Source organism: Leiobunum rupestre, chromosome 5 (assembly GCF_980474605.1).
Source record: "Leiobunum rupestre chromosome 5, qqLeiRupe1.1.hap1, whole genome shotgun sequence".
In the NCBI taxonomy this organism is placed as follows: Eukaryota; Metazoa; Arthropoda; class Arachnida; order Opiliones; family Sclerosomatidae; genus Leiobunum; species Leiobunum rupestre.
Window position 1 is genome coordinate 38,812,651 of NC_143388.1, and position 121,896 is coordinate 38,934,546.

At 35.4% G+C, this 121,896-nt stretch overlaps 5 protein-coding genes and 1 long non-coding RNA gene across 10 annotated transcripts in view; 2 read left to right on the plus strand and 4 right to left on the minus strand.

Moving 5' to 3' along the window:
• LOC149944418 (uncharacterized) overlaps positions 1-2,157 on the minus strand; it is a 7,524-nt gene extending 5,367 nt beyond the window's left edge. The window contains exons 1-3 of one of the 2 annotated variants that reach the window (XM_090175781.1): positions 2,026-2,157; positions 562-638; positions 265-417 (exon numbers count right to left, since the gene is read on the minus strand). In XM_090175781.1, coding sequence (XP_090031907.1) covers positions 265-403 — 139 coding nt within the window. In that variant the 5' untranslated portion in view covers positions 404-417; positions 562-638; positions 2,026-2,157. The remainder of the gene's footprint in view (positions 1-264; positions 418-561; positions 639-2,025) is intronic. The other variant, XM_090175782.1, reaches the window with a different exon arrangement.
• Positions 2,158-12,426: 10,269 nt separating this feature from the next.
• Positions 12,427-30,898, minus strand: LOC149944419 (glycine receptor subunit alpha-2-like). Its single transcript, XM_090176350.1, has 4 exons — positions 30,841-30,898; positions 30,610-30,780; positions 22,392-22,723; positions 12,427-12,696 (listed from the first exon to the last, which is right to left on the minus strand). Exons 1-4 carry the CDS (start codon positions 30,896-30,898, stop codon positions 12,427-12,429), a joined length of 831 nt encoding a protein of 276 aa, XP_090032476.1.
• A 39,232-nt stretch (positions 30,899-70,130) lies between these two features.
• On the plus strand, positions 70,131-87,599 carry LOC149944420 (nardilysin-like). The gene is made up of 23 exons (XM_090176351.1): positions 70,131-70,240; positions 70,418-70,612; positions 70,697-70,778; positions 70,843-70,943; positions 71,501-71,627; positions 71,771-71,989; positions 72,044-72,101; positions 72,462-72,535; positions 72,751-72,820; positions 74,143-74,220; positions 74,561-74,795; positions 74,870-75,104; positions 75,615-75,647; positions 75,710-75,760; positions 75,824-75,870; positions 75,928-76,055; positions 76,229-76,379; positions 77,154-77,441; positions 77,505-77,579; positions 77,643-77,786; positions 79,461-79,597; positions 86,824-87,124; positions 87,181-87,599. Exons 2-23 carry the CDS (start codon positions 70,418-70,420, stop codon positions 87,364-87,366), a joined length of 3,015 nt encoding a protein of 1,004 aa, XP_090032477.1. The 5' UTR covers positions 70,131-70,240; the 3' UTR covers positions 87,367-87,599.
• Positions 87,600-92,407: 4,808 nt separating this feature from the next.
• LOC149944421 (uncharacterized) lies at positions 92,408-92,756 on the minus strand. Its single transcript, XR_016480803.1, has 2 exons — positions 92,668-92,756; positions 92,408-92,598 (listed from the first exon to the last, which is right to left on the minus strand). It is a non-coding gene; the product is annotated as an uncharacterized LOC149944421 (long non-coding RNA).
• Positions 92,757-106,071: 13,315 nt separating this feature from the next.
• On the plus strand, positions 106,072-113,854 carry LOC149944422 (uncharacterized). Of its 3 annotated transcripts, XM_090175761.1 has the most exons (7): positions 106,364-106,495; positions 107,883-107,959; positions 108,104-108,256; positions 111,402-111,472; positions 111,805-111,912; positions 113,508-113,594; positions 113,664-113,854. In XM_090175761.1, exons 3-7 carry the CDS (start codon positions 108,118-108,120, stop codon positions 113,802-113,804), a joined length of 546 nt encoding a protein of 181 aa, XP_090031887.1. In that variant the 5' UTR covers positions 106,364-106,495; positions 107,883-107,959; positions 108,104-108,117; the 3' UTR covers positions 113,805-113,854. The 3 variants fall into 3 exon arrangements, with proteins under 3 accessions (XP_090031886.1, XP_090031887.1, XP_090031888.1); XM_090175760.1 differs by lacking the exons at positions 106,364-106,495; positions 107,883-107,959 and adding an exon at positions 106,072-106,141; XM_090175762.1 differs by lacking the exon at positions 107,883-107,959.
• A 1,488-nt stretch (positions 113,855-115,342) lies between these two features.
• On the minus strand, positions 115,343-116,018 carry LOC149944423 (death-associated inhibitor of apoptosis 2-like). Of its 2 annotated transcripts, none has more exons than XM_090175813.1 (2): positions 115,938-116,018; positions 115,343-115,733 (listed from the first exon to the last, which is right to left on the minus strand). In XM_090175813.1, the coding sequence occupies exon 2, from the start codon at positions 115,724-115,726 to the stop codon at positions 115,361-115,363; it is 366 nt and encodes a 121-aa protein (XP_090031939.1). In that variant the 5' UTR covers positions 115,727-115,733; positions 115,938-116,018; the 3' UTR covers positions 115,343-115,360. The 2 variants fall into 2 exon arrangements, with proteins under 2 accessions (XP_090031939.1, XP_090031938.1); XM_090175812.1 differs by having other exon boundaries at positions 115,934-116,018.
• Positions 116,019-121,896: the final 5,878 nt, after the last annotated feature.

Below are 121,896 nucleotides of genomic sequence, written 5' to 3' on the forward strand. Positions count from 1 at the left end.
AGGGGACATATGGGTAAGCTCCCGCCCGAAATTAATGGTTGTATAAATACTTTATTTTTAATAATAATCTACTTATATACGTTTAGTTTACAATATCTGTTAACTTTATATATAATGATTATTTATTTAGAATATGAATTAATATGTATTGTAGATAAAATATATAAAATATATATTTATTTTAGTTTTTAGATACTATAAATCTGCGTCATACAAATACCAAACCCAGCCGCGATGGGAATTATAAAATAAAAAAGTACGTACGGCATGCTTTCTCTAAGAATTTGTTTGTTGAAGTGGTGGTTTTTTCATCGCAAACGAAATCTCCTAATGTTGACCGAAAATGAATCAATAATATCGGAAACAATATCGACGCTCGCCAAACGATTCTGATCATTGTCATCTTCAATTTTAAATCTACGGAACAAAATTTTGTTATGCTGCAAGTTGTACTAAAGTTTCGTCAATGATGCGAGTAATAATGTTTTGTAGGCTTCGGCGTTCTTCGTTAATTCATCTGCGCTCGTTAACTTAACGCGTACTTTAAACCATTATGTTTACCTCCATATCGAAGCACACGCTTAATTCAAGAGTCGATCTACACTTTAATGAAATAGTCATCCGTTCTCATAAACAACCTAAAGAAAAAATTCATGACAGGGTTAGTTTTGGACAAAGACGTACTGATGAGTTAAATCTTATGTTAAAAGCATTGATGGTTTAATAACGCTCATCAGAAACATCGCTTCGTAATCAATGTCATCTTTTTCGCCTGTACGACATTTTGTGTATCCGGTTTGAATGTCATAATGCCCAGCTGACGATCATTAGATTCACGCGACGCTTTCACCGCCATGCTTTTAGACACTAGTGACTGAAAAAAGTAAATAGGCAAACTGTGACGACCAGATCTCATGTACTAATTATAAAGCGAACACGGATTCCCAATTTATTTTCGTTATTGGGTAAACCCTAAATTAACTATCTTTTTTTATGTTAAAAGGCCGTAATTTTAGGCCCACGAGCCGAAGAAAAGAAAAGTGTTTTTTTGGAGAAACAAACGTTAATAATAATAATAATAATCAGCTAGGCTATTAACCAAGGCACCACCTTGGCCTAAGTCATCGAGCTACTTTTAAAGGCATTTAATTTCGGTGGCCGGGTTACAATGCGTAGGAGGGTGGTGGCAAGCCCTGCAAGCCACGTGAGCCAACAGCTCGCAACACTAACTATAACCGTTAATGTCAACAAGTTGTTATGGAAGGGGGAATCGAAGAGCTCGGGGAAAACCCCTTAAACCAGTGGGGAGAGAACTTGCAAACTCAACGCAGAAGGAGCTGTTCCGAGTTTTCACCCAGTGCCACAAGGTGGGATCAACCCGGCTCCTCTTCCTGCGAGGTCAAAGTGCTAACCACTTCACCACCCCACTGTTATGCTAAATCGTTAAATTGTCGAAAAGCTTTAACGTAAAATATTTTAAGATTAAACTAAATTTAAAAAATGCCAATTCTGCAGCCCTTTGACGAAAAATACTGCTCCACCAGGATTCCGACGCGGTCAGTTTAGAAAACTACGTGAATTTCTATTAGATTTATACGATAAGTAACATAATCGTATAAGAGTGACTCTGAAAAAATTCCGCTAATGACAGTTTGTCGAAAAGCGATTGCGTAATCGGACGTTTCGGATGGTCATAAGTCTTGCTCCCTTCTTGTGCAAAATTACTTACCAAGGGAATTGATGATCATAAGTACGAGCTAAAACACATTTTGGTTCCAAATTCGAAAATAACTACGTGCAGCAGAACGAACTGAGGATTAATGATAGTCAATAATTCATAGTAATTCTTCCAAAGTAAACGTATTTTTTCTCTTTTTTTCTATTTTTATTGAGCTTTCGTTGATTTGTGAACAATTCTGGTGGGGTGATTACTCGAACACCGTTACTGCTCAGTTTCAAAGACTACTAACAACTTGAGTAGCGTTGGCAATCCTCAACCACGAAAATAGGAAGTTTCATACTTACGGTTGTTAAGTAGCTTATAATAATACAGATTTTTGTTGAACAACTTAGAATATCAACCAACCATTAATCACTACCCGGTTAGTTTGCGATTTTCGTGTAGGTTGACGTCGGCGCTTCAATAATAACATCATCTACGCGTTGTTTTTGTATAGTGCCATATGTCACGAGTGGCTTACCCTGTGTATAATTGCGTAACATGCTAATCGTTTCGAGATAAAGCAAATCTCATCGCTGTTAACTCTCGCTTTTCGTATTGGCTTTTATAACTAAGGTAGATTAAGTTAGTTTTGGGTTATCAATTATCAATGGTTTTGGGGTCTAAATTTGCTTCTGTATGCACAATGAAATATTTATCACTTTCTCTCAAAATGGAAATTTCACTCATTTGGTCTATTCTTGGTCGAGTTGCCCTTTGCAGATCACAGTTGTAAAAGATATGAGTTGATATAAATAATTAGTTGGCGTCAGCGTTACCAGAATATTATTTGATGAAAAAGATCTGGTTTAAAAAACAAGACAAAACTATTGGGAGGTTCCTGTATAAAACCTTTCTACCAGCTTGTCTGCGACTTCCAAATATTAGTATGTCCATTCAAAAAATTAAAGCAACAAGTATCAGAAGAAAGATAGCCACCAAAGGTCGAAATAATTGGGAGCTTACCCATATGTCCCTTTTATATGACTCTGTTTTAAAGTTAATTTTATGTTTCAAACAATCTTATCACTGATTTATCGATTTCTAGAAAAATATCGTTAAAGGTTTAAGTATGGAAGAAAGATGGGGAGTGTGAGCGAGCTAAGGCAATTATCGAATTTATGTTAATGTAAAAAAATATAGCCAGCTATAATCGTAGGTCAATTTAAAGTATAGCTAGTCTTGTAAATTTTTTTGACTATAAATTTTAGATTATATAATAAAATCAAATATTTGTAGTAGCAAAATTAATTTCGTAAGAAATATGCAAATAAAAAATTTTACTGGTAACAGCTACAATCACCCATATCTTAAGTTATTCAACTAGCCGGTAGTTTGGTCATTTTTACTTCTCAGATCGAAAGTAATAGCTCAGATTCGCTGGATCGCTGGACTTTTCGTGTTATTTTTTAAATCTTAACAATTAAATTCTTAATATGTTCGGGGAATTTGAGGTCACTACGATCTACGCTCTGATTTGAGGCCAAATGGCGATGGATCTCGACCACAGTACCACTGCCTCTGCTCTTTTGCTATTTAAATAGAAAGTTCTATCCCTACAGCAATAATATGTTATATATAAAATTAAAGACAGACCGATTATAGATATTCAACTGTTGATAATCAATTTGTCATCTTTATTTAGCAGTATTAATGAGAATTACATTAAATTACTTTTGTGTAATTTAATGTGAAACGAATGTACAATTTTGTGCCACCAGAAACAAAGTCGTGATTACGCTCATGGTAAGATTTACTGTTGACGTTTTTTAATTTTGATAATAGCAAAGTTTATCGGTTAATTCGCCAAGTTAAAAGTGTAGTTTTTGTTTAGCAAACACATGAAAAATATAAAGCACAACAGCGCGATTTTATTTAATGATAAACAATACTAAATACATTAATATAATATATAATATTACACAACATTACACAACATTACCTCGACATTACACAACATTACACAACATTTTACAACATTACATAAGTTGTAACTTCGCCCTGAATTAAGGCCTATCGGCCGAAGTACCGCGTATGGGAATTAGCGTATTAAATAATTATATTTTAGTTTCCCCAAACGTTGTTGGTCTTTTTTACCTCTTCAACCGTGTTCATTGTTACCTTTAGACAAACGGTGGTTCTCGTTTTCTCATATCAAGAGACCTTGCAGGCCAAGAACTGGACCATTTCTTTCAATCCATCTGTCAGGAAACTTGTGGTTCAGTAATTCAGTGATAATGTGGTGGGGCGCCATCTTGCTGAAACCAAATTCAGCGTCTTTCAGCAAGCTCGTTCTGTAGAAAACGGAAATAGTTCTGGCCGTTCAGATTTTGACGCTAAAATACTGGACCACTCAAACGATATCCTAAAAGTCCAAATCAAACATTTAAGAGCTGGAAATTAACTTAGTGATGATGTTCGAATCCCCAGTGACCTTTCGTCCTGCCTTAAGTTATAATTTTTATATTTGAAAGGTCCATCTCTACAAAATGAACATTCTTCGGTGTAGATAACATGCCACATAAATTGCGGATCGTCATTCACCGCATTGAGCAGCCAGTTACGGAAGTCGTTACGTCTTTAAAAATCCCCTACAATCAGTCCTTGGTGCAAACACAGATTTTACTGCAACCTTTATCGGCACTCACAGCTGCGCAACTTTGTCGATAGTATACGGCAAACAATACAAGAACAGTGTTATCTAGTGCTCGGAATTTTTTATTCATTATCCACAAATTTTCCGATTTATTTAAAAAACATTGGTAAAAAGAATATCATTTTAACTTATTTAATTATGTTTTTTACGCAACCAAGCATTTATTTGAATAAAAGTGGCATATATTTAAATAATAGGCTTATTCACTTTCGATTATTTAATCATTTTACAATTTTTATTCAACTATTGGTTATTTAAATAAATATTATTTAAATATCACCGAGCTTAGTTTATTCTTGGATAAAAATTAATCGAAATCCGAGCACTAGTGTTATTAAAGTCAAAATAAGGCTGACCCAATCCACGAAACCTGGGTTCTACATTACCAAATTGTTGAAATTCGCTGACAGCTCACTTAACTGTATTTAGTGGATGTTGTACTTGAAAAAACTTACACACTCTTCTTCAAATTGGTCCACCTTCTACAAAATACCGTGCAATAATATCGGTATCCTCTGCTCTTGATAAACGAACCATAAATTGAAAGATTCACAATCTCGATGATGTTAAACAAAAGTGACTTCCATTTAAATACCAATAATGTACGTGATTTTTAAGCCAATTATGTCTAATTAGATATTTCAAAATCCATTTCCAAGTTTTTTGAAGTCTACTAAACGTTTGCCACAAAAATAATGATTGAAATTGTAGAGAATCAAGCGGTGGTTTCCAGGATCCAACTAGGGATTGCAATTGCTGGATCCCTCATCCAGCAATCCAGCTGGATCCATCGCATTTTTCGGTTTGATGGATCCAGCACGTGGTGCTGGATCCAGCGATGCGGATTCGCAAGTAATTAACTTTTAAATAATTGGCACTTGAATCGCGATTCGCGCGGCCCGAATGGCACAAAAGTGAACGTTCCCGCTTTGATAGATACCCCCAAGCGACGTGCGTTATAAATTATACAACCGTGATTGATTTAATCCTTTAAAATACTTCAAGACTAATATTTTATAACCCCTACTTCTAACAAGACTTTACCATAAGAGAGTTCCCTAGGAGTGGTTTTACAATTTTTTTTGGTGTGTCTGTAGACAAAATGTATTCAGCGCGTTAGCATTTTCATGAACTTTGGAAAAGGTTCATCGGAGCAAAACCGATGTAACGGCTAAACTCCTAGTAACATCTGATATATTTTTTAACGTTAACGCCCACCGTAACGACGGTTTTGATTTACTTGTTAGTTTAAACGATCTTTTGAACGTTTGTATTGGAATTCGTGTTTTTGTATTGTTTTGTGTACTGTGCATACATGGGCAAAACTCCGGAGGGACCCTCCGGAGTCCCGGAGGGAATTGAAAACCCTCCGATATATGTCGGAGGTTAGAGGGTAGAAGCCATCCCTCTTGTAATAAGAATAGAGGGCGGAGGTCAGAAAATGGAGGTGCTGCATTTTATTGAGGAGGGTTGAGGGTATAAAACGGAAGGGTTAAATCATGTTCGGGAGGGTGGAGGTTAGAAAATGGAGGGCTCACTGTTACAATGGAGGGTGGAGGGTCGAAAACGGAGGGGTTAAATCGTATTCGGGAGGGTGGAGGAGAGAATATGGAGGGCTCAATTAAGGTTTCAATGGAGGGTGGAGGGTAGAAAACGCCGGGTTTAAATCGTATTCGGGAGGGTGGAGGGTAGAATATGGAGGGCTATATTTTAATATGGAGGACGGAGGGTAAAGGCGGAGGGATTATTGCGTAATGGGGAGGATGGACGGGAGAACACGGATGGGCTGGGGTGTGCTTTGTGCTTGTTATGTTCTGATTATGATCTCTAGATGGCGCCATCGCCGCTATTTCTAAACGCCCGTGTATTTACAACTGTGACCCCTAATGCGCGCGAATATCTCATTATTACCTCGCTGTATGAATAAGCTGTAACAATGCTCGAGGTATATGTTAATCTCTTTCGTTAATAGCCTTATTAAATAATTAGTTTCTTAAATACTGTTTGACTCTCATTTAATTCATTTAGTGACTGTTAAACTCAGGCTCAAGAGTAATTAGATTAACGCAAATATAACAGTGCTCACCTAGATAGTCCATTTTCACAGAGGTTAACAGGGCTTTTTAATAAGGGTGTACAGTTTGGCTGAAGGATAGACGTTATGAAGTTGCATTTTTGATAATTCATGTGATATTGACCAGCAAAAATTGATCTGAATGGCTCAAAGAATGCCTATAACATGTCGCTTTTACATGCTTTTATAACACACTTTTACTTTAGCGTTATGCTTGTTTATACTTCTACATTGGCCCTAACCGAACAAAATTCACCGGTTAAGTCGTTCAATTAAGTTTTATACGTTTAAATCTGTTTTCCCTATAGTCAATTGCAGGCTAAGAAAGATATATAGTACAATCGGCGCAAGGATGCCTCATATCGTTTCCGGTCATTCCACCGCGTGAAATTTAAAATTAGCCATTTTACGGTCAAATTCGAATTTTGCTCTTTTCGTCGTCTTTTAGCGTCATCTAGAAACCAAAATTGGAATCTTTATTTTTAAATTTCATAATTGTGGGGGCGAGCAAATTTAAAAGATAAGGCATTCCTATCATTCTTAAATTTAAAATAGTATGTAGAAATATTTAATTTTGTAAATTTATTTCTCCGTCTTACCAGTTAAATTGGCAGTTTCTTTTAAAATAGTTACCACGCTTTCTTGGGGCTAATGTTGTCTTAATGAGCTATAAACGTTTAAAATTATGTATTTCTCTTTACTTCTTAACAATAAACCTTAATCATGCTTTTTATAATAACCTCTTGGGCTATTTAAAATATTTGGAGCTTCCATTATCGAACTTTCTTTAACAAAATAATTCGGCTGTATTCAGTAATTAATCTCATGACAACATGAAATTAAAAAAATAGATTCCAATTTCGGTTCCTAGATGGCGCGAAAAGACGATGAAAATCACGAAATTTGAAATCAGACAAAATATTTTTTTTCCAAATGGTTCCAAAGCGACGCATTTAGCTAAATTTCATTAAATTTCCATCATTTTAGTAAATTTAGGTAACATCGTGTGATTTGCGGAATTTCAAAAAAGCAGTGAAATTTCAATCGCAATTTCATAATTTTACTGAGATTTAGCATTATTTACTTGATTTTAGTTAATTACAAAGTTTTGGAACAATTTGGAGCAAAAACAATTTTGTCTGAATTTTTTAATAATTTCAAAGAGGCGGGGGGGAGGGAACCTTTACATTCTGTTGATTTCCCATGTAAAATTCCCTATGAAATTTTTGTTGGTGAAAATGTTTTTGGTTGCCTTGGTGAAAAACCCGCACTCCGGCCCGTAAGACAAACATTTCTTGGTTACCCTTCGTAATGGTAATTCAAAGACTACCGTGTACTGTATCAGTCACTTATTTTGTCATGGGCTCTTGGACTATTCGTGTTACGCCTTGTAATGTCTAAAGTTTACGAACGGAGATGTTCTCTCAACGTGTTCGTTAAAAAAAGTGCCTTAAATACAGCTTAAAGGCCTAGAATAGTAACAAAGTTTTCTCGTGCGCGAATTTCAACCTCTCCGATCCTACTCATGCCAACCTTTTGACGACAGACAGTTTGACTACCTTGAGTGGTAGTATGGTCTCTTACCGAAAAAAATTGGCATGTGTAGGACGCGCACGAGAAAATGTAGTCTGTTCTCGGCCCTTTAGCCATTATTTATAAAACGCTTACTCCTTAATGTAGTAAACGTCAAACCAACCAATTGAACTGTGTGTTTGGAAGAACTACAATATATACTTTAGGTTTTAGTAGAAATCAATTTAAGATTCACTCGTAATAACGTAGTGCAGATCTACTCTCTCGAGGGTGGAGGGTGGAGGGCAAATCTTAGCTTTGGAGGGCATAGGATGGATCTTCGCTCCGGAGGGCGGAGGGGAATTTGATGGAGTGTATTTCTAGACTCTGGAGGAAAGAGGTATGATTGACGGTGTGCGTGTCTTCGCTCCGGGGGGCGGAGGGGTAAAGGATGGAGGGCAGATCATATAGCTACGGAGGGTGGAGGGATGAATGACGGAGTGCGTATCTTCGCTCCGGAGGGCGGAGGGGTGGAGGATGGAGGGCAGATTTAGCTACGGAGGGCGGAGGGGTATATGACGGAGTGTAGCTCTACTCACTGGAGTACTGAGGGTATTAGACGGAGTGTAGATCTACCCTCTGGAGGGCGGAGGGGTAGAGGATGGAGGGCAGATATTAGTTATGGAGGTCGGATGGATGAATGAAGGAGTACGTACGTTCGCTCCGGAGGGCAGAGGGATGGAGGGTGGAGGTCAGCTATTTTGCCCATGTGTGGTCCAGTGTCCCGACGTCAATTATATAGCGGGCCCCTCGGATGACGCTACCGGTCTCCAACCTAATTGGCTGGAGAAGAAAGCCCGCCAAGAAATCTTGCGCACTCACTGTGTTGCAATAGTTAGCGTCCCCGGTAACTTTATCCCGCTCTTAACCCTTCGGGTCAGAGGTCGCCACTTTCGGAGAATTCCAAAGGTGGACGACGCGAGCGAGGATGAGTCATCCCTACCTTCCCCAGCAGCGTTGGCCCAAAACAACGAGATAACTCTCTGAAGTAAAGGGAAAGACTGTTAGGGACAAAGCCTACATTTTCGGATGCAAATGCGGGCTTTACAAAGTTACGTAATACATCATTTGGCTGTTGGGAGCTGGTTCATTTTCTTCTGGTTGTTAAGAAAAGGGAAACAATTAATTCGAATAGAGATCCTGTAAACACATAAAAACAATATTCTTTAGTAGTAATAATAATAATCAGCTATGCTTATACCCAAGGAACTTCACGGGCTTAAGTCAACTAGCGACGTGTAAGATCAATTACCGGTGGCCGGGGTAGAATGCTTAAGAGGGTGGTAGCAAGCCCATAATGCCACGCGAGACCACAGTTCCCTAAACTCACTATTACCGTTAACATCCACAATTTTGGTAATATTTCTTCAAGCTCAACTATCAAATCATCTATGGCCACATGCAGGCATTTTTTTTAAATGGTGGACAAACTACATACCTTTTTTAATGGATTTAAAGCTAAAAGGTGGGGTATTTCCATGTATACCCCCTCACTACAGACTTCGATGCAACCAAGTGTCATCAGCGCAATCGATTTCATTTTATTTCAAGTTTATCTTAAAAATTTGCTAATATAGTCATGGTAAGTCATTAATCATTTGGCAATTACCTAAAGAACCATACAAATGAAACGTCTACACTTTTTGTGAACACGTAGAGTTCTACACCTACGAATCGAATTCCAGGGCTGTGTATTGCGAATGTACTCAATTGCAACTTCATAGAAGTAAATATTCGACTAAATTTGAGGAAAAATAACTATATTATTTTGTGTAATTTAGATTTTTTCTGGAATACCTATTGTTGACTTACTATTATTTAAGAATATTTTCCCTATTAGAATTTCCTCCACTCTAAATTGGCAATTGAGTATAGCGTGTCACGTGGTACTTGTACATCAAACACTTAAAAAAATATATGGTGGATCATAACGGTACAGCCCTTTTTGAGTTGACTTTTAGAAAATAACAAGTGTACCAAGACCGGCCCACCAATGAAATAAAGCAATATAAATCAATGTTTTAGAAAGTCTATGAATTTAGACTTCCTGAAATAAAGAAATGTTATATAAGCATGTTCAGTGGCGTAAATAGCGCCCCCGCATACCCCGCGGCGTGGGGGGTGGGGGCCCGAGAACTAAGGGCCCCCAATCGTTTATATATATAGCATCATTAAGGGCCGAAATATTTATTATTAACATATTACATAGATAAATATTTAAAAGTTATTAAAATCTATAAATAAAATCAAGTGTTTTACATTCCATAAAAAAATAAAGGTAAAATCTTGAACACATTATCTTTCGTAAGAGTTTATCAGAAAATAGATAATTTGTAGTGCTTCGGAGATACATTCTTCAAGTTTCATATTAAGAGCTAACGTCCTTTTAAGATCTTAATAAAATGGATAACTTTATTAAGACCTACATCTTCCTCATATTAATATCAGGTAAGCTTCTCGACGATTTAACCATTTAATTACAATTTGTTCATTTTAATCTCGATTTAATGACTTTTTCATGATTTATTCACCTTTTGGGGGCTGATAATGCCTTGCCTTTATATCAGCTATAGCCGGAATATTCCGAAAGCTTATATTTATAAATTAACAATAAAATAAGTACCAAACTATTACTGATCCTTTACGATCTGGTCAAAATGGTCCAATGGGTGACAAAATGTGTCACTGCTTATGTCCTAAAGTAGATGGATTTATGCATTGCAAAGGTTTCGTTTGAGATAATATAAGAAGTTAGGTAATGGTATAGCGGGACTGAAGAATAAACAACAATGTACTCAGTAACCAAATACGTTCATGGTAATATCAAAAGAAATGAAAGTGCTTATGATGAACATTTCTCTATACACTCGTTATATTCTATCAATGAAGTTCCATGTGCTTGTTTATTCAAATGGGTGATTAAAACTGCACCATCAAATTTGCCCATCTAATAAAAAAATGGCATTTATAATCCAGGGCGACTGAGGGCGTAGCCAGTACGACTGAGGGCGTAGCCAGTACGGTACAGGACCGAAGTGCCCCCTGTCCCCCTCCCACAACCCAAAAACCAACCTTTTTCTATTTGACTAGACAAAACCCTAACTTTTCGTCCTACCCCTCTAAGACGAAGCACTTAATTACATACGTTCCTGAATTCCATAAGTGAAAATTCACAACGTAACTTAAAGGGAATATAACCTCAGGTATTTGGTGTGGAACACCAACGTTTGCAGCTCTGGCCGCTCTTGCCTCTGGCTTTAGAAATGTTTGGCGCCACTGTACAGGGTAATTTGATAAATTGAAGGGGTCTTCCATAAAGATTGCTTTGCCGGTTATATTCCCTTTAAACCAAAAAATAAATAAAAATGCCATAGCACCCACTTAAAGGAAGTAATAACTGGACCATGATTATCCAAATTATAGTTAGATTATTCATATTTGTTTAATGCTGGGAAAATGTTGTCAATTCAAATCATAACGATGTTTATATAAAAAACTACGCTGGGGCCAAACAAAATCAACAAGGGTGGGGCAACCCCCTCTATGCTGAGTGGCCTGACACGGAGTCACAGAGTGGACAAGAGATTGGTTATGCAAGGTTACAAGGTAGTCGTTTTGGTACGGTTCTACCTCTATAGATCACCGTAAAACGAAATAGAGGCTACGCGGCAGTGACGGACTGGGTCTAAAAATGTGGACTGCCAGGGGTCAAAGGGGGCCCACCCATAACCAGAGGCGTAGACAGGGGGAGACACCCTCCGAAAAAGGAACATTCCCCCCTGAAATATTGTTTTATGTTAATAAATTTTTCGCTTTAATTATTTTTACTCAATTGTGTGCGAACTACGCTACTGCCGAAAACTAGAAGGATAAATGCTATAATATTTTTAATTAAATAAAGGAATACCACTGGGCATGCCTCAGGCTGGAATCAAACCAGCGACCTGTGGGTTGCGGTCCCAACGCCTCTTCCTTTTGGACTACTAAGCCCACAATATAGGTGTTCCCTTGTCTCGCGTAAAATATATCCCGATTTTTTATTAAGCCATAGCATTTTATATATCACCTAGTTGTAACAGTTCCTTTCAATTGGAATACTCTTTGAAACGGCAACTCATAGGTCGCTGGTTCGTCGCCATTTATAAAAGAAATGTTTTAGCTATATAATGTTTTTAATAATTACAGATAACATATTAAAGGCAATATACAGTCGATACTAAATGTAAACAGATTGTTATTTTTAGTTTATATTTTAGACAAATGCCGAAATTTTACTTATTAACCGGTTGTTTAAAAGCATGTTTCATGTTCCACTATATTTTGAGTAATCCTTGGAATACACTAGATGACTGTGCGAATCTGTCAATAATTGCTTCTACATCCAATTCATCTAACAATTCCTTTTCAATTAAGCAATAATTTTAATATGTCGAAGTTCGAAGCAAAAGAAGGCAATTCCAACATAACTTCATCTTTATTGATTCGTGGAGAAAGCTTAACACCATCCAAGGCGTCATCTTCTAGGCCCTTCTCTGTAATATTTTTAAAATTTGCTGTGTCCAAGCAAGATAAATCTTTATACAACTTTTTGTGTTGTAAATAACGTGAATCTAGTGACTGGACAATGCGGTCCATTATTAGGTTAAACACATTTACTCTTAAATCAGCGGGACCCTGCCAAATATAAGACGTAACTTAGTACTGTTCAACTACGTAGTTTCTTTCGTCGGGTACTTGGGCTTAGCCAAACTTTTAAAAATGTGTTAAAAATGGTTAAAATTGTTTTGAAAATGAATCCACGCTGAACCGCCAGCGCCTCAGCACCCCAACGATGTCATTGGAACTTTTTTTCATAAATAAAATATTAATTTATTCAGTAAAAATATAATTTAATATTGAAAGTTTTGGAACTTCTATTATATTTTGAAGCTACTATAATGTTGACATATTGTTGAAGGTTTAAGGTGTCCCACTGACCAAATTTATCATGGGGCCCACCTGCCATCGGTTAGGCCCAGTCTATGGCCAGTCCGCCACTGCTACGCGGTACCTTATCTCGACTTACTCGAATTAATTTTTTAGTGTTTTTCGGAATAGTATTTCATATTTCATTTATATTATAAATATTAAAAAAAGAATCAATATAGTTTCAAAGTTATTGATTGTTTTCATTTTGAAAAAACATGCCGTAAAACTGTTATTAAATTTAAATACGCTTAATTTTTTTTTCAAATAACTTATTCTTTGAACTAGCGTATTGACGTGGGATCTTTCGGGCCATCTGACCCTCGGGGGCCCCTAGGCATGTGCCTAATGTGCCTAATTCTTAAGCCGGCACTGGGCTGCGGGAGGGCGAAAACGAAGAGGGACAACCGGAACGGGTTCCAGAGAGAGCGAGGGGGGAGAAAACTGGGGGGCGGTCGTCTACCGCGAATTTCCTTCTCTCATCTCCGTCTCGTTCTGAGTCCCTTTCTCTTCTCCCCCAATCCCCCAAGTGCGACACACACACAGCCAACTTTCCCAGGAGGAAGTTGATTGGGTGATTTTTGCAATTTGCAAACGGCACAGGAGCGATAATAATTGACTTCATCATACCCTCCCAAGTACACTCTTAAAAATAAAGGCATTAAAAAGGTGTTTAAGGGTGTTATAATGGTTTTAAAAGGGGTGTGGAAATGGTGTATAGCCTCTTATGGAAAAATGTGTGCAAAGGGTGTTATGAAGGAGTGAGAGAGGTTTAAACACCGTCATTACACCTATAGGCAAAAGTAAGGGGTTAAAAGAGAATATCGTAAAGATGTTTTATCTTATATTTTTAAAAAAAGGTGTTTAGGGACACCTTTATAAGCGCCCTTGTAAAGGATAACCACTACACCCTATACTACGAATATTGAAACATAAATGGTATTAAAAGCACCTTTAAGGAAGGTTTAGTTACTCTTTTTATACTGTTAAAAACACACTTTGGAAGATAGAAGTGACACCCCTCAATGATTAAATTACACCGTTTATGTTACTATTTAACACCTCAAGATCTGAATTAACACCTCTCGGGATCTGAATTAACACCGATTTGCCAACTCAATCCCACAATTTTCGCAGATTTATGAGCAGCTCGAGCGGTGAGGGAGGGATGGATGCTCTGTAAAGCTTTTGAACTTTCTTATGTAAAGGAGGTGGTAAACCGTGGTATTTATTTTCCAACTTTTAACTTTTATGCGGGGGCTCTTCCCATCTTCCCTATGAAACGCTCTTGCTTTTCGTAATTCTTACTTTGGGATTTTACACAATTGATTTAAACCGATGAGCTAACCACTTCTGAAAATTCTGTACACCGAGTACATAGTACAGCTTTTGGTAGTAAACGGTAGGCGTTATCTTTTTAGTACTAATAAAGGTACAAGTTTGTACACCGATTACGCGTAGTGATCAGACTCTTGATTAAAACCTCTTGGTTCAAAAAATAATGAGAAATGTTCTTATGCAAAAAAATTAAAAAGTTTTGATTTTATTCCTTAAAAAAACTAAATGTTACACTAAAGGGGGTATTGAAACTCTAATGAGGTGTTATAAAGGTTTTTGGAAACGCCTTATTGTTACCCTAAAGGAAGTATTAAAACTCTAAAAGATACACTGTTAAAAATAAAGGTTTATAAAACGACCAAAATTGGACTTTTAATTTATTTCAAACCATTTGGTTACTGAAAACGGTTTAATCAATTATTTTAAACCCATTTTATTCTTTAATGTTTAATACAATACCCTTTGGGGTATTGAAAGGGAACGAGCCCAAAAAATAAACCTTTTCCCGTCCTGGTGGTAAAGGTATAAAAATGTTATGTTCTCACATTTAGTCCTTTTGAATACCCATTTAATTCCCTTAAACGAAGAAAAAAATGATATGGACCAATTTCGAGACTAAAATTTGAATATGACGTTATTTCTTTTTTAATATTTTCTTTAAAATAACTTAATGCGAAGAAATTCCAATCACCAGGAAAATTTAACTAAGGTTAAGTCTTTAAAAATTTGATAACAGATTTAAATATAGGGGAAATTGATTATGGCGTCAAACTAAAATAACCCAAATATCGGCACCACAGAATTCTTGCTACGAGTATATCAAAAACTGAAAGTATTAACTGATACTTTACGTGATCAACTCCCTTCGTTCAACGGCTATTTCCCTCTAGCGAAAACCAATTTAATCTGGCCATGTTAATGGTTAATCTATTGAGTCGTATTGAATTATAATAAAAAAAGTATTAAATAAGGGCCTATAAAGGACTGAAAATAAAGTTAAAAAGGATTAACTTCTTACTGTTTATGAAGTAAAATGGATAAAAGAGTGTAAAATAAGTACTTAAACACTCCACAAAAGGACTGAATTTGGGGAGCAGAAGGTTTAAATATGTTTTATGATAAAGCCCGGAATGGTCTTAAATACTGGAAAACGTTTTAACCACTTTAGAGGTCTAAATTAAGACCTTTATTTTTAACAGTGTACTTTCTAAGAAATGAAGGTGTTAAGAAAGTGTTACACCTCGCTCATACCGTTTTAACAATTCCAAATGGGAGTTACTTTTTAAAGGTGTAAAAATAGTGTTACTTGACACTATACAAATTTATAATAAGATAAGCATAAGCGAAGTAAAATAAAGTTAAACCACTGTTTGTACAAACATAAGTAAAATAAATTATAAGATAAACATTCCAAAAAATTGGCGTTCGTTTCATACCGTTCTAAAACCATTCAAACACAATTCGATGAGTTGAACCCCGATTCAACACCTTAACCAAACAATTAAACCACTTTTAAGCACTCTCCACAGTTTGTGAAACAAAATATATCCAATAACAGGTAATATTAAACCTTCAACAGTGTGTAAACGCACTTTTATTCAGTTATGACACATCTTTCGAGTGTTAAATCACACATTTAAAAGAATTATTACGCCCTTTTTAAGATTTAAATAACACATTTAAATATGTTATTACTCCCTGTTTTAAACTTAAATTCCAGTTTTAAGAGTTAAATAGCACCGCTAAAGGTGTTAAAAGGCCCTTTTGTTAGATTTAAATAACACCTTTCAAAGTTTTATTACGCCCTATTGTTAGAGTAAAATAACACCTTTAAAAGTGTTAATACAACCATTTGTAGAGTTAAATCACACATTTAATACTACACGTTTAAGCACATCGTTAACTAGGGAGTTTTCATATTTCTTTATTAACTAAAACATTGTGTAATTGTTTACCATTTTACATGGTTAGGTGTAGTTAATCATACGAAGGGTGTTCCTAGAAAGATAACGTTTCTGTCAAAAATGAATTAAATGACAATCAAAAATCGAATAACTGCACATATAACTATTTAGTTTTATATTGTGCATATTCATTAATGTTTAATTGCTTGTTTAAAATATGTATTTTATTTAAATATATATATATTGTACCTATTTGTGAATATTTATCTTTTTTAAATGTTATTGTAATTTCTATTTATCTTTTTAAATGTTATTGGAATTTCAATTTATCTTATTGTTTAATTTGCTAATTGGTTTAAACAAGAAGTGGTTAAATTTCTATCAAATGTCAATTAAAGAAGAAATAATAATCAATAAAAACCATATTTTGGATTGATAGAGACACCTATTATCACGTTAAGTCGAAAGTTTCACAACCCAATATTTCACCATTGCGCAAAGCGAATCAACATCCGTGAGTGCTATATAACAGAGGTGGTCCGAGACGCTCAGCCGGTTTGTTGTTGTGTTACAGCATTTTTTCAAATTGTCTCGATCACTTGACCGTTGCCCCCGATTTGCTGTAAACTTTAACACTTTCTTCATTGAAAAAACACGTCTTCGAAAGAGTTTAATTGAAGCCAACGAAAAGAATATATTAATTAAAAAACATAATTTATTTGCATTCAACTAGAAGAGTTTTTGTATTTTCACTGTTTCTATTAGTAAAATAGTATTTATTAGAAACACAATTCCTTTAAGGGTGTTTTTTAACAAATACAAGGTGTTATTGAACACTTTAATATGGTATAATAAAACCATTACAATTGTTAGTGAGCTAGTATGTGCAATTTACCTTTTAAAAGGCGATTTAAACAGCTTTATAGGTTACTTGGTTTTCTTAAAGGTATGATTTTACTCTTCAAATGGGCATATTTATACATCTAAAGGTGTGATAAAAGTCTTACCAGGTGCAATGAAACTGTTTTAAAGTGTGCATTTACACCCTTGAAAGTGTGATTTTACTCTTTAAAAGAACCTAATTACACCTCTAGAGGTGTGATTCAATTCTTATCAGGTGCATTTTTTATCTTTCAAAATGCTCATCAAACCTTTTAAAGTGTGATTGTAAACTTTAATATGGCGTATTTAAACCTCTAAAGGTGCGATGTAACTCTTACCAGGTGCAATTTACAACTTTCAAAGTGTAAATTCATTATTTAAAAGTGAAATATATACCTCTTTAAAAGGGTTTCGAATTCCTAAACGGGTTTGATTTTACTCTGTGATAGGCGTATTACCACCTTTAAAAGTGTGATTTAAAGCTTAAAAGTGCAAAACGACTCTTTAAAGGTGTATTTTCTGCCGCCAAAAGGTATAATTGTATAATATTAAAGGTGTATAGTTTAAAGGGTGTTATTGCATACGTTTAAAGGTGTAGTTACTGTGGCAATCAGGTGTATTTTCTTTTCAGAAGGTGTACTTTGTATCCCGAAAGGGTGTACATTATGTATCTGGAAGGTGTCATATTTGTGGCGAAGAAAAAGGCACCCGTTTTTTAAGAGTGTATATTGACTTTGAATTCGTTTCATAGTTTTCTTTACAACAAGGTGACCTGCTGAAGGAATATAATGTTAGGCTTAGTTTCTCTTTTATATATAACAGTCGCAAGCCAGATTTCCGCACGGTACTGATGAGTTCCAAATAGAACGAAACCGGTCTACCGTTGGAATTTCTGGCTATTTTATTTAGTTTTTATGTAGTTTATTACTCGAAGATCTATTTGATCCGAGATTCGCGTTTTTTAGTTTGCTCGAAGACCTATTGGTACGAGTTATTAGTAAGTTTTTTAATTTATTCAAATTGGTTTAGGATTTAGCGCATTGATAATAGAATGTGCAATGACTGTAAACTTGAAAAATGATTCTTTCTTTGGTTTCTTGGTATCATAAACCAGTCGGTTTTGCAACTTTCCTTTTTTTAAATGAAATTCTATCGATAAAAATAATTGCCATTTATATGGCAAGATAGCCAAAATGAAAAGGGGATTTGGCAAAAGATAGTTATAAATCATGTTATATCAAATTGGAACGTGCAGACTTTATTCGAAGTCACATTATTAAGATTAAGACTTGTCCACTTTGAACGAAAACGTTGAGGCTCCTACCGAGTTTTTTCAGGTAACCTAACACCTTTTCCAGGAATGGACAGCAAAAAAGGCCAGAAAGATTTCTTCCATGTTGAAATTTTGACGACCTTGTCCACGAAATCTGGGATTGCCGTTTCCGTAGTTGTCGTAGTCTCGAACAGCTCCGAGAACGGTGTTGTGGCTTGGTCTTCTGTCAGAATAAGTCAAATGTTTAGTATTCGCTATCCTATCAGCGTTACGATTCGTAACATAACTCGACATTAAAAGAGCGCTGCTTAAGAGTATGAAGTGGCCTAGTCTCAGAGATGTTGATTAGACTCAATAAATGTTAGAAAGTGGTTTAAAACTGAAAGATTTCGCTTTTAATAGTACTTGACAATCGACTTCTGCGCAAAAGCAACTGAAAATGTTTTATTAGCAGGACTCATTTGTATAAATCACCTGCAAAAACCTATTTTAAGAAAATTTTAAATTTGTGTACAAAACTGGCTATTGCCCTTATTGAAAACTTGTTTGTTCATCACCTCGTATCTTCGTGAAAAATAGGTCTTTTTCAGTTGAATTATTTTCTTTGGACATTATCGACAGTTATATACAACTTTTTCTTTGAAATTTTTTGTCGGTTCCAATTTTTCTGAAAAGTTTAATTTTAAGCGTTCCCATACTAGACATATTACACAGAAATTTCTTAACTGTTACTATTGTAGGTTTTGAGAAAAATTCCCAGTCAGAAAAGAAATACACACAGTATAGCCATTGAAAATAACATTCAATCATGGTTTTGAAAACGCAAGCACAAATACATCTGATCATAAGCAACCTCCATATTTTTGTTTTACTTAAGTAAGGAAAGGTAGGAATTTGCGTATAAAACTATGGAATCAACCAGCTAATCGACGAACTATAAAAGCCAACGAAGGAAAGTTCTTGAACAGGGGACTCTACCCCTCGAAGCGCATTAGCAATAACAACCCAAATCTCCCCTTGCTCTTTTTATTATCTTTACGAAATACTTATGTTGATGGGATAAGTCACCCCTTGAACTTCCTAAAAAATATTTGAAATAATAGGTCGTAAAATATTTTATCCTAAACTTTCGCGGGGGACACGAGAGTTCGTCATTTTTGGTGTATTTCAAACAAAATAATCGGAAGCTGGCTACGCCACTATTTTTTAGCTAGGAAACATATGACTAAGCGCTGTTTCTCTAAAACCGAAAAATGCATGTGGTGAGATATTACACTTTGGTTAAAGAAGCTTATTATTTCTTTAAGAAAATTGTTAAATATAAAGTTTTTTATTGTGTACGAAATACAATACTGTGGAGGTGCTAATATACACATCAATGTTTTATTTAAAATTTTCGAAAATGACAATACAAAATGACAATAAATACTTTCGAGCAAAGACAGATAAATAAAACTTTAGCTAAGGTAAAACATACAGTTAATAAATTTGGCTCAAATACCAAATGTCAAGTGACTGTTTTTTTAAATTAAGCATTCTTGAGATGAGTGCGTACAGATACGGTAAGCAGTGCCACTACATTTATCAAGATTTAAAGTGTATAGCGGTTAAAACTAATCGCAATTTATTTGACGCCAGAACAATTTAGCTATTTCTAGACACGAAGTAGAAATAGAGGCAGTATATGTTTGTAAAGAGCAACATAGAAATGGGAAAAATAAATTTCGAAACTCTGTCGACTGGATTTGAGGTGCAAACTTCAATTTTCATCCCAAGCTTTGGAAAATTCCTTTTTGCCAATATTTTTAAATAGGTCTTCCGAAAAATCCGAGACAAAGTCTTGGATAATAATTTCAATTTTCGCTTTTCTTCGCTCTGAGTTTGTCTAGGCACGCCCGTCCAGGATATTTTTCCTTTGCCATTTGAAAGTAGAGTATCTCGAACCTTATCAGAAATAAAAAAATTAACACTTAAATACTCGCGAAAAATGCATTTTAAAATTTATCCCAAAATTTAAAACAATGAAAGCTTTTCAACTAATGTTATAAAGAGTCCGCAATTTTTGGGCTATCAGGGCCATAAGGTTAACTAAGCTGGAACCTATTTGCCCACCGAGAACAGGCACCCATGTACCGCAAGGGGGAGGGAATATTCTCGGGGCAAATAAGAAGCTTGAATCTTAGGCGCCCTTCCATAGCTTATTACGGGGTAGTAACATTAAACTCACTGTCAAGAATAATAATCGAACTGTACTGCATTCATATTAAGACACCCGCGTTGATTTAACAAGGAGACTACCCTAGGTGTAACACACCGATTTTGTTCAAACTCGGGGCTTAAGTAGGCCTTAATGAACCATGAAAATTCCCAAAAGGAAAAGTTTCAACGGCCATAGTTTCGCCATGACAACCGAAAACATTTTTGACAACACAAAATGGAAAATTCCTTACCAAAAAAACCATGGGATTTATCACATTTAAGATTTTATTTATCAATGAAATCCATTTTTTTAATTTTCTATCAAATCATTTGCATTTTGACCTATTTTCACCAAATTGAAAAAATTGATAAAAATTTGATCAATTTTATTTTTTTTTCATTTTTTTCCAAGTTTTTGCATTAAGGAATTATCCATTTTAAGTTGTCAAAATTTTTTTGGTTGCCATGGCAAAACTAATGCCCATTGAAATTTTTCCTTTCAGGAATTTTCATTATTCATTAAGGCCTACTTATGCCCCGAGTTTGAACAAAATCGGTGTGTTACACCTCGAGTAGTCTCATTGAAAGTAGAAATACAGCCACGTGGTTTCGTTACTACTATCGAACTGAATGGGAATACTAGAATTACTTAACGAGAGTTGTTCGGCAGTAACTTAGAAGGTACAAATCAGAATTCCATATGCCGAAATTGTAACATTTGTCAAAATGCAAGTTTTAAGTGGCACCGCCCTGTTACATAAGTCAAAAATAAAAATTTGTTTGAGTAACCCAAACACGGCTTGAAACTCATTTGAAATTTTAACACCGGAAATACACGTTTTTTTAAAGAACCATTCAGAGAAAATAGGTTCTTTGATAGCCAGAAGCATGCGAGGTGTGTTTAACCCGTTCTAATTAGGTAATTATTTTTAGAACTGATTTTTTACGAAAACTACTTAGGTAGAAATTTCGAATTTTTATGGTTAAGTAAATACACCAGAGGACGAATTTTTAACGTTTTCTGAAAACATTTTCATACTTTTAGAGAAATAATTTTTCACCACTAAGCTCTAGATCAATTTGGTCAATTGAGAATTTGTAGAGCATCGACTAAAACCTACGAATACCTTTTGTTCATTGAAAAACGTGACTTGAAAAATGCAAGCCAAAATGAACTTGTTTGATCCAGGAAAGTGATAGTCGCGCATTTTATTACGAAAGCATAGCTTACTCATCTAAAATTTCAATCATTAGTTTTAATGCGAACGTTATTTAGCCTTTAAAATCTTGGAAAAGGATTTTGAAATATGTAATGAGAAATATAAAAATACTTGGAAACAAGACAGAGGATAAATGTCTACTTTATCATTTTAAATTAATATCACTAGTTTTTCTCCATATTAATTTTCTGGTTTTCCTTTTCAAATGTATAGTCAATTACATTTTCCCCTGTCATATCGCGCAATAAATGTATTCAGATTGAGTGAGCATCTCAACCGTTAACTTGGTTGCTCTCTACTATTCCAGCTGCTATGTCTTTAAATGTAGGAATCCTTAACAATTCACTATTTTCCCGAGCGAGTATGTGAAAATAGTTTGAGAAACGATAAAATATAATCCCTCGGACTAGCTACCACGAGTTTTCTCTTAATAGGTTAGTGTAAAGAGATTCGAACTAATTCGCATATGTGCCATAAAGTTTAATTTTATTCATTGCGTAACCACCGTATTAGATAGAAATAACGATTACCAACTTTGAAGTGTGGTTTGAATGTATTACTTGGTAAAATACCCATTGTGACACTTACCTTAGAGTCAGGATATTTTCGTGAATAGATATTTGCCATTACAAACTCTAATAAAGAGAGAAACACCAGGATTTGACAGCCAAGCAGCCAGATGTCGAGTCCAGTCATGTAGTTGACCCTGGGCAGGTTGCTTCTCGAAGGGTCCATTTGAGTAGCGAGAGTCAGAAGAGCCGTGACGCCTAGTGTCACGCGACCGGGAACTGCGCTGACCTCCAACCAGAAAGACACGAACGAGAGACACACCACCAGGAAACTCGGAATGTAGGTATTTATCATCGATGACGTCAAGAATCGAGAAAATCGAAATTCCACCGACAATATCCTCGTCGGCCCTATCAGTATAGTATTTCTTAAACTAAATTTAAAACCATATTAATTACAAATAACATATATCAATAATTTATAACTTAAGAAGAATGACTTGGTTGAGACGATCCACGGGACCCATGGTCTGATTTCCCCCCGGAAAGAGGGGGAAGAAAAACGTCATCGGCGCGGCGGGTGCAACCAATGAAATAGCGATCTAATTTGATTTGATTTTAGTGGGGGCGGAGCTTATTCTTCGAACAGCCGGGCAATTTGTATATCGTCAATTCTACGGCATGTTCTTTGGGTCCTAATTAGTTACAAATGTCTAATGAGCAGTTGAAAATGGATCCTTAAGTGCTTTGTTTCAGAGATATGGTATCCCAAGAAGCTACCCGAAAAACCCGTTACACAGCCTAAACATTCTTCCTTGAACCAAATTGTTCATATAAAAACGTAATTTGTTTTTATGGGTGAAGCGAAAACCTTAATATCAAGTCACAAAAGTTCAATAAGGGGTTTTTAGAAGTAAGATAGGTTTGATATTGAATACAAGCTTTTGTCAGATATTCGTCAAAAATGTTTTAATTATTTCAATTAAAGATACAAGTTAATTTCTTTGTTTACACTTTTACAAGAATTGATCAAAATGATTCCTAGGAACCTTAAAGGAAACGTTGTATCCAGATCAGCTCTAACTTCACGACTAAAATGATCTGGAGCTCCATCGTGCAAAAACCACATGCGCAGTCTTGTTTCTCACGGCACGTATTCGAGTAACTCAGGTAAATTAACTTGCAGAAAACCAAGGTATGCCTCATCATTTAGCCTGGATGATTGAAAAGAAAGTCCATCTAATTGATTGCCGTGAATGCCAAACCAGACGTTAAGGCTAAACTGATGTTGGTGAGAGCTAATATTTGTTGCGTGAGGATTGCTTTGGCTCAACTGTTGATGTTTATGCTACTTGAGTAGTTCTTCACAGAAAAATTGGAATCATCAGATGTTAGGATATGACTGAGCAACTGTAGGTGAACGTCTTCTCTGTTCACAAATCACTGACAAAAGATAATTTGCCGACGTAAGTGAGCTTCGTTTAAAACTCGAACTTTTTGAAGGTGGTTTGGGTGGAATAGGTGCCCGAGAATAATTCGCGGGACCATTAAGTGATTTACACCCAATTGCCGCCCAACTTGCCTGATACCAGTGTTGCCAATGTTTTAAAGTCAAAATTCCAATTACGAATTCCCACACCCCTATTTTAGCCCCACCCCCAACGAAAACTCACTGGAAAACATTCCATAATTTTTGAAAAATTAACTTTTTAAAATAAAATTTTATTAAATTTACAAATTTAATCAATTTGGTTGTTTGGCCTATACAGTGTTTGACTTATAAATTGTTTGATTGTGTAATTCAAAGTGCCTATTTTCGGCTCAAAATTAAAACATCTCACATCATTTGCTTCAAAGTGTGATCTAATTACACAATATGAATTTAACATTCACTATCCTATTTTTCTCTTTTTGGTTTTTATGTCGGTTACTTTCGAGAATATTCTTTCAGCCTCAGCATTTGAAATCGGCATGGATATGACAAGTTTAGCTAGTTCACTAATGTTTTTAAATTTAATCTTTTAATTTTGAAATGTTATCCCAAAAGATTTCAATGTTATTGTTTAGAATTTCAAATTTTTCAATGGCACTTAAAGCAAACGGTAATTTTCGCCATTCTATTGCAATTTGGTTAACATCAAACTTACCAATATGAGTAGCAAGGTTTATTAGACCGGAATGCTGATTTCAGATCTACTATTTGTCACTAAGGGGGAGCCTGCTCTGCTTTTCATTAAATGCTTTCATATAAAATTCAAAAATTTTCATTTTTATTACATCTTGTTGTTTTTTTAGTTTCCAGTGGAAGTGAAGACAAAAATGCTTCGCATTCTGGCCCAAGATATGCTTTATCCAAACTTAATTGATTGTAAGGGTTTTTGCATTTAATTTTTAACAATTCGCCACGTGTTGTTTCAAAAAGGTTTGACCTATCTCTCTTACCAATTGTTCTGAGTTTCCTACTAGGCAATGAATTAAGATTTTCCTCGATTTCAATAAAGCATTGAAGGAATTAAAATAATTCAAAACATATTATAAAAAATAAAAGTATGCTTTGGTATATTTAATCCTCAATTCTGTGAGAATAGTTTCGGCCTTTTTTTAGCTTGTCCTCATAAACTGCAAGCTGAAAATAATTTTCCAAGGCAGTCCAGTTGAAAAAAATTCTTACTACACATGGGTGTAGAGGCTTGCGCCGTCGCTAAACGACGCCGCCGCCGATAATTTTGAACACGCCGTTCGCGCCGCCGCCGATTGTTCGAAAATCGGCGCACGCCGCCGCCGCCGCCGACACAAAGAACGGCGCGCCGCCGTTCCCTTTTTTCCTTATACACTTTTTTTTTGGTATATTAAGCTAGGTTTTCATTTACGCGAAAATAACTACATTTGAACACGGCGTCGAACGTCAAATTTTGGTTTTCGGTCGACGCAGAGTAAAAGCATTTTCACTTGGCGTCAATAGATTCCAGCATTGCTATCTTTACTATAGAGAGAGTCACTAGTATAACCAAGGCTTATCCTCATTTTAATTATCTTTAAATTTAAATGTTGCTTGGTTTATCGATATGTTTTCTAAAATTTCATTATAATTATCAGTGGCGGACTGGGTCTAATATTTTTTGGTTGCTAGGAGACTAAGGGTCCCTGCTTTAACAACTATAACGCTACCATGTTTACGGAGGCCCACTTCATGAACAGTCCATGGAACCCACGCCATCGGGCAGGTTACCTCTATATATGGCCAATCCGAGACTGATAATATTTTTTTACTTTAAATTCAATAAATGAAGCATTTGATATACTGCATTTTAGACGTCCAATACGTTTATAAAATCACATCATAATGCCTTAAATTATATTTAAATGGAAAATAACATATCAAAATAGCAATATGTATGTTCACCGTGCGATGATAACCTTCGGCAGCAAAAATGATATTATTCGTAACTCGGATTTATTTCTGATTGGAAGGCTCAGAGCGTCACTGGCGTAGCCAGAAATTCGTCAAAGGGGGTCCAAGAATGTTAATATTAAGAGGGGTGTCGAGAAGGGGATGTCAATTTAGTATAGTCAAGGTAGGCCCAGGTGGTTGACATTGAACCCTCCTTGTCTAAGCCACTGCAGAGCGTTATCGTGGAGCACGACCAAAAAAATAAAAAGCCAATATCGAGCATCCAACCGAATTTCGACCCGGCATAACTGCGAATAATTTTGGTTGTCGTTTGACGTCAGGCGAGTGGCCTACCTCGGAAGGACCATGGACTAATTAATGTACTTCGCACATTATCACATTAAAACAAACGTTTTACAAATTGTTTTTTCCAGCTGCTGAGCTACATTTGTATTTTCCCTCCCCTCACCCCTTTTCCTTCTTCCCCGGTTATCATTAGTTAGTTAGTTCCTAACTCCGCCGCCAGAGCACACATTTAACAATCGCCCGAAGCAAATATTACTATAATTAGTCCATGGAAGGACTAGTACCAGTTGGTATTTGCCCTTGCCCTTCTGGTCGCGTGTTTTTTAAACTGTCGCTACAAGAAATAGCTCTAAAATTTATACAAACGCCGGCGTACGCCGCCGCCGCTGGTCATTTTGACCACGCCGAAGACGCCGCCACCGTAGGCCTAAACGCCGGCGTAAGCCGCCGCCGCCGATATTTTTGAGTCAAACGCCGCCGCCGACCCATATCAGATCGGCGCAGGCCTCTACATGGGTGCCTCACAAGCCATCTCGATGAGGCCAGTTTAAGAATATTTTGGCTCTCTTGGCTAAAGTAATCTTGTAACTCTTTTAGAATTGCGCATCTCTTCCCACTTCCAGATACATGAAACGAAACACCTCTTATTAATTCTGCACATAATCTGGGCAGTTCTGCGCTTGCTTTGCTTGCCACGAGAGCAGAAGAATGGCAGATTCATTTAATTAGAACAATACCCAGCACATTTTCTTTCAGACGGATGAAAAACGAATTGTGCTTTCCTACCATTGTGGAGCAGCCATCGCACGCCGCTGCTTTAACATTTGTCATTTGAATTTCATATTTAATTAGACGACGTTCAAATGCTTCAAAAACTTTTCAGCTGAACAATCTTTAGCATCTCATTTAATAAGTTCTAAAAGTTCTGTTGTCACAACACCTGTACTGTTATCCACGTATCTCTCTAGGAAGCAAAAGTTTTTTACATCGGCAATATCAGTGCTTTCGTCAGCAAGCATGGAAAACTTTGTCATTTGTAAATGTTTTACTGTTTTTTCATTAATTTCTTATGCAAGAACATTTTTCTTTATTGCTGTACATTTGGTCCTTCCTACAGTGGCGGATTACCGCACAGGTGCATAAGGCGCGTGTCTGGGGCCACGCTTTTGATAAAGTTCATCTTCGTTCGTTCGAATTTTTAGCTTAGCCTTAGTCAGTCAAAAAACCTAAGATGGGGCGGCGAAGAGAAAGATAGAGGGGAACCAAGAGTCTCGGGGAAAGACTGCCTTTCGTTACTATAGCAGCTGCACAGAGAAGAGGATAAATATTTATATTTTAGACGGGGGCAATTGGCTCTTAAGCGCATCCCCATTGCGGAGAGGTAAGAGCAGCGTGGGAAATAAGGCGTGGCCTATGAGCAGTTTTAAAATTTCCTGGACCAGTTGTTTAATTAAATCGGAGAGGGGTTAGGGGTCCACTGGACCAATTAATTAAGTTAAGGTGTTTTAATTTTTATATAGTGATTCTGTTTGAATATTTTGCAGTTGTTGGTCCAAATGTTATTATTTATTAGTCTATAGTTCAATAGAATCCTTTAGTTTCTGGAATGACCGATGATGGCGCCTTAATCGGCACGACGGCACACCAGGGCTAAATAGCAAAATACTGTCAGATATACTGAAGAATCGTTTGCCTTTTAAAAATATGATGCAGGGCTTTACTGTGATTTTTTTAACTAAGAATGTGATATTTTTTTAATAAAAAACGATTTTCTGCATTATTCATTTTAGTGAACCATCCCATTCTTATTAGGATCAATAGGGGGCCAGACCCCGGGGCCTCCAGATCAGGGTGCGCCTGGGGCCCCACAAAATCAAGATCCGCCACTGCATTCCTAGGCTAATATTTTCAACAGTTTTGGAGTCTTTAAAGCATGTTAAAGACCAGGAATTAGATGGTCTACAGTATTTAATAAGAAATTGTGTTCGGTAAAGAACGCGGTTAGTTTTAATTGAGCACTTTCACAGCATAATCTTCTTCTGACGTCTTTATATTCTTCAAAATGCTACGATTACTTGCCAAAGTTTTAACATTAAGCAGATGTTTTGAACACTTTGCATATTTTTCTCTTTCACTTTTCCCGCATTTAATCTTAACATCACATGCGATACATATGATCTTGGTTGGCTCTAACTTCACGGCACGTAACCAACCCTTGAATTCTTCAATTTCCATCCAAGCATCTTGGAATAGCTTCTTTAGATTTAGAAGAAGCTTCGCCTAAGACACCTAAATGTTTTCTCAGTGGTGTACAATAATCGTATTCTTCGTCAGTAAATTCCATGCCTCCCAAGAATATGGAACCCAGGAATTAAAAGAAAGACGGGTACGGTTTCGGCACGCGGGTTGAGTATACTATAGAAGTTCCGTGAAGTTCCGTCAAAGAACATCAAAAAACCGGTATGGACCGGAAATAAGAAAGTCAACAAAGCTTGCCTTTAGAGACTAAAGACATGAATTTGTACTAGATGTAGCTACGATTTCCATTACTTGTCCCATATTGATACTTGGTTTTTGTTTCGAAAAAGCAGAAGACTGTTTTCAGGCTTTCACTTTCGCAGCGCTTTTTCGGTAGTTTTAGGAGGCGCCACCAAGACTCAAGAAAATACACTGCTCTTGATAATTTTTAGCTTTCTATTGATAGCCAAATTTAAAAAAAAACTTAGAATAAATACCCGCCGACATCCCGCAAAATCAAGGTTTTTGAGAAAAAAATACCTTTTCTCCAGAGAACCAAAATGGATCCCCAAAATTACAACAATATGGAAAATTTCTCACGATATGGCAACACTGCCTGATTCTTGTACAGGGATCGTCTTTAAAAATGGTATTGTGTATATAAGTTGAGAAAATTACAGGAAAGGCTATGTGGTAACTGAATTGTAAATACCTGTGCCTCTACTTCTTCTGAACCATATCATAGCTTTTTCCCGAGCGTTTTAACCTGGTTGTACTGGTCCGTTCTCTCTTTGGCATCTATTTACAGCCTCGAAAGTGCGTTAGTAGAAAAACGTGCCATATTAATCACAATTTTGATTACAGCATTATGAATTTTTCGAAACTGCACGCTTTTTTAATCCAAGGAGCTGCAGACAATTTCCTAACGAAACGCGTTTTAACATAATTAATCCGGTCTGTGGCTACTCCGACTACTAGATTTTCTACTCAACGTGATAATTTTGGCGATCATTTAACTGAATATTGTTTTCTACAACCCACGCTACGTTTTCTTCAAGACAATTTACCGGAGTTACTCGAATACGTGCCGTTAGAAACCAGACGGCGCATGCGGTTTTTGCTCCAGCTCATTTTAGTCATAAAGTTAGAGATCATCTGGAGGCAACAAATCCTTTGAGGTGGATATGTAGACGGGGAGCAGTATAGTTGTCGGATCGATCTCCTGATACTAACTCGAGAAATTTTTCCTCCTGGGGCTATCTGAAGGATTTAGTTTTCAAGACAGAAGCCAGGGGTAAGTCACTCTTGAAATCAGGTATACAAATTTCCAATAAAATGTGAAATCAACAGTGAAATCACTTGAAAGTTTGAGAACCTAGGGAAATCAACAGTGAAATTACTTGAAATCTTGAGACTCCAGTTAAATCGCGTGAAATCACCCGGGATTCAGGTGAATCGCTTTGAAATCACGAGAATCGCCATTAAGAAGTACTCAATTTTGAGGACTAGTGGCAACGCATGTTGTGAGGCTATTCGTAAGACTCCTGAAATTTTTGAACGAGTACGTGCATTATTTCTACGTCGGGCTCACGCTTCTATAAGAGGCAGAGGTGATCATGTTTAACAATTTTTGTGCAATTGTGAATTAAGAAATCTTTTTGCGTCTTTAATTTTAATAATCAAAAACATTTGTGACAAATATCAATAATAAATTTAATTTCCACTTTATTTGAACAGAATCAATATTGGGATATCTTGTATTCACTGTCAGACTTATTTTAGTTCCAGAAAGTTATTAATCAACTTTTGTCACCTTACCAATAAAAACAACTGATGATTTGGTTCAAGGATGAAAATCGTTCGTCATTTTCAACGATTTGTACCACACTTTGACTAATTAGGACCCAAAGAACACGCCATAAAACTTACGGCGTACTAATGTTTCACACGGCTCCATGTTAAAGATGGTATATTCAAAATTAGGGATGCCAAATTCAGGACGTTTACTAAATGGTGCTCTCGACTTGGAAAATGGTGACCTTTTGAATTCGGATCTTGGTCATACCTGTTCTAAACCAGTAAACCGTCTACCAAAACGCCCAACATCTTCTGTTTAACGTAAGCAGCGCCAGTTACGCCAGGCATTTGATAAATCTGTAGACCGAGATGGGAAATGAGGTGCATCGTTTCTGGGACCCAATAATCATGAGTTTTAGATTACAATTTTTAGCTTAACGCATCATGCCTTGAATATAAATATTCAGGCATTCATGCAAAATAATCGAGTTCTGAAAAATATAACTAAGGAACACCCTAATTCAAAAAAATATTGTAAGCAAAATTTCAAAAATTAAGCCTTTACCAGTGTGCAGTGTGGTATTCAGATAGAACGTCTTTGGAGGTTCAACTAAAAATCGAGTCGTGGTCAAATTTTGCATAGAATACACGTTTTGGTTGTTAGCAAGCTCTTCCAATACTACTTGAGAGAATTCCTCGAACCAAACTAAATGAGCTTCATCGTTTCTGGTATTGGCTATAAGAAAGGCGTGAGAATGGTTTAGAAAATTGCCTTAACAAATACTAGTCTACTTACCAAAGGTGACTTCCAGAGTACATATTTGTGTATCCAACGGAAAATAATGAAATGCCATTTTGCAGCTTACAACTAAGCTGTAGCTGTTAATATTAAAGCAAAATAAAAGTTAGAAGCAAGAAAATTTTGGTAAGTTTAATTTATGGTCAGTTGTTTTCCAGTTTTTTTGTGCTTTTTCATTAGTTAACTTTCTTGAAGAAAAATAAAGGAATCACCAAAAAGCCAGTTTCAAGAATTATTATGGAGTTGGCTTTAAATATAACTATGAGGATGTTATTTTCCACACCAAAGAGGCAAATCCTAAATTTAAGTCAACCGTCAGTGATGTATGATGTCAGAATACTATCATCACCTTCTTTTTCTCCCAACTTTTCATGAACGCATTGAACATTCCTGTTTTATCGGGAAAATCTCAGCATACCCACTTACCTTTTAAATTCCCTTCTTTAATCAAAAAGGTTGTTGTGGAAAGGAACGATCTTAAATACCCCTGACAAGAGGTTCAAATTATTGATAAGGGTAAAGATATTAAAGGTGGTTGAAGATCTAGTTGGTCTAAATTCCATCCCCAACAATCTAAAAATGGTTCAAACATTTGTGTAATTAGAACTTCGCGCTTCTTAAGGATATTAAAACTGCGAACAATTTGACAAGGCTTAAAATAGCGGATTGAAACTTTCGACAATGGATTAACATAGAGCGAAAAACATGTTTCGAACCCTTTTTTTTAGTCAGGGGAAGGATCACAGGGAAAAATGTCATATAACACATAAAGGTAAATAAAAGAGTAATTTGCGTACGTGTCATAGTTTAGTAAGAAAATATCAGAATATAAATGTCTGGGTTTATTAGCCATCCTATTTTCCAGCTTATTATCCGTCCACATTTTTATATCCTTGCAATATCGAAATGTTAAATCTGGTTTCCAGCCGCATTTATTCGCAAGTTGTAATATCTTTTTTCTCATATTAAGATAGGGGTTTTTCCAAACTTGGCCGACAGATATTTGACACTTGAATTCCTAAAAACATTTTGAAATTATTTTTCGTTTACATTGCTTTTTTGAAATCAAAGTTATTTAAAAAAAAAATGTGTCGTAGTGGCGCAATGTCCATAAATTGAACATCAAGTTTACAGTTTAAATTGGATGGCGCTGTAGCTCTTGAATGCTCCTCGAAGTTTACGATACATTGTTTTAAAATCGCAACGTGTTTAAACGAATTCTAATTTTAAACAATTAATTTTCATCAGATTTCCGAGTTACTTAGAATGTTACATAGAGGTACATATAATAATAATTAGTTTCATGTGCCCATTACAATTTATAATCTTGACAACTAATTAAAAATAGACCTATTGTGATGTTTGTATAGCTGCTAAAAACCATTTCCGAAAGTGTCACAATTTTCTTTTTAAAAGGAGGTTGGAAGAAGTCTACAAAAATGTTTAATTATGCCAACTGAATTTCCAAAAGCCTTTTTTTTGCATTCCCACTTCGTTTAAATTTAGGTTTCCATTTAAGTATGTAAAGTGCGGAGTCACCGATATTAAAATCATTTCTAGGAATGGGATATTGGCTTAGGAGGGCAGCTACTTATTTTTCAAAAGCTAGGTGTATTATTTCAATTGACGTCTCATTTCAGTAAGGCTGATAAATGTTTTTTGACTATTATATGGGGCTGTGGTTAGGTTAGCTTCCATTTTTTCTATCAAAATTAAATTGTCACAATAAAAATTAAATGTGTTGCATTTCCTTGCATTTGAATTATTTTTTGAAAAAAATCAACAAATGTGTAACTATTCAACTGAAGAAGGAATAACCGATCCTCTGAAAGGTTGGATTTTTAATATGATTTTACTACGAATTTCAGTTACAGTTTTCTACGTCTCATTATTCATGGTGTTTCGTTCACAATTTGCGTCCCTTTTGATGAGAATAGGGCTCCTAGGGTGCAGCCATCGCTACGCCACGGAAAGTAGATTACAAGAAAGGCCACCACCATTTTTACATTGGAACTTCCCAAGATTAACCCTTAAATTTAATCCGAATTTCTTTATTAAAGGGTTTTTGCTTTGAAATCGAATAAGTACATGTAAGATCAAAAACTTATCTCGGGTCAAGATGTCCAACCATCGAATGAGCAAATGGAGATTACGCCAAAGAAATATAAAATCTTTCACATACTGCAGAAAATAAAAAAAACTTACCATACGTGTTTCATCAAGGTCATACAAGTCATTTATAACAATTTGAATACCAACTTCAATTGGTTTTTCTATATAAGAAAATTGACAAATTAATTTACCAACATTTTTGTGAATATATTTTAAATCACAAAGCAGCCTCAGGAACATCTAATCAACCACTGTGGGAATATGGCCATTAAGTGATTGATCTAGGAAAATATTCATGTACAAAGACGAGACACGCAATTTAAATTTTACAGCAGAGGTTGTCATGTATCCAGATTTAAAGATAACCTGTTTTAAAATCGGGATCTATATTTCGAAGGTCGAGATGAGCTCTCCATTTTGTGTTTAAAAGATTTTAAATTTTCCTGAACGATGTAGGCCTATATTTGTTAAAGTAAAGATTGGACACCGCATCTTTACAGGCTCAACCCGAGTAAATTATTTGAGTTTAAATAGATCGGTTTGATCCGTAATCACGCGAAGAATTAAAATATATTTTACCCAAAAATTCCATTGACAAGTTCTTGTTTTCACAGCCTCCTTTCACGGTTCCTTTTTCTGTTTGAAATTTCCTGAAATAGGAATGCAATTATTTTTCAAATTTGCATTGATATTTTATATTGCATTGAATCTTAAACTACCAAATAAGGGAGTAAAAAGGGGCTCAGTTTGCTAATACTCGAAGTAACTGTTACCATCGACCACTATTAAAGGTGGGGATTTTATTAGATTAGAGTTAGGTGAAATTTATTGTCTTTCACTAATATGAACCTTTGAAGTAAGAGCTTGTAAGATTCTTAGTAAAAAAATGATAATTTTCATAAAAATATTTTCTGACGTAAGCATTGAATATAAAGTAACCTCAACCACCCCTTCCATAAACTGCAACCTTGTACCTCTTCGTGGTGGAAGGGAGTAACGGGTGGAGGGGCAACCCTCCCTGCTGGCCAACTAAGGATCTGCTTCTTCCTTAAGCCAAGGTGTAAGGTATCGTGCTGAGGGCTGAGTGGTACCGGGGAAGCGTAAATACGGTATCATGAACCCGGCGAAACCCCTTTGTAATTAGCCTTCCGCCCGGACAGAGGATTTAGGGCGGTGACCTTCTACTTTCCTCTTTTCTAGTGGGACCAAAAATGGATGCACAACAAAATAAACAACAAAATCCAAAACCGGGCAAGGGTTCGAAAGAACCCGGCCTTAAGCAAGGGGAGGATTCGAAAGGACCCAACCTAAAGAAGTGGGAGGGTTCGAAAGGACCCAACCCAAAGCAGGGGGAGGGTTCGAAAGGACCCAACCCAAAGCCGGGGGAGGTTTCGAAAGGACCCAACCCAAAACAAGGTGAGGGCTCGAAAGAACCCACCCTTAAGCAAGAGGGACTGTCCCCAAATAGAACCCGGCCTAGCCTTCAAGGGTCTGCCTTTGGCAAGACCCAGCTGGCAAAGCAAGGAATCGATGGGGAAGCGTCCCTGAATATAAAAACCAAAAGCGGAATCGACGCCGCCGTGAAAAGCAAAGGTCAGGGGAGGTCTCCAATAAGGAAGACCCCCCTCCTACGCAAGGCAAGAGACCAAGGGGGGACGAAACTACGGACTCCCAGTCTCAGGTCTCCAAAAGGTCTAAGGTCCAAGACCAGACCTATAGTGAGACCTTAAACTCTATAAAGATGGCCATCACTATTGATGGCTATCCCATGAAAACCATCTCTGAAGAAGAGATGGGCACCATCCAGCGAAGGATTCTGGAGAGGATAGGTGGGATACCCTTGGGGGACCCTCTACCTCGATTGAGGAGTTTTAAGCTGGAAGGAGGCGCAGTACACTACTGCAGAGTGGTTGGGGAAGGAGTTTGACCAGAAGGAATTGGTTCCTGGTGGGTCATTACTACAGTAATGAAGGTAACAGACCTGCCGAAACCATTCAAGGTCGCCTTCCGCACCATGGATGTGTATACGAAGGACGCCAATTTCCTTCTACGCAGACTCAAGACTTTCAACAGCGCGTTGAATACGCAATGCTGGAAGATTGTCAACAAGTCTGAGGTTTCGACTGCCATCCGCTGGATTTTCCAGATGGATGGAGAGTCGGTCAACCCCATCAGGGAAGCTGGTTTTATAGCTGAAACTGGCTTGGACATGGGTTTCTTTAAGATACTCTTTGATCCAGGCACGGGCAGCTCGAAGGACCCGACCAACCTGGAGGGCTCTTAGCCGAATATGGAACAATCTGAGGTCTCGGAGATGAAAGACGAGATTCTAGCCATTGGGGAATCTGGAGAGGAAGCTCTCGCAGAGGACCTTAAGGCTATTGACTTGTCAGATATCGACGAGATCAAGGAGGATGCTCATATGGAGGGAGCAACAGGGGGGCAGGCTGGGGACGCTAGTCGGGCCGGTGGGAGTGATGTGGCCTCCACATCTTTCACTGGGTACGGCTTGGCAGAACTGGCCAGCAACCAAGTTAACCCCACCTAAATATGAGATTGAAGGTGCTGCAGATCAATCTGCACCACTGCAAGGCAGCCTCTGCTGTACTCTGCAGAAGGTTTGCCAAGGAGAGCTTCGACGTCGCTCTCATACAGGAGCCATGGACTGCCAATGGAAAGATACTTGGTCTCCAAAATGCAGGTAATATATTCTATGATTACAACTCTGCTACACCCAGGGCTTGTGCACTGATACACAAGGGCCCTTTCGCTCTCAATGTACACCTCCAGGGATATTGCCACGGTAAAACTCATCACGGATGGTGGTGGGGAGGTTACTATGGCATCGGCATACCTACCGTACGACGATGCTTCCCCCCCCCTCGCAGGTGATGGCCAAATTGGTCAACTACTGTGAGAGTTCGGGGAGGAAGCTGGTCATCGGTTGCGATGCTAATGCTCACCACGAAATCTGGGGCAGCTCAGACTGCAACTAGCGTGGTAATGACTTAATGGAATATCTGGTTAGTTCCAGACTTCACATTCTGAATAGGAACAATGTACCAACTTTTGTTACTTCTAACAGAAGTGAGGTCATTGATCTCACACTGTGTGAATGTTGCAGATAAAATCAAGAACTGGCATGTGTCTAACGAACCGTCTTTGTCGGATCACAGACACATTTGCTTTAATATTCTGGTCAAACCTGTATGGGCTTGTACCGCTATTCGTAACCCTAGGGGCACAGATTGGCCCGGTTACTTAAGCTTCTTCCTTAAGGGTGATAAGCCACGGCTGTCATCGGTGTTGGATTTTGATTTGGCTGTTGATCGCGTTCAAAAGTCCATTATCGACTCCTATCACCGCAATTGTCCAGCAAAGCCTGCCAACCGGCTAAGGTTAGTGCCTTGGTGGAACAACGAGATTGGCGGCCTGCGCAAGGAAACTCGTAGGCTCTTCAATAGGGCAAAGAAGGGGGTGATTGGGATGCCTATAAACGCACCCTCACCACCTACCACAAGTCTATCCGCGATGCCAAGAAGGCTTTTAACCGCTCTCGTGCCAGGAAAAAAAATAGGTCTACAAAATGTTTGCTCTCCCTGAGCACAAATATTTAAATTTTTGGTCCTATTATGATATAAAGAACTATAAAGCATCACCTCATCATCATTAACAACAGCTACAAACACAACTATTCGATGAAAACCATATTTCGTTATAAGATTTCTTAACAACAAAGATAAAAGTTCGACATACCCTACGAGGAGAATAATCAAAAATAATGGTAGAAGATTTGAAAACATCCTGAAGCTTTCATAAATCCTAAAATAAATTTTAATTCCAATTTAATTAAATCATGATTGAGGAAAATATGCAGTATGTACTTTGACCTAAAATTAAACATCTAACTCTCAAAATTGCTAACTACTACTGGTTAGCCTTTCAGAAAAATGCAGTTATATCTTTTACTTAACTAAAAAAAACCCACTGATTATTAAGTTTTCGATATATTCTAAAAAATCTTTAAGATAATTTACGTTAAGAATGTTTGGTCGAAATATTTTTCCATAAACTCAACATTTTCAGATACAACATAAAATGTACATAAACGCAACTTTAAAAAATATAAATATTTCTATTTTATATTACTTTATAATCAGAAATTTAAAATAGCGACGCTGTAGTTATTTCGGGAATTATTCCTTTATATTTATCTTGTACAAACGGTTTTGCGCCAGCGAAAAAATTAGTTTTTCATTTCGTATCCATTTTGTAAAGCAATAGACGTAAGCAAAAAAAAACATTTATCTTCTATAATTCAACAATAACGGTATACTCGTGTGACCCACTTAATAGAAATCAAGAAATTTGATGGTCTCCGAGTTGGTACTCGAATTTTTTCCGCCTTATTGAAATATTGTGCTTAAACCTTTTCGCTGAAATTTCAATAAAATTGAAATGAAAATCGGCCCAGACTGATCAGAAATATGAATTAGTCCTGTAAGATCGACTCCGTTGGTATATAAACTGAGCAAAACAGAATATAAATAGAAGATTTATCAGAAAATTGACTTATTTTGCGACACATCCGATCACGCTTGAGCGGAACAAAATTATTACAAAAATAATCTTAATTTTTCATTAAAACCTTCCGTTAATAGAAAGCTTAGGCCTTTTTTGAACCTATCCAATGTTATATCTTACTTCCCTGCTAATATACGATTTCAATTTTTAAGATATTTTGGAACTACATTTTATAAAAGGAAACTGGTCATCAAGCTGATTTGGAAACAGCATTAAATTTATTTTATAACAAACCTAATTTGAAATTTCGTAATGATGAAGTAGTGTTTTTCACTATTATATTTGGTCAGATACGGGAAAAATTTCAAACGTTTTTTTTTTATGAAACCTACATAATTTGTCAAGTGACAAATTATAACATGGAAGATAATATTTTGAGCTGTTGAGCTTAAATTCTAAACGCGAAAACTTTCTAGGTCCTTTTACAGTCTACGCGGTTTTCTTCTAAAGCGTACCAATTCTGAAGGACATCTAATGATTTTGGTCAAAAGCGTGCAAAGTATGATTACTTCTATTGAGTTTTTCCTTTCCTTCTGCAGAGTTTGTGAATTCGAACGTTTCGGATATACTCGTCAAGAAAAACTGAATGTCCTTCCGTTTTATAAAGCAGCGTTTGCTCAAGAAATACCAATATTTGAAACGAAATGAAAAGTAAATTACATCTCAACGCTTGGTTGGTTTTCAAAATTTTGTCACGCTAAGAAGAAATTTTTCTTTTGAATAATTCCCTCGTTTTGCCACCCAACTGATTTCTTAACTGTAAACATCGCAAGCGTAAATGGCCTTTCTACTGGTAACCGATTGTTTTGGGGCGTATTTTGCTTCACGAAACAATACTATTAAGAATTGTCACGATAATAAAATGTCCGTTTTCCAATAAATTCTTTTTACTCAGGAAAATCATGCAAAAGTCGAAATATCTAATCGAAATGAATCCTAAAATGCTTCCCCTGAACAACCAACCCTTATAAAAAAGAAATTATGATGAGCTAGAATATACGAATTTTATGAGAAACATAGTTAAAAGACAATTGGCACCACCACATTTAAGCCCAGATCACACTATACAATTAATTTGGCCATTTTATTGGAACCAACTAATTGTAAGAAAGAAAATTGAATAGTGTGAACAGAAAAAGTTGGAACATCTATTCACAATAGTAATCATATAAATTATCAAGGTCTACACTTTACCACTTATTGTATTTGGAATTTCTGCTTTTTTCTTACATTGTCTGTGAAATTATTATATAAGAAATTTAAAAATTCGGTGTTTCAAAGGCTTACTTCTTTATTTCTTTGATAGGTACCGCTTTATTTTTCCCAATACTCAGATCGAATGGTTTCTCAATATTGGTTTCTTTAACCATCTAATGACATAATAACATTAAATTCGTTTGAAATATATAACTTAAAATATTATATTTAGTTATTTACCAAATGCTTTCTTCCTGGGTGGCATGGCGAATTATGCTTCGAACTTTAAGAAGTTTGAGCCTTGGTCCAAATTGAGCAGAAATCTTAGGGACCACTTAGCGAGGCGCTGAACATGTGATAGCACATAGTCTATCACAGCAATGCCCCGTTTTTCGATAGCGCAACCGCGTGAGAGAATAAATTACTAACAGGTCGCGTCAATGTCGTTGGCGTTATCTTATACGCGTGAGGCGTCCCTTATTATTCGTCCAAGATTGAATAGACCCCAATCGCTACACTTTCCAATGAAAAACGAGATGTCTCGGATATTTGAGTTCACACATTCCTTACGATGAATTAAATATGTCATGCATATTAAAGTTATATTTTAACAAACTATCAATCACCTTGTATATTTAATAAATTATGGTAGTAAACACCTTAGATACATTTTGTCGATGATGAGCGTTTTCTAAAGAACATTTGTTCTATCACCCTGTGGTTAACTCCTAACGATAAGAGTAGAATCACGCCCCTGATAGTTATGTTGTCAATGAAAAACTTAAGAGTGGGAGATATCTCAGCTAAAAAACTCAATTTTGCAATTGCTCTATTAACTATAGTCATGCAGTGTCATACTTATTTTACGTTACTTATGATATTACCATGAAAAAGGAGACACTCTCAGAGTGTATTGTATCACATAAAACGGATGGGGGTTAACTTAATACTGGAATACAAAAAAGAAGGTTCAAAAGTGGTTGCCAATAATGCTCTAACTAATACTAATACTAATTTTTGTAATATAAGCTAGGCTTCAAAAACATTCAAAAGAAGGAAAATATTTAGTATTATCTGAAGTCACTGGTTTAGATTTTAAGCAGAATATTTGCTTATTTGGGGGTCACGAAAAGTTTAAAACGAAAAGATGGTCACCATCTTTGAAATTTTTTGAAATTTTAAATTTAAGGCTGAACAGGCTAATTACCTTAAATTAGGAATGGCATTTATGAGAAATGATTTTAAGGTAATTTTTTTTTAAATTTTAGTTTCAAACAAACTGAAAAAAAAAATATTTTCTGATTAAAATATTCCGCGTGGATTAAACTTTCCAAATTCATTAAAAATACCTTTTTGTGAATTTAAATTTTTGTTTATTTAGAAAGTAAATTGGCATTTATGGTATTTACGATCAAATTAACGATGCAACGTGGGTGACTTATTGATATTAATAAGTTTATAAACATAAAATTAAGGTCATTCTTACTTGAACACTAATAATCTTTCTGTGAGAGATTAATCATCGCTTAGCAAATAACCATAGAAATATTTAATACAGTTTTCCTTCTATAAATGTTCAACCCCAAACATTTGGTTAATTATATTTTCTTCGTGAGAAAAGTAACAGTCGAAATTAATTGCAACTTATGCGCTATTATGTTTTGGTCATGTCCTTACAAAAAAAGGTATGGGAATAAACAGATCGATGTAGCTTTAATTTTCATATCACATTGCATAAATTGCAATTAGCTTCAACTGTTACTTTTCCCACGATGAAAAAAGAATTAACGTAAACGTTTTGGGGTTGAACGTTAATAGAAAGACAACTGTACCAAAATATTTCATGGTTAATAGCGTAGGGTTGTTTAATGTCGCAAAGGAATTTTTTTATTTCGTGTCCAAGTATGATTGGCCTTGATTTTATGTTTAATAATTAATTTTTATCAATAAGCCATCCAAGTTACATCGTTAATTTGTTTGCAATCAAAGCCTTGTTCAGCTGTTATCCGGGCTCTAGGCAACGTTTTGAACCGGACTCCATACTAAATTTTTTTCAGATTATAGGACGTATTACATTTTAGTAGTAACTTTACAAAATTCAAATTAGTTTTATTTCTTATTCTTACTTTCGGTTCAACAAATTGTCGATTATTTTGTCACAATCGATATCATCGTTAAACATTTCCTTCTCTATACTTTATAAAAGAGACCATGATCTTAATTTCTCCTGGCGAACTGTTGCGCGTAGCTAATTTTTCATTTTTATTAAAGCGGAAAAGGTTAATATAATTTGGTTCCTGTGCATAATTTCATTGAAAAACTCGGGGGTTGAACTTCCTTCGTAATTCACAAAATATCCGAATTGCGTCCACTCAATTACAAGTTATTCACTGCTCGGGTCATTTTCGTATATTTCGCGTAATTCATAAAACGCATCATAGGAAGATCCATTATCAACATTAATATTTAATATAGGTTCGAAAATTTTGTCAACCTTCTCGTATACTTCTGAACGATTTTTGGTATCAATTTGTCACACACGACGTAAAACACCGTTACTTTAAAGGCGTCCCTGCCTGAAAGTGTATCACTACCCCCCGTTTCTGTGCCCTTATCAAATAACCTTTTACGAATTTTCTTTCCCTCTTCTTTATCTTAAAGGTAATTTATTTCGTGATTTCAGCCATTGTTTCAATTTCTTCAAAATTATCACGAAGGTTTTGAATGAAGTTAATCAACGAACCGTATAACTTGACATCGGTGTTTCATCTTTATTTTGTAACGGCTCGCTTGTTGGATGGATTCGATCTAAAATTGTTTCCCACGCCGTCAATAGGAACACAATTTCAAAATGGCCAATTTTTTTTGGTGCAACCCAGCAGCTGCAGCTCTGATTACGGGTTTTTCTCTTTTGTCAGATGAAAATATCGACAAAGCATCTTTAATTTCAGAGTAGTTTTCTTTGAGGGATTTTGTTCTGTCAGCTCTAGCCGACCATCAAATGTCTGATATACATTTGAAAGTGAAAGGTTTAGTTATAAAGCTTATTTCGAGGACTTTCCATCTTTAAGGAAGCGGAAAAAGTACACAAAGTTCCAGAATATTATTGAAAAAAGAAGATACTTACAAACAACTCTCAGCTGCCATTTTCCCCTCCAAGTCTAAAGAATGACTCGAGCACGATATACATAATGCGGATGGACTATGATGTTTTATTCGGCCTTGTAGCCCTTTGTGTCTTCCAGCCATGTTAGCAGCGTTACCGTAACTTTGACCACGGCAATCTTTTATATCAAATCCCAATTAATTTTGATACGATATTACCTCTTCTTCTAGGCTTTCTCATGTGTGAGATATAATTGGTTAAAATCCTTAGAACCTCTCTTTAACGCCAATTGGTAGGACGAATCTAACGATAACCGTTAACTGATCAATCTGACTCCTATCCGGTTTTGAAACTACAATATGAAGTAGTATTTGGCGCCTTTTACTTCTTCATTAAATTCTTGCAAATGCTTTTACTAATTATCTCGATAAATTCGTCAAATATAGTGGACCATGAGTAATGCGCATAGCCTTTTCCGAGGTAAGCTTTTTTTATTTATGTTCTTTTATGAATGGGTGAAATTTGGATAAATATTGCAAAGCTTCCATAGCTTGAGAGATATTTGATATTTGCCACTACTCTTTTAAAAACTTGGCACCGGTATTTCTTTCCATTTAACAGAGATTTTTCAAATTGCTTCTCGATGTGACATCTGGTGTTTTTCCTCGAAGCCAATGTTTATGTGGACTAGTGGATTTTCGTGCTCTGAGAGCTTCTTATAAATATTTTTCCAATAATTTGTTCCGTTGGTCATCGTCGATGGTTTTTAAAAAGCATATTTTCGTCTAGTCTATTTCTCATAAAGCGCTGGCCGAAATTCAAATTCGCACCATTGCTAGTGAAAACGAGGCCAAAAAGCTCTTTGAAGCCCTGTCCGTTGTGAATCAGCTAGAAGCGGTATTCCAAAGTAACTTCGCCGAAGTATCGTTAGACGTCGACCGGTAATCAGAATCGAGCAGCAAGGTCGCCTCGCCAAGGAGCAGCTGTTCGTAGGATGCCCGTCACTGATGAGTCTTTAGCCGTGGTGCACTAGATGATCACCCGAAGTCAAGAACTGCTCGCCGTACCATCGGTGTAGTTAAGTACAATAACTCTTATCAACCCGTGCGTTAATCGCCATAGGGCTAGCCCACCGATTTAGCGGTCAAAGTAGCGTCGTGTTACTCGGGATAGTCGTGCGAACTAGAACAATTTCGTGGTTTAATGTATAGTAGAAAAGTGTATTCTAATTTGTTTATTTGGGGAATCTAATTTGAGAGCCAGGACGTACTAATATTTTTGTTTTATTCATTATTCATATTGGTTAATTAAATTGTCTCGCTATTGTTTATTTTCAATATAATCCATTTTTGTTTAAATTTAATCCTACGATTGCCAGTATCTCATTAATTAAATAATTCATTAATTATTTAGTTTAATTGTTTAGTTCTTGAAAGAGCTAACGTTATAGAATAAGTTGGTTTGGGGTATAGGAATTTGAGCTTTAACCATAAAAACGTTACACGCCATCAGAAGAAAAATGTAGTCAAATAGAAAAAGACGCAGCGTCGAGGCAGACTCTTTTTTTCTATGACACTTGGTGAAACCACAAGATACCATACGGTTATGTGTGTAAGCTATTTTCGAAGCAACCATCGACGATGACCAACGGAACAAATTATTGGAAAAATATTTATAAGAAGCTCTCAGAGCACGAAAATCCACTAGTCCACATAAACATTGGTTTCGAGGAAAAACACCAGATGTCACATCGAGAAGCAATTTGAAAAATCTCTGTTAAATGGAAAGAAATACCGGCGCCAAGTTTTTAAAAGAGTAGTGGCAAATATCAAATATCTCTCAAGCTATGGGAGCTTTGCAATATTTATCCAAATTTCACCCATTCATAAAAGAACATAAATAAAAAAAGCTTACCTCGGAAAAGGCTATGCGCATTACTCATGGTCCACTATATTTGACGAATTTATCGAGATAATTAGTAAAAGCATTTGCAAGAATTTAATGAAGAAGTAAAAGCCGCCAAATACTACTTCATATTGTAGTTTCAAAACCGGATAGGAGTCAGATTGATCAGTTAACGGTTATCGTTAGATTCGTCCTACCAATTGGCGTTAAAGAGAGGTTCTAAGGATTTTAACCAATTATATCTCACACATGAGAAAGCCTAGAAGAAGAGGTAATATCGTATCAAAATTAATTGGGATTTGATATAAAAGATTGCCGTGGTCAAAGTTACGGTAACGCTGCTAACATGGCTGGAAGACACAAAGGGCTACAAGGCCGAATAAAACATCATAGTCCATCCGCATTATGTATATCGTGCTCGAGTCATTCTTTAGACTTGGAGGGGAAAATGGCAGCTGAGAGTTGTTTGTAAGTATCTTCTTTTTTCAATAATATTCTGGAACTTTGTGTACTTTTTCCGCTTCCTTAAAGATGGAAAGTCCTCGAAATAAGCTTTATAACTAAACCTTTCACTTTCAAATGTATATCAGACATTTGATGGTCGGCTAGAGCTGACAGAACAAAATCCCTCAAAGAAAACTACTCTAAAATTAAAGATGCTTTGTCGATATTTTCATCTGACAAAAGAGAAAAACCCGTAATCAGAGCTGCAGCTGCTGGGTTGCACCAAAAAAAATTGGCCATTTTGAAATTGTGTTCCTATTGACGGCGTGGGAAACAATTTTAGATCGAATCCATCCAACAAGCGAGCCGTTACAAAATAAAGATGAAACACCGATGTCAAGTTATACGGTTCGTTGATTAACTTCATTCAAAACCTTCGTGATAATTTTGAAGAAATTGAAACAATGGCTGAAATCACGAAATAAATTACCTTTAAGATAAAGAAGAGGGAAAGAAAATTCGTAAAAGGTTATTTGATAAGGGCACAGAAACGGGGGGTAGTGATACACTTTCAGGCAGGGACGCCTTTAAAGTAACGGTGTTTTACGTCGTGTGTGACAAATTGATACCAAAAATCGTTCAGAAGTATACGAGAAGGTTGACAAAATTTTCGAACCTATATTAAATATTAATGTTGATAATGGATCTTCCTATGATGCGTTTTATGAATTACGCGAAATATACGAAAATGACCCGAGCAGTGAATAACTTGTAATTGAGTGGACGCAATTCGGATATTTTGTGAATTACGAAGGAAGTTCAACCCCCGAGTTTTTCAATGAAATTATGCACAGGAACCAAATTATATTAACCTTTTCCGCTTTAATAAAAATGAAAAATTAGCTACGCGCAACAGTTCGCCAGGAGAAATTAAGATCATGGTCTCTTTTATAAAGTATAGAGAAGGAAATGTTTAACGATGATATCGATTGTGATAAAATAATCGACAATTTGTTGAACCGAAAGTAAGAATAAGAAATAAAACTAATTTGAATTTTGTAAAGTTACTACTAAAATGTAATACGTCCTATAATCTGAAAAAAATTTAGTATGGAGTCCGGTTCAAAACGTTGCCTAGAGCCCGGATAACAGCTGAACAAGGCTTTGATTGCAAACAAATTAACGATGTAACTTGGATGGCTTATTGATAAAAATTAATTATTAAACATAAAATCAAGGCCAATCATACTTGGACACGAAATAAAAAAATTCCTTTGCGACATTAAACAACCCTACGCTATTAACCATGAAATATTTTGGTACAGTTGTCTTTCTATTAATGTTCAACCCCAAAACATTTACGTTAATTCTTTTTTCATCGTGGGAAAAGTAACAGTTGAAGCTAATTGCAATTTATGCAATGTGATATGAAAATTAAAGCTACATCGATCTGTTTATTCCCATACCTTTTGAATAAACCGTTCAAAGAAATTTGATATTAATTTTAAAAAAAGAAACAGACGACTTAATACACCGGAGTATTGACATTTTTCAAGTCAAATAACGAAAATAACTTGAATTTATTATTAGTTAGATACTTGCCCTGTAGGTTTCAAAGAATCGTTGGATATTCTTTTTTATTAGATAATTCAATAATTTTCTATTAATTATAATTATTCCATCTAACAATCTTTAACCCAATTGTGGCAAACCATTTTGGCTTAAGGGCCAAATGTTCAAATTCGAAATGTATCTTGGGCTGCAAGTTTAAAATTGTCTCTTACCGAAACAAAAAAAACTGTTTAGTTCATCTTCCTTGAAAAAGTAGGATTTTCATCTGCAATTTTCCTTTCTTCGAGATGAAATGACATTTCTGTAAACGCCGCGTTCTTTCAACGAAGTGCTTCAACTTGAGCAATCTCATTTCTGCCTCTGTTGGTTCTATTAAAATCCTTTTTTTTCCCTTTCACAAAGATAAATCCATATTTTTTCCCGCTTAAATATTATTTTATTAATTAAAACCCTAAGATTTATCATTTTTTAGACAATATATGAAGATAATTTTTTTTCTTAAAAATATTTTAAAATAATAGCGTGCTCAGAGAGCAAATTGTGCCAGGGCGCCTTTGACTGGGAATCAGAAATCCCAGTTAATTTCATTCGTGGGGTCCAATATTTGCCGAGACGTGTTATTTGAAGTACTTATAAAAATTATCTCAGGGGAAATTTAGGAAAATTCTCAAAACCCTTTAATTACTTAATTTTGTTATCCTTTTGAAAATCAAAGTGAAACAAAGGTTACAGCTGATAAAACCTGCGTATTTTCTAACGATATGCCATTTTATTGTATGTCAAATTATCTTATTATCTTTAACGTTAACATAAAATGTTAAATACCAAAACTAAAATGAATATTTTAAATTTGTAATCTTTTTAAATATTTAACAGAATCCGCCTGGCTTTAATGAAATAGATTAAGCGTAAAATTTCGTTTTTCATTAAATCAATTGAGAAAATGGATAGTTTGTGGAGTGGCGGAGTGGATAGCACTTTCACCGCGCATCAAGAGGACCCGGGTTTCATCCCAGCTTTTAGGCACTGTGTGAAAATTCAGAACAAATCTTGCGTTGAGTGTGCAAGTTCTCTCCCCACTGATAAAAGGGGTTTTCCCCTGAGCTCTTAGAATTTACCCTTTATAAAAACTTGTTGAGGTTAATATTAATAGTAAGTGTAGGAAGCTGTTTGTTCGCGTGACATGAAGGACTTGCCATCACCCTTTTTTCGCGTTGTAACCCTGCCACCTGAATAAATGACTTTAAAAGTCGCTTGATGACTTAGGACTAAGATGTTGCCTTGTGTAATATTATTATTAAATTACATTTCTGCTGGGAATTTAAGTATAAGGCAGTAAAGTTTCGCACAATTCCCCCTTGATTAATGGCGTTTGGAGGTTCAAAATTATCTCTCCGACAAACACCCTAAATTCGCCGTTGGTCATATACGTCTGTATAAAGGTAAAGTATTTTTCCAAGTCAAGATTCAAATCTAGCTTAAGGCGATGTTAATTAATTTGTTTTACATTTTTTAAAGGGTGGCACTCAAAGAACGCTGACTTATTTGTTATTATTACGTTGAATGTATACTTCAAAATCGACATAGATTGGAACACGGGAATAGATTACTTGGGGGTAAATTTGTTCACATTTAGATCAAGAATAAATTAAAAAAAGTCCGAGAGTAGGGTTAAAGCTCATTGCCCAATGGTAGAAATATTTTTGGTTTTGTATTCGTGTTAAGGAATCACTTGTAACAGTCACTCGCTGAAGAAGGACCACGGTCCGAAAGCTCCGAATAAAATAGTTTTTTCTAAGTCATGAAGTAGCAGCTTTTTTTAAATTTAATAATTTTTAAATTTAAAATATTCACCTTTGCTCGTTTTTTATTTAAATTATTTTTAAAATGTTACCCAAAAAGTGTATAAATCACTTTGTTGTCCACTCATTTAAATATTTTACAGGTCCGAAGTGTATCCACTTTACCAAGTTTCGCCGAGCTGGTTTAACACAATTGGTTTCATCACTGCTGTTATCCTTGGAGCTTTACTTTCGAGACTTTTCCGTGCGTTATCTAATTTTAAACGAAATTGATTATTTGCAGATTCTTTGAATGAATTTTTTTAACTATTGGAATAATCAATGTGCGGGAAAAGAAATGAAGCTTCTAAACGGCTTTAAATTCAGAGGGCTGAAATGTACTTAAACCAACCACTGGTCTTTTAGAGAAAACATCGGGATGCTTTTTAAACAATATTGTCAACCACCGTGTGCCTAAATAGTTTTTCGACGGGGAAGAAAAATTGCTATGATAAACCTCAATTGTTTCACCATATTAACGACACCTCGGACCGGCGATCTCTGTTTACTTATTTAATCAACAAACTTAGAACATAGCTTCTTTAAATCTTCTACTAGGCCAGATAAAGTTTGTCAAAAAGGGCAATTTCTCCAGGTGTCATTTGCATATTAGTGCATTTCAAAGTGTAACATATCAAACCCATTGATAAGACTTAAGAAAAAGTAGTATTTTATTATATAAACTCTCCTTATATCAGTGAAACCGACCAACTATCTTCTAATGTAGTTAAAATGCTGAACTAAAGTTCATAAAACCATAATTTATATTTTGGTGATTTGGCAATCTGGTATGAAGGCGAGATATTTCATAGTAATAAGTTGATAAGGCACTTAACATATAGGTCAATTAATAAAGGAAGACCCCTTTGGTATAATACAGTTTTTACTTTTTAAATTTAAAATGTTTCTTAAAAACGTTTGATTAGTTTCGCATTCCCGTTTGGGATCATCATCAGGTTTAAATAATATCGTTAGCACTAAGCTCATTAAATGAGAACCAAAAATTAAACAAAGTTATTACAAAATTAAAAAATTCACAAAATTTCATTTAACAAGTTTATCTTAAGGGAAAACAATTTTTACCTTTCGTGAAATTTACAATTTTTAATCCAATAATGCGCAATCAGGTTTTTGGGCTCGTCATCTCTGTTTAGAATATTTTCGGGGTTTTGTTTACGTTTCTTTGTGATCCCTAAGGATACGCTGTGAGACGTCTCTGTGTTTCTTCGTCTTAGATCTAAGTGGAAGGAGTTGTCAACTTTACAAATGACTTTTGCTTCCTCGAAACGGGGGATATTTTTCAATTCGGTGGTGTACAGTCATACCGGATTTGTGCGATCTGTTAGGGACGTAAGTCAGTATTGTGATATTTAAGTCTGATGTTAAAATTACGTTTGGTTTGGCTTATATATATTTTTCCACAAAAACAGGGTATTTCATAGTCATCATAATTATCCTATTTATTAATTTTATCTTTTATGGGGGTGAAGATGTTTTTTAGATTATTTCTTTGTTTGAATATAAGCTTAATTTTCATTTTTAAGAGAAGTGTTGCGTTCTATTCTGCCTCTATTTATAATTCGGTCAAAACCTTAATTGAGTACGTTGGTGGCGAAGCCTCAGTTTTTGGCTATAGCTTTCATGAGTGAGATTTCTTGGTCTAAGATCTCATCGTTCGAGCATATCCTTGTAGCTCGGTGGATAGAATAATAAAACGCTGTTGGTTTTTGGCTAAGGGTGTGGTGGCATTGTAACGGCGAATGGTTGTCTATAGCCTTGGGTAGAAATTATATTATTGGTGTTTTTTTTTCTTAATACGTCTAAGAATGGAATATTATTATTTGTTTTAATTTCAAAAGTATATTGTAGGGCCTTATCTTAAGAATGCATTTAAATTTTCTAATCCATATCGCCACCAATGTTATCCATATATTTTTCCAAAAATATATGATAAATAAAACCAATAGAGCAAAAATTAACAGTCATAAAACTTGGTCATCTGAATAACGACCATGGATATATACTTAATAATTCTAAAGCTAATTAACGAACTTAAAAAGTAGATTTAAACCAAAATTGCATATTCGTGTTCTTCGACGTTGTGACACTTTTAACTAGTGTGCCAGTAGAAAATGCGATAAAAGTATTCCGCCAACGCCTCATTGACAAGAACTTTAACCGTATGAAATTTTTAGACATCATAACATAAGTAGAACTCTGTGTTAAAATACCCTTCTCTAATGCTAATGAAAAATTCCACTTACAAAAATCTGGCTTGGCAATGGGATTACCGTTTAGTCCCCTATTGTATGATATAAACATGAATAACCTGGAAATAATTACAATATTAAATTCAGCATTTATCGTCGATTTTTGGAAAAGATATGTGGATGACATTCTAGCAGTGGATAAGAAAATTTAAGTGCATTGTTAGAATACCTTCACTTACAAAGTTGAAATATCGTGAATAGAAAACTTGCATACCATGATCGCTAGTGTTTTCAGCCAGGCCAAAATTAAACATATTCAAACCCACAAGTAAACCAAAAACATCTTGACCCCCAATAAATATAAAATTAGATAATTATGATGTCTATGAAACACCATGTTCCTGTGAAAGAATAAATATTAACCAACCGTAATTTTAAAATCAGCTTCAAAACACAATACTGATGTACGTCCTAACAGATCCCACAAATCATGTCTGGCTGAACACACCACCGAATTGAAATATATCCCCCGTTTCGAGGAAGCAAAAGTCATTTGTAAAGTAGACAACTTCTTCCAATTAGATATACGCGAATCATAAGAAATCACAAAGAATAGTTTAAAAAAAACCCCGACAATATTCTAAACAGAGACGACGAACCCAAAAACCTAGAGATCGGCGTTTGAATAAGAAATTATTCAATTATTTATTACCTCTCCGTGGGGACAAAGTCCCCTGGGAGGGGTTATACAATCACCGTGTATGTCTGTCTCTCTGTGTGCCTGATTGTCCTGCGAACGCGTTCGCATTTTCCGTGCAAAGGTTAATCATTGCGTACGCAGTTTCTCGTAATCTCTGCGTTCGCAGTTGCTAGGACTGTCGAAGGGTTGCCAAAACCACCGTGCGACGGTGTGCGTTAACGGATTAATTTGCGGTTGGGTTTGGTTTGAATGGTGTTTTTTCGTTAACGCTCACCGTCGTGACAGTTTTAACTCAGTTTGATTGGGTATTTCGCTGTTGTAATGTTTGTGTGTAGGGTGTGAATGTTGAGTTTATGTTATGACGATTGTGGGTGTTGAGTTTGTGGTGTTTGTGTTATGATGGTTGTGGGTGTTGAGTTTGTTGTGTTTCTGTTTGTTGTGTTTGTACGGGTGTTTTCTCTTAAACTTATTCTTATTGACTTTTGGGACGGACCGAGTGCTGAGTGTTATGCAACCACCCACCGTCCAATGGCAGGGTTTCCACCAATTGTGCACGGCTTTCGTCTTAGTATCAATTTGCGATTTGTTGGCGCCTTCAGGTTTTTCTGGATTAAGGGTTTTTCAGGTCAGACATCGAGTATTTTAAGTGAAGCTGGGATGAGATTGAGAAAGTTTCATAGCAACTCCAGAGAAATCAGAGAGAAATGGGGGGAGGATAAAGTTGCCAAAGTTAGCGGAGAACACCCCAACGATATCGAGAAAAATACAAAAGTTTTAGGGATGACTTGGAATGAAGCGAGAGATACCTTCAGTTTTGACATGAGCCACATGTTGTAATTTTTGTTAAAAAGGGAGAGTACAAAGCGCTGGGTCTTAAGGGCCGTAGCGAAAGTTTTCGACTCCCTGGGTCTATTGTCCCCTTTTACTATCAGAGCGAAGTTGATTTTCCAGGAATTGTGGAGTAAGGGGCTAGAATGGGACTCTCATTTACCGAGCGACCTTTCCCAGAAATTTGAGGCGTGGTGCGCGAAGCTCCCCCACCTGGTTAAAATAGAAATTCCTAGGTATTATTTTGCGAATGAGTCAACTAAAACTGAACCGGAAGTAGAAGTGCACTGTTTCGTTGACGCCAGTAAAACCGCTTACGCTGCCGTTGTTTACTTGAAAAGTGAATACCCAGATGGTCAGGTGCTCACCTCTATGGTAGCGTCGAAGACTAGAGTTGCTCCTCTGCAAACCTTGACATTACCCCGATTAGAATTAATGGGTGGAGTATTGAGTGCTAGGCTTGTTACCAGCTTAATTGAATCATTAGAGTACTCTCCACGGGTGGTTCGAATGTGGACTGACTAGATTATAGTTTTACACTGGGTTCGGGATAATGCAGCGCGGTGGAAACCTTTTGTGTCAAACAGGGTGAGGGAAATTCAGAAGTTAACAGCCCCCTCTTGTTGGAAACACGTTCCGGGTAAAGAGAACCCTGCCGATATACCATCACGCGGTACCACGATTGAAGAGCTGGGAACCTCTAAACTTTGGCTTTACGGACCTCCTTGGTTATCCGATAATAAAAAAGTTGATTCTAATTTAGACGAGGAAAACCCCGATATTAAATTAATTTAGTTAAAATTTAATTATTAGATTCGAATACTCCAAGCAGTTTAAACAAAAAAGCTGCTATTAATGTCACTGGTAGGTACTTAAATACATATAGGTATATTTTAATTTTATAAGTTTTATTTTAATTTTTAAAATATTTTAGATGAAATGTTTATTGATGAACCCATCGTAACAAAACCTCTGAAATTTAAGTCTCCATCTCTAACTTTCATTGCTTCTGGTGAGTTTATAATACAGGGTAAATTGTTGAAATTTATAGTCAATAAAAAAACCTTACATGTAAATTAGATAAAATTGGAACTCCAATTAGAAAAAAAGGGAAAATTCCAAATGACACTCCTCGCAAAATAAAATTGAAAAAGAAGCTGAAAGTAAAATCCACATTGCTCAACCGAAGTAGAAAGCGAATTGCCAATTTGAAATCCAAAATTCCCCAGAGAAGAGGTGACAAAATTCGTTCCTTAAGTTTGGCTGCTGAGGAGTTTCTCACAGAAGACCAGATAATCTTCTTTCGGTCTCAGCTTCTTAACAACAGTCGTTCTAAAAAAGGTCGCCGTTGGACTGATATGGATAAGCAAATTGCATTATCCAAAAACATACCGTCTTTTGACGAAAGTTTTTGCATTGCCAAATCCAAGGACCTTGCGAAAATGACTTGAAGATGTCGTAATTGAGCCTGGGTTCAATGAAAATATTTTTGATTCTTTGAGCAAGAAAGGGAAGAAAATGAGGCCAAGAAACAGAAACTGTGTGCTCCTTCTCGATGAAGTAGCTTTGATGGCAACCTCTCTTACAACCCATCCCAAGACCAGGTTGAAGGATTTATAGACAATGGTGATGGGGATAGGGAGAAAGTTTTGGCGTATGAAGCTTTTGTGGCTATGCTCCATTGAATTTTTCAGCCATGGAAACAAGTAATCAGTTTTTCATTTGCCCGAGGCACTACGAATTCTGGAAAGATGGAAATATATCTTAGGGAATGTCTCTCAAGATTGCAAGTTATTGGCATCAATGTACGAGCAATAATAGCAGATTAAGGTCCAGCAAATAGGTCCCTTTACAACCGATTGCAGTTGTCTGAAGGACATCCATTTTTTTACCATAATGATCATCCCCATCTTCTAAAAAGCCTCAGGAACAACTTTAGGACTTACTTAATGGAAGTATTTGGTAAACCTGTGAGGTTTCACTATGTTGAACAGTTCTTCCAATATGATCGGACAAGACCACTTCGTCTAGCTCCTAAACTAAAAAAACGGCATATTCATCCATCATCCTTCTCCAAGATGAGGGTTAAAGATGCGGCACAGATATTTTCCCACACCGTATCAGCTGGAATGTCGACTTGTGTCACATTTGGTATGTCAAATTGGAAATGTTTTTTTCAGTTATAACATTTGTTTTTGTTAAAACTTTAGGAGTACTTGATGCAGAAGCTGTTTATACAGCAGACTTCATTGCAAGAGTTGACAGAATGTTTGATTCTGTAAATTGCTCTAAATATGACTCCACAAAAGAACTTCGAAGAATGATGACCAAAAATTCCGCTCATCATCAAACTCTTGAAGATTCGATTCAGATGTTGAAATCCATAAAGTTCGAATTGCCGAATAAAAATACCCGTATTTTTTGTGTTAATGGATGGCTTCTCACAATAGAGTCTATTAAAGGGTTGTGGAAGGATTTGCATGCCGAAGGAGCCAATGACATTTTCACAAGGCGATTCACGCAGGACCCACTGGAAATTTTTTTATGTACCATTAGACGAAAAGGAGGGAATAGACAGAATCCGAACGCAGCCCAGTTTCGTGATTCTTTCAAGCAACTGCTTACTCAAGCGTTCCTTATAAACAGTGAAGGTCAAAATTGCGAATCTGACTTTGGAGAAATATTGCTCACCTTAAAATCCCTTAAAAATAAACCACCCGCAGAAAATTCAAATGCTGTTATTGAGGAAGCATCCCTAAATTCTACTAAAAAACAAAGAGTATCTGGTCTAAAAGAAATCGACGAAAACGCAGTTGCCGAGGCCTTTGGAACTGCCTTAGATATGAACGCTTTGACCTATGTCATTGGTAGTGTCATAAAAAAGGTCAGGGATTCGCCTAAATGTGAAAGCGATAAAACAATTTGTAGATTTTTTACGGAATCGGAGTATTTAGAAGACCAAAATCAAACCTTCACACATTTGAAGGCATTTAGTTACAAAAAAGGTGACTTTGGGGGCTTAACATCTCCTTCTGATGTAATAACAGCTTTCATGCTTCAAATTGAAAAAGTGTTCATAAAAATCTTTAATGAAAAGATGCACGAACCGAAAATTTTATTGTAAACTCATAAAAGAAGCAGAAACTATTGACGGGGCTGATATGTGCTCAGGTTTTAAAACCAAAATAGTCCGTACATATTTAAAAATGCGCGTATACTATTTAGTTATTTTTATTAATTGGGATATAGCGGAAGAACGGGAAAAAATAAAAAGAAGAAAAAAGGAAAGAAACCCGATAAGAAAATGTTGAAAGTTACTCATCTAGGGTGTTAGGCACTATGTGTAGGAAGACAGTTTTGAACCAAAAATCCACTTTCACTAAATACTCCTCGGCTTGAACACATACAAATGTTTTCCAGGATATAGTGATCTTCAATGTCAAAATTAAAAAACGACTTGGTAACACATCGCAAATTTTGGCCAGAGGGAACTTTCACTAAACATTCCTTTTCACGCTGATTTCTATCAATCATTTCAAGGATATACTGATCCTTCAGATGTCTTTGGTCTTACATTGTTCGGATATAATCCTATTGTATCTTGATTATTAATAATTTGCCTTGAAGCTGTGATAAATCCCTATCAAGTGGAACAAATAGGTGACCCCACTATGAAAACACTCAAAAATCTTGAGACATTTTAATAGTGATATAATTTCATTCTCTATAATATACACTATGTGCAAGGCAAATAGTTTCAAACATATTTTAAACCCAGGCTAGTAGTAATCGTGTTTGTCTCAGTAACTCTTATATGAATTTGAATGTCTTAAAATAATAACAAAATAAATGACCAGTGTATTGCTATTATCCAATTATTTTGGAAATACATCATCTGGTTCAACTTAAAAAGTTTGTCTGCTATTTTATTACATTATATTGCCCTAAAATAAAACTAGAATTTAAAGAGTTGATATTAGATATATTTTACTGAATATTTGAAAAAAGGCTGAAATTTCATGGATTTAAAAGACTGATATTGTACTGAAACTAAAAATCGAATGATTTTTAACACTTAAACGTATTTGATTCATAACCATAAAAATTGCTATAATGCTTAAGACATAAATAAAAATCAGTAGAAACATCCAATAAATTCAAATTTCGTCACCCTTTTTTTTCAAAATAACATATGCTTTATTTTTGGTGCTTTTTCAATTCCCAAAACGAAGATAGATGGCAGGGATGTGCACCTTTTTTAGTTCATTCCGCCAATACTACGTGGCGCTAGGTGTTAAATTGTCAACCTTTCTATGATACAGAGACGCCAGTCTATGTAGCGATAGCTTATATAGTGTTTGGTTCGTGTATATAAATATTCTGGTATTTCTTCCAACAAAGGATGCGAGGAAAGTTGTCGGGGGCTCGTTGGAATTTGAGTGAAAGAGTTGGTTTTACCCCATTACTGACTGCGACTGAAGGTCGCCAAAGGGGAGACAAAGCCCCAAGAAAAAGGAGCGAGTCACTGGGAGCTTTCCTCGGTCCCTCGAAAAGAAAGGCAAGCCAGAATTGGTTTGAAAGTCCACTGTGCGGGTATAGGCATCGTGCGCCTCTAAATTTTTCGTATCTTGAAAATTTGTAACTGTGTGCTCTTAGTTATTAATCTTGTGTTATGTTTTTAAATTGTGGAGTAAATCTATTACGCGCATAATTACGTGCCAGTTCCTAGTTATTATTTAAGTGCAGTTAGAATTCGATGTTTCAGTCCGTTGGATTTTAACTTAAGTTTAGCTCTCGCAATTAAAGCTACGTCGGACCAAAGTAAAAGTAACAACTGTTTATCCATGGATATTATCCACGGCTATATGGCAATTTAACATGTAAAATAATCGGGTTTTTTTTTTCGGATAATTTTCATTTGTGGATAAAAATAAATAAAGTGATTATTTCTTATCCAAACACCGAGCTCTACACCCATTTCGTGCCATGCTCCACTAAGCACTTCACTATAGTGATCAGCGCCTTAGGTTGTATTTCGGTAACTGGTTCAGAACCATGGTGGATGCCAAAGAAGATTTCCTCCGTTTGATCCTGGCGTTCGACGAGTGTTCCTTTAGAAGGGACTGCCCATTTACACGCCAGAATAACCATATGTGGAGCGATGGAAAGCCGCACTGGGGATTTCCACATCACAATCAAATACCATTCCGCTTGAACGTCTGGGCAGGTCTACTAGGAGATCGGGTCATTGGGCCATTTTTTTCTTCCGACTGGGCTTAATGGGGTGAGCTACTAGGCGTTTCTACGAAAGAAGTAGCAGAAGCATTGGAAAATGTCCCTTTAGTCAACCTGCCACGCCTTTGGTTCTTGCATGACGGTGCACCTCCTCACCAGGAACGAGATGTGGTGCAATAGCTTAACACCGAGTTGTCTGAGCGTTGATTTGGGAAGAATTGTCCAGTGCGATGGCCTCCTAGGTCCCCAGATTTGACACCGCTGAACTTTTACCTGTGGGGATTCGTCAAGGAGGAAGTAAAAACCACCCTCACGGAACTGTGGTCGCAGCTCACCAAGAAAAATTCAGCCTAAACGTCTGGTGTGGCATTGTTTTAGACAACTTAGTGGGACCCTATTTCCTTCCGCCAAGATTGAATGGAGAGTCGTACCTGGAATTTCTGCAACGAGCCCTACCAGAGCTTCTGGAAGATGTTCCGTTAGCGACTAGACATCGGATGTGGTTCTTGCACGATGGGGCGCCACCACATTTCAGCCGTGCCGTGAGAGACCACCTCGATGCGACATTTCCTTTAAGGTGGATAGGACGAGGAGGAACTATTCCATGGCCAGCACGATCTCCCGATTTGAACGCTTGTGACTTCTATCTTTGGGGACATCTGAAAAACCTAGTTTATAAAACAGAGGTCCGAGATGTCGACGACTTGCGCCAGCGTATTATCGATGCATGTGAGACAATTCGAAACACACCAGACATCTGGGAAAACGTTCGTCAATAATTTTTACGACGTTGTCGTTTATGCATTAAAGTTCAAGGTGGTCATTTCGAACAACTCTTGTAAATAATGTGAAGGGTGCGTGTAACAATGTAAATAATTGTTGGCTTGCAGGGCTTGCCACCACCCTCCTACGCATTGTAACCCGGCCACCTGAATTTAAAGGCTTGAAAAGTCGCTCGATGACTTAGGCCTAGGGTGGTGCCTTGGGTATTAGCCTAGCTGATTATTATTATTATTAAAAAAAAGACCACAATTGTGATCAAGGCATAATAAGGATTTCACATTTGCGTGATTTTCGGTGTTGTTTAGGCCAAATTTTGAAAGCTTGTATCTCCTAAACAGTACATTTTAGGACCATGGTTCATTAGACATTTTCAACTCGTATGGACCCATATAACACATTATAAAAGTTTCGGTACACTTATCCGTAACACCCTGTATATGTGGATGACATTCTAGCACTATGGCGACAAGGATAAGAAAAATTAAATGCATTCTTAGAATACCTTAACTTACATAGCTGTAATATCCCACATAGAAAACGTGTATAACATCATCGGTAGCGTTTCAGGCCAGGCCAAAATTAAACCCATATCCAAACATCTTCATCGCCATAAAAAATTATGATGTCTATGAAATACCATGTTCTTGTGGAAAAATATATATCACCCAAACCAAACGTAATTTAAACATCAGACTTAAAGAACACAATACTGACGTACGTCCTAACAGATCCCACAAATCATGTCTGGCTGAACACACCACCGAATTGAAATATATCCCCCGTTTCGAGGAAGCAAAAGTAATTTGTAAAGTAGACAACTTCTTCCATTTAGATATACGCGAATCATAAGAAATCACAAAGAAACGTTAAAATACCCGAAAATATTATAAACAGAGACGATGGACCAAATATACAGATTGCGCATTATTGGATTAACAATTGTAAATTCAGAGCAGATAAAAAAAATTCCCCCTGAAAATAAACTTGTGGAAAAAATTGTAAATTTTTTAATTGTCTGTAACTTTGTATAATTTTTTTACTGATTTTACTTTTAATGTTAAAGACATATAAAAGAGCTAAGCGCTAACACTATAATTGCGACCTGATAATGCTCCAGAATTAGTAGGTTTAAAAAAAATTAAAATTCCCCGAATGTCTGCTAAGCTACTCAATTTGGTTTAACTAACCTTTTCCCTTAAATAACTTTTGGTACCCCTTAGTCCAAAATACTACCGACAATGAGCAATTTTTTATATTCAGACCTTGAGCAAATTTAACTTGAAGCATTCATTATATTAATTCGTTTGAAATATATATTAGAGGATATACATGTAGTAAGAGTAAAACATAGTCAATGTGATGTATAGCTCACAAAATAAGAGAGTAGTAAGAGTCTTAGATTGTGCTATTTTAATTGTAATATATCTTGAAAACCTAAATTATTTTATTATAATTTAGAACAAACTCAACATGTGGACATAAAGTCTTTAAGCCATTTCGTTTTAAGGAAAGAGGAAAAACTGCAAATGAAAAAGTAGGTCATAACAAACGTTTTAAATAAATATTGAAGTAGGAAAAAAAGAATAAAAAATAAAACATTATAAGTCAAGGATCCAGCATTATCTTGTGCAAAATTCAATCTTATGCTCTCCTTTATTAGCTATTTCGGCTCCCGTGAGATGCTATAAGTTACGCGAAGCAATCGCGGGCTAATTTCCTTCGTTTGAAAAACAATCACTCTAACCACCTGCCAAAACTCAGGATCTTTAGATGTAGAGTATCGATCTCCCAACTAAGCCCCTTCGGCTCCCGTACGCTGAAGTAAACATGGGCTTAACTCTTTTGTTTGAAAAAAAACAGCACTCTAACGACTAGTCCTGCTGGTTTTTGTGATCTTAGATCTGGAGGCTAACAATCTCCCAACCAAACGTTTTCGGCCTTCGTACAACACCGCGAATAACGCGAAGAAATCGATTTTTTTTTGTTCGGAAGTAAGAAGACCCGAAGCGAACCATGAACCTTTACATCTTTAGTCTCACGTTTTCTTAATTGAACAATTTCGGATAACGAACGGGGTCGTGAATAACGGGAAACATATAGGGTTTGTAGCTTTATTTCGAATTGCAAAGATGCGTTTGCTGAGATCGTACTTGTGTACCCCATCGCCATCAGAATGCATAACGTAATATCCTTCACGGCACCGAGATTGCAGAGGCGTGCTAATTTTTGAGTTAGTTTAAATAATTTGAAAATGGTTTGTCAAGTGGTATTGCGCTGAAAGGGCGCGTAACTTGAATTTAACGTGGCGAATACTAGCGCCAACGTGAGTTCAACTCCTGCAGGAACGGTGATGTCGAAAATGGTGTAGAGTTCGTAGGCTTCATCGCCGACCATATGTTAAAGTAGGGATTTGGACATCAGGCCTTGACTGTGATTTTTTTATTAATGTTATAGCACACAATATAAAAAAAACCAATATTTCACTGTATATCACATGTGACCCTTCCTAACTAAGCGCATTGCTTATATTAAGGAGACAGAAGTACATTAGTTATTAACAAAAAAAAATAATTTCTTTAGGAAAACTAAACCAAGATAACGGTCCGTTATACATAAAACCCCGGGGAGATTTTTAAAGTGCCAAAAAAACGGAAAAAATAATTTGTCACCGGATAAGAGTTGTAAAAAATTGTGGTTGATATTTGGTTGTAATTTTAAATTTTATTTTATTTTCATTATTAAGACTTCGGCTTGAAAAGGAGCCACGGCTCGAAAGCTTGCCGTGATTGTAAATACAAATAAACCTTTTTAATCAGTCATGAAGTATCGTGTCTCTTTTATTCAATCCAACTATACTATTTTTAAATCTTTTTTATATTTTATATTTTTTATTTTTTAAGGAGAGAGAGAAGTGCCATCTGGGGTCTTTTAAATTATACAATTAAAACAGGGGGATATTTTAAATTCTACAAATACAATAATAATTTATTAACCTTATACAATTTTAATTTCTAAGTTAGAAATTAAAATTGTATAAGGTTAAAAAATTTCCACCAGCTCGCGCTCTGTCTCTCTTCTGCTAACGCCTCTGACACCCCGTCTAGCGCCCTTACCATACCCCTCCACTTCTCTACAAAACGTTTCCGTACAACTCGCTTCTATCCCCGTCTAGCGCCCCCCTACCCTCTCGCTCTTACTCTCTCTCTCTCTCTCTCTCTCTCTCTCTCTCTCTCTCTCTCTCTCTCTCTCTCTCTCTCTCTCTCTCTCTCTCTCTCTCTCTCTCTCTCTCTCTCTCTCTCTCGCTCGCTCGCAACCCGTGGCTCATACCATTCCTCTTTCTCTTGCGCCCCCCCCCCCTCCTTTGAAACTTAATAACGGACGGACAAAACTTTCCCATAGAACTCGCTGCTAAGAGAGCTACGCTCAATAAGCCAGATTTATTCCATCGCAAATGGTGAATTATATTTGTCGGTTCAAAATTTTAACTAATTTGAATGAGTTTAAATTATCTGGGCTATCACAAATTATATTTACATTTGAAATGGCAACAGGGAAACAACTAATTTCAGCCAATAACGAAAAATCTATCGATTGTGTAATAGTCGTCAGCTCTAAAGGACAACAATACCTTTTATAAATTAACATAGTATTAAATGGAAATTAATATGTTAATTTTGAAAAATTGTAATTTGCGTTAACGAATAACTGAAAATAATATCCTTGTCGTAAAATGAATGTTTAATTAAAATAAAAAATAAAACGTAATCAGCTTTTTAAATTCTTCCAATTTTAATGTATCACAATCCAATTTTATTTAAGCAGTTAATTTCGTATGAATTCTTAAATGCTGAAATTGCATGCTAACCTTCCAAAGGTGGTTATTAACAAAACTTCCCTTAAATTTTCGTAAGAATTCTTGGGACATTTTTTCCCAACGTTTAAACTCAAAAAAGCTCCTTCAAACCCCGTGGAATTTTCTTAAGATTTCTTAATAATGTTTTTGTAAGGGGAATTTGTACCTTTAAATTGAAATTATTGTTTATTTAAGATTTTCTATTTCCATATTTGCACAAGACAGATCTCAATTGGCTCTTGAGAGTTTCGGTAATATCTTTTCCAGTTCTTGATTTTCTTTCGTTAGTCGAACATTCTCTTCGGTCAGCTTCCCCAAACCATTTACCATACCAATAAGCATTCCAATATTTTACTAGAACCTGAGTTACGCAAATGAATGAAAGGAATTAAACCTGAAAAAGAATTAAAATCAATTCGGATTGCAATTTAATAATATTTCATTTAATTATTAAATTACTTTAATTTAACTACAACAAACTTCTCACAGAACGAAAAACGAAAAAAAATTGATTGAAATAAAAAAGAAGTACGAATTTACAAAAAGGGCCAATTTTAATACTTCCTACTTGGTAGTACATGACCCAAAAATTACCAAATCCCGTGACCACCGATCTTTTTCATAATCACCTTTTTCGAATAGAACCTGAGTTTAAATTTATCGTCGTCATGTTTTTTTAATTTACAATTTAGTATCGGCGTACAGCCTATTTTAATTAAATAAAGTTTTATTCTTATCTCCCTTCCCAAAGCCACGGTTATTTTGCAGTCGATAACTGGTCGGGTTCGTAACCCTGGTAAATGCTAATTTAATAAACTAACAAGAACTAAAATAACTGTTAATCACTTGAACAAAGAATTATTCCTAAATATTCAACGAGTTATAATGTATAACAATATTTGCGGGGCTTGCGAATTTTCCTTTATCTTCGAGTCGCTTCTCAAAATTTAGGTCCATTTATGGAATGTGTGCGAACTCGCGAACTATATTACTGTTACTACATAATTTAGTTTGTTATTATTCTCGCACTGTTCTCAAAAATATATAAATGGTCAATGATATACCAAATAATTAAACTAAAGGCAGTAGTTACGATTATGATTGTGAAAATACTAATTTCACTCACTGAATTTCGAATATTGAATCGATTCTGACGTAAAGATGAATTTGCTATAGGCGCTTAAATAAAACATCTTCCCAGAAATTGCCAAGAATTCCGACAGCCAGGACTAATGAGTTACTATGTTACTATTAATATAGTGCTTGTTGAAATATTAGAAAGCTGGAAACTTTTCTCGAACATAACATCGGTTTTTTGCTAAGCCTTAACATGCCAAAAAAGTTACCTGGTTAAAAGGAAACACTTGTTGCATACCGTACTGCAAAAGTAATACGTTTAGTTCTAAAGGAATTAGTTTTCTTTTTCCGAAAGATAATTTTATACGAAATGAATTAACTCTGCCTCCATGAGAAGCCTTAAAATTGCCCGCTAATATAAAAATATTCCGTATAATTTTAATTATATATAACATAAGAGGATGATAATAATAATAATATTATCTTCTTATATTTAGTTTTAGTAACATTATATATTTTACCTTAAAATATATTATCGAAAATTAACATAAGTCGACGCATTTCTTATCTGACGCAAAATTCTCATGAGGGCAAAAACGCGTCTCCAATTGGCTTAAATATGACTTTTTGGCTAGCCATTCTAACCGTTTAACCGACCGACCGGAAATAGTTCCTTCCCAGATGAATTTGGAGAGGGGAGTAAAAACGGAGTATCTTTTATTGAAGTGTCCATTGAGTCGTTTTGTCGTGCCATGGTCGAGTAATGATGGAACATATACCTTCTCTGCTAGCGCTATAACCTCTTAAAGGTTGAAGTAGCTAACGGGATTAATTATATAGTCAATAATGATAAGAGTAGAACTGAAACCTTCTTCCAGGTGGTAAATTGTTTAAAATTATTTTTTTGCGAAGTTTAAATAAATTTTGGAAACTATTGATTTAAATCATAGAATGAAATGTTTTAAACTTTTTGGGAAATAAAGGTTTCATTTAAAATTTTATGAGATTTTGGACAATCTCGTTAAAATATTTATCATAGTTTTCTATTTTTTTGCGCTATAGCAGATTTTCCTATTTTTTGGCTTTATCCATATAATCTACTTCAAGCGCTTTTGATAATTTTCTCTGCGTCCTTGTAACTGGCCTGTATGAGTGTTGCTCGTGCGTGTACGTTGGGTAGTACTGTTACAACCATACGCCTCACTTATTTTGAAGCTGCGTGTACATCGGAAACTTGTTAATCGCTTTTCTCGTTTGCTCCCTTAATGCACGTCGCTGTGAATACGATAAGAACATATTACTAATTAAAATCTTTATCAGAGTAAATCAAACCATTTTTCGGGCCACACGTCCCAAGTATAAAATATTTTTCTTCATTTCAATTTTGGACAGAAGCAATTGAATATCCGAATTTATGTGAGTAAAATAAATATATTAACTTGCATTCAACTAAACTAACCATTTAAGTAATGGTTAAGTTTAATAAAATTTAATTTCATTCGGCATTTTAACAAACGTTTTGAAAAAAGGGCCAGTGGTATCCTTATATCCTTTTGGGTGGTTAACGTCCCTCTCCAATTTATAATTAACCCAATTCCAAGATTGAGCAGGAGAAGAATTATATTCTTTTTCGAAATTAAAACAAGGAAAAGCATAACAAACTTGAATTATCCTCTTCATGGAAAGATTTGTCAAAATCATCCCCAAAATGAAAAATCCTAAAGACCCCAGTGTAAGAGTACGCGTATAAATGACACTATTTGGTGTAAGACACATGTAGGTTAGCGCTAATCCTAAATGTTTATGATCCTTAGTCGGTAACTAATAAGGAACGGTGATATCGAGAACAGTTCCCTCTCGATTGTTTTAAAAGACACCCATTTTTGCAAGTCTATTGTCTCAGGATTTCCCCGTTCTGAGCGTAGAAATTAGAACGTCAAATAGAGACTTGACCGATATATAATCTCGAGGGTACTTAAAGAGCCGAAATTATTATTTTTTAATTCTACCCGAATTTCGAGTGGCCTCTTCTCGTGATAGAAATCCTACCAATAAAATTCTGGAGACTAGCACGTTAATTTTCGGAATTTGAAACGATTCTCGATCCATTTTGGGATTCACCGTTTATTTATAAATTTGTAAATTAAAAAGATGCTAAAGCTTAGTGGGAAAATGTGTGCTTCTTTTGCATAGCTTAATACTTCAACAAATCTACGAGGGCGATATAATGTCATGATCAACGTTATAGGTTTTAGCGCGCATGATAAAACATTTTAAAATATTAACATAAATATAAATTGCAAAATTTTCTGGTTTTCATTTAAGTTTATAATACCCAAATTTCTGCCCAGTTTCATTTGGTTTTTTCCCCAGACAGTGGGCGTATTTTTGTTTTGTATTTTGCGGTGTTACAGACACATCTACCGTTTTTAAAAATTCCCATAAAACTTATCCTCTTATGTTTTTTAAAAAGCACCAGACTCTAGGTTATTTCAAGTCCCTAAATATAGCAGTTTATTTCTCGGTTTCTATGTTAGAACAATTCTGGATCCATGATGCCTTGCAGACGTTAAGATAAGCTTATTTGACACTGCTAACATCGTTTTCGAAATTTCCGTTTTAGCCTTCTACATCGTTTTATTTAAACTTCTTGATAATATGGTGGAAAGAAAGCTAGAGGTATCAAGCAAATAAATGTTATGTTTTGATATGGTACGATGAAACTAGGAGACAACTACTCCTTTGACCCTAAGAACAAAGTTTTAAATATTCAAAGAGAGGCAGTTTAAACTGGACTGATGAGGGTCAATATACGGTTGGAGAAACCGTTTCTGCGTTCAAAAATTTCCCACTCTGTGCTTTTATATTTTCGTGTAGGTCACTTCTTTGTGCACTTCCAAATTTTCAATTCAAATCCATTCTTCCCGTAAACGTAAAATACTTAAAACCATAAACCATACAATGATTGCATCGAGAAAATTTGCAAAATTTTTATCAGCACCTTATTAACAATGAGAAACCAATTAATTAATTCGGATACAGTACTTCTGCATTTTTAAATATTCTAAATTAATTATTTCATTCTCAAAGAATACTTTTTTAAAGAATTCGCTTCTTAATTGGCACCACACAAACAGATTTGAAAAGACAAATACTTATAAAAACCTGTTATTAAGGTTGTTTTTCGTTTACACTTACTCATTATTGCTGAAGGTTAGATTTTCCAGGCAGAAAATCTATGGATAGAGGCATAGTGTCCTCAAAATTTGTCGCACTAAACTAAAGCCCTCTAAGGCGGGTTTTCACCAGGGCTAATCGCAGCGACGGCTAATATAGACGTAAACAAATTGTATTAAGTACAATGTAATATTTAATCGTTGACGCTCACCTTCGTAACGTATTAGCGTAAGTGTAAACCATCCGTTCAATATTTCCAAACGCGACTTTTCGTAGTGGATAATACTCTGATCGCGTGTCGCTCGACATTGCTTAAAAAAACGCTATACGTATAATTGGTGTTTTACTTCTATCAAGCACCGTTTCCGTTAACTAACAGTGCTTGTTCCTCTTTTGCGAGAGCGCCGAGAGTACGAGATTCTAACGAGAGTCTAAATCTGGGTCGTATAATATGAAAATGTAGTCTTCGTTCTTTATAAAGGTTATTCCGCGTAAATTAAGCTAGCGTATAATTAGTCTAATTCTGAATTTTAATTTTATTTTTCTCCAAAATACAGTAACTTAACAAATTCAAAGATATTAAGACTAGCCTCGTTTTAATATTAGTTTCGAAGATTTTTTAAATTCTGGGTAATTTTCAATTTAGAATCAGATTTTTACACCAATGCAATTTCATACTTTTGACATAAATAAAGTGTTCACACGAAATTCGTGGTCCAAATTTAGATAACCTTATGATGAGTCGAAATAAATAAGTTATTGGTGGGTTTCCAAATTTTGACTAGTACTAAACTATCAATTTTTTTTTAATTTTATATTCTGGGTCGCACAGGCTAATTTTTCTCTAGTTGAACTGACATAGAATGACCTTGTCGAATGCACTCTCAGCAACATGCCGTATTTGTAGAGTAATTCTCAAAAAAATATCTCTACCCGAAGGCGAGTAAGACACAGCGCGCTTCGATCCATTCTTTTTCAGTTAATTCGTATCTAAATAGCATTTTTTGAAAATGGAAAATAAAAGCTGTTAAGTGCTTAAAAGTGTTGAATCTGTGATAAATTATATTAATAACGAATCTTTAATGCGCTATACGTATCAATAACTGTATATAACTAAAGTATAACTGAACAGATTTTAGGTTATTATCAGGTAAATAAAATTAAGCAAACCCATCCATTAATCTTACACCATTCTCATAGCAACATAATTTAAATATCAAAAACAATTCTTTGGAAAAATTTGAAAACACCAAACGCCAGGGAAATTGATCAAAAATTTATATTTATCGTTACATTCGCAGGGTAATTCCTTAAAAACATATGTAAAAATAAATCACCGTTATTATTTGACTTTAAATAATAATAATTGCAAGTACTTCCTTAAACCCACGATCATTCAGTTTATTAGGAACGTTTTCCAGAGAGATTTCCGTTTTCCAGCCGTTAAAATGACGTAAAACCTTGGATCAATAATAGTTTAAAAAACAAGAAGCACCTTTTTCTGAAACATTGATTTGATTTGTTTCTGTCACGGGGGTTTATTTATACGGAAATTTGAAACAGATTACATGTAGCTCAAAGATACATTGGCCTTGGACTTACAATTTTTTACTTATTTCATTTAATAGACAACATTCAATTCTTGCATAGTTAAGTAGTAAGGGGACACGTATGGTTGAACTTGACTGGTTAACAAGAGGTCACAGACTTTTCAGTTTACAGAATATCCCCGATGAGTTAGATTCTAATTTGGAACAAATTTTAACCACCCCGTACAATAGCTTCATAAATCTTACTACAACAATCTAAGAAAAAAGAGTATAACCAAAACCACCTTGTACATATAATAATAATAATTTCACAAACACCCGGTATTTTATCATAGCAAACACTCTATGTATTAAAACCGAAGAGTTACTTTATCACACTCACGACGTCCGTATTACACTATCTAATCCAACCGATTCATTAAAAACAATATTTCTATCACCTTGAGCATTAACTTAATATGCGTATTAAGAAAAATTCCCGAAGAAGCGCTACCTAACCTACATTCTGTCTCTTAAGCTTATTAGCGCACTCAGCATTAATAACCTATGATTAACTTTACCACTAATAAAACCCGTAACGACGCTATTTCAAAAACCATAATAATAATTTCTACTACCTTGGCCATTACAAAAATACCTTTTGACCTCTCCGAGGGGACATAGTCCCTTAGAAAGGGTATTACAATCACCGTGTCTGTCTGTCTGTGGGTCTGTCTGGACTGCGAACGCGCTCGCATTTTCGGAGCAAAGTGTAATCGCTGCGTACGCAGTTTCTTAGAATTAGGGAAAAGGTTTTTCCAAAAGCTCCCTCTTTGTCATTGGGTGTATTAAAATTTTCAATTGCGAATTGTGATTGTACGTAAAGAATCTTCCACGTTTGAAACGGACCGAGTGCTGAGGGTTACGGTAAACGTATCAACGTACAAATGGCAGGGTTTCCAACAATTGTTCCCGGTGCACGTCATTGTATCATTTTACGATCGCATCGGGCGGGTTTTGAACCCGGGCCCTCCTGCATGACAGGCGAGTGTTCTACCACAAAACCATCAATAAACGTTACGATTAATTGAAAATTCTTACATTTTCTTACGTTTGAAATTTTAAAGGTCAAATCTTGTTTAGCGCAGTCAGCAGAGATAAGAGGGTTAAAGGGTAGAGCCCGTGAGTAGTCCACTTAGTAAGTTTTTTGTCTATCGGTAATTTTGAACCGTTAGAAGTCATTTATGAATACAACGCGCTTTTTTCGTTTTTCTTACTTTACTTGTAACTTCTTAATTTATTTTACGTGTTTTCTTATCGGCTTTAAATGTGTTATACATATTCATTAATGTGGTTACGTTGGTTTTATATTTGGAAATATGCGCTGTTGTTTAGCCTTCACTATTTAGTTAAGGTTTTTTGTGTGCGTTATAAGCCGGGAATTGTTAACGGTAAGGTGTTTTTGGTTTTTTCTATTACTAATTTCATTACCGTGGGTATATGGATTGACATTTTCTTGATTTATAAGTATTTAATTACCTTGTTGTTTGATTGGGTTATTATTATATATTTTTATTGCATATTTCTGTTAATACAATGTTTAATACTGTGGGTATTTTGATTGACTTTTTCTTGATTTCTAAGTATTTTAATTAACTTGTTACTTAGTTGGGTTATTATTATATATTTTTCTTGTTTGTTGATAATGTGGGGGATAATTCAAGTCTACGATTTTTTATTTGCAATGATTTTTATCGGCTTCGTTGGGTTGTCGTCATGAGCCCACGCAGTTTTTATTAGTGCTTTAACTTATAGTTTTGGTTTTCGCTTTATCTTTTGTGTTTTCCATATAAATTTTATTGTTTAAGACCTATAATACAATGGGTTGGTTTTTATCTATAAAGACTATAAAATAGTTTCTTGCACGTATATTTCACATTTATTGAGCGTTCTAATAATTTTAAATTTTGTATTTTCTATTTCTCAATTTGTTGCTATGGTAATTTAATAAATTTTTAGGTCTAAGGTGGTTTTTTGTTCAATTGATATCGGAAATTTGTTGCAAAAATATTTGTTATATATTTATTATAATTAAAATAAAAAATAATCTAATGGTTGGGATAACATTTTTTTGGAGGATGGTTTTGATGGCGAAATATCATAGAGCACCGTGTCCAGTAGTTAATATATATATATATATATATATATATATATATATATATATATATATATATATATATATATATATATATATATATATATATATATATTGGTAAGCTTGGCAACTTGTTATATTAGCAAACTAAGAATTTGTTTGGCCAAAGAAAAATTAATGCATTGTTAACAAGAGCGTTAACTAACCACTTTCTTAGAGCAAGAGTCAAGCAAGTCTGAGAACCCCTATTTGAGGAAAACCAGTTTTAAGTTCGAAATCTAGCATAATAACAATGATAATCTAATAATGTAAATTGGAGTAATATGACGCGAAATTTAATTGCTATTAAAATTAAATATAAACATGTAGTTCTTACGTGAATTGTAAGGTCCCGCTACAAACGTAGTAAGAAGGATCATGGCATAACTAAAAATTTATATTACATCTAAATAGAAGTTAATTTCAAAAATGTATGCAGATTTCGATGCGAAATCTCACCAAATAACTAAAATGGGCAAATGAACAGTTTTTGGTCCCGCAATCGCCGAAATTAATATTGTGAAATCGACGGTTAGATTAATCATTCACTGTTTTAACGGTTGAAGAATTATTTCCAATACGGTGGCGGCGACGGCTACGTACCAATTGAGAATAGTACACACTGTGTGCAAAACGGTAGAAGTAGATAATAAATTCAAATGAGGAAGTAAGAAAGTGATTCCAAAGAATTAGAAAGGATGTTTGAGTTCGATAATTGCCATTTAAGAGAAATTTACCGATTTTTTTGACAAGAAAACAAGTTTCCCGCACAATAAACTCCAGGTAGATGTGCGCTATTAGCCTTGAAATATTTGAACGCAGGTAGTCTGTTCAGACAATATTTTTGATATTTTGTACGCGGGTAAGCTTCATTTGAATAATAGTGGTTGTCCGAACTTGCAGGATCACGAATCCGTGTTTTTTTTTCATTTAATAGAATTAACCGACATACAAGGCCAAATCGTTTTTTTTAACTTGACATACAAGAGTATCCGCTTAGAAGAAGAAGGATTTCGTAGTCGATGAGAATACTTTATCTCGAACATCAAGGTATGTCTGCTTTAGTTCCGTTATTTTCATACAGCGAGTAGTTATTTAAACTTTTCTACTGTACTTAAAATGTGATAAATATTTCAACCCTAACAATATTAATTTATTTCATTTTAAAATTAGTGAAACCCTAGTTTAAATATTACATATTAGCATTTATTACTAAACATATTTCAGATGAATACTGATGTCAAGAGATTGCCAGATCCCATAAAATCGGAGAACGATAAGAGGGAATATCGTGCGATAGAGCTGAAGAATGGGCTGAAGGTTTTACTTATTTCGGACTCCGGAAATTCGGATAGCTCCAACGACTTGCTTAGTGACGAAGAAGGTGGAGGTGATGAAGAAACAGAAAAACATTATAAAAACGTTTGTTGAATAGTTTATAGACTTAATATGCCATAATGCCCATAATTTGTGAATAAGAATTATTAAACAATTATTGAAAATCAGGCTGCAGCTGCTTTAAGTGTCAGGGTTGGAACTTTCAGTGATCCGGATGATTTGCAGGGCTTGGCTCATTTCTTAGAACACAGTATTAATCATTTATTTAAAAAAAACATAGAATTTCGGAAATAAAGCATTTCATTTTTTTCTAGTGTTGTTTATGGGAAGTGAAAAATATCCCGACGAAAACGGCTACGATTCATTCATCAAAAAACATGGCGGCTCAGACAATGCCCACACCGAAGAAGAATTTGTAAGTTAAACCAAAATTAACAGAACCAGATGCTTTGAAACTTAAAATGGAGACCATTAGCTAGGTTTAAAATTACCAAAAAAAAAGCTCAGTTACTATTGATGCGTTTCGAAGACCTATTATATATCAGCACAGATGAAGTTTTTGTTTCTGTTGCTATTTAGACACCTAAAAATTTGTTGTTGATTGCCAAATTACTTGATAATCTACATACTATTATGCGATTAAAATAACTATAATTTAATGAAAGCTGTACCAACTAAATTTCGAGTCGAATAAATTTATCCGAAACTGTTTATATACTTAATATTTAGGTATACGTTCTCTTTTAAGGGTAGAAACAAGTTTATGTCCGAAACTAGATGGTGTATAAGAAAAAAATTTAAAAACATAAATGGTTTTCGTTTGATAAATGTAGCAGAGCTTAAGTATAAAACGTGATCCGTAAGGCTCGAAGGTTTCGAGTTAACCTAATTTCGTTCTTAGTAAAATTCAATGATACAATATCCTCTCTCGAATGCAGCAACTAAAGAAATTGTCAAAATTTTATATTTTAGACTGTTTACGAATTTGAAGTTAACAGGAAGAAATTGAAAGAGGCTTTAGATATTTTTGCTCAGTTTTTCATTTCACCTCTTATGAAGAAGGATAGTATGGACAGAGAACTCAAAGCTGTAGACAACGGTAAGTTACCTGGTTATAACAGATTGGCAAATATGAATAAAAAAGATAAACAAAAGATTGATGCGCATAAATAAATTTAAACTAAAATTTGTCAGTATTTAAACTTGGGCTATTTTGCTCTTGTTCGGAAATTGCTTGTATAGAATATCGGCTGGCGTACCCTGAAGATGGCTGGAGAAAGATATTTCTTTTAAATTCTACCGCGAAGGAAGGAAATCCCATCAGGAATTTTGGCGTTGGAAATCTTGAGACTCTGAAAATATTGCCCGAAAGTCAAGGAGTTAATGTTCATTCGCGACTGAGGGAATTTTGGGAGAAACACTATTCGGCACACTTGATGCGATTAAGCGTTATTTCACAAGGTATCTCTATTTCTAGCTGTAAAAAGTCATTCATTGAAATTTGTAATTTTACAGATAGTCTGGACACACTACAAGATTGGGTCATTGAAATATTCAACAAAATTGAGAAAAGGTAAACTTAAACCTCCTTTCTCATACAGACCAAAAATTGAACGAAAATAGCCAATTATGCCTTTCTGCACAGCATTTTTAATCATTTTATTACGGCAACTAAAGCTTTCCATTTAACGTTGTGCAAAAATCGTTTTGGGAAAAGAAACGACTCCACTAAAATTGGCTAAAACAATTCGTATATATCCAATTTAATTTCATTAAATTCCGGTGTAATTTAAATAAAACAATTAAATTTTAGTAACCCATTTTCGACAAATTGATGTGATTGTCGGCACACAAAGTCAAGATTTTCGTTATTTGGTTTGTCGTTTTTAAAGATAACAAAATGTATGTTCTTACCAGATTGACTTCTTAATAGATCTATAACGGCACCTGCATTCGTAGGGCACGAGAATCCTTTTGACACTCCTGGTTTTCATAAATTGTACAGAGGTGATTTTATTATCTTGTGTGTGAGATTTCCCAAAAAGCTTATCAGGGAGAGGATTTCTTATGAACAAAATAATGTCATCTCTCGTAAAATAAGCTTTATTCAGGACAATCCTTCTTGAAATGCTCGAGCAATCTCACTGGTGGTGCTTTCCCAAGAAAAATCGTTTACTGTCATTAATTTATCAACTAAAAATAATAAAGCATTTTCTTTACAGCGTCGCCAATTAGTAAAACTCAGGAATTAAATTTGAAGTGGTCTCTACCTAGTTTAGTTCAACAATACAAGTAAGTAAGATTAATTATTTGAGCATTCTGATTTCATACTGAAAGGAGTGACAAAATTTCTTTTATGTGTATTATACAAAAGCCCTTTAGAGTATTAAAGGGAATATAACATACAAAGCAATATTTATGGAAGTCCCCTTAAATTTTTCAAAATTACCCTGTATAGTGGCAGCAAACATTTCTTAAGCCAAAGGCAAGAGCGGCCAGAGCTGCAAACGTTTGTGCTCCACACCAAATATCTGAGGTTATATATCGTTTAAATGTAAATTACAACTACCTTAACACAGGCATCTATCTCCTTCATGTGTAGACCATTTCGTATTGGCAAACATTTAAAGTCAAAACTGAAGTTCTATTAGCGTTTCACATACGGAATCTATAGCTTGAAATTATCATACTAAGGTAGTCTAAAATATCATGGAAAATTAGACGCTACCAAACTCTATGGCACAAACATCATTTTGGTCCCCTAAATATCTAAAAAGACACACCCACAATTAAGGTAATCCAGGATTGGTGGTTTTCGCTTATATTTATAGAAAGTTTTCCGATAGCCATACCCATAAACAACTTAATTATTACCGTTGGAAAGGTTTAATGTTGACCCCCAATATCCAAATTTATAAATAAAATTTAACTATTGGTTTTTCGTTACGATCTAGCATAAACTGATTTCCAAGTCAAATGTGCTATTAATAATCAGCTAGGCTAATACCCCAGGCACCACCTTAGGCCCAAGTCATCTTGCGAATTTTAATGCTTTTAAACAGGTGGCCAGGTTACAATGAGTAGGAGGGTGGTGGCCAGCCCTTCATGCCACGCGAGCCAACAGCTCCTTACACTAACTATTACCGCTAACCTCAACGAGTTTTTATGGAAGGGGAAACCGAAGAACTCGGGGGAAAACCCCTTTAACCAGTGGGGAGATAACTTGAAAACTCATCGCAGAAGGAGTTGTTCCGAGTTTTCACCAAGTGCCACAAATTGTGATTGTACCCAGCTCCTCTTGCTGCGAGGCGAAAGCGCCAACCACTCCGCCACCCCACATTAACATCGCTTTGGAGTATAACCATAAAAAAGTGCAATGGTAACTCCGAGTGGGAAACGTATTTAATAAACATTATTCTATACCTGTCACACCAATTGATCAAGAGATATTGTCTTAAATAGTTATCTTAGCAAAATTGAACTTAAGTGTTTATGGCTGTTGCGAATTCACGCAGCTTTCTTCTTATAAGTTGAAATAGTTTCCCATAGGGTGAAAATTAACACTTTAGATTATCTCTTTCTTTAAAAATTTTAACAATTTCGATCTGATTTAGATGCAACCCTGTGCGATATTTATCATACTTCCTTGGTCACGAAGGTCGCGGTAGCATAATGGAGTACTTAAGAAAAAGGTAATGTTACAAATATTTGAAGACTATAACCTCTTAAGCACAATAAGCTGCAATTTCCATCTCCGCCTTGTCCGGAGATGGAACTTCTGGTTTAAAAACGTAACTCTGAATGGTGCTAGATTTCCTTAAATGCTAAGAGTGCTGCAGGAAAGACCTCGCCAGGCATTGTCGGGTCTCTAATTTGGGGTCTTGTAAAGTCTCCCAGCACAAAGCCTACATTTGTACAAACCCGGCACCCTTTTTTGAAATTGTTATTGATGAAAGGCTACCAGATGCACTTAAGAAAAAAGACAGTTTTCCGATAAGAAAACAAACCTTATTTAGATGTTCGTATTTGCAGGGTTTGGGCCACCAACGTGATAGCTGGAAATAGTGATGATAACCGTGAAAACAATCAACTGAATACCTTCTTCGGAATAAGCATCTCGTTAACGGACAGTGGATTTGATCATATCGAAGACATTTTGTTAGTGGTGTTTCAATATTTAGATATGTTTAAAAAGCACGGGCCGCAAAAGAGTACGTACGAAGAGTTCTGTTCGCTCGAAGAAATGAACTTTAAGTGGAAGGACGAGGTAAGTTGGTTTAATTTAAATAGTAACGTGTTTCTATTGAATGATAGAATAATTTAAAAAATCCTAAAAATTAGGAAGATCCCGAAGAATACGTATCCAGTCTTTGTAGTAAAATGCAAAATATGGAACCGCAAGATGTCGTTAAAGGAGGTCAAGTTATGATGCATTATGATGAGAGCTTGATCCGCGCATGTATCGAAGGCCTCCGTCCCGATAATTGCAATATTATTATTTGGTCTAACCGTTACGAAAAAGGAAATCCTTGTGACCAAAGTGAAAAGTGGATGCAAGTGCCTTATAGCCAAGAGAGTAAATATTAAATGATATTCGTTTTGATAGATTTCTTCGAAGTTATGTTTTCTATTTTAAATTATGTGGAGTTAGAAAATTGCGGAGATAATTATGTCAATGATGATTTAATCAACAAAATTTTAAACTAATCTTTTAATCGGGATTTATGAAATCATTATTTAATATGATATAAAATATATTTTGGTATAATCTTTCAAACTACGTGTTTAAGCCTTAATTTTAATTGATCTGATCATATTTGTCACATTAGATACTACTCCAAAAAGGTTCTTGTAAAGGTTTAAGTGACAGATACCCAAAAGTATAAGCGACTTCCAAAAAGAGTAAATCCCTTGTTATTTTCTTATACAATGTCAGTACAATTTGTTTTTCGATAGCGTTACAAGCTCGCTCAAAAGGTTCTGTTGGAGATAAATTCCTTTTTAATCATACTTAACTGTCTGTCTTAATCTTAAAATATTAATGTACGGTTGATTACTCATTTATAAATAACTCTCGCTTTCCCAGATATTCCTGAAGAATGGATTGGCTCGTGGAAAAGTAAATGTTTTATTCAGATTTTTTTAATAAATACTTACTTAACAAAAATAAATTATTTTCAGGTCCTCCCCCAAATCCAGAAATTTGTTTACCACATCCAAACCAATTTATAGGTAGTGGTAACATTAATATAGATCACTCAAATATATATTTTTATATATATTAACTATTTTCAGCAACGAATTTCGAATTGAAAACTGTCGAACCAGAATACATTAAAGAAGTAAGTTATTCGTAAGATTTTTTATGTAACATTATTGTTGATTAATTTATTTTTAAGGTTCCTCTCAAACTGAGAGAAAATAAATTCCTGAAATTATGGTACAAGAAAGACACCCAATTCTCGATGCCGAAAGGCTACATATACTTGCACCTTAAGACACCATTGAGCAAGTGCTCTCCGCAAAAGTCAGTCACTTTCAATATGATATGATTAGAATTTTGGCAACACAAACCCGGTTGGCAGTGGTCTCGGTCGTTTATTACTATAAAATGAAAACGGCGCATCCGGTTGCCATCTGTGGGATTTTGTTAGGCAATAAATAAATTCGATATAATATTCAGGTTGTTATTATTTTTAGTGGACTACTACTGGATATGTTTATTTGTCAGCTTCTACAGAACTTGGGTCCAGAAGCGTATCCAGCCAAAGAAGCTGAATTGGAATATCAAATTGCTAAGGAGGATAACGGAATTAGAATTCTTGTTAATGGGTTCGACCAAAAGTTACCTGTAAGACTTTCTTTAAGAAATATAATAGTCATTTAAATTGCGTGATTGACTTTTCGACACTGACAAGGAGACTACCCGAGGTGGAAATCATCGATTTTGTTTAAATTCAGAGATTAATTAGACCTTCATGTAACTTAAAAATCCCTAAAGGGAAAAAATGCGATGGGCTTTAGTTTTACCATGGCAACCGAAAACATTTTTGACAACTAAAATATACTATTTCTCTATGTAAATTAACATGGTAAAATCGAAGATTCTAATGAAATTATTTAAAAAATTTTAAACAAAGGTGGTTAAATTTGGGTAAATATCTAATTTTTGATCAATGTGGAATTTTTCGTAACTATCTTAATTAGGGTAAATGTCTAAATTTGGGTAAATATTTAAAATTGGGTATTTAAATTTGGATAAATATTTCAATTTGAGTAATTATTTGGGTAAGTACTTAAATTTGTGTAAATATTTTAATTCAGGTAAATATCTGTATTTGGTAAATATTTTAATTCAGGTTAATATGCAAATTTAGTAAATAACAAAATTTAAATATTTACCAATTTTAGATAAATATTTTAATTGACTTTTCGACACTGAAATTTTGAGTGATGGCGAATTTTTAATGTTGACAATGAGGTTAAAGGACCAATTTTTGGTCAGAGTTTTAGTTTTTCAAGTGGTTTTCAAGATTTTCTTAAATATCCTTTCCATCGTAAAAACAACTTCTAAAGAAGTTCTAGTGCCGTACTTTAATTTATTTCATACATTATTCTTTTAAAGGTTTTACTGGCAACTATTCTGGACTACTTTATGGATTTTGATGTAAACGAAGAGATGTTTGAAGGATTGCGAGTGCAATTTTTGGAAGCCTACTATAATGCTTTTATAAAACCAAGTGAACTTGGTAAATCGCTGAGGTTTTACGTACTTGAGCTGCAAAATTGGACCTATATGGATAAGAGAGCCATGATAGAAAAATGTACTCTGCAGAATTTGAAATCATTTTGGCAACAACTCATCAGCCATTTATTCATCGAAATAATGGTTCATGGAAACTTCACGCCCAATGTAAACTTAAAAAAAAAAATGAAATAAGTTATTCTTTTAAAATAACGAGAAATAAATTTGCAGGAATCCCTTGAAATTGCTGACATGGTTCAACAAAAACTGAAATACGAACCACTTCTTCCGGATATGCTACCACAAGTTAGTTACAACTTATGCTTCTGAGAATTGAGACTTGAAAATTTAACTTTGCTTCTTTAAAAGTTAAGGACATTGAAAATCCGGAGAGGAGAGAGAACTTTGCGTGTCATGTCTTTCAATAAAGACGATACCAACTCCAGCGTGACCAATTATTACCAGCTTGGGAGAGGAACTATCCAGCTTTCTTGCATGAATGAATTACTCTTGGTATAAATGCTTATGTTCTAGCGTTTTACAATCTGCCTCCGCAAAATTCGTGAGATACTGGGAGTTCGTTCCAAGGCTCTTCGATCGCATTTTAATGTCCCTTATGATGCTTGAAATTGGTTTATTAAGAGAGCTTCATTTAGCAAGAACTTTTATACGGTTTCTATCAGTTGCTAAAACGTCTCTGATATTCAGTCTAAGTAAAACGCCTTTTCTATTCCGACCGAATCGAAAAACCGTAGGAGTTCTTTTTTTTCTCTGTTTCCGTCCGAGTTCATTGAATTCCCGGAACACGTGCTGTAGCTCTCAGTCAGTACTACATTACGATTTGGGTGCCCTTCTCTATCTCTTCTCTATCCCTTGTGTTTGTACCCCCTTTCCCTTCCACTTGCCTTCGATCGTCGCTGCGGAATCTTGTCTCCGGTTTTTTAACGAAGCATATAGAGGATGCTGGTTCAATTGGTAAAGCTGAACATGGACGCGTGAGGAAAAATTTGACATAAAAAGATGTACAACCGTATGTAAAGCGTAACTTATATTTTTTTACCTTAGTTTGCAATATTTTATATTAAGATTTGAATTTTGTATGCAGTAGATCATTTGCATAGTCTGGATTCTTCACAGAAAATATGTCTACAAGGATTTAGAAGGCTTTAGAAAAATATCCGATTCCTATACCAAAAATCATATTCTTTTAACGAGTCCGTACCGAAATCTAGCCAATTAAACAATTCCGTTTGATTACCTCGAATGAATTTCGTTTAAGTCCGATTCCATCGGTTAAATTTCAAACAATTTCTTTAAATTCTGAGGAAAACATATTTATTCGGATTATTATGTTAATGAAGTCTCCATTTGTAAAGATGTCGAAGCTTCTTTATTCAGTTCAATATGTAATTATGCGTAAAAACGCATCTGCACTCCCTAGGAAATAAACGATAATCAATTAATTTTAAGTACGACTTATATCTTACAAACTATATAATTGTTTCCTGTTTCCCTCGCCTCATTGCCTGAAATACTCTTTTTCGCGGCTTTCCGCCCTCTCTTATAAGCAGTCGCGCGTCCGCGGGGGGGAGTCCAGGATTGGGTCTTTGGTCGGCGGAAAAGGAGAATGGGGGTTTTAATGGCAAAAACTCCAAAGGAGGCGCCCAGCAAAATACCGTGAAAAATAGTGTTACCACATAGTTTCTGTGTAAACACTTATTTCTTTAAGAGCCTTCACACAGCTAATATTATAGGAACTTGATTAAAAATTGCAGATGTCTTAAAATGAACGTAGATAATAGCAAAAAAAAAAAAATTGGGCTCCTAATTCTCGCCATAAACAAATGTGCGGACAACCAACTATGTATTGATTTATACATAAATGACTTTTTTTTTGACATGGTCGAATTAATTCCGGCACCAGTGGGGGAGAGAAAACGTAAACGACTTGCGCTTCAATTGGATCGATTAGGGAACTAATGAGTAACCAAGACGATTGAATTTTTATAAATCGTTTGAACAAAATCTTTTACCTAACAATACAAACATTTTCCATCTTAATACAATAATTTTTACCCACATTTTTTATATTAATTTTTAATATTTTCTTCTATACTTATTTTTATATTATTTTTTCATATTTAATTTTATATTTATTAACATGCTGCTATAAAATTATATTTTAAGACAATCATGCAAGAGCCATGTTTCGATCAGTTGCGAACTAAGGAACAATTAGGCTACGATATCAGTTGCGCTACTCGAAGCAATTATGGAATCTTGGGATTTGCGGTTATTGTGAACAGTCCAGCGGATAAATTTAGGTTTGTTAAATCGAGTTCCGAAGGTAATTCAATGTGTCCTCATTTTTTTCTTTTGGGATATATATACCTAAGGCATGTAAAACACATATACTTTCGTGACCCGAATTGTGTAGAAATTTTCCATATAAGACTAAATATCTTAATCTCACATGTATTGGTGTATCATTGTCTTCCAGTCTCTCAATTAATATAAATAACATAAATTGCATATACAGAGTGTCTCTATTTGCTCGATCAGGCCATTTTTCTCAAAATGTATTTATTATAGGTATGGAAGGCTTTGGTTACTAAATTTCAGAAAAATCGAACGATTTTGTGCCGTTTTGGAATATTTATTTTTTCACCGGTAGGTGTCACGCAAAATGTTTCAATAGAAAAGTTTTAGGGCATAGTCGAAAGTGTAAAAATAATTTTGGTTCGGTTGAAAAAGACCTATTTTTCACTGAGTTTGGAGGTCAGGGGAAAAAACAAGGTGTACTATAGTGAGTTGCAGGCTAAGAAAGACAAAATATATAGTACAATCGGCGCAAGGATGCCATTTTACGGTCAAATTCGAAGTTTGCTCTTATTGTCGTCTTTTAGCGCCATCTAGAGACCGAAATTGGAATCTTTATTTTTCAATTTCATAATTGTGGTGGCGAGCAAATTTAAAAGATAAGGCATTCCTATCATTCTTAAATTTAAAATAGTATGTAGAATTATTTATTTTTGTAAATTTATTTCTACGTCTTACCAGTTATGTCAGCAGTTTCTTTTAAAATAGTTACAACGCTTTCTTGGGGGTAACGTGGTCTTAATGAGCTATAGACGTTTAAAATTATATTTTTCTCTTTACTTGTTAATAATAAACCTTTATCATGCTTTTTATAGTAACCTCTTGGGCTATTTAAAATATTTGGAGCTTCAATTATCGAACCTTCTTTAGCTGTATTCAGTAATTAAATTCGTGACAACATGAAATTAAAAAATATATTCCAATTTCGATTCCTAGATGGCGCGAAAAAACGATGAAACTCACGAAATTTGAAATTGACCGTAAAGTGGTCTAATTTAAATTACGCGCGGTCGACTGGCCGGAAATGATCTGAGGTATCCTTGCGCCAACTGTACTATATATTTTGTCTTTCTTAGCCTGCAACTCACTATAGCAGGCCTTTAACGAATTGTAGGTAACATGCATTTCAGTTATAAGATTTCGAAAAATAAACAAATAATAATTAGCCCAAGTGACAAATGTTTTTTAATGACTTCTACAAAATGTTTTCAAAAATGCCACCTTCTGATGCAATGCACAAATATGCACGATGTTGCATATTGCCAAATGCTCCCCGAACCATTTCTGGAGTCACTGGTGACATGCTTCGATGATTCTTTGTCGTAAATCTTCAACGCTCGTCACAGGTGTTTGGTATACGTAGTCCTTTACGAATCCCCAAAGAAAAAAGTCGAGTGGTATTAGATCAGGGGATCTTGCAGGCCAACGAACAGGACCAGTTCTTCCGATCCATCTTCCAGGAAACTCGTCGCTTAGATATGCAACCAAGTCACGATATTGGTGAGGTGGCGCCCATCTGCTGGAACTAGATGCGTCTGTACTCGGCCAGAGGAATGTCGTCCAACACGTTGGATATTTCATTTTGAAGGAACTCCAAGTAGTTTTGACCGTTCAGACGATTTGGCAGGAAGAACGGGCCAATAATTCTGTCACCTACCAGACCAGCCCACACATTTAAGCGACACTGCACTTGGTGGCGATGAGGAAATCCCTAGTGTGGATTATCGTAGTCCCACATATGTTGGTTTTGACGGTTGTAAGGCCCATCTCTTCCGAATGAACATTCGTCGGAAATCAGTAGTTGATCGTGAAAATCCTGGTATGCGTCAGCCATGAGGCAAAACCAATTGCAGAAGTCAAGTCGGCGCTGTCTATCGCCGTCATGCAGTCCTTGGTGAAGTGTCGCTCGATAAGGATGAAAATGGTGTCTTTTGAGTGTTCTCCAAACTTAGTTTCGATCCAACCCTAAGTTAAAGCTGGCAGTCCTGACGCTCGCTCGAGGATAGGCGACGAAGTAGGCAAGTATGGTGTTTTCCATGTCGATGTCCTGGAGACCACGACCACGAAACCTCGGACTGATATTACCCCAGTTGTCGAAGTCGCGGACCACTCTAAGAACCGTCGTATGACTTGGTCTGCAATTGGGAAAACTTCGTCTGAATAACTGACTTACTAGAGTAGCATTACGACGACCTTCTCCGTAAAATAATTCTAGCATATGAGCGCGCTGATCTCGAGTGTAAAGAGGCATACCGGACAACAATCGGCCAAGCTGAGATAATGTTTTAACTTTGAAATGTAAACGCTTTAAATACTACTGGGACAATTGATATTTCACGTTAAAAAACAACAAAAGAAAAATAAGCGTAATTTTTGGTCTACAAATCTTTGTTTGATGATCTTACTCGTAACCACGTCGAAATGGAAGACGCGGTCTTTGTCTACTTTGTCTAATTAGGTGTTGAACGTAATAATTTTCTTTAACAATAACTTTTTGCAGATCTGATTATTAACTACATAGCTGAAAGCATAAGTTCCCTAAAATAAATGTACATGTGTGTTGAGATTACGTAGGATTATTTACGTTAAAGGCTAATGCCTGGTAGTACAACTTGTTTTTTCCCCCGACCTCCAAACTCAGTGAAAAATAGGTCTTTTTCAACCGAACCAAAATTATTTTTTCACTTTCGACTATGCCCTACAACTTTTCTATTGAAACATTTTGCGTGACACCTACCGGTGAAAAAATAAATTTTCCAAAACGGCACAAAATCGTTCGATTTTTCTGAAATTTAGTAACCAAAGCCATCCATACCTAAAAAAAAAACCCTGAAAATTTCAGAACCCTAGCAAAAATACATTTTGAAAAAAATGGCCTGATCGAGCAAATTGAGACACCCTGTATAATAGTAGAAAAAGAACGACCTTTGATTATTTGTCACATATTTAAAATGTTTTGGCATTTTAATAATGACCTTTGACCTTTTAAAATAATTTCCATTCTTTCGGAAGCTATTTATGAAAAGAGAGGTTAAGCCACCACTCGAAAACATGTAGGATTGTAGACGTACCTTTGTGTGTACAGCCTGGACCTTCTACAAGTTAACTCTACACGTTTTCTGGACATTTTATGGTGCTGACTTAACCTCTCTAATATTTACGCATCAATGGTTAGAAGGTTAAAAAAGGTGACACGACTTTACACGGGTATAGGATCATTTATATTTAAAAACTAAAAAAAAACAATAAAATTGACAAGTGTTAAAATGTTCATAAAAAAACTCATCGAAATTGCACCACGAAGGTGACCGAAAATGATGTCTAGTTTAGCTTAAAACACTTTAAAGCTTTATACAAGTCAATTTCGTTGGATTTTTTTTAATTTTTGAGTATATTATTTGCGCAAATAAAAGGCTTAAGTTTAAGAAATGGGATCATGTTGCTTATACTTTTCGCATCTTAAAAATCATCTTAATACAAACAAGTTGGCAAGCCAAAATATACCTCTCCCCGGAAGAATTGTCCCTAGTGGTATTAATTTCTCGAGATAACCCTTAAAGATGTATCTCCGCAATTTAGAGTTATTTGTTAAAAATATTAACCCATTTCTATCCCGCCCGGTATAAAATTTTAATTATAATTAAAATAATTGAGACGAAACGACCAATTTTAATTTATTCAGAATATCATAAGTTAAGTAGTTACAACAGTAAGTTAGACGTACTATAACAATGCACAATTGAATTAAACCCTTTTACAGAACAAGTTTATCAGTTAAATATAATACGAAGCAAATTTTAATGAAATAAATATCTACAGAGGCTTTTTGGAATTACTCGCTTACGAAATACTTGCCGCATCTTTAACGCTCATTTTATTTCAACACTCGCCCTTGATGAAGATACCGTAGATATCTGGTAGTGGACGACTCGTTCACTTCCGGTTGACGTTGTGACACATACCACATGAAAAAGACCAATGCCGTCCAATTTCCAATATCATATAATGACTCGCACACCCAAGAAATCATTGACTGCGTTAGAAATCGTAGATATCCAAATATCCACACCAAATATATTTACAAGAAGCGAAAACCTTACCATCAACAAAGCACAGAGAGCCACTTGACTAACCGCCAGCTCTTAAAGCAATTAACGTTAAATTATCTCCTTGGAATTAACAAAACTATATATAGGTCGTTAAGAAAGTGGACCACCCACAGGGTCTACCCTTTAACCCTCTAATCTCGGCTGACTGCGCTAAAACAAGATTTAACCTTTAAAAAATACCAGATTAGGCCTTCATAAATTCATTAATAAAAAAAGACTTTATTACCTATTATGCTTACGATGCCTGTCTTAATTTCAGTGAATCTAAGGAGCTATCGGTGGTTCTGTGGTAGAGCGCTCGACTGCCAAGCCGAATGGTCTGGGTTCGAAACCTGGGTGGCGCATTTATTTTTAATCAATAGAGAAACGCTAAAGTAGAATTTCTTCGATGCAATAATTTCAATTTCAATTCTATTTCAATTAAACCAAAATTTCGTACTCTATTAAATACGCTTCCGATAAAGCTGAAGGTCTAATTTTCAATAAGGCGTAACAAGTGTCGGTGGTTCTGTGGTAGAACGTCCGCCTGTCAATCAGGAGGTCTCGGGTTCAAATCCCGCCCGATGCGATCGCAAATTGATACTAAGACGAATACCGTGTACAACTGGTGGAAACCCTGCCATTGGACGTTGAGAGGTAGCATTACACTCAGCACTCGGTCCGTCCCAAAGTCATTAAGAAGAAGTTGGAGAGAAAACGCCCATATAAACACAACAGACTCAACATGCACATCCATCAGAACACAAACACAACAAATTCAACACTCACAACCTACGCATAAACATTACAAAAACCGTAATACACCAAACCGTCACGACGGTGAGCGAAAAAACACCATCCAAACCAAACCGCAAATGCATCCGTCAACGCTCACCGTCACACGGTGGTTTTGCCAACCCTTTGAGAAACTGCGTACGCAGTGATTACACTTTGCACCGAAAATGCGAACGCGTTCGCAGTCCTGACAGACAGACACACCCACAGACCCACCCACAGACCCACCCACAGACCCACAGACAGACACGGTCGTTGTATAACCCCTCCTAGGGGACTTTGTCCCCTCGGAGAGGTAAAAATTTAACTGAGAGAGACTTTTAAATGTAACTTCGGACTAAGTAAGCGAAACAAACGGTTCGTTAACAAAGAGACAACTAGGTCTAATACAATGGATAAGTTAGGAAGACAAACTCTGAAATATGATGGAATCTATAGAATAAAAAGCTGTTGGTTGGGTGGTAGGTAGGTTCGTTCGTCAACTGATTTTCGAGATTTCTTTCTCGATTTTCTGACGCTTTTCGCGCGCGCGTTACGGGCGCGAGCGTCGCCTGGCATTTTTTTACGTACGCTGCGATTCGCGTTTTCGTATCGAGTCGGCTTCAATTTCCGATTTGTTTTTTAGTTTTTTAATTAGAAATTTTCAAAAGTGACGCAAATGTCAGTTTCTAAAAATGCTCAAAATCTGACGCCCCTGAGAGTTGGCCGTGTTTGTCCCAACATGCAATACACCCGAAATTTCCTCTCCTTCCGCCGCGGATTTCGAAGGGAGGGAGAGGATCGTGCGGGGTTGCGGATTTCGGAGGTGGGGGGGGGGTCGTGCGGGGTAGTATCAGAAGGCCTCTGAGTTTTGGAAACGGGGGGGGGGGGGGCTTCGGGTTCGTTCCGATTTGAAATCCCCTGGCTCTCTCGCGGCGTACGTTAGTCCCGGGGCCTTTATGCATCAGCCATTCCATTGGATACAGGGGGTTTAAAGGGGTACAGGGAGGTTTGGAGCGACTGCGAGTTTGAGTTATTTTTGCGGGGAAAAGGGTACCACGGAAATTCTCGCGTTGGAAGGGGGGAGGGGAGTACTACAGAAATTCTCGCAAGGAGAAAAGGGGGAGAGGGGTACCACGGTAATTATCACATGTGAAAAACGGAGACGGGGTACCACGGTAATTATCACATGTGAAAAACGGGGACGGGGTACCATGGTAATTATCACATGGGAAAAATGGGGAGGGGGTACCCTGGTAATTTTCACGTGGGAAAAAGGGGAGGAAGGGCCTAACTGCGGTGGTTTGACTATGGGGTAAAGGGTGCCACGGAAATTCTCACGTTGGAAAGGGGGAGGGGAGTACTACGGAAATTCTCGCATGGAGAAAAGGGGGAGAGGGTACCACGGCAATTATCACATGGTAAAAACGGAGAGGGGGTACCACGGTAATTATTACATGGGAAAAAAGGAAAGGGGTACCCCGATAATTATCACATGGGGAAAAGGGGGAGGTGGGTACCACGGTAATTATAACATGGGGAAAAAGGGGAGGAACGGTAATTATCACATGGGAAAAAGGGGAGGAAGGGCCTTACTGCGGTGGTTTGACTATGGGGAAAAGGGTGCCACGGAAATTATCCTATGGGAAAAAGGGGTTGGGGGCGTACTGGAGTGGAGCGCCTCGAAACACACAACCAGCTGAGGGCCCGCCTGTAAGGCGGGCTTCTCGGCTAGTCATCTATATTGAGACGAAATCGACTCTTGCATAGCTTTTTCATTCTTATCCTGCTCAATTTTAATTCACCAGTCCTTCAATTACTAAGATGTTTACTAGGGTTGTTAATTTTCCGGAAAAATAAAATGCGGAAAAATTTCCAGAAAATTTTCCGGAAAATTTTCCGAATTGCGGAATATTTTCCGCAAATCGGAAAAATAAAAAATTTAAACATAAATTACTTTTCAAGGGTTTTTAATATTTTAAACTTTTTATCGATTTAAAATGACTAATATCAGTAAACATACTACAAAACATTAATAGTGTTACATTTCAACCAGTTTAAACTAGTCTATAGGTTTAGTTTTACTTTTAGATTAGAAAAAATGAGGTGAAAATACCGCTTTATTTAAATTTGCAAACAATATATTAGACAAATCATGGAATGAAAACGTTTTTAATATTTTTCGGAAAAATACCGAAAATTTTCCGGAAAAAAGGCTTCGGTAATTTTCCGGAAAATTTTCCGAGCGGGAAATTTTCCGCGGAAAATTTTCCGACTTACAACACTAATGTTTACTATTCTTTTTATAGCTGTTCTCACTTAGACCAAAGAATTGAAAATTTCTTAGAAGGTTTTCAACAGCAAATTTCAGGAATGACTGAAGAGGAGTTTGAAGTTAGAGTTTCATCTCTTATAAAGAGCAAAAATTCTCCCGATTTGCACATGGGAGTCGAAGCAAACCGTAACTGGTCTGAAATTGTCACTTCTTGGCGTGTTTTTGATCGTCTTAAACGTGAAACCGAGTACTTGCGAAATATTAAAATTAAAGGATTCAAAGACTGGGCCGCAAACATAATGAGCAAAAGATTTGTGAGAAAATTAAGCATTCAGGTAACCTCTAACAAGCTTCATTTTATTTATTTTATTAATAATGATTTTCGAATTAGGTCGTAGGACAGGGCGACAAAGCTGTGAGTGAATGCATTCCTTTCAAGAGCTCTTCTACTGACGAGATGGATAACGAGTTGCAATACTTCTATTGCCAACAAAGCAACAAGGAAAATTTTATCAAAGAAATTTCTAAATTTAAGAATAACTTGCCAGTTTTTAATGTTTGCAGAATTAACAATTAATTTTAAAGATTTTTAATTATGGATAAAAGTTGTGCACTTTCTTAAAAATTATATTTTTAGAAAAGCAAATTTAAAGTCTGATGCAGTGCGCAGTTAAGAGAAGAGATAGACTCAGGTTGCTTCGACAGTTTTATCCCAGCTTAGATTTCTTTTTACTTTTACTTAAAACGATTCAATTATAGAAACTCATTAATAATTAACAAAGGTGATGGTACAACAAAAATAATTTTAATTATCGCTTAAACTTAATAATTTTTTTTCTCAATGCTTTAATTTTTAATTTGCATAATAATGTAATGTTTTCCTTTTACCAAATAAAATTATTCACGACTCTTTGATAACTTATTAATAATTATTAATCACCCCCCTTGAGTGGATTTACATTTTTTACACAAAGATGACCTCAAACCATGTAGTTGTGAAGTTTTGCAGGAGATTGCGGAGGAACTACAAACCACTTATCTTATTACACCAATTGACTTTCAAATTAAACATTTTACGCAGATAAATCAACAGAGCAACCCACTTAAATGGCAGCAATGATAACGTTCACAAATAGTATAAGCACAGTTCTTTGGTAGTTTTTATCGTTTTAGATGGCTGACGTAGACAAAGAAAGCACAGTTCATTTTGAAGAAATAAAAAAGCGAACCATCATTTTACGCTCTATTATTGATTGTTGTCTAAATAAAATATCTATCAAAATTCAGACTCTATTGCAGTTTTTGAAAGTCAAATCTTAACTTTAATGACGAATGGGTACGCAGTTAAAGATAACTTACTGAACTAAAAAAACCTAAGGTTTTGTTTCCAGCCGTGATCCTGTCGTTGTCAGTCCAATTTCTATATCGCTTCGCGTTAATTTTTTTATTTTAAATTGGTTTAAAACGTGGACATCAATCTTCGAAACAAAACGCGATTGGAAACATTGTTACTTTGTATCATGGTTGTTTGTTAGTAAATAATATATTTCACGTTTCATCTCATTAATCGTAAGAATATTTTAATTTAATTAATTTTAAATAATCCATAGTCAAGCACGAAATCTGAGGAAAATAGTAAATATTTCACTTAAAATATCGATCAATTTCGGAATATACGGCCGTCAACTTAATTGACCAAGAAATATAGGATTGTGGAAGTATTATGTAGGCTCGTGGGATTATCATAACATTATATATTTACTAATCTTAGAATAATGATCAGTAATGGCGCAGTTTTGTCCCGAAACAAAGTCTGCACAAATGAATAAGAAACGCTTGGAATGCGTCAAACAATCTGTAGGTAATATATGGAAGCTAAAATGTAAGGTAGAGACATGTACAGTCCTGATCAAAAGTTTCTGGCCGTTTTTGTTTGGCAGTCAATTTGTTTCTATTTTAGGTAGAGAGCCGAGTGAGGGCTTCACGGAAAGAATACCCTCACGAAAATATTATGCCGGTTACGATAATGCTCTACCACTAGTAGGGCACAACCCATACCGGAAATAGTAAAACCCCTCCGAAATGGCGTCACGAAACAATTAGTATACTTTGTCGTGTTTACGCTCGTTCAGGACTGTACAGTATTATCTCCCCGGTTTGTGGGTTGGTCTCGAAGCATTGTTTTGCGTTTAACGAAAGTTTCAAAATCTCTTCGCTCAGTTCATGATAGCTTATCGAGTTGGTTTTGGAAAGTATAAGACCTACGCCAATCGTTTTCAATCAGGACGAAAACGGGCAACGCCACGTTTATTTGATGCGTCGTCCATTTCGCATTGACGAGTGACGTTTTGAGTCTTTCAATAGGAAAGAAATATCAATCAATTTAAGTAAACAGTGCTGGAGCTGATATAACAGTAAGAGTGATTAAAATGACAAAATACAATAAATAGTTTTTCTTTTATTATTTGGATTTTTAAAATATGCGTTAGGCTTTTTAAATGCTTTCTTATCGTAACTGAATTTGAATTTTTTACGTATTTATTTCGCGTAACTGTCAAATAAGAGTAGAAATTATGAAAATATTTTGAGCACTTCAAACCGAATATAGAAAAACGTCTAAAATTATCAATCAATACATTTCTTGTGGCCTTTACTGAAGTCTGTTTTAAAAATAAATCATTTTGACAGTTTCTTCATCGCGGTTTGTGGTACTCTTACATATGATAACATTTTTCATACTGCATTGATACGAGGAGATGTGCTGCGTTTAATATTAAATTTGGGGAAAGTAGAGATATTACTTTTCCAGCGGTTTAATCTAATAACAAACAGATGGGATAAGCAAAATAATATAATATCAGAAGTTTACCAGGGTATTAGTATTAAAATCTGATCTGCTGATGCAAGGTGTCAGAGATAATAAATAAAACTATGTTAATAAGGGGACGGCGAAGCATGTCTATGTGAGTCGGCTTGAGGTAACGGCAGCTACTCAGATATATACTAATATCTTGGTGAAATCATCACTGCAAAAAAAAGGTTCACTAGTAAATTACTAAAAGCACGCTAAAAGTGCGCAACAAAATCGGATCACTATACACCAAGAGATCACATTTGGAACATAGTACTTCGTGTGTGTGTAACTAGTGTACTATAGTGATCTACAAGCGTGAATAATACGTTCTTTAAGTAATTCAAAAGTGTGTACAGGTGGATCACTAAAAGATCACCAGCGCAACAAAATTGGCTCACTTGCTCACTTAAAGCACACTTAGGAAACACATAAGAGAACACTATTGTTTAAGTGTTTTTTGGTGTGTTTTTAGTGTTCCTGAGTGATCTTGAGTTTTTTTGGCATTCTGAAAGTGTTTCAAAAACAGTTCAAAATAGAGCACTAAAAGATCACCTGCGCAACAAAATTGGCTCACTTGTTCAATTAAATAACACACCGGAAACACAGTAGAACACTTAAACAGTAGTGTTCCCTTATTTCTTTAAGTGAACAGGTGAGCAAATTTTGTTGCGCAGGTGATCATTTAGTGCTCTAATATTGAAAGACATTATTTTTGTTTGAAATTTATCAACGTGAATGATATAAGTATCTTTTTCTGCTACTACAGATATATCTAAAAAAATAGTTTAGATCCCGTGCGTTAAAAAAAACTTGGTTTTACCGATATGGGTAGGAAATAAATATGTAAGGCAATAGGCTCCTGGCGTAGATAAGATATCTGGCAGCATTAAAGCTATCCGCAATGAGGAAAAATACCACATGTGGCTCTCATTTTCGTCTGCTTTATTAAGTTTACACTATAGTCCTTGGATAAATTAAAAGTTAAGCAGACGATTTTGAATGTACTTGTATCTTCTCTTTTCATGCACGGGGCCTATAGACGCCGTGCGTAGAAAAACAGGAATAAGAGTCGGCGCCTACTGTCCGTGTTTGAAAACAAGTGTGTTAGCCATACTGAAACGAATCTAGGTGGCGCCAGCGACGCAGAAGCTTTTGCTTAGCTTCTGCTAAGTTTGATCACCGAGTATCAAATGTCTGTTAAGCTCAAGCTTTAGCGTCTGCTAAGAGGATATATATAAACAATTTGATGTTACGCTTAGTGTACCAATTGGCACTATAAATTTAAAGTGTTCGAAAAGAGATTATGTGGTGTACCAAATTTTACAACGTGGTGTCCTCAAAGTGATAATTTAGTGTACCAAACCATTGATACTAGTGTTCTAAATGTGTTATACGTTCTTTAAGGGCACCCTGATCACTTTAAGATCACTGATAGGTGAAACGAGATCACTTCTAAGCGATATTTTCAAAAGAGTGAACACTCAGAGATCGTAAAAGCACACATTGGAACACTTTGTAGAATATATACAGATCACATGTATGTGCTACCAATGTGTACAATAGTGATCTTAAGGTGAACGATTTATTTGCAGTGATGATAGTATTCGTTAGAAACTTTGACGTAAACGAACTAGATAAGAAAGCTAAATTATTATCTTTTAAACATTTATAAGGAACAAAATTCTCTTGGGGAAACCTCCGTGGTAATCTAGTGCGTTTGGCGTTGAATGGCAATGCCACAAGCGTATACTTTTTTTGCCATATTTGACCATTGTCACGGTGCAGTCTGGGCAGATTCTGCCTCTTGTTACCCTTAAATTTCGTTTAAAGGTTGAATCTCGGCAAGATAACGAAAATGTGCCTTATTATATCACCCCTGCATGATTGAGAAGGGGAAGCATATTATCAGCTTGAAGGATCTTTACGGAAGGCCCTCAGGGAACAATTTTCGGAAGAGGATCTCAACAGCTTGTTCCATGGAGGGAACGAAAAACCGGGTTCCCGAGTGGCGTGAGGTTCTAACATCTTAAACAAAGATAAAGCCAAGTACTGTTGTCCCATAGGCTACAACAATAAATAATAACTTATCCCACAAATTATTATTGGAAAATGAGCTACATTTTGTTCATTTGATGTGTTTTAGTAAATTTACCGAATATTTCTAGCTTAAATTGAATATTCACGGAAGAAACCACCATAAATAAGAAATTATTAAAATATTGTTTATAAAATATATTATCGAAAAATGAAAATTGCCTTAACTCTATCACTTCACGTTTTCAGTTTTTATTTAATTTTTAATTTTAATATCAAAATAGTAACGACTGAAACTCCTCCTATGCTTCTTTTGCCTTCGACTAAAAGTAGTCTAATCATACGCATACAGGCAGCAAATCAAATGAATTCAGCTTTTCCCCCAGAAGCTTAAGCCAATCTCATCTTGCTTGGGAAAAAGAGACGTCTTACAGTTTTTCAATATCAAACCATTTTATCAAAATAACAATTACAGTTTTTATAACCGCGTTTTTGGCACTTCAATTCTTTCATCCAATATCATATCGTTAATGTAAATAATACCCTGATAAACAATAGTTACAATAATTTCCTATCTTAATAACTTTTCCAGGGTAAAATTTTGTGTAATCATTAACGCTAACCCGGATCATAGCACCGCGTCAGAGTGTTAAATTATAACGAATCTATATAAATCGGTTACAATAGAAATTGATTTGACAAGAAATAATATTAAAAGTTTTGTTTAGAATCACTATTTCAAAAGAATAGATTTTTTATTGAGTTCGTACATCTTCTGAATTAAAATGAAAATGCCAAGCCTCTTAAGCCAATCAATAATAAACCCTTTTGAGCGACTTCAAAGAACGGTTGCGCCGCGCAACGCAACTTCCGTGAGAAAGTGGCATTGCATTGAGAGTCATCAAGACCTGTGTAGCAATTCTGTGAATAAACGACGCATAAACAAATGTTTCTCCAAAAGTGATATTACAAAACCAAATCTCTGCGTACCTCTGCAATGGCGTCTCTATCTAGTGACGTGATACCTGTACCTTCAATTTCGTACGTGTCAAGGCAGCATAATATATCGAAGCCATCCTAATAAAGGTGATAGAGAAGAAGTTTATTATGTACTACATCTATCGAGAGTATTGTCGATCTAGGCCAAAACTTTGAAGGTTGTACCCTCGCAAGCTTAAGTTAAATCTCAATGGGCGTATAGTTTTTTCAGAAATCGCCAAACTTAACGCTACATCATGGCTCGAACGTTCCCCCGAGATCTTTTCTGCCTAACGAGTAAAATATTACATTATTTTCTTTTATTAAATTAAAGTACCAATTTATTTCTCGTTCAAAAGCGTTTTATGATTAGTATTTTGAAAAATGAAGCCTCTTAGAAGCATGTTTCTGTATATAAAAAATTATAATATTCAGCTAGACTAATACCAAAGGCACCACCTTAGGCCTTCGGTCATTAACTCGGGTGGCACTATAACCGTTAACATCGATAAGTGTTTTATGGAAAGGGGAAACCGTAGAATTCGAAGGGAAAGCTACTTTGACCAGTAGGGAGATAACTTGCAAACTCTACCAAGTTCTTACCCAGTGCCACAAGCTGGGATTGAACCCGGCTCTTCTTACTGCGAGTCGAAAATGGTATAATTTTTATATAATTCTGATAGAAAAGATAATGAAATTAATTAAATTGAAAGCTGGTTGGCGTATGTTTTCTCGTACCCTCTCACCTTTAAGCCATTTATTTTCTCGTACCCTCTCACCTTTAAGCCATTTATTTTCTCGTACCCTCTCACCTTTAAGCCATTTATTTTCTCGTACCCTCTCACCTTTAAGCCATTTATTTTCAAGAATAGATATAAAAATTTATTAAATCACAATCATGCTTCACCCATTTTTTAATTTTAATTTTACCAAATAATTATTTTTCCGCTAATTGTTTCCAATTTTCCTTTATTGCGTTTTCCACGTCTTCATAATCTTTTAACGAGTCTTTTGACGCTTAGTCGGTTGCAATTTTGTGTCTCCTACAAATATGTCTAAAACATATACCACAATGACTAGACTTTGTTTCGTGGCCAAACGTGAACGCTGACATTTTTAACAAAACACAACGGCAAAACTATATAATTAACATGGTCGTAAGTTAGTATATCCATTTTGAAATTAGTTACTGCAAAAAATTTGCTTTGTCTTCATCTCAATAGTTATTATACAAATTTTTTTAATTTTTCAAACGTTTATTAATTTTTATCGGAGTTGTTTTTAAGATAAACCAAAAAATAACTATAAAATATCTAAATCTGCCTAAAAGTATTAGTTCTCTACTTAAATGATCCAAGTGATAAATAATGGTGGTGCTCGGAACGACTGTTTCTGCGTTGAGTTTGCAAGTTCTCTCACCACTGTTTTAAGTGGTTTTCCCCCGAGCTCTTCGATTTCCCCTTCCATAAAAATTGATCGAGGTTAAAGGTAATAGTTATTGTAGGGAGATGTTGGCTCGCGTGGCATGAAGGGCTTGCCACCACCCTCCTACACCTTGTAACCCGGCCACCTGGATTAATGGCTTTAAAAGTCGCTGGATGACTTAGGATATTAGCTTTACTAATTATTATTATTATTATGGTTCTGCGCATGGAAAAAGGCTAAACAAGGAGGGCTGACGTACCTGTCCGTAAAAAAAAGTCTGGGTGCCCTCACAAACGTGACAAATAATATTTTGAAAATCCGATATGTTGGTATAAGGAAACAATGGACTGCATTTTGCAATTGCGGACTAGAACGACACAAACGCTAATTAGTTACCAACTCATTGTTTTAAGTTAAGTTGAAGTAAATACTATCCCATAATTATCCTTGAAGATTAAATATTAACTTTCTACAATAAAGTTTCTTATTACGATATTATTGGCTGTTGACAACTTATGAAACGATAAGTGGCGTTAAGCTACACCAAAAAACGCCTTAAAAGTGATTTTCGGAAATGTAAGTGCAAAAAACAATTAAAAATTAACATCGTATTAAAATACCCAAAACAAAATAAACTTATTTTATGTTAACTAGCTATCATATTAAAATATTTTTTGTATAATTAAAAAGAAAACTTGCTTGAAGCTGTATTCCATTTTTTCCTGCACAATCGGCGTAATTTTTCAGGCATTTCACTTTGTCAATTCGGGCTAATAAAATGAAATAAATAGTAAAACGTTAGCTTTCTTTTATGCATGAAAGCTACAAATGAATTAGTTCTGTAATTATTTCACGTAACCACTAAAAGTCAGGACTAATTTTCGGCTTTGAGGAATGTTTAAAAAATGTAAGCCGGTGTCGTGTTTTCATAAACATCGGTCTAGAAAATGATAACTGATGTTTGAATAAGGGTGAAATCAACGAATTGAAAGGGTTCTTCACTGGAACACAACCGACTTCGTTTTAACAAACGTCAGAAGATAAACCGCTTTTAGGCCAAGTTAGAGGCAATGTGACAGACTGTGCATTTTATCTGCATCGTTATCATGATCAAACGGTTGCCCGTTTATACGAAGAGCTACCATTTAAAACCTTCAACTGGCTGTATTTAATTAAATATTTCAAATAGTAAAAAAAATTAGAGAATACATTAATTAGTATTTCAAATCAGTTAAATATATGCTTGTATTCATAAATTTCAAACTAAATTTAATTTTTAAAATTCACTACATCAAATAGATGCCGCTCCAATCACCAACATATCAATTTCAGAAACAAGCTACACTATATTTAAAATACATTTAATATAAATTAATTATAAAAAATAACTAAATCTAAATGGCGCTCTGTTAATAAACCGTTCATATTTGAAATTTTCGTGATAAAAACTCGAAAACAATTACTGAATTTGTATAAAACAATTATCGTTTAGAAAAAATATTTTTTCACCACTAGGTGCTAGATCAATTTTGTCAATTGAGAAATCGTAGAGAATCATCTGAAACATACGTATACCTTTAATTCGATGGAAAAAGACATTTTTCACTGAAAAACGCAACTTAAAAAATTAGACTTTTTGGATCCTGGAAAGCATCGCTTGATTCTCTACAATTTCAATCATTATTTTTGTGGAAAACGTTTAGTAGACTTCAAAAAACTAGGAAATGGATTAGACATAAATGGCTTAAAGTTCACGTATATTATTGGTATTTAAATGGAAGTCACTTTTTGTTTAACATCAACGAGATTGTCAAATTATGGTTCGTTTATCTAGAGCAGATGGACCCGATATTGTTGCACTGTATTTTGTAGAAGTTGGCCAAATTTGACGAAGAGTGTGTAAGATCTTTCAAATGCGACATCCACTAATTACAGTTAAGTGAGCTGTCAGTGAATTTCAACAATTTGGTAATGTAGAACCCAGGTTTCGTGGATTGGGTCAGCCTTATTTTGACTTTGATAACACTGTTCTTGTATTGTTTGCCGTATACCATCGACGAATACAGGTTGCAGTAAGAACTGTGTTTGGAAAATTTTATGCAAATAAAGGTACCATTCCTACAAAGCTTCGCTTCACCAAGGACTGATTGTAGGGATTTTCAAAGACGTAACGACTTCCGTAACTGGCTGCTCAATGCGGTGAATGACGATCCGCAATTTACGTGGCATGTTATCTACACCGAAGAATGTTCATTTTGTAGAGATGGACCTTTCAAATATAAAATTATAACGTAAGGCAAGACGAAAACCGTCACTGGGGATTCGAACATCATCAATAAGTTAATTTCCAGCTCTTAAACGTTTGATTTGGACTTTTAGGATATCGTTTGAGTGGTCCAGTATTTTAGCGTCAAAATCTGAACGGCCAGAACTATTTCCGTTTTCTACAGAACGAGCTTGCTGAAAGACGCTGAATTTGGTTTCAGCAAGATGGCGCCCCACCACATTATCACTGAATTACTGAACCACAAGTTTCCTGACAGATGGATTGAAAGAAATGGTCCAGTTCTTGGCCTGCAAGGTCTCTTGATATGAGAAAACAAGAACCACCGTTGGTCTAAAGGTAACAATGAACACGGTTGAAGAGGTAAAAAAGACCAACGTTTGGGGAAACTAAAATATATTTATTTACAACTTATGTCGGGTGATACATATATTAATGTATTTAGTATTATTTAGTAAGTATACATGTAGATGGTGTTCTGATCATTAAATAAAATCGCGCTGTTGTGCTTTACATTTTTCATGTGTTTGCTTAACAAAAAATACACTTTTAACTTGGCGAATTAACCGATTAACTTTGCTATTATCAAAATTAATACACGTCAACAGTAAATGTCACCATGAGCGTTATCACGACTTTGTTTATGGTGGCACAAAATTGTACATTAGTTTCACATTAAATTAGACAAAAGTAATTTAATGTAAACCTCATTAATACTGCAAAATATAGATGACAAATTGATTATCAACAGTTGAATATCTATAATCGGTCTGTCTTTAATTTTATATATATCATATTATTGCTCTAGGGGTAGAACTTTCTATTTAAACTAGCTAAAGAACACAGGCAGTGGTCGAGATCCATCACCATTTGGCTCTAAAATCAGAGCGTAGGTCATAGTGACCTCAACTTCCCCCGGACGTATTAAGAATTTAATTGTTAAGTTTTAAAAAATAACACGAAAAGTCCAGCGAGCCAGCGAATCTGAGCTATTACTTTCGATCTGAGAAGTAAAAATGACCAAACTACCGGCTAGTTGAATAACTTAAGATATGGGTGATTGTAGCTGTTACCAGTAAAATTTTTGATTTGCATATTTCTTACGAAATTAATTTTGCTACTACAAATATTTGATTTTATTATATAATCTAAAATTTATAGTCAAAAAAAATTTACAAGACTAGCTATACTTTAAATTGACCTACGATTATAGCTGGCTTTTTTAAAATTAACATTAATTCGATAATTGTCTTAGCTTGCTCACACTCCCCATCTTTCTTCCATACTTAAAACTTTAACGATATTTTTCTAGAAATTGATAAATCAGTGATAAGATTGTTTGAAACATAAAATTAACTTTAAAACAGAGGCATAGAAAGGGGACATATGGGTAAGCTCCCGCCCGAAATTAATGGTTGTATAAATACTTTATTTTTAATAATAATCTACTTATATACGTTTAGTTTACAATATCTGTTAACTTTATATATAATGATTATTTATTTAGAATATGAATTAATATGTATTGTAGATAAAATATATAAAATATATATTTATTTTAGTTTTTAGATACTATAAATCTGCGTCATACAAATACCAAACCCAGCCGCGATGGGAATTATAAAATAAAAAAGTACGTACGGCATGCTTTCTCTAGGAATTTGTTTGTTGAAGTGGTGGTTTTTTCATCGCAAACGAAATCTCCTAATGTTGACCGAAAATGAATCAATAATATCGGAAACAATATCGACGCTCGCCAAACGATTCTGATCATTGTCATCTTCAATTTTAAATCTACGGAACAAAATTTTGTTATGCTGCAAGTTGTACTAAAGTTTCGTCAATGATGCGAGTAATAATGTTTTGTAGGCTTCGGCGTTCTTCGTTAATTCATCTGCGCTCGTTAACTTAACGCGTACTTTAAACCATTATGTTTACCTCCATATCGAAGCACACGCTTAATTCAAGAGTCGATCTACACTTTAATGAAATAGTCATCCGTTCTCATAAACAACCTAAAGAAAAAATTCATGACAGGGTTAGTTTTGGACAAAGACGTACTGATGAGTTAAATCTTATGTTAAAAGCATTGATGGTTTAATAACGCTCATCAGAAACATCGCTTCGTAATCAATGTCATCTTTTTCGCCTGTACGACATTTTGTGTATCCGGTTTGAATGTCATAATGCCCAGCTGACGATCATTAGATTCACGCGACGCTTTCACCGCCATGCTTTTAGACACTAGTGACTGAAAAAAGTAAATAGGCAAACTGTGACGACCAGATCTCATGTACTAATTATAAAGCGAACACGGATTCCCAATTTATTTTCGTTATTGGGTAAACCCTAAATTAACTATCTTTTTTTATGTTAAAAGGCCGTAATTTTAGGCCCACGAGCCGAAGAAAAGAAAAGTGTTTTTTTGGAGAAACAAACGTTAATAATAATAATAATAATCAGCTAGGCTATTAACCAAGGCACCACCTTAGGCCTAAGTCATCGAGCTACTTTTAAAGGCATTTAATTTCGGTGGCCGGGTTACAATGCGTAGGAGGGTGGTGGCAAGCCCTGCAAGCCACGTGAGCCAACAGCTCGCAACACTAACTATTACCGTTAATGTCAACAAGTTGTTATGGAAGGGGAAACCGAAGAGCTCGGGGGAAAACCCCTTAAACCAGTGGGGAGAGAACTTGCAAACTCAACGCAGAAGGAGCTGTTCCGAGTTTTCACCCAGTGCCACAAGGTGGGATCAACCCGGCTCCTCTTCCTGCGAGGTCAAAGTGCTAACCACTTCACCACCCCACTGTTATGCTAAATCGTTAAATTGTCGAAAAGCTTTAACGTAAAATATTTTAAGATTAAACTAAATTTAAAAAATGCCAATTCTGCAGCCCTTTGACGAAAAATACTGCTCCACCAGGATTCCGACGCGGTCAGTTTAGAAAACTACGTGAATTTCTATTAGATTTATACGATAAGTAACATAATCGTATAAGAGTGACTCTGAACAAAATTCCGCTAATGACAGTTTGTCGAAAAGCGATTGCGTAATCGGATGTTTCGGAAATGGATGATCATAAATCCTTGCTCCCTTCTTGTGCAAAACTACTTACCAAGAGAATTGATGATCATAAGTACGAGCTAAAACACATTTTGGTTCCAAATTCGAAAATAACTACGTGCAGCATAACGAACTGAGGATTAATGATAGTCAATAGTTCATAATAATTCTTCCAAAGTAAACGTATTTTTTCTCTTTTTTTTCTATTTTTATTGAGCTTTCGTTGATTTGTGAACAATTCTGGTGGGGTGATTACTCGAACACCGTTACTGGTCAGTTTCAAAGACTACTAACAACTTGAGTAGCGTTGGCAATCCTCAACCACGAAAAGAGGAAGTGTCATACTTACGGTTGTTAAGTAGCTTATAATAATACAGATTTTTGTTGAACAACTTAGAATATCAACCAACCATTAATCACTACCCGGTTAGTTTGCGATTTTCGTGTAGGTTGACGTCGGCGCTTCAATAATAACATCATCTACGCGTTGTTTTTGTATAGTGCCATATGTCACGAGTGGCTTACCCTGTGTATAACTGCGTAACATGCTAATCGTTTCGAGATAAAGCAAATCTCATCGCTGTTAACTCTCGCTTTTCGTATTGGCTTTTATAACTAAGGTAGATTAAGTTAGTTTTGGGTTATCAATTATCAATGGTTTTGGGGTCTAAATTTGCTTCTGTATGCACAATGAAATATTTATCACTTTCTCTCAAAATGGAAATTTCACTCATTTGGTCTATTCTTGGTCGAGTTGCCCTTTGCAGATCACAGTTGTAAAAGATATGAGTTGATATAAATAATTAGTTGGCGTCAGCGTTACCAGAATATTATTTGATGAAAAAGATCTGGTTTAAAAAACAAGACAAAACTATTGGGAGGTTCCTGTATAAAACCTTTCTACCAGCTTGTCTGCGACTTCCAAATATTAGTATGTCCATTCAAAAAATTAAAGCAACAAGTATCAGAAGAAAGATAGCCACCAAAGGTCGAAATAATTGAGAAAAAAAAAACACGAAAGAGAAAAAAAATACCGTTTTATTTCTAAAATCTTGGTATCGTGGCAAATATGGCTTCATAGAGGTACAAGAGTTTAAAATAATATCTTGTAAAGCTGCGATTTTAGAAATTTGGTGAATAAAACCCTTTTTTTTTACTTTTTCCTTTTTAATTGTGCAACAAGAAACCTGGCTACCAGCATTTTGGGATTTTAAATATAATTTATTATGTTCTACTAGAGTGGTTGAACCAGCCACCAGGGGGTTTACAAGACGTTTATTCGTTTGAAAATCCGAGTAACGTGGTCGGGGATGAAGCGGGACGTTATCAAGTATGTTAGGGGTTGCGGGGTGTGCCAGAAAAGTAAGCTATCCCAGCAGTTAACCCCCGGGTTAGTTTCTAGCATCCCCAGTGAAAGGTCTTTTGAATTGGTAACCGCTGATTTAATGGGTCCCTACACTCGAAGTGCCAAGGGAAATCAGTACCTTATCGTCATAGTAGATCATTTTACAAAGTGGGCAGAACTCTACCCACTTATTAAAATGACTACTGAGAAAATATGGGAGAAAATGTATGAAGTTTTCGGTCGATATGGATTCCCACGACAGGTTTTAAATGATAATGCATCCGTATTTTCTAGTAAAAAGTTCAAAAGGGCCTGTTCGGATTTCGGCATTCGCCCTAAGACGAAAGCCCCTTATCACGCTCAGGCAAATCTGACTGAGCGGATGAATATAGCTATAAAGCCAATGATAATTTCTTATGTCGAACGACATAAAGACTGGGACGCCCGTCTCCCAGAATTAGGCTTTGCTTTGCGTTCAGGTGAGAGCAAAGCGACAGGGTGTTCGCCCGCCACTTTAAACTTTGGCCGAGCACCCCTGGATTGGGAGTTTTCAACTGGAAATACTTCCGATAATCGAAGCGCAGGCACGTACGCCGACAAACTGAAAATTAGGCTGCACGATATAATTTACAGGATTCGAAGCTCACGCAAAAACTGCACTTAGACAAGTGTCATCGGGTTGTTTTCTACAATCGTGGAGACCTCATATTGCGCAAAACTCATCTTCTTTCCGACGCGATTCGTGGTATCACGGCTTCGTTGGGAGATGTTTGAGGGGCCGTTTGTAGTGCAGGAAAAGACGACTCCTTTGACAAATCATCGGAGTAACGCACGTAACCCAGCTGAAGACTTTCACCCCGCTGTGGCCAGGAGATGACCCTCCGTTTGATGAAACCGGTAGGGGGGCGTAAACGCCGGACGAGAAGAAGGAAACCCTCTCTCGTCAAGAGGAAGAGACGGCGTAGAAAGGTGAGAGCGCTGTAGACCCCCTAACCATCACTACAATCTGCGTTCGAAGGCAAACGCCTAGTAACACTTTTTGGGTGGGGGTCTAACTTATTGCGTAGAATTTGAGATACCTTGAATTGTACGTAATTTTGGCTGAAGATTGTTTCGCATTCGCGCCATCTTTTAGCAATTGTACCCAGGATCGGGGAGGTCGGTACGGGAAACAGCCGCCTCCACCAGAGGCCTTGCTACCCGTGGACGCCAGAATGGGCAGACGGCCCAAGGAACACCGGGGCCGACCCCCTGTCGAGGGGAGTTCAACCAGCCCAAACTACAAGGCAGATGGCCTTAGGAGGACCCTTAAGGCATACCACCACAGGATCAAGGGGGCAGGCCGCCCACTCCGCAACAGCATCACCGGCATCCATTGAGGCGAGGCATACGCCCCCTCAACGGATTTCGAGGACCGTGGCTACTTGGGTGGCAACGATGGACGTTGGCCTGTTGCCCTATTTCAGTGCCACCCGGTGGCCCAAGCAGCAGATGCTTGGGGTAGTGGGATGCCCCACTCCCCATGTCTTCCAGGGGTGTACCGTGGGGAAAGTAGCTCCGAGGGTGTATCCTTCGGTGGCTGTCCCTATGGTGCAGGGGGTTCCCGTTGCCAAGTCAGTTGAGCCGATTCCGGTCGCTGAGCTTGGTGCCACCCCCGCCCCAGTCTCACCCCCGCAAGTGTCAGGACCCACCGTCACGATGGATCTGGACACTTTGTTATTGGGGGATAACGATGTCTCTCCCCTCGATAGCGGCGACGAACACTTTCTCGACGCTATGGACCACCTTGACCTCACACCCGACGCCTAATTTTTGGGTGTAAAGCCCTTATTTGCATTCGCTCTAGTAGGCCAACAAACGGGTCCATTTCTTCCCATCCATTGATTTGGGAATTCTTGGTTAAGGTACTCTACCAAATCACGGCGTTGGTGAGCTGGCGCCCCGTCATGCTAAAGCCAAAGACGCATGATATGGTGCAGGAGAAGAATTTCCAATTCTAAAGAGACATTAATAATAATAATTGATAATTTCAAATAATAATCTTATTTCGTTGTGGTACACCTTTACGTGAATTTACGTATATTCATAGAAATGCTACACCGATCTCGATGACTCTTAATGTAACATCTCGCTCTGGCGGAAGGTCCGGGGTGCGACACAACCGTTCCTTGTGGCACTGGGTGAAAACTCGGAACAACTTCTTCTGCGTTGAGTTTGCAAGTTCTCTCACCACTGGTTTAAATGGTTTTCCCCGAGCTCTTCGGTTTCCTCTTCCTTAAAAACTTGTTGAGGCTAACGTTTATAGTAAGTGTATGCAGCTGTTGGCTCTCGTGGCTTGCCACCACCCTCCTGGGCATTGTAACCCGGCCACCTGAAATAATGGCTTTAAACGTCGCTTGATGACTTACGCCTAGGGGGGCGGTGATTATTATTATTATTATAGCTCTAAACGGTCTCATATTGTTAGGTATAAGAGGCATTTTAATTCATAAGATATACGAAATGAATTAAAAATCCTATTCTTCACAGATAGTGATTCTAATCAAACAGATTTAAATCTTATTTCTTTGTCGATATGTTTCTTTTTTGTGAATGATTAACGCGCCTTCATTAATATAATCCATTTTAAACGATCGAACGCTGTGCTCCGTTCAAATATAAATTACACCCTGAGAAAAAAGGATATTGTTTAGGTAAGAAATTTTAATTCGGTCTATATCGAAAATAACCGAATTATTAATAATCTTTTACGTTAGATAAATGTTTTCCGGAAAATAAGATAGGACCTCTGGTACCCAGAAAAAAATGAAACGGGCCCTTAAATCATTTTCTAGCGAGCGTGCCACGTAAGCGCCTTTTTATAATTTTTTAAAAAATATTATTGCTTGTTATTATCGGCCTATACAAAATTACAATTTTGACTATTTTGAACGCCTTTCAAAATTGTTTTTAGGGTTTAATTCTTCCAGAAGAGCCAACAGTGGACATGATTTTTAATACCAAAATTGAGAGTACACGTGAACATTTTTATTTTATAATAGTTGTAACATGAACATGAGATATTATAAACTTTAATTGATAATAAGAGGGTATTTGTTCAGCTTATGGAGAAGCTGCCTCGTGATAAGAAATGCACTGCTCGAGAAACAAAAATGATAAATAATATTTTATTATAAAAGTATTCAATGTTAGACTTGGTGTAAGAACCAAGCCATAACTTTCTTAAGTAAGATGCCACGTCTTTTATCCAATTTAAATCATCTCTACCTATTGAATCAAAAAACAAATTTTCAAATCTTAAAGATAAATCTTTCAAATTACGACATTGTGTTTTCTTTGAATTTTGATGATCAACAATATTTCTTTGGTGTAAACTTGCAATTTGGCAAACACCTATTTTTCGTTTATAAACCCTGGTAAAAGATCACCTTTGGATGCGGTCTTCTTTCTATCAGTGTTGGTCGTGAAAGTCGATGGCATCAACCGATGTCTCATCGATTTCCAGGTAGCTTGTAAATCTTTTTTCGAGTTAACTCTCCAATATAACTTATCTCGGTTCAGGGTTCGACATAAGCTCTTGTGTTAAATGTCCGCGAGATGAGTAAGATGGTGAAAAACAGGCAAGTTTTAGACCCTCGTAGGCTCTTGAGACTTTTATTAAATCAAGAGGCGATGGATTTTTTAGAGACTTTGTGTAGACTTAGCTTTTTCGATCAAACAGGATACACGAAATGAAAACTAGTTTTAGATAATATAAGTAAAATAGTCCATAATGAAAAGGGACATAGGTGGTTATTATTAACTTAAAATTTTGTATATATTTTTTCCACCACTTTACCCCTATTCGGCTTTCCGTTGCTTTGCGACGCGTTTTAAAAATTTGAATGTTTAGGCTAATTTTTTCGGTGTAATAATCGCAAGCCAGATTTCCCGTACGTTACTGATGAATCTTTAAAAGGACGAAATCAATCTATCGTTTTTTTTTTAGTTTTTACTCGAAAATCTATCTGGTCCGAGATTCGCGCCTTTATTTTTGCTTGAGGACCTATTGGTACGAGTTATTTGTTAGTTTTTAAGTTTCTTCAAATTTGTTTAGGTTTAGGATTTTTTGTTCGTTTTCGTTATGGACTACTCAAACTATTCGCGTATTTTATCTCTCTTTAGAATTATATAGAGCTAACAGCTTAAGTCTATTTATTATGAATCCATGTCTTTCGCGGTGGTTTTTCTCATTTAATATGCCTTACAGTTCCTAATCACGCCCTCCCGTGGACTTTATAAATGCCAATCATAACGTCAAAGATTTTACCAAGCGGTAACCAGTTCTAAGCTTTCTTTACAATTTGATAATGGTTTCGAGTTTGAAGACTAAGTAAGTGTTTGAGGTAGATTTTACTAAACATTGTTTTAAATTTGAGTTAAAGGTTTAGCTCCTAGACAATGTTATTAAGAATAAACTTAATTAAGGGGATAATACAACAATATTTCACATAGATTATTACTCGAACAATATTTATTAAGTTATTTCAATCAGACCAAGGAGCACAGACTCATAAATCCTTTATTAAGCTAAGAATTACTAGAAGTGTTTGCAACTTAACGAGGAAAGTTTAGACACTTCGGCTTTCAGGCAAACCGATTCTGCTGTTAAAAATATATCCATTTATGAACATATATGCTTGATTAAGATGAAGCTCACCCGGTTAATTTTTTTTTAAACTGAAGATGATATAATTACAGAACGACTTTTAAAGGAGACGAAATTGGTGGTTTTTGAGAACTTCTTGTTAATTTTTCAAACAGGGTTCATTTGTTATAACGGTTCAACCACTCTAGTAGAACATAATAAATTATATTTAAAATCCCAAAATGCTGGTAGCCAGGTTTCTTGTTGCACAATTAAAAAGGAAAAAGTAAAAAAAAAAGGGTTTTATTCACCAAATTTCTAAAATCGCAGCTTTACAAGATATTATTTTAAACTCTTGTACCTCTATGAAGCCATATTTGCCACGATACCAAGATTTTAGAAATAAAACGGTATTTTTTTTCTCTTTCGTGTTTTTTTTTTCTCAATTATTTCGACCTTTGGTGGCTATCTTTCTTCTGATACTTGTTGCTTTAATTTTTTGAATGGACATACTAATATTTGGAAGTCGCAGACAAGCTGGTAGAAAGGTTTTATACAGGAACCTCCCAATAGTTTTGTCTTGTTTTTTAAACCAGATCTTTTTCATCAAATAATATTCTGGTAACGCTGACGCCAACTAATTATTTATATCAACTCATATCTTTTACAACTGTGATCTGCAAAGGGCAACTCGTCCAAGAAAAGACCAAATGAGTGAAATTTCCATTTTGAGAGAAAGTGGTAAATATTTGATTGTGCATAAAGAAGCAAATTTAGACCCCAAAACCATTGATAATTGATAACCCAAAACTAACTTAATCTACCTTAGTTATAAAAGCCAATACGAAAAGCGAGAGTTAACAGCGATGAGATTTGCTTTATCTCGAAACGATTAGCATGTTACGCAATTATACACAGGGTAAGCCACTCGTGACATATGGCACTATACAAAAACAACGCGTAGATGATGTTATTATTGAAGCGCCGACGTCAACCTACACGAAAATCGCAAACTAACCGGGTAGTGATTAATGGTTGGTTGATATTCTAAGTTGTTCAACAAAAATCTGTATTATTATAAGCTACTTAACAACCGTAAGTATGAAACTTCCTATTTTCGTGGTTGAGGATTGCCAACGCTACTCAAGTTGTTAGTAGTCTTTGAAACTGAGCAGTAACGGTGTTCGAGTAATCACCCCACCAGAATTGTTCACAAATCAACGAAAGCTCAATAAAAATAGAAAAAAAGAGAAAAAATACGTTTACTTTGGAAGAATTACTATGAATTATTGACTATCATTAATCCTCAGTTCGTTCTGCTGCACGTAGTTATTTTCGAATTTGGAACCAAAATGTGTTTTAGCTCGTACTTATGATCATCAATTCTCTTGGTAAGTAATTTTGCACAAGAAGGGAGCAAGACTTATGACCATCCGAAACGTCCGATTACGCAATCGCTTTTCGACAAACTGTCATTAGCGGAATTTTTTCAGAGTCACTCTTATACGATTATGTTACTTATCGTATAAATCTAATAGAAATTCACGTAGTTTTCTAAACTGACCGCGTCGGAATCCTGGTGGAGCAGTATTTTTCGTCAAAGGGCTGCAGAATTGGCATTTTTTAAATTTAGTTTAATCTTAAAATATTTTACGTTAAAGCTTTTCGACAATTTAACGATTTAGCATAACAGTGATGTGGTGAAGTGGTTAGCACTTTGACCTCGCAGGAAGAGGAGCCGGGTTGATCCCACCTTGTGGCACTGGGTGAAAACTCGGAACAGCTCCTTCTGCGTTGAGTTTGCAAGTTCTCTCCCCACTGGTTTAAGGGGTTTTCCCCGAGCTCTTCGATTCCCCCTTCCATAACAACTTGTTGACATTAACGGTTATAGTTAGTGTTGCGAGCTGTTGGCTCACGTGGCTTGCAGGGCTTGCCACCACCCTCCTACGCATTGTAACCCGGCCACCGAAATTAAATGCCTTTAAAAGTAGCTCGATGACTTAGGCCAAGGTGGTGCCTTGGTTAATAGCCTAGCTGATTATTATTATTATTATTAACGTTTGTTTCTCCAAAAAAACACTTTTCTTTTCTTCGGCTCGTGGGCCTAAAATTACGGCCTTTTAACATAAAAAAAGATAGTTAATTTAGGGTTTACCCAATAACGAAAATAAATTGGGAATCCGTGTTCGCTTGATAATTAGTACATGAGATCTGGTCGTCACCGTTTGCCTATTTACTTTTTTCAGTCACTAGTGTCTAAAAGCATGGCGGTGAAAGCGTCGCGTGAATCTAATGATCGTCAGCTGGGCATTATGACATTCAAACCGGATACACAAAATGTGGTACAGGCGAAAAAGATGAGATTGATTACGAAGCGATGTTTCTGATGAGCGTTATTAAACCATCAATGCTTTTAACATAAGATTTAACTCATCAGTACGTCTTTGTCCAAAACTAACCCTGTCATGAATTTTTTCTTTAGGTTGTTTATGAGAACGGATGACTATTTCATTAAAGTGTAGATCGACTCTTGAATTAAGCGTGTGCTTCGATATGGAGGTAAACATAATGGTTTAAAGTACGCGTTAAGTTAACGAGCGCAGATGAATTAACGAAGAACGCCGAAGCCTACAAAACATTATTACTCGCATCATTGACGAAACTTTAGTACAACTTGCAGCATAACAAAATTTTGTTCCGTAGATTTAAAATTGAAGATGACAATGATCAGAATCGTTTGGCGAGCGTCGATATTGTTTCCGATATTATTGATTCATTTTCGGTCAACATTAGGAGATTTCGTTTGCGATGAAAAAACCACCACTTCAACAAACAAATTCTTAGAGAAAGCATGCCGTACGTACTTTTTTATTTTATAATTCCCATCGCGGCTGGGTTTGGTATTTGTATGACGCAGATTTATAGTATCTAAAAACTAAAATAAATATATATTTTATATATTTTATCTACAATACATATTAATTCATATTCTAAATAAATAATCATTATATATAAAGTTAACAGATATTGTAAACTAAACGTATATAAGTAGATTATTATTAAAAATAAAGTATTTATACAACCATTAATTTCGGGCGGGAGCTTACCCATATGTCCCCTTTCTATGCCTCTGTTTTAAAGTTAATTTTATGTTTCAAACAATCTTATCACTGATTTATCAATTTCTAGAAAAATATCGTTAAAGTTTTAAGTATGGAAGAAAGATGGGGAGTGTGAGCAAGCTAAGACAATTATCGAATTAATGTTAATTTTAAAAAAGCCAGCTATAATCGTAGGTCAATTTAAAGTATAGCTAGTCTTGTAAATTTTTTTTGACTATAAATTTTAGATTATATAATAAAATCAAATATTTGTAGTAGCAAAATTAATTTCGTAAGAAATATGCAAATCAAAAATTTTACTGGTAACAGCTACAATCACCCATATCTTAAGTTATTCAACTAGCCGGTAGTTTGGTCATTTTTACTTCTCAGATCGAAAGTAATAGCTCAGATTCGCTGGCTCGCTGGACTTTTCGTGTTATTTTTTAAAACTTAACAATTATATTCTTAATACGTCCGGGGGAAGTTGAGGTCACTATGACCTACGCTCTGATTTTAGAGCCAAATGGTGATGGATCTCGACCACTGCCTGTGTTCTTTAGCTAGTTTAAATAGAAAGTTCTACCCCTAGAGCAATAATATGATATATATAAAATTAAAGACAGACCGATTATAGATATTCAACTGTTGATAATCAATTTGTCATCTATATTTTGCAGTATTAATGAGGTTTACATTAAATTACTTTTGTCTCATTTAATGTGAAACTAATGTACAATTTTGTGCCACCATAAACAAAGTCGTGATAACGCTCATGGTGACATTTACTGTTGACGTGTATTAATTTTGATAATAGCAAAGTTAATCGGTTAATTCGCCAAGTTAAAAGTGTATTTTTTGTTAAGCAAACACATGAAAAATGTAAAGCACAACAGCGCGATTTTATTTAATGATCAGAACACCATCTACATGTATACTTACTAAATTATACTAAATACATTAATATATGTATCACCCGACATAAGTTGTAAATAAATATATTTTAGTTTCCCCAAACGTTGGTCTTTTTTACCTCTTCAACCGTGTTCATTGTTACCTTTAGACCAACGGTGGTTCTTGTTTTCTCATATCAAGAGACCTTGCAGGCCAAGAACTGGACCATTTCTTTCAATCCATCTGTCAGGAAACTTGTGGTTCAGTAATTCAGTGATAATGTGGTGGGGCGCCATCTTGCTGAAACCAAATTCAGCGTCTTTCAGCAAGCTCGTTCTGTAGAAAACGGAAATAGTTCTGGCCGTTCAGATTTTGACGCTAAAATACTGGACCACTCAAACGATATCCTAAAAGTCCAAATCAAACGTTTAAGAGCTGGAAATTAACTTAGTGATGATGTTCGAATCCCCAGTGACGGTTTTCGTCTTGCCTTACGTTATAATTTTATATTTGAAAGGTCCATCTCTACAAAATGAACATTCTTCGGTGTAGATAACATGCCACGTAAATTGCGGATCGTCATTTACCGCATTGAGCAGCCAGTTACGGAAGTCGTTACGTCTTTGAAAATCCCTACAATCAGTCCTTGGTGAAGCGAAGCTTTGTAGGAATGGTACCTTTATTTGCATAAAATTTTCCAAACACAGTTCTTACTGCAACCTGTATTCGTCGATGGTATACGGCAAACAATACAAGAACAGTGTTATCAAAGTCAAAATAAGGCTGACCCAATCCACGAAACCAGGGTTCTACATTACCAAATTGTTGAAATTCACTGACAGCTCACTTAACTGTAATTAGTGGATGTCGCATTTGAAAGATCTTACACACTCTTCGTCAAATTTGGCCAACTTCTACAAAATACAGTGCAACAATATGCTCTAGATAAACGAACCATAATTTGACAATCTCGTTGATGTTAAACAAAAAGTGACTTCCATTTAAATACCAATAATATACGTGAACTTTAAGCCATTTATGGCTAATCCATTTCCTAGTTTTTTGAAGTCTACTTAACGTTTTCCACAAAAATAATGATTGAAATTGTAGAGAATCAAGCGATGCTTTCCAGGATCCAAAAAGTCTAATTTTTTAAGTTGCGTTTTTCAGTGAAAAATGTCTTTTTCCATAGAATTAAAGGTATACGTATGTTTCAGATGATTCTCTACAATTTCTCAATTGACAAAATTGATCTAGCACCTAGTGGTGAAAAAATATTTTTTCTAAACGATAATTGTTTTATACAAATTCAGTAATTGTTTTCGAGTTTTTATCACGAAAATTTCAAATATGAACGGTTTATTAACAGAGCGCCATTTAGATTTAGTTATTTTTTATAATTAATTTATATTAAATGTATTTTAAATATAGTGTAGCTTGTTTCTGAAATTGATATGTTGGTGATTGGAGCGGCATCTATTTGATGTAGTGAATTTTTAAAAATTAAATTTAGTTTGAAATTTATGAATACAAGCATATAGTTAACTGATTTGAAATACTAATTAATGTATTCTCTAATTTTTTTTACTATTTGAAATATTTAATTAAATACAGCCAGTTGAAGGTTTTAAATGGTAGCTCTTTGTATAAACGGGCAACCGTTTGATCATGATAACGATGCAGATAAAATGCACAGTCTGTCACATTGCCTCTAACTTGGCCTAAAAGCGGTTTATCTTCTGACGTTTGTTAAAACGAAGTCAGTTGTGTTCCAGTGAAGAACCCTTTCAATTCGTTGATTTCACCCTTATTCAAACTTCAGTTATCATTTTCTAGACCGATTTTTATGAAAACACGACACCGGCTTACATTTTTTAAACATTGCTCAAAGCCGAAAATTAGTCCTGACTTTTAGTGGTTACGTGAAATAATTACAGAACTAATTCATTTGTAGCTTTCATGCATAAAAGAAAGCTAACGTTTTACTATTTATTTCATTTTATTAGCCCGAATTGACAAAGTGAAATGCCTGAAAAATTACGCCGATTGTGCAGGAAAAAATGGAATACAGCTTCAAGCAAGTTTTCTTTTTAATTATACAAAAAATATTTTAATATGATAGCTAGTTAACATAAAATAAGTTTATTTTGTTTTGGGTATTTTAATACGATGTTAATTTTTAATTGTTTTTTGCACTTACATTTCCGAAAATCACTTTTAAGGCGTTTTTTGGTGTAGCTTAACGCCACTTATCGTTTCATAAGTTGTCAACAGCCAATAATATCGTAATAAGAAACTTTATTGTAGAAAGTTAATATTTAATCTTCAAGGATAATTATGGGATAGTATTTACTTCAACTTAACTTAAAACAATGAGTTGGTAACTAATTAGCGTTTGTGCCGTTCTAGTCCGCAATTGCAAAATGCAGTCCTTTGTTTCCTTATACCAACATATCGGATTTTCAAAATCTTATTTGTCACGTTTGTGAGGGCACCCAGACTTTTTTCTACGGACAGGTACGTCAGCCCTCCTTGTTTAGCCTTTTTCCATGCGCAGAACCATAATAATAATAATAATTAGTAAAGCTAATATCCTAAGTCATCCAGCGACTTTTAAAGCCATTAATCCAGGTGGCCGGGTTACAAGGTGTAGGAGGGTGGTGGCAAGCCCTTCATGCCACGCGAGCCAACAGCTCCCTACAATAACTATTACCTTTAACCTCGATCAATTTTTATGGAAGGGGAAATCGAAGAGCTCGGGGGAAAACCACTTAAAACAGTGGTGAGAGAACTTGCAAACTCAACGCAGAAACAGTCGTTCCGAGCACCACCATTATTTATCACTTGGATCATTTAAGTAGAGAACTAATACTTTTAGGCAGATTTAGATATTTTATAGTTATTTTTTGGTTTATCTTAAAAACAACTCCGATAAAAATTAATAAACGTTTGAAAAATTAAAAAAATTTGTATAATAACTATTGAGATGAAGACAAAGCAAATTTTTTGCAGTAACTAATTTCAAAATGGATATACTAACTTACGACCATGTTAATTATATAGTTTTGCCGTTGTGTTTTGTTAAAAATGTCAGCGTTCACGTTTGGCCACGAAACAAAGTCTAGTCATTGTGGTATATGTTTTAGACATATTTGTAGGAGACACAAAATTGCAACCGACTAAGCGTCAAAAGACTCGTTTAAAGATTATGAAGACGTGGAAAATGCAATAAAGGAAAATTGGAAACAATTAGCGGAAAAATAATTATTTGGTAAAATTAAAATTAAAAAATGGGTGAAGCATGATTGTGATTTAATAAATTTTTATATCTATTCTTGAAAATAAATGGCTTAAAGGTGAGAGGGTACGAGAAAATAAATGGCTTAAAGGTGAGAGGGTACGAGAAAATAAATGGCTTAAAGGTGAGAGGGTACGAGAAAACATACGCCAACCAGCTTTCAATTTAATTAATTTCATTATCTTTTCTATCAGAATTATATAAAAATTATACCATTTTCGACTCGCAGTAAGAAGAGCCGGGTTCAATCCCAGCTTGTGGCACTGGGTAAGAACTTGGTAGAGTTTGCAAGTTATCTCCCTACTGGTCAAAGTAGCTTTCCCTTCGAATTCTACGGTTTCCCCTTTCCATAAAACACTTGTGGATGTTAACGGTTATAGTGGCACGAAGGGCTTGCCCCCACAGTCCTACGCATTGTAGCCCTGCCACCCGAGTTAATGACCGAAGGCCTAAGGTGGTGCCTTTGGTATTAGTCTAGCTGAATATTATAATTTTTTATATACAGAAACATGCTTCTAAGAGGCTTCATTTTTCAAAATACTAATCATAAAACGCTTTTGAACGAGAAATAAATTGGTACTTTAATTTAATAAAAGAAAATAATGTAATATTTTACTCGTTAGGCAGAAAAGATCTCGGGGGAACGTTCGAGCCATAATGTAGCGTTAAGTTTGGCGATTTCTGAAAAAACTATACGCCCATTGAGATTTAACTTAAGCTTGCGAGGGTACAACCTTCAAAGTTTTGGCCTAGATCGACAATACTCTCGATAGATGTAGTACATAATAAACTTCTTCTCTATCACCTTTATTAGGATGGCTTCGATATATTATGCTGCCTTGACACGTACGAAATTGAAGGTACAGGTATCACGTCACTAGATAGAGACGCCATTGCAGAGGTACGCAGAGTTTTGGTTTTGTAATATCACTTTTGGAGAAACATTTGTTTATGCGTCGTTTATTCACAGAATTGCTACACAGGTCTTGATGACTCTCAATGCAATGCCACTTTCTCACGGAAGTTGCGTTGCGCGGCGCAACCGTTCTTTGAAGTCGCTCAAAAGGGTTTATTATTGATTGGCTTAAGAGGCTTGGCATTTTCATTTTAATTCAGAAGATGTACGAACTCAATAAAAAATCTATTCTTTTGAAATAGTGATTCTAAACAAAACTTTTAATATTATTTCTTGTCAAATCAATTTCTATTGTAACCGATTTATATAGATTCGTTATAATTTAACACTCTGACGCGGTGCTATGATCTGGGTTAGCGTTAATGATTACACAAAATTTTACCCTGGAAAAGTTATTAAGATAGGAAATTATTGTAACTATTGTTTATCAGGGTATTATTTACATTAACGATATGATATTGGATGAAAGAATTGAAGTGCCAAAAACGCGGTTATAAAAACTGTAATTGTTATTTTGATAAAATGGTTTGATATTGAAAAACTGTAAGACGTCTCTTTTTCCCAAGCAAGATGAGATTGGCTTAAGCTTCTGGGGGAAAAGCTGAATTCATTTTATTTGCTGCCTGTATGCGTATGATTAGACTACTTTTAGTCGAAGGCAAAAGAAGCATAGGAGGAGTTTCAGTCGTTACTATTTTGATATTAAAATTAAAAATTAAATAAAAACTGAAAACGTGAAGTGATAGAGTTAAGGCAATTTTCATTTTTCGATAATATATTAGAGAGGGGGATGTCTATCCGGTGATTGAGAATTTCATTCTCAATCACCGGATAGACACAAAGAGCTTGGCTCCAGCCGTTCACCCGCGCCTATCCCGTTCCTCCCCCACCCGCGCCCCCATCTCAATCACCAGAATTTCCAATCACCAGAATTTCTAATCACCAGAATTTCTAATCACCAGAATTTCCAATCACCAGAATTTCTAATCACCAGATTCCCCCGTTCACCGGTTGCTTTCCCCCAAACCCCATTCACTGGATACTTTATCTCTCGTTCACCAGCTCCTTTCCCCCATTGCTTTCACCCCTTCTAATCACCAGTTGCTTTCCCCCATCTCTAGGCAATAAAAACAACCATAATTGTTATCTCTCATACTATCGAACCCAATCGCTAGAAATTGGCTTTTTCCCCATTCGCTATAAATCGCAGCAGTTTGCCAGAATTAGTTTTATCTCTCCGAAATAATTAATGTACCCAAAATTGGACCGCCAGTTTATTATTCTTTTTAGGGGAATCTCTATGGGAGTTTAACATTACAATAAAGCTAAAAGGTCCAGTTTGGGGTACATTTGGTCCGAAATGGGGTACATAGGGCCGAAAATGGTGACTTTGGTCGTTTTTGGGGTACATTTGGTCCATTTTGGTCCATTTTTGGGTACATCCCTGCTTTCCCCCATCCCCATTCTCCAAAATTAGTTTTCCTCGCGCAGATATCTGGAGATTAGATTTTTACCCGTTTGCTTATCGCTTCAGAACTCCTTAATTTTCTAATCTCTAGGCAATAAAAACAAATTATTTACATTTAATTTTTTATTTTAGAACTTTGTTTTACATGTTGGTAGGTACTATCAGATATTCCATTAGATGGTTATCTTGTACATTACACAATTAAAACAAATTAAAGTAGTTAAGTTTACAGGCATTTAAATGGGGTGAAACGATCTCCTGCAACTTAATTTAATTAAAAGTTCTAACTCACGTATTTGTAGTGTTTAGCAGCAGTATCGTCTTCTTCTTCTTCTTCAGGTACAGGTGAGATGTATTTGTCAGCGACCGTAGTTGCTTTTGGCGTCGGTGGAATGTCCCATTCTAGCGAGATGTACTTTTTTTCCGATGGTGAATTATCCCTCGACGGACAGTGTGGAAAGAATCTGGCATGTTCCCATTCTGGTACGTCTCCTGATTCCCATCCTTCTAATACGCCGTGGCACTTGTAACATCGTACTTCATCGCCCCGCTGAATATAGTAGAATCCAGCCTTCGCTAGTTGCTCCTTAGTAACGTGGGGATTTTTCCAGTGACGAAAAGTTTCAAGTCGATACACTTCGATGTCCATAGCTGATCTAGACCAAATACGTTCTATAGTTTCAAATGATACATTCTCTAAGCCTACATTTACCCCTAAGTCTACTAAACCTAATTTTATCAATATGGTTTAATTTCTACGCTAAAATTCTCAATATAAACGCTTTTTTCAATATGCAAATTGTTTTAAATATGTCTAAAAATATAGTCTATTACAAAGAAAAAAATAGTTACTTACTTACTTTACGGGTAGAAATCCATTGTCGAGCTGTAGAAAAGACTGAGCGATCCGTCAGCAGGTCTTTACTCGTCAATGCGCCGTAGAGAAATGACGCATGGAAAATTAATGTATTCCTATCTTGTTGAGAATAATTCATCACGTGATCTAAACTTCAAATAACCCTCAAATTCTATTGGCTGTCTCTCTCTGACAGTTTAAACTGCCTCTAATGATTGACGACACATATTAACCCACTTGAGTATTTGGAAAAAACCCTTTGCTACTCGAAGGAGAGTTTTGGAAATACCACGTTGACGATATCAAAATCGAGCTCTCACTTGAAAATGTTTACGGAAAACAATCCTCTTGGAAAATTGAGTTACGTAGAAGATTGCTAAAAAATGGCTAAGTGTTATGTTTTTTTCAATAACGAGTCTTATTTTTACATTTTAAAGTATTTATTAAGAGTGAAAAATCCCATGACTACACTGACGGCATATCTTAAGTGCCGGTGGAAAAAAATCCATTGCTCAAAGTTCAGTTATCTTATTAAACGTGCGCGTGCACAGAAAAATGAACGAGTCACGTGATAGTAACTTAATTTCTACGCTAATCTTACCCCTACTAGGCCTAATTTCTGTCTAATACATTTCCAATATATATATATATAAAAGAATGCCTAAAAATTTCATTTTAAATATAATAAAATAGCCTAGCTGATTATTATTATTATTATTATAACTTACTTTTCAGCGTGACCTTCAATGACTATTCCCAATGCTAAGACTCTTTATTGAGATAACGAAAACTTTTAGTATACTATTAATACCATTTTGCGAACTACAGTGAAAAAAGTTACAATTTTACGGTAGAAACGTTTTCAAAATACCATTCTCATTTTAAACGCTTTTTCAATAACTTAATTGTCTAAAATATATACTCTACAACAAAAACAAAATAGTAAATTACTTTCTACGCTAATCTTGGCCTAAAAAAAAAGCAAAATACTAAATTTAATTTTTAACTCTAATTCAGATTCCTACCTGGTAAGCCTAAATTTGATATACTAAGTATAATATGCCTTAAAGTTCAAATACTGTCTAATACAATAAATATTCATGAAAAATTCTTACTTTGTATGTACAATGAACGCTCCAAAAGGCTGAAAATGTAACATGGGACAAGACAGAATTTCTACACAAACCTTTCCGATTGTATCGTCAAATAAAACTAAGTTCAGCTATCTTATCAATGGTACGCGCGCGCTCGCTCGGAAAAATGAACAAGTCACGTGAGAATCGGTACGTCACGAGCCCCTATGCATAAATGTTAGGGCGTCTTACTACCATTAGATCTAATCGCACTAGCACATTCTCGAAAAATAAACCAGTTCTTGGGAATAAGAGACGGTTTTTTTTTATCAAAGATAAGCCAATTTATAGTTTATTGTATGAAAATATTAATTAATTCGGAAATATATTCGATGCTTACTGTTTTTTTTTATAAGAATACGCTGAAATACATTTTCCAATACGTAAAAAATTAAAGCTAGACCTAAAAAACCTGTAAAGTGTAAATAGTTAAGACTAAATTTCTAACCTTAACCCATGAAAGTACATTTTCCATAAATCATATCCTAACATGAATGCATTTGTTAAGAATACATGGTTTTTTTTTTTTTTTAAAATACGCTAATTAATTTCGTAAAACAAGCATAGATTTTAGTTAGCCCTTCCTCCAAAATGTCCAATAGAGCTAGTACATTCTCGATAAATATACATGTTCTTGGGGGAATAAGAGACGTTTTTTATCAAAGTAAGCCAAGTTTAAAGCTTATTGTCATTGGTTCCATAACAAAAACCATATTGTAACGTGATAATGGCTGCTCACTAATCCCAATTCCATGTGAAACTCTTCCAGTTTCTTTAAGTTCCTTTTGAGTTACAAAATAGGGTTTTAGAAATAGATTTTTCCTATTTCATTAAATATAAGTATTAAAATTAGAATTGCTTCATTAAATTATGCATTTGTACTGTACTGTACACAATACCTGCATTTGAAATTGTATAACATAAAACACAGTTTTAAAAAAAAAATATATATCAAGGTTTTCAATTCAGTTAAAAATAATTAAATTAGTTGTATTGTGTTTATATTTTTAACTTAATTGCATTGATGTTTTAAAAGCAAACCTCGGGCCTAAGAAACAGGCAAAGTGTAAATTGCTAAGACTAAATTTCTAACTCTAATAATGTGTAAATCAATTATACAATTATCTATTCATAAGTGTTAGAGACTTTATTACAATGAAATAAAACCATGTAGAAATGTATATGTTATAAATTTAAGAAAACTCAAACATTCTGTTTTAAATCAACAATTTTATTATTCTTTCTTATCATTTTTTTTTATACAACCATTTGTTTTTATATAGATAACCTGAGGACGGCTATAATATGAACATATACCTAAAAAAAATCGGGAATTAAACATACATAGCTTCGATAGTATCCAGAGATTGTACGATTGTTATTACGAAATGAAACTAATTTATTTTATAATAAATATAGGTAGTAAAATGCTGCAAAAACCTCTGACTCTACGTTCAATACGTTAAAATAGATTACAATACGTAAATATAGGTGAAAACATACTAGAAAAACACGCATACTATTATTTTTTTTAATTTTTGGAAATACACAACATCCACCAGTTACTTCGCAATGACGAACTGGCTGCTCTCTTTGTCCCAGGAGACATGACCAATGAGTTGGCAAAGTACGGAAAAGACTCGTACATCCAAGAATTGGCAACAGGTGGCGCAAAAAATTACGTGTTCCGTATAAATCAAGGCGTAATTTTTTGCGCCACCTGTTGCCAATTCTTGGATGTACGAGTCTTTTCCGTACTTTGCCAACTCATTGGTCATGTCTCCTGGGACAAAGAGAGCAGCCAGTTCGTCATTGCGAAGTAACTGGTGGATGTTGTGTATTTCCAAAAATTAAAAAAAATAATAGTATGCGTGTTTTTCTAGTATTTTTTCACCTATATTTACGTATTGTAATCTATTTTAACGTATTGAACGTAGAGTCAGAGGTTTTTGCAGCATTTTACTACCTATATTTATTATAAAATAAATTAGTTTCATTTTGTAATAACAATCGTACAATCTCTGGATACTATCGAAGCTATGTAAAAATATTATTAAAATGTTTAATTAATCGATAGTTTTTTTAAATCAATATACCTACTTTCTAATGTTGTCCTACCACCATATGTATCAACGCTATTCTAAAATAAATCATTTAACATATAGTTATTCTAAAATAAACCATTAACTTAATATTTAAACTTCTAAATAAAACAATACTTTACCTGGACGTATACTATTTTGCTATTAGATCCACCTATAATCTATAATATAATTTATCATTTATAAAACCTTTAATTATTTTCATATAAAATATATTATAAGTAAATTACCGCATTGTTGATGTTTAATGATTCACCTTTTTTCGAAGATATACAAATATTATATCTTGATGCACCGTAATCAGTCGGTTTTTGTTTATGATTTTTAATTAACTGAATACTGCTTACTGGTGAATCATCTTTTGGATTTTCCAAGTTAATATCTTGATGCATTTTCTTTACATTGGATTCAATAGATTCATTATTACTTCCTAATTTCCCGCCCCCAGTTTATAATTATGATGTCAGTTGTAAATTGTTTTTTTCGAGTATAAAAAGGGTAAACAGAAAAATTGAGAGATAGTATTAAGAAAACAGCCAATTCGAATTGTTTCGGAATCGGCTCGAGGGACTAAGTACGTAGATATACGTCAATTGTAAATTCTAAACTTTGTATATATATTATATTCAATCATTCATTCTTACTAATTTTATAGTAATGGATCCTATTTCCATAACTTTGGCCTCGGGAAATGAGTACGTCGGTACGACAACCGAATCTATGATTTGCTTTCACTGCGGCGAATGTACGGAAGAATTGGCAGTAAGAGGCGGAGGACTCTTCTTTTGCTGGGGTCGAGAGGGCGCGCATTATCAAATGGGAGTAATTTTTCGACATGGTAATGTCTATACCAAACACATCCCAGGGCATCTTATAAAGGAGTTCCCGCCCCATCTCCGCTGTACGTACTGTGGAAGAAGAGGGTCGAAGAGAAGCCGTCGACGGGAGGAGTGCTCAGCGTTCGATTTCATGGGATGCTGTCATTACCCTAAGCCTCCCAGAGACCGAACTGTAGTTCGTTTTATAAATAGATAAATAAATAAATAAAATTGCGAATAATTTACAAATAAATGTCTATTGACTTTTCTTCATCCTATAATATAAGTTTATTCCTAAATTTTTAAGCTTATTACAATAAGATTTCTTTAAGAGAGAGAGAGAAAAGAATTGCTTAAATTAGGAAGTAATAATGAATCTATTGAATCCAATGTAAAGAAAATGCATCAAGATATTAACTTGGAAAATCCAAAAGATGATTCACCAGTAAGCAGTATTCAGTTAATTAAAAATCATAAACAAAAACCGACTGATTACGGTGCATCAAGATATAATATTTGTATATCTTCGAAAAAAGGTGAATCATTAAACATCAACAATGCGGTAATTTACTTATAATATATTTTATATGAAAATAATTAAAGGTTTTATAAATGATAAATTATATTATAGATTATAGGTGGATCTAATAGCAAAATAGTATACGTCCAGGTAAAGTATTGTTTTATTTAGAAGTTTAAATATTAAGTTAATGGTTTATTTTAGAATAACTATATGTTAAATGATTTATTTTAGAATAACTATATGTTAAATGATTTATTTTAGAATAGCGTTGATACATATGGTGGTAGGACAACATTAGAAAGTAGGTATATTGATTTAAAAAAACTATCGATTAATTAAACATTTTAATAATATTTTTACATAGCTTCGATAGTATCCAGAGATTGTACGATTGTTATTACAAAATGAAACTAATTTATTTTATAATAAATATAGGTAGTAAAATGCTGCAAAAACCTCTGACTCTACGTTCAATACGTTAAAATAGATTACAATACGTAAATATAGGTGAAAAAATACTAGAAAAACACGCATACTATTATTTTTTTTAATTTTTGGAAATACACAACATCCACCAGTTACTTCGCAATGACGAACTGGCTGCTCTCTTTGTCCCAGGAGACATGACCAATGAGTTGGCAAAGTACGGAAAAGACTCGTACATCCAAGAATTGGCAACAGGTGGCGCAAAAAATTACGCCTTGATTTATACGGAACACGTAATTTTTTGCGCCACCTGTTGCCAATTCTTGGATGTACGAGTCTTTTCCGTACTTTGCCAACTCATTGGTCATGTCTCCTGGGACAAAGAGAGCAGCCAGTTCGTCATTGCGAAGTAACTGGTGGATGTTGTGTATTTCCAAAAATTAAAAAAAATAATAGTATGCGTGTTTTTCTAGTATGTTTTCACCTATATTTACGTATTGTAATCTATTTTAACGTATTGAACGTAGAGTCAGAGGTTTTTGCAGCATTTTACTACCTATATTTATTATAAAATAAATTAGTTTCATTTCGTAATAACAATCGTACAATCTCTGGATACTATCGAAGCTATGTATGTTTAATTCCCGATTTTTTTTAGGTATATGTTCATATTATAGCCGTCCTCAGGTTATCTATATAAAAACAAATGGTTGTATAAAAAAAAATGATAAGAAAGAATAATAAAATTGTTGATTTAAAACAGAATGTTTGAGTTTTCTTAAATTTATAACATATACATTTCTACATGGTTTTATTTCATTGTAATAAAGTCTCTAACACTTATGAATAGATAATTGTATAATTGATTTACACATTATTAGAGTTAGAAATTTAGTCTTAGCAATTTACACTTTGCCTGTTTCTTAGGCCCGAGGTTTGCTTTTAAAACATCAATGCAATT

Coding starts and splice junctions, on each gene's coding strand:
- LOC149944423 (XM_090175813.1), bottom strand. CDS start 115,726: ATGGACATCGAAGTGTATCGACTTGAAACTTTTCGTCACTGGAAAAAT.
- LOC149944419 (XM_090176350.1), bottom strand. CDS start 30,898: ATGGCATTTCATTATTTTCCGTTGGATACACAAATATGTACTCTGGAA. Junction 30,781..30,840: donor TACTCTGGAAGTCACCTTTG/GTAAGTAGACTA, acceptor CCTTTCTTATAG/CCAATACCAGAAACGATGAA. Junction 22,724..30,609: donor GAATACCACACTGCACACTG/GTAAAGGCTTAA, acceptor CTATACTGATAG/GGCCGACGAGGATATTGTCG.
- LOC149944422 (XM_090175760.1), top strand. CDS start 106,111: ATGAGTGAAATTTCCATTTTGAGAGAAAGTG. Junction 111,473..111,804: donor AAAATGGAATACAGCTTCAA/GCAAGTTTTCTT, acceptor GTGCCGTTCTAG/TCCGCAATTGCAAAATGCAG. Junction 111,913..113,507: donor AGACTTTTTTCTACGGACAG/GTACGTCAGCCC, acceptor CACCTTTATTAG/GATGGCTTCGATATATTATG.
- LOC149944420 (XM_090176351.1), top strand. CDS start 70,418: ATGAATACTGATGTCAAGAGATTGCCAGATCCCATAAAATCGGAGAAC. Junction 71,990..72,043: donor ATTAAGCGTTATTTCACAAG/GTATCTCTATTT, acceptor GTAATTTTACAG/ATAGTCTGGACACACTACAA. Junction 72,536..72,750: donor TTTTCATAAATTGTACAGAG/GTGATTTTATTA, acceptor TTTTCTTTACAG/CGTCGCCAATTAGTAAAACT.